This window comes from Pelobates fuscus, chromosome 12 (genome assembly GCF_036172605.1).
Source record: "Pelobates fuscus isolate aPelFus1 chromosome 12, aPelFus1.pri, whole genome shotgun sequence".
Taxonomy (NCBI): Eukaryota; Metazoa; Chordata; class Amphibia; order Anura; family Pelobatidae; genus Pelobates; species Pelobates fuscus.
The window spans coordinates 128,282,346-128,399,944 of NC_086328.1; the positions used below are offsets into that span (position 1 = coordinate 128,282,346).

At 39.2% G+C, this 117,599-nt stretch overlaps 1 protein-coding gene across 1 annotated transcript; it reads left to right on the forward strand.

The window, feature by feature from the left end:
• Positions 1 to 40,215: 40,215 nt before the first annotated feature.
• On the forward strand, positions 40,216 to 108,613 carry LOC134578561 (tripartite motif-containing protein 42-like). Its single transcript, XM_063437534.1, has 6 exons — positions 40,216 to 41,623; positions 71,366 to 71,378; positions 92,514 to 93,175; positions 97,482 to 98,281; positions 99,892 to 100,122; positions 108,511 to 108,613. Exons 1-6 carry the CDS (start codon positions 40,216 to 40,218, stop codon positions 108,580 to 108,582), a joined length of 3,186 nt encoding a protein of 1,061 aa, XP_063293604.1. The 3' UTR covers positions 108,583 to 108,613.
• Positions 108,614 to 117,599: the final 8,986 nt, after the last annotated feature.

The window sequence follows — 117,599 nt, forward strand, 5'->3', positions numbered from 1 at the left end:
AAAGCTCAGACCTAAGTATAAGACTATGCTCCCATCCACCAAACTCACGCTACAAATTTGGGATAAATTCGGGGAGGCATATATATTACAAGGGAACACATCCCTAGCGACACCACTAGCGATACTATCCATAGCAATACCGGGATTCCCGGTTCGGATGTGGCACAACCATGGCATCACCACTCTCTACCAAATAAGCCGAGGTTCAGCACTGAAACCATTTCTAGAGCTCCAAAAAAACTTCGGGATACCCTCCATAGCTCTTTTTTCTTACATGCAATTAACGTCCTGGTACAAGGCACAAACAATCTGTTCGTACCATCCACAATCAGGCCTGCAACTAACAGAGATAGAATCCATCTGTCTCAACCTAAAACCAAAGAAAAAACTAATATCCTTAATATACACAATCTATAACTCCATGAGTGACTCTCATGAACATACATTCATAAAAGCATGGGACCGGGAACTAAAAACCCCTATCACTCGAGATCAATGGGCCCGAATACTCAGGGGACATAGAAATCTCTCCTTGTGTGCCTCCCATGCAGAGGTAACACGCAAACTTATGTATAGATGGTACATGGTTCCAACCAGACTCAACAAGGGGAATCCAGGTATACCAGACACATGCTGGCGATGCATGCAGCACAAAGGATCCATGCTACATATATGGTGGTCATGTCCAAAATTAGATACGTATTGGAAAGACATACATAAAATCATACATGACAGTACAGGCATCTGCCTACCCCTAACACCTGAGGTATATCTATTACAGCTTTTCCCCACAGACATCACAAAATCCCAAGTATACCTCATATATCACATTATAGTGGCAGCCCTACAAACAATTAGCAGGCAATGGCGAAACACGAAGTCACCATCTGCGACTCAAACCCTTGCAGCATTACAAATGACAAAACAATATGAAACAATGGCGCGGAAAAATGCACCACCAAAGCAAGCAATAGAGAACGCCTGGGAAACATGGGAAGAGTACACAATAAGCGCAAAAAAGGAGATTTGTGCTACCTAATAAGACCAAAATAGGAGGTACTGGAAGGGCAGATGCCTCTACAGGGAAGTTAAGGGACATCGTAATGTAAACACCCACCTATAGGGGAAAGGATAAGCCCTGTAATCCTCTGTACAAGTTATATAACTGCTCTAGATCCGCAATAACCACGATCATCATATCCTTCCCTCATTACCCACTTTTCCTCTGACCTCCTACCCCCCTTACCCCCCCTTACCCCATCCCCTTTTAGTTATTGTTAATGTTGTAATATAAAATCGTGTCAACATACAAATGTGACGTACGAATCGCAAAAGGAATGTTGCGAAGCATTATACTGTAATGTTATTCACCCATACTTTGTGATATTATGTATGTACTGTTGACATTATAAAATGCAAATAAAAAAATAAAAAAAAATAAAAAAATGTGGACAATATCTGACATTCCCAGAAAATATGGAGTAGTGATCTGCCAGTCCCCCAAGATGTCCAACAACGGTCTGTCGTAGGGAGTGCGGAGTCAGTTACAGGAACCGAGAGATTTAGTGCTTTTAACTTGTCCATGTTAAGTTTACAATTGCCCAACTCACCGTAGATACAAAATTTCCACAGAATATTTGGAAGAGTTGTAATTGGCTGCTCAAAATAAAATACTAAGTCATCGCTGTAAGCTGAAAGATCCAGACAGATTCTGAGCACACTTCATTAACTTGCACCCTCTTTGTCGGGGCCAAGTATAACGTTCCCCATAAAAATCCCCCTATTACCATCTTGTGAAGGGTAAGATGCATGAATGTCCAGTCCATCCTGTCAAAAGCTTTCTGTGCATCCATGCAGAGAGGAATTAGAGGACGCCACGACTCACGTGCTAAATGCATGATGTTGAGTAGTCATATCATGTTATCTTTAGCATCTCTTCCAGGGATGAAGTTACTCTGATCAGGATGGACTACAGTAGGAAGAACTTCCTTTTAAAGTGATGCTAATATCTTGGTTAGTAGTTTAATATCACTGTTCAGTAGCGATATTGTCCGATAGCTGGGACATAGTTCAGGGTCTTTGCTGTCTTTCGGTAAAACAGTGATATGTGCTGCCAAGGAGTTGAGAGAGGCTAGCAGACGAGACTGCAAGATATCACAGAAGACATTGCAGTACTTAAGCGAGAACCTGTCATTGACCTGGAGCTCTCCCCGTCTTGGAGGTCTTAATCGCTGTATGTTACTCATCAGTTGTGATATCAGCTTGCAGCTTTGATGCCGTTTCAGCATCTAGACTGTTAGAGACACAAGTGGGAATGTGGTCGCTCATACTCACATGTTTGGCTGCATTCTCAGCAACTTACGATTCTGGTTGTATATCATAGAGGTCAATATAATAATTGTGGAAGGCCCCAGCAATTTCCCTTGGGAAAGATGCAGGATTATTTGCCGCACATTTCATCCAGTAGATGTGGAATCATTGCTGCCTCTTGCATAGCATGCGGGCCAAGAGCATGCCACAATTTTGTTTTTGAATGTTCATAGAAAATACATTTGGGTAATGAGTTTCTGTTATTAATGTGGCTAGAGTTTTTTGCGCAAGAAGCAGGTCTCAGTAGCAGGTATCGGAGAAATTTTTGTTTGTTTGGTTTTGAGAGTAGTTATTTTTTGTATGGTTTCAAGGATCATTTCTGATTAAGTCTTCTTACGGTGTGAGCATATCAAGATGAGGCGTCTGGGTACTACACATTTATGGACTTCCCATAACGTCACTGGAGTGGTATCCTGAGTGTCAGTGTTTTCAAAGTATTCAGTGAGAAGAGACTTAATCTCCTCGAGCATTATCCATTCAGGGACCTAATCCTCTTCACAGGTCAGAACAGGGTGAAGGTAATGCGCATAGATGACGGGGAGTGATCGGACCATGAGTGATCGGACCATCCTATATCTGTGGTTTGTGAGCAAGAATAAGAACGTCTTAGACAGAAATAAATAGTCTATGCTAGAGTATGTCCCATAAACCATGGAGTAGTATGTTTGAGGATTCTAATGTGGCAGCGTCTGCTTTACAGAACATCGCAGTCCTGCTCATAGTTCCTCTAGAGGAGAACCATCACCCTATCCTGAAAAAAAGAAAGGAAAGAGTAGAGAGAAATTGTCAGGTTGCTCCTAGCAAGTTTGGGGGTAACCCCTATAGGTAGTTAAAGCAAAAAGAAGTAAATATACTAGTAATCCAGAGAGGAGGAAGAGAAATGCCAGAAAGAATGTCTCATTCTCAGCTCCCTAACTGGAGCGTGTACAATATTGGCAACCCACAAGCACATGTAAATAATCAATAATAAAATATAGCTTTTAATAGAAACATTAAAAAATCAAAAATATAAATAAATATGAAAGGAAAATAAAATTAAGGTTGTAATCAACGACCTATCTAGTTAATATCAAAAGGCTAAATAGCCCTAGTCTAATAGCAACATGAGTGGGTATGGTGGAGGAGTGAAAATAAAATAAATAAATAATAGAAACAAATCCTACATAAAGTGGTATCTATAATCCCATGAGGAAAATCCTCAAAAAAACAAATCTTTAAACCACCCTGGAGGTAGAGAAATTAGAAAACCTCCTCACTGTTGCAAAAAACGTCCCAGCAGCTAGAGGACCTCAACGGCTATCTATTGAAGCTCATAGGAAGAAACTAGGCTGGTAATAAGCTTGGAGAGAAAGGTCAGTTTAATCCTCTATCTAAACTCCAAGAGCCCTTTCTTGCTAAATGAAACTCCTAATTGCTGAGCGTCCCAGCGGCTAGAATACCAAGCGGCTACAAGCTAAAACTCGTAAGTATAAGCTAAGCTAGAAATTAAACTGGAGAGATACAATCAGAAAACATCCTGTCGGTCCCTTGTCTTAAACTCCATTTTTAGCTATAGAATAATCATCCCGACGCGCGTTTCGTGTTTCTATTAAAAGCTATATTTTATTATTGATTATTTACATGTGCTTGTGGGTTGCCAATATTGTACAAGCTCCAGTTAGGGAGCTGAGAATGAGACATTATTTCTGGCATTTCTCTTCCTCCTCTCTGGATTACTAGTACATTTTCGTATTTTTGCTTCATCACCCTATCCTGTCTAGTATGATACACCTGGACTGCTAGCCTTCCCAGAAGAAGGAACCATGCAGATACCATGCAGAGCAGGACTGCGGGGCTTGCTATATCAGCATGGGTGGACAGAATATCGTCCATAGAACCAAATCTTACATTACCCATGGATCTGTGGGGTTTTTGGGAGGCACAGGATTTCCGATTTCAGCCCTTATAGGACTGGGTAGCTACTGTTTGCAGCTATTGTTGGGTTAGGTAATCAGGAGATCGTCTGGGATAGATTCAGGCCCCCTTCAAAATAATCTTATCAGGATACATTTGGAAAAATAAGAATACCTTCAATAGTAGCTTGTTTAAAAAAGGAAAAGTGGCAAAGAAAATAATAATGCAAGATTTTGTGCAAACGTGTAAAACGGCATCATGCATGTTGTGCAACAAGCTTCATGATCTATTTTATGATGACATTTTAGAAACTACCAATTAACGTCCTGTCTCATCATAATGTGATGTCAGACTTAGTTTTCTTTGCTATGTTATTAGATACATAGTATCACTCATACAAAATTAAACCCTGCTCTCATCTCCCACTACTCTTGACTGTAGTACTCATCAACCTCAATACATCGAAAAAAAATTAAAGAAAAGTTACCTATGCACTGTCCCAAATCCCTATGCACATTTAAATAACTGGATTTTTTAGCATTTCTCCAATGCTTCTTTGAGTCTAAAAGTCAAAATCTCTAAGGCCAGTAAAGGATATTTCCCTAAACCTCCATGATTCGTGATGGTGTCTGGGTAAAGCATGATGTTTGCTGCAAAGAGATGATTATCATTTTCCTGTACTATCTCTCTAGTAAAATGCAAAGGATAATCAACCATGAGGTGCCATTTTAACCAACATAAATATTTTCATCCTCTTGAAAATGTTTTATGTAGGTGAATTCATTATTTAATAAATGTTGTATGAACATAACTGGGGACACTTTGAGATAACGTGTTGTGGATCGTGGATCTGTTTTGTTTTCTTGTTGTTATTTTCTTAATAGGAGGAATTCTGAATCTGAATGGATTGCATTCACAAGGGAAGTGAGAATAACGTAAAATAATCTGATAATCCACAATATTGAATGGAATTGGGTAAGTGGAGTTGGATGTCACCAATAGCATTCAGCTGTCATAACTGTAGTCTCTGAATCAAACGTGAAGGGCTTACTAGTTCATAAGCAATGCATTATCCACACAATGAGAGGTTATGATCTTCATTACAATAATAATTATTCTATTCTAGGAATGTTTGACAAATGCAGAATGAAAAGATTATATAAATGCATATAAAATCACCATATTTATTTTAAGTGATATATCCGTTCCTAATATAATATATATATATATATATATCAATTTCTAATATAATATAATTATGTTGCAGCCCTTTGCTACAATTGTTTAAATAATAATTTTCCTTGTGAGTCTACACGTAATACCCCATAATAAGAAAGCAAAATACTATTCTCTCTCTTTTTTTTTTTATTTAAAAGAAAAATATTTAAATATCACATTGACATAAGTATTCAGACATTTGAAATTTAGTTCAGATGGAAGCCATTTCTCTGGATCATCTTTGAAATGCAGTTCTACAATTTGAGGTTCACCTGCGGCATATTCAGTTGATTGGACATCATTAGGAAAGGTATGTACCTTTCAGTATAAGGTCTCATGGCTAAAAATTCATATGAGAGCATAAACAAAGCCATGAGGTCAAAATAACCACTTGCAAACTTCAGAGACAGGATTGTGTTGATGCTAAAAAATAAATGGCTGCATTAAAGCTTCCCAAGAGCTCGGTGGCCTCTATAATTTCTATGAAAGAAGTTTTGGAACAACCAGAACTCTTCCTACAGCTGGTGGCCCAGTCAAACTGAGCAATCGAGAGAGAAGGGCCTTGGTAAAAGAGGTGACAAAGAACCCAATGGTCACCCTGAGCTCCAGAGAACATGTGTAGGGATTGCAAAATACTGGCGGAAGGACATCCATCACTGCAACACTCCACTGATCTGTCCTTTATGGCAGACTGGCTGGATAGAAGCCTCTCCTTACCACAAGACACATGAAAGCCTGTTTGGAATTTGCAAAAAAAAAAAAAAAGCATGTAAAGGACTCCCAGACAGTGAGAAACAAGATTTGCTGCTCTGATGAAATAATTATTGAACTGTTTGGTCAAGAAACGAAAAAAGTTGTTTGCAAAAAAACAAGAGTGTAATGCACACAGTAAAAAAGAGGGAATACTTCCTGAGGTTTCTCCAGAAAGGAAGGGCCAATCCCTGAAGACATCTAATGGAAGAAAAATATATATCCATGCACACCTGACTTGATAAAGGCTCAGAGACATTGTCTCCGCTTTTTTGTTTCGAATAAAAAAAGACTACCTTTCAGAAGAAACCTCAGGTGTGCCTGGACTTTTCTTTAACAAGAAATACAAACGTGGCTTAGGGACAACTCTGAATATCTTTGAGTGGCCCAGCCATAGACCAGACTTAAACCCAATTGTACATCTTTGGAGAGACCAAAAAACGACTGTCTACCGATGACCAATTGTCCTCATCCAACCTGATAGAACTTGAGAGGTTTCTCAAAGATGAATTCAGAGACTACCCAATCCAAGAGGGATAAAGCTTGTCACACTTAAAAATACTTGAGTCTGTAATTGAGCCAAAATAGTTTTTTTCCTGAGTTAAGTGTCTCAACCCTTAAGATAATTTTTTTTATTTTAATTTTTACAAAAATACTTAATTTTCTGTGTAAGTTTTTTTCTGTTTAATATTTTTTTTTTATTTATAAAATATTTTACCAGGATGGATTCATTGAGATTTCTCTTGTTTCCAAGTATGTCCTGGGTCCACAAAACATTGCATTGTCACAATAGGATACGATATTACAAAAAAATACAACATACAAACTATATATATATCACTCATATATACATGTATATAACTTTAACACATAACATGTGATAAATATTTTCAACCATGACAGGTGCATTCTGTGCTGAGGTATATTGCCATAGATCTCTTAAAACATTTTATATTGAAATATATTTGCAATTGTGTCAAAACTCTCCTTTGTGTTTGTTTGTTTGTTTGTTTGTTTGTTTATTGGTTGGTTGATTTTTGCCATTATGGGGTATTGAGTGTAGATTGATGTGAAAAAAAGCACAACTGCTAAAAAAAAAAGTACTTTTTAACAATTGCAACATATTTTTTTTAAATGAAGAGTTCTGAATACTTTGTGAATGTTCTGTAATTGACCCTTGCATTATTCATGCAGCTATAACTATTTAGTGCCTAGCAACACAGGCACGAAATAGAATGTTTATTTTAAATAATATAAAATAGTTATTTCCTCAGCTTTTAGGCACAAATGCACTATGACCTTCGTACTAAATAGTACATTTTGTATGCTCTTGACAAAGATACCACTAGCATAACATTCAGTTAGTAATTACTGGTAGAAACTTTTCAATTACACGAAGTCTAAATTTCTCAACACATTTTAAAGTTACAGATAAAAGAATGTGCAGTTCAACGTTTATCCTTTAAAGGAGATATTCACTCTTGTTGATTATTTGAAGGTACAGCTGCTACCACACTGAATATGTAATTCTCTAAAAACACACAACAACGTGAAAATTCTAAATCAAAACATTGGAGCGCTTATTTACTTCCCCAGTGCCATATTATACATATAAAACCAGTGGATAGTATAACAGCACTTAACTTAAATGTTCCAATTTGTACAATGACTTCCTTTGTGTCTTTTAAAAATAAATAAAAATAAATACATATAGAGTAAAATCATCTAAGGTATATAAATATAGGAGTGAAAATGGAACACTCACATATTCCAGAGCTATAGTAACCTAGCTCGGGTATGAAAAGCTTGTAGGTCCGTTATGGCTGATCCTTCCCCTCTTCATTTGAGTTTCTTTAAATTTTCCAACATTTCCTCCCAATAAAGGAGATAAATAATATGCTGAAATTCCACTTGGAATACAGAGTAAAAGGTATTAGGGTTGATATACTCATAGGTGTAGAGCCTGGGACCTGGCTCAATAAAACAGCTTAGTGTAGTTTGGGACTACACTCCCATCTGTGCGGATGCAGGATACCAGGTAGGTATAAAAATATTTACTTTATTGATAATTCTATAAAAACAATGAAAATGTAAAAACACACATACCAATTTGTAATCAAAAGTCCTTCCAATAAGAAACGCGTTTCGCCGTTCTTTCGGCTTCCTCAGTCTTGTTGATGTGGCTTCTCTGGTTTCCGCTGTGTAAATACCCTGATATATTCTTCACAGCTGCTGCTTGGTTCCACGGCACCCAAATGGCGTTGCGGTCCACGTCTCTACTCTAACGTGAATCCGTGGAGTGCATGACTTCATTTCCGTTTCCTGTTGGTGGCCTGTACCACTATGCACTAGTTTCTTAGTGTAAGCGAGTCATCTTGTGTTACACTGTGTGTCCTACTGTGTTAACTTCCTTTGTAATGTAATAGTAGTCTATTTATCCCCGCAATGGTAATGCATATGGGTGACATAAACGCGTTGATAAAGAATGGTTAACGTTTACAAAATGTACTACTTTATCAATCACCATTTTTATTTTTTTATTTTCTATACTGTAGATAAATAACCCATATATATAAATATCAACCCATGTAGTTATTTAGGTATAGAAATATGAACATCTGTAGTTATGTAGACATATATTCATTAACAAGATGCATTAGTTGAGCATATACGATTAAAATGGAATCCTAGTGGAAGTCTTTTCTTGCAAAGTATATTTATCTGGAACTTTATAGATTCATTTGTTTTGCACAGCTCATATACTGAGTGGTATAACTTTTACTATAGTATACATAGAGTCAATCCCTACTTCCTTATTTAAAAAAAAAAAGTGTATATTACATTTAAAATTGAATGCCTAAAATGTACAGTTTAAAATAGGGGTCTAGAGCTAAAAAAAGATCCTGTTATTTTACAAAATGACAGATTTCAAAGTAGCTATTTAGCCCATATTGAATCATTGTGTTTAAATAAAAAATCCATTCCATTTTTACTTTTCCCATAGTTCTGTTGAAATCTCCCCCTCTCCCCTCGCTGCATATTGGCCACAACCATAAAAACATATTGTTGTCCAATCGGAGTGGAATTTTGTCTTCTTCCAGGTGACTATTTACTAGTTGACTAACAGATAGATCATGTTTTTGTGTAACATGTTATAATTTTTTTTTAACATTATGCATCTTACCATTTAAATTAAACTCTCTAATTATTCTTCTATGATTCCCTGTTTACACTATATATATATATATATATTTTTTAAAGGCACAAAGGAAGTCAGTGTACAAATTGGAACATTCAAGTTAAGTGCTGTTATACTATCCACTGGTTTTATACGTATAATATGGCATTGGAGAAGTACATTTTAAAGTTAAGTGCATATGACATATTAATATATATATATATATTGTTTCTAGAGTCAAACTGATTTATTTTTTATTTGATTATTAATCATTGCCAGAATATTAAATTCATTAGTTTTGAGTTAATTTTTTTCTTTGTTCCTATTGATCATCTAGTAGGATCACAAAAAGAGTTTAGTTTTATTTTAGTTAAACTTTCATTAAAGCGGACTCTATATTTTTTCATTCAGTATATAATTAAAGGGACACTATAGTCACCAAAACAACTTTAGCTTAATGAAGCAGTTTTGGTGAATAGATCATGACCCTACAGTCTCACTGCTCAATTCTCTGCAGTTTAGGAGTTAAATCACTTTTGTTTCTTTCTATCTAGCCACACCTCCCCTGGCTGTGACTCAGACAGTTTGCATGAAATTAAATATTCAATCAGATGTGAACTTGCTGTAGACGTTTTTATTTTTGTATCTCCTGCTCTGTAAAGCAGGAGATAAGAAAATCATAAATTAAACGTAATGTGCTATAAATGAAGTTTAAACGTTATAATTCTCTTTATAGGAAGTATTAAGAAAGACTGTGCAAGTCACATGTAGGAAAGTGTTACTATGGGTGTGTAAACAAAGTAAATTACATCTGAAATGGCAGATAATCTAGCAGTACGACTGCAGGGGCATGATCTACACACCAAAACAACTCCATTAAGCTAAAAAATTTTGCTGCCTGTAGTGTCCCACTAATGCATTACAAATGGTGGAAAACAATTTAAAGAAAAAGTTACCTGTCTAACAAAATACCTCAAGGACCATACCCACTGCAGCCCACTGTAGATAGTCCTGGTACTATCCCACAGCAAGTAGTCAAACTATTTTTAATTTGTTAACTTACTTGGTTCCTGTGGGCACCTGCACCACAGCCAGTCTTCCGCAGAAGAAGCTGATGTCGCTATAAAATAAGGCATGGCAGGTGCTCATTGGCTGAGGGAGCTCAGCCTATGATTTAAGCCAATGAATGCAAACCTGTATGGGCTTTTGAATAGGGTACCGGTATGCTAAACGCAAAACACAGACTTGAGGGAGTCGGACTGTTAGTATGCTGCTCACACTGGATGGGGATAGGGATTCACCAAAACCTATCTGATAAAATAGTCAAGGTAACGTTTTACACAGTATTGGCTTTGGTTGCTTTACAGAGCAATCTAAATTCTCCTGGAAGGTTTCAGATAAGTTGTCAACCACTAAAATGGTTTGACTACTTTCCCATGACTACTTACCTCCTGGGTGTAGTGAGCTCAATGTATTCCTTTAAGTGTCTCTTGGTGCATGTCTTAGTAGAATTTAAGATTAATGTGAAAACAGCCGGGGAGAGCCACCGACATGGGATATGGCCAGTAATCTATAAAGAAGCCCCTCTGTGCTCTGGGGCCTGCATGCTATGTGGTCCTTTTGAGAATCAGATCACTTTGCCAGCCTATGACAGCTTGGTTCCCTTACAAGATATTACAGCCCCCCTTTCCCATGCATGGTCGCACCAGGAAGAAGTGATATCTCATTGCGTTCTCCCAGCGCTCAAAGCAAGCCGTGCAGAAAGAGAAGAATAGTCCAGCAAGCTCACTGCATTTCTTAACCTTCTGATTACTAAAAGTTAGAGCACAAAATGCTTGTTTAGTTTTCTGTGTGTCCCACCTTGTAACATTCTACATTTTATTTTTCACTTTAAGTTAACCTTGAGAAGCATTCTCAACAGGATATGTGCCTTACTACCATTACTGTTTATCATCTCCACCAGAAATTATCCTGTGTAACTTTGAGTGGAGATGAGTAGTTCTCGAATGGAGAAACACTGTGGGATTGATGTAAGTAAAAGTTCTGAGAAGACTTTCTATTAGTCAAGATTATTTCAAGCCCGGAACAATTCAGGGACATTTCTATCCAATAACTTGCATGTTGTAAATAGAAGAAAATGGAATTTGCACGACCCCATTGATGTAATCAAGAACTTTGCTGGATGCCTTAGGAAAATGCTTTCATTTGGCTACTCATTACAATCCAGCCAAACAATTCTTTTCAGCATATTTCAGATCCCAAAAGCAAATAAAATCTCCATTGTTACACGGATGCAACATAAAAGAATCTAAATTTTTTATATTGTTATGGAAGTTCCGTATTGATATGCTAATTTATACAACGCCCAAAGGAATACTGTTTAATAACTATGTTGTGCTATATTACAATGTGATACAATGCAAGACATGGAGCAGACAAACACATTTGAACACAATATATTGTTCTAATTCTTGAACTGGTGGCATTTGGCTATTGTGGGCAAAACAAAGTTATTTGTTTGGATAATTACTTTTCAAGAGTAATGATGCAGGATATAAACATAAAACTCAATTTGCACAAATTTTACTGCAAAGAAAAGCAGTCAATAAATACCAATTTTTGATCTCACTGCAGAGATTGGACACATACTCAATTCATCTGCCCAGTCTCAAATGCTGTTTACTAACAAAGTCATTTATTACAATGAAAATTCAAAGTGAATTCAAAGCAAATTTCAAATGTAAGACCAGAGTAGCTGAGTTGAAAGCATAGTTGACTTGGGGACTTTTTCCATATTGGTTATTTTGAGATTAAATTTGATATTCACTTTGAATTCTCACTTTAGTGAATAATCCTGTTAGAATTGTAGGTTAACACAGTAAATTTTGGGGCCACATAGAATAAATAAGAAAATATATAAAATAAATAATAAATAAATAAAATGGTTCTATCTATATACTTAACCTTATAGCTGCCTCCAGATTTTTAAAATGTTTTTTTTTTCATGCATTACTGACCATTTCTACATCCAGTAATCAAACCAAAAATTTCAATTTGTATCTGGAAAACATTGTGTACTCGAAGGTGGTAGACATGGATATGTAAGAACACCTAAAAAAGAAGAACAAATAATCTTTATTTTGTAGATATTAGATTTGAAGCATCTTTTCTTGTATTTTTTATTTTCCCCTCTCCAGCCAAAAGTTAAGCAGTTGGTTGTGAGTAGAGGGCATTCCCTGGTGGTCTCGTGGGAGTTTGCTCTGATCTACAACTAGGGTGCCGATCATTTTAAGAGCTCTCTCTCAGTCCCAGCTCTCAGTCAATGACTTGGAGTGCTGGCTACTGCACTCTAAGTCATTGAGAAACACCGGAACTGCAAGGGAGCTATTCAAGTGAGCTCTGCCCAGTAGAGGTGCAGACCACGATGCTCCCTCACTATAGTAATGCAAGGCAGAGCAGAGAGATCTTTTGATCCCCCTGCCCACTTGCAATAAGAGTGTGAGCTCCAACCGCAGACAGGGGCACATCAGCCCTGAGTGACCACCTCTGCTAACTTATTTTGGTTATACAGCTCTGTACTGTAGCATGGCCGAGCAGGCTTTTGGCAGAGTCTCTACATAATTCTTTGTCCAGCCTGCCATTCATATGGAGCTTCATATTGAGTAAATTGTGAGTGGTGTTGGCAGTGAATATCACTGAACATCATATCCTACCTCACCAGCCACCCACTGTGCAATCTGAACCTTTGCCGTGGTTCATATGGACCATGCTACAATCCTGGTATGGGATAGTGTGAAGAAAACTCCCTACTTTGGTTCCTATTCTTTATTTTTTTGGTTCTGTAGATAAATCTACCGAACACCGACCACCCGCCAGCTCATTAAGTTCAAGAAAACCACAGGAATAGCGCTCTCCCTGTGTGGCCGCCATTCGTGCAACCGAACAACATGTGCTGGTGAAAATGGTGGCCATCTTTTCGCACGAAAGGAGGCAGCGAGACCTGGTCGTCGAGTGTCTAGAACTCCAAGTTGGACACTCGACTCCACGAGCACCGGTCAACTTCACGAATGCCTGCTTTTTTTCACAGGCAAGCCAGGAGAGTGCTGTTTGGTAGGTTTGTTTGCACGAACTCAGTGAACACACGCTACCCATGAGCCAGGGGAACCGTTTGTGGTTTTGTTCGGTTTAAGACTCTCAAAATTGACCGACTGCTACCTTTGAAACTATGGAACTATTTTGGGCAACACTTTACCCCAGTGACGATTCGACTGTATTCGTGGGATCGGACCGCTATTTGGACAACTTGGACGCTCAGATCCAGGCCATCCGGAAATATGACATTTATGGGGTCCCTATAATATTTATGTGTATTATTAGGTACTTTGCATATTTTGTATTTTTTGTCAAGTCATTGTGACTCAGTAGTTTAGTGGGCGTGTTGGAGGAGTTCCTGTGGGCGTGTATAATGTATCCTTGACTTGCATAACAGCCAGCCACCTGGACTGAATAAAATATTCCTGTTGTACCCTTCATCTAGTCTAGGCTGATGTTTAGGTATGTGTCTGATTACCCGTTGGATTTACTTGTCTGCTGTATTTTACTCTGGAGAACGTACGAATCGGCACCTGAACTGCGAGCTATAATCATCAAGTATCTAGCAGTTCAGGTGGAAACAAACTAACGGGTATCTGAAATACCAGCGTTCGTTACAGATAGCATGGGATAAGAAAAGGGTTGCAAAGGCACAAGAGGTTGAGGGGTCTATAGAGACACAAAGCTAAGGAAGGTGATTTAAAGAGAAACAGTAGGTGTGTGGGGTTTGGAGCGACACACAGGGGTTGGAAAGACATAAAGAAAATGAATTATGGTGGGTGCTAACAGGCAATCCTACACAGAGTGCCGAATGCTGTATCTATGCCTCTGCTCGCTGAATGACTTTGATCTTGTAATAAAAGCACATCTGATGCACACTGCTTCTGGGAAGTTAGAGGAAAACAGTTTTTGTTAAGATTACGATGACATTCAGTATAAATGAATAATGTGTGACACTCCCTAAAGATGACAGCTTTATGTAAATAACACACTGCATATACTGTTTCAGCACTAGACCGCACTATATTTGCTGCACTCGCCCACTCTGTCTTCTGATGTTTTTAACGCCCCTCCATCTGACTACACAGACATTTTAGAGAATTTACTGACTGATCTGATGCTATCGATGTCTTACATCACAGATTACATGTAACACAAATGAGATCTCACCATGTACCCATTTATAATATCTAATAAAATATGTGTTCTACAAGTTGTTGAGCTGCGGTTGGAATCATATGTTTTATTTAACTTGTTATGTGCCACGAATGAATGAAACATTATATTAAGTCATACCCCACCAAATCAAAGGTCTAGCACTTTTTACTAGGTTAATTTGTGTCAAATGAAACAGGACAAAAATGCTCTAGATTTTATATCTATCTATCTATCTATCTATATATTGATCTATCCAACAATATAAAGCGTTAGCTGTAGTCATGGTCGTCAGAGTAAACTTACAACTTTTTTATTCTAAATTAACGTTTCAGTCCTCCTTTGGGACTTTCATCAGTATCAAACTATAATAAATAATAGCAGATCAAGCATATATAGGTAAATTTGATAAGAAAATTGACTTATCTCAGGTATAGTGTATAACCGCCAGCGTCCCGCCATGTAGAGTGAACATGCGCGAACGCCCTCCACTTCCGAGTGCCATGATGATACACTGACGTTAATATGTGTTACCACAGTAACACAGGAAGCCACTTTGTCACTATGGCAATGAGTGTAAACATATGAACTTGATGCGGTATCACCCAAAGGGCTCAATGAAACACTAACGTATCATCAAATTTTATCTAATGCCTTCCTCAGTCTATCAGTTGTTTTTTTGCTTATATGACTTAGGTGTGATTTTGCAAAGTTTTACATAGTGTGAAAATACTTGCACCAGCCTTGGCAGAAGCATATGCCAAAGTGTAAAAAATCTGTAGTCTATCCCAAGGGTGGGCAACCTTCAGCACTCCATATATTATGAATTACATCTCCCTTGATGACTTGCCAGCATTATGACTGTAAGAGCATTATGGATGATGTAGTCTACAACTTCTGCTTTGCTGAAGGTCACCAATTCCATGTCTATCCTCAGCGTGGTTTTGTTACTTTCTACAGGGAGTGCAGAATTATTAGGCAAGTTGTATTTTTGAGGATTAATTGTATTATTGAACAACAACCATGTTCTCAAAGAACCCAAAAAACTCATTAATATCAAAGCTGAATATTTTTGGAAGTAGTTTTTAGTTTGTTTTTAGTTATAGCTATTTTAGGGGGATATCTGTGTGTGCAGGTGACTATTACTGTGCATAATTATTAGGCAACTTAACAAAAAACAAATATATACCCATTTCAATTATTTATTTTTACCAGTGAAACCAATATAACATCTCAACATTCACAAATATACATTTCTGACATTCAAAAACATAACAAAAACAAATCAGTGACCAATATAGCCACCTTTCTTTGCAAGGACACTTAAAAGCCTGCCATCCATGGATTCTGTCAGTGTTTTGATCTGTTCACCATCAACATTGCGTGCTGCAGCAACCACAGCCTCCCAGACACTGTTCAGAGAGGTGTACTGTTTTCCCTCCTTGTAAATCTCACATTTGATGATGACCACAGGTTCTCAATGGGGTTCAGATCAGGTGAACAAGGAGGCCATGTCATTAGAGTTTCTTATTTTATACCCTTTCTTGCCAGCCACGCTGTGGAGTACTTGGACGCGTGTGATGGGGCATTGTCAAGCATGAAAATCATGTTTTTCTTGAAGGATGCAGACTTCTTCCTGTACCACTGCTTGAAGAAGGTGTCTTCCAGAAACTGGGAGTTGAGCTTGACTCCATCCTCAACCCGAAAAGGCCCCACAAGCTCATCTTTGATGATACCAGCCCAATCAATACCTTGCTGGCGTCTGAGTCGGACTGGAGCTCTCTGCCCTTTACCAATCCATCCATCTGGCCCATCAAGACTCACTCTCATTTCATCAGTCCATAAAACCTTAGAAAAATCAGTCTTGAGATATTTCTTGGCCCAGTCTTGACGTTTCAGCTTGTGTGTCTTGTTCAGTGGTGGTCGTCTTTCAGCCTTTCTTACCTTGGCCATGTCTCTGAGTATTGCACACCTTGTGCTTTTGGGCACTCCAGTGATGTTGCAGCTCTGAAATATGGCCAAACTGGTGGCAAGTGGCATCTTGGCAGCTGCACATTTGACTTTTCTCAGTTCATGGGCAGTTATTTTGCGCCTTGGTTTCTCCACACGCTTCTTGCGACCCTGTTGACTATTTTGAATGAAACGCTTGATCTTTCGATGATCACGCTTCAGAAGCTTTGCAATTTTAAGAGTGCTGCATCCCTCTGCAAGATATCTCACTATTTTTGACTTTTCTGAGCCTGTCAAGTCCTTCTTTTGACCCATTTTGCCAAAGGAAAGGAAGCTGCCTAATAATTATGCACACCTGATATAGGGTGTTGATGTCATTAGACCACACCCCTTCTCAATACAGAGATGCACATCAACTAATATGCTTAATTGGTAGTAGGCTTTCGAGCCTATACAGCTTGGAGTAAGACAACATGCATAAAGAGGATGATGTGGTCAAAATACTCATTTGCGTAATAATTCTGCACACAGTGTATATTGCTCCCACATGTCAAAGTTTTAAACATCTGTTCATACAGTAGGAACATATGATCCCTTCTCACATATTTCTTGTAATCCAACCTTGGGTCAGTATATTTAAAATGCTGATATTGTCATACCTGGCGTTCTTATGAAAAACTACTTAAGGCAAGAAGGTCTTTGAGGAAGTGCCGCCGTGGGCATGAAATGCGTCGGACTAATGCAGCCCTTCCCCCTGTAAGTCTTAACTATGATGTTGTTTCAGTAAAGGTTTCTGTTTTTACTCTTACTTCTTGTAGATTGAGACTTGAATATTCTCCTGAGGAGAAATTTGATACTTCTACAAACCTGGCATTCTACCTTGTCTAATCTGACATTTCGAGATGTGGGGCAATACTATTGGGCTTTACCTTTCATCCCACAATTGGGGCTGGTCAAACAAGTAATAGATAGATACTGGTTGGTAAAAGTGCTGCAAATATTCTTACAATAACCCTTTTTAAAAAATGGTGTCAAAATTAGATTGCATGACACAGGCTTAACATCATAAAAAGATACACTTCTTACTAAATTCTATTTTAAACAATTCCTCATATTATTCATCTACTTTTACAATAAAGAGATGCTTGCTTAAAAAGTACTGATGGCTTCATAAAATATGCACATTAATACATTTAGATAGTCACAATACATTAGGTATCTAATGCATACATTATTTAAAAATGTTCCAAATCTCTGATATAAAAGTACTATAAGGAACACCACTGTCGGGATGAGTTAAATGTGCAATAAACATACACAAGGTGAGTTTATTGGAAATTCTCTGTGCTATGCTAATGGATATTTTAATATTTTATTATCCAAGAAATATGTCTGTACAAGAACTACACATAACTTAACATAAGAATGATAACGAGCTGAAAGATGTTCTCTGTGCACATTGAGTTTTTTTATGGCATAAAACATTTTTGTATTTATATTCTAAATGTCAAATTTGTAGAAGAAAATGTATGAAAATTAGAGGCGCATTTCAAAGTCAAATTGTAACCGCTGCCGGTTCCCCTAATTACAACTATAACGTCTTAAAGCATAGACCTTAGCAGGGCTTACCCTACAGTTATCTTATGTATACCAAAAAACAAGTAATAATAGGCGCTAGTAAAAGTTGTCTTAAAATCTAAATGCAAATATCAGGAAATATATAACATAGAAATAGCTGCACCTTATAAAGTGTAAAGCTCCAACACAACACTCTTACAGTACAAAAAAAATCCAAAAATAAAGGTGCGCTGTGTCTTTAAGACCCAAATATCTAAAGTGCCAAATGTGCAATATGTGATAAAGTGCAAAAATTTGAAAGTGCACTTTAAGTGTTAAACGAGATTATACATACATATATACGTCCTCTCCAATCGCAGTAAACATGTAAAAGGGAGAGACAAAAAACAATAATAGTGTACATCTATTTAAAAACTTCTTAGTGTGGTATTTCTACAAAATTTACACTCACAAGGATAGAGCAGTAATAGCCTGCTCTAGCTGTATCAGCTTCTTCTGATATTTCCTTTCCAAGGAAAAAGACTGCACGGACAAAAAAAATATTTTTCATATATTTTAATGCCCAGCTTTCGCACAAGTACTCCACCTTCCTCTGTATGTAGCGAAAAGTCAAACGGAATAGGTCGTGTATACTTCGGGGTGTCGACAAAGTCCCTTAGTAATCCGCCGCTGTTCTTTCGCCGCTGTAGCTGATTTTGATTTACGCACCACGTTACGCACGTTTACGCAAATTACGCACCACGTTACGCACGATTGGAAGCCCCTCCTCCCGGAAATCAAAATCAGCTACAGCGGCGAAAGAACAGAAGCGGATTACTAAGGGACTATTACTGCTCTATCCTTGTGAGTGTAAATGTTGTAGAAATACCACACTAAGAAGTTTTTAAATAGATTTACACTATTATTGTTTTTTGTCTCTCCCTTTTACATGTTTACTGCGATTGGAGAGGACGTATATATGTATGTATAATCTCGTTTAACACTTAAAGTGCACTTTCAAATTTTTGCACTTTATCACATATTGCACATTTGGCACTACAGTTATCTTAGCCACAATATTATATAGTTAGTAAGAGTTTCTCTATTTAAAACATATAAAAAATTGAGAATACAATATAAAATAGGGATTGTCTTGGAAGCAATAAAGTTTTGTCTTTTTAAATATTTTATCAAATAAAAATATAAATATAGACATATAAAAACATTACAATAATGTATAGCAGAGTTTATAAGTAAAGTATATGCTTGAAATATCAGTAAAATAGAATAACATACCCTCCTGAACATGTCAACCTCTCTCAGTCATGATAAAATGAAGCAGCGTCTCTGTCTCCATAATCTCTCCTCTGTGTTCTAATATTAATACGTACACATATTTATACCTAAGATGTTCAATTAGGTCATTTTAGGACCTACCTTAACTTGGCAAAGATACAAGGCCATACCTTAGTCATTTCACATCTTATCTATGTTTAGACTAAAACGTAAGGGTTCACATGACATGGGAAATTCCCTGACTTAGGGAATTACACTAACCTAGGACAAGATGGCATCCTCAAATCTGAACAGCATATTCACTGAATATGGGTAGGAGGTCATTTATTAAAGAAACATTGTATGAAAAACAATATGTTCCATTTCTAACAACTTTTCAGTTTGCAAAATATCTTAAAGACAAAGTACACAGTTTAAGAGATACAACTTTTCATTCTAAAACTTGTAATATTTGCATTTGCCCATAACAAAATGATATTTACTCTATTGCATCAGAGTTAAATTTTAATACATAAATCACATTATAATAAGTAGTAATATTAGTAGAGTAATAATTATTTTAAAAATCCAGAATTTCTATCAAATGGCAGGTAAATGAGCATCAGTAGCTAAGGAATTTAATTTCTGAGTATTTTCTTAAATGCCACCATTGACTGCATGGTCTCCCATTGAAAGATTACTCTAAGCACCATTACCGTTTCAGTGACTTTTGAAGTGATCATGGTGTTTTAAATCTGTGTGAGCAGTGCTTGACTAAGAAATGTTGCACATACAGAGATACAGAACTTTGCTTCCAGGGGTATTATTCCACCTTCCGCAACATTATGAGCAGCCTGGAATGAGAGTATCGGGATGGCCCAGGTCAGCATGGTGGCACGATGTGACTTCACCATCTAGGATCGGGTGCAGGGAGAACTCTTGGTGGAGGAGGGTAGCAGGTACGGTATTTCTTTCTTTCCTTCTTCCTTCCTTTCTATCTTTCTTTCTTTCTTTCTCACTGTTTGGTTGGAGTAACCTTTAAACAGATGTATCAAGACAAAAAAAGACCAAAAACCATTAAATCCAATGGAATGCATCTTACATTTAGTATTTCTCACCTAGAACTGCACTAGTTTTGTCATTGATATTTATGGACCACATTTTGCATGGTAGATTATAATCTGTTTGTACTATACTTAAGGGTAGTTTAGTACACTATGAAGATTGAATATATTGATTAATTTAGTAATTAATAATTACTTTAAGCAAGACCATTAATAACAAACTGAGGGCTCAATTCAACTATCATTATTGATGGTAACACTCCAACATTTTCTGTGACACTGTACAATGGCTTAATGAAACATATCAATATGTTAAACTCGCAGGTTTGAATCACGGGAACAAGGGGTAGTGAGGCCCCTACGTAAATTGGTTTATATAGACCATGCATTATGGGAAAGCTAAATTTCAAACAGTTAATCATTTTCAAATTCTCATTCTAGCTACCACAGGAGTCTCTTTTCTCACACACATATATATATATATATTTGTATATATATATACAGGTGATACGAGCTGTAAGCCATAATCATTGCATGTATGACAAATCACGACTATCTTGCTTTGCATGTAATGCGTCTATCTCATATATTAGTTTCCCCTTTTACGTTGCATTACTGAAATAAATGAACTTCTGCACACTATTCTAATTTTTCGAGTATCACCTGTACAATTATGAGTCATGAATGGTTCAGTGCTGCTCCAGAAGTGGGAAGGATCTGTCCTTTAATCCTCAATGGAACTTTAACACTTTTGTTATGGGTTTCTCTGAGAAAACATAGTTGCATATGTATGCATGCTAAACTTGGCCACGACAAAATTATAATATGTACATCTACACTTTATATCTGGTGCTTCAGATTCTACAAATATCTGACATTATGATCTGAAAGTATTACAGTCACTGCAACCTACACCCGTATACCGCCATTGACAGCCTTAAAGCAACCTATGTCACTCCAAATTCTATGAGCTCCATCAATTGTGGTACCATAACAACTTCATAACAATTTCTACCAGATACCTTTTTTTGTCAACCTCTGACAGTTCTATACCAACCTCTGACATTTCAAATGCTGTGAGCTAAACCATTCTTGTGGTAAGCTGAGCATTATTGGACATTTATCCTGCAACTTCTGGTTTGTTTTTTCTGCCGATATTTAAATTTGCTACTGTATGATCTCTGTCTTTTTGTATGACTGTCTCTCGTTTTCGCGAATGCTGAGATTTTTCTGTATTCAGTTAACTTTCCTATGTTAGAGTCATTGGGTAATTAAATATAAATATTTAAATAGGTACATTTTGGTTTCCAGCAAAGAATTCTCATGAATTATTCTAGGTTCTAAACAATAAAACATCTGTTACTAGTTTCTTGAACATGTGATTATGAGATAGCACGATTAATGGAACTTAATCGCAGGGGGAAATGTGCTCTCTTTAATTAGCCGGCATGTTGCATAAAATCTTCAATACAGAACCTGCATTCTTCAACTGCTGAGTGTAGTAAATACCCAGGGAGGATGGTTTTAACACGTGGAAGGTGAATACGAAATATACATACTGCCACTTTAATCAGGGAAAACATATGTTGCAACATATGTAAGCATTGTATGATTATTTTTATTGCTGTAAATATCAACTTTAACTCTTCGCGTAACAGAAAAGCTTCTAGACTGAAATAGCTCATATCGTTCAATAAGTTTCATTATTACCATATTTTTTTTTTCTTCTACAATGCTTCTTGTCCTATATCCCCCTAAATGAGCATGCAAGCCCTGTGCATGTTACATTTGTTTATATTTTAGACATTAATACATACTTATAATGTTCTGACTACCTATATATACACTTCAGTATTTAGATCCTGGTTCTTAAAGTGGTCTCCTCAAATTTCATAAAGTTCACTGTCTGCGATCACTTTTGAAATATCTGTATTAACTGGATGTTTTACCGATACTTTTTTACACTCAGCAGGATCTCATCAGCTCAACTGTGGAAATTCTAGGTTTTGGATTGGCTGCTGACACCACATGCTCTCTGTACCTTGTCTTTGTGGGTTTGAAATTTTTTTTTGTAATTCTGAGATGATGTCTTTTTTCATATAAACTATGAACAACATTTACAGCCTAATCGTTTAAAATATATTAATGATAAGGAAATATTATTTTAAATGGATTCATGTAATAGAAATGTCATTTGGTTGACCGGTTTTAAATTTATGCCAATAGATAATCAGCTGTGAATAAAAGTATTAAGTCTATCACTTATTAAATGAAGCACAAATTATCATCAAAGTGACTTTGACATTTTATGCCAAAAATGTTGAATTGGAAAAATTCTCCAGGTAAACGTTGTTATAAGATTAACTGTTTACGCCTCGATTTTGAAATTTACATTGGATTCACTTTGAATTCATGACAATTCCTATTTCACTGATTGTCTTGCTGAACGCTGGCCGATGATTAACATATATCTTAAATCCCGGAGCATAATGAGATACTACATAGGCTTATTAAATATTCATTTTGGTTTAAATGGCTCTCTTTGTGGAATAAAAATCACTTGAGCTAATGTAGTATGGCACTTGCATCATGTCTGAATCTATTGCATAATCTGATTATATAAACGGTTTTATTTTTTGACATGAAAAAGAAGAGCTCATTGAGGCAGCCGCTGCATTGAAATTCCTAACCTCACTCCTACTAAAATCAATATAAAGCAACAAAGCCCAATTTCTGGGTCCTAAGCCCTTACTAACTATGTGCAACTTAACCATCTCAATGCCAAATTGCTCACATCCCTTTAACTTTTCCGTTCTATAAATACATCAAAGCCTCAAGAGGCCCTTTGTCTATCCAGCCTCTATGGTTCTGATCCAGCAAGGAAAAGTTACAGTAAGCAAAAGATGCGAAGGTACGAAAAAGTACAAGAAGGAGAGTAAATAATGATTAGAAAGATTGTAAACTTTATCATAGTATGCTGACCTCTAGTCTCAATGCCCTATGGCTCCTATACAGACTAAATATATGATAAATATGATACCCCCAACTAAACTAACACATTGGATGAAACCACTCAGAGTGAGCACTGGTAGTAAAGCTAAGGCAGAAAAATGCCAGGGCCGGATGGCGTCCTGCTACGATATTACAAATGTCTATAGTGTTTATATAGTGTTACAGTGTTTTAAATATTTAGCCGTATAAAGGATCTGTATTAATACGAATATAGAAAAAGACAAGCAATGGTCTAAGAACTTAAAAAACTCTAGAGAGCCAGAGGAACCACTCTAATCAAGCCAAGATTTATTCCACGCCAGTACAGAAAACTGATGAAAGGTGAAATAAAAATTAGTAAAACAATACACAAGAAAACAAAAAAACAAATAGAAAATGTAATGTTGTAATGGAAAATCTCTTGAAACCACCTTTCAATATGTATTCTGGAATAAACAATCATTCAATATAAATCATGATAAAATACAAAATCAAGGCATGAAAATCATTTTTCAAAGAATATCATCACATACACGATTAATTTTATTTTATCTTGAGCTTTTCTGTTTTCATTTTTTGGTAAACAAATACTGTGACTGTGTCTATCCTGTGTCTATCCTGTGTCTTTTCTTTACTTGTTTCTTTTTTTTTTTCTAAGTAAAGCTGTATTCCAAGCACTTTGACCAATTCATTAATTTAAAGTAGTCATATTTCCTGAAGTCTATATACATAGAGTTTCTCTGTGAAAAGCTGCACATATAGAGTTTAACCAATCTACTGCTGTAGGTATAACTCCACCTCATTAGCCAGCCTGGAACAAAAGATCTGGATGGTGAATGTGAATCCTATGCAGATTTGGAGTCTGTTATCCTGGCCTATGAGTCAAGACCTAGGCCGTATCCTGGATGGCCGCTACGCAAGAGGACTTCCAAGGCAGGGCACCCCTCTATTTAAGGACTGACTGCATGCACCTTGAACCGCTGAAAGATGGTGCCTCTGAAGGCTGTGCATACCTGCAAAGAGGGGCTGGGTGGAGCTGATACTAAACCCCTCAGAGGAGCTGGCTTACAGATGGTGAGGTGATGCATACCTTCCGATGTAACGGTGACTGTGGGTACTGTATTCCTGTCCCAAGTGTCCCAGAAAAGGGTGAGATGTCAGGTCAGCGTCTCCAGAAGCCTGAGAGGCGTTGGGGAGGAGAATAGAGCAAGAAGTTTGTGGGCTCGTGGGGGTGGGGGCCTGGTGGACTGGGCTGACTTCTGATTTCCCACAACACCATGAAGAGCTCCACTGATGGGCTGGGACCAGCCTGGGTGAGACTGATGGGAGTTCAACGCCAAGAGGGACTGTAGCTAATATACTTTGGACGACCCTCCACCATGTGCAACTCAACCCATGGGTGTTACATAGACATGTGCAATTTGTTTCATTTTGAATGTCCGAAGTACCGAATTTCGAAAGTGCTGAACCAAACCGAATTGCCAAAGTGCCAAATTACCGAAGTGCCGAATTTCGGAAGTGCCGAACCGAATTGCCGAAGTGCCGAAGTGCTTTGGATTTCTGAAAAGTGGCAAAACAAGAGAGGGAGGGAAAATTACGTGAATGATGACTGGAATCTAACACTACTCCTAACCCTATCCCTAACCCTACCCCTAACCCTACCTCTAACCCTACCCCTTATTAAAAAAATGTCCGTATTGGAGGAATTGAGAGATCATCATAGTGGCAATACTGGGGAGAATTAAAATAGTATCAAAGAGGATTGAAAGGAATACATAGTGGCAGTAATAGAGGTTAGAAATAGCATCATAGTTGCAGTACTTGTATTATGACCTTTGTAACCCCTGGTCCTCCAACACTGATACTCTGTCAGCCTCTTACAATAATTATGGTCATCTTTCCACTTACCCAGCACTAAAAATATGATACTCGCCCCATCAGTCTCTCTTGTCATTATTATACTCTTTATGTACCTTCGAGTAGTGTCAGTAATATACTCATTGCCAATGTCATGCTCTTTTTTGCCCACAGGGGTGGGCAAAAATTCTATTGATAGAGTATTATAAAGACGGTATCTGTGGGTTGAAACGAGTACCAAATTGATAGTGTTAGTAGGTTGAAAATGATTGTGACAGTACTGTATTACTGCAAAGAGCATCATTGTAGCAGGATCAGGTGGTTAGAAAGCAAATTCTGGGGTGTTGGAAAATGCAACGTAGTGGTGGGAGTAATAATTAAGGGAACACGCTACTGAATAGTCAACACCTTCCTTCTCGTAGTCTCTGATATTCGCAAGCTTAAGTTCAAACACACCCTTCAAAAGATTGCCATTATTTGTGGACAAGAGACGGCACAATATAAATATTGTATCGATTTTACGCGTTCGCACAGAGAGAAATATCATCCAAAATCACTTAACAGTGTAAAGCTAATTTCTTTTGCCCTTAAAGCTGGATCAGAGCCTCTTACTATCTGTATTTACTGAAGCACAGAAGAATTTGATAGCTTTTTCTCTGACTATATTCTATCCACTTGCACAACCAACAATCAAAATAAATACTTCTCCGCTCTTAAGACTTTCATGTAAACGCTGAAGATTGTCAGTCATGTGACTTTCAAATGAGAACAGTTTAATGGAATCTGAATAAATTCTTAGCCCACATAAAATTTAAATAGAAAATTAAACGCTTGACTGCGTGTCTCGCTTACCAAACTACTGGTCTAAAACGAAAACCTCTTGAAAATCGTAAAGGATTTAAAAAAATTTTAAGAAAAGAAAGAATGGAGATTTTTATCTAACTGTATAATATCTCTTCCTACAAAATCTTCGCCAATTTCTCTAATTTAAAAATTAATCAGATTCTATAATCCGTAGAAACAAAAGACAGGAAGACCAAATGGATTTATATGAGAAGATCAGAGTAGAAACTATAAATGGCAATTAAGAACCTGTTCTGAACAAAATCATCAGGATTTATGATATGTTTAATTAACGTGTAATACCTTCAGTAGACTTCTTGGTCCATTGAATACAGTATTGACATGACAATTTGAATTTAATAGGACTTCTTACATTAATATGCCTTGTGTCAGCCTTTGCAACATCTTCTTAACATTCAATAACCTGTGGATATCTTTCTGAGATAGAACATTGGAGTACTTTGACATTGCTCGACTAAGAGGATCCTCTAAACATGCGTGGTGTATGGTATGCTAAAGGATCTGGTAGAAGGATAAAGTGCAAATTTTAAGTGGAGTAAGAAATTTACAAAATGCCAGACAATATTCCACACTACACCTTTGGTCCAGGTCGTGCCGAAGGCTGATGCCCCTTGTCCAGGGATCCTAGCCCAAAAGAGGTAGGGTAGACCGGAACAAAGCAGTGTATATGGGGATGTGCCATGTTGAGCTCAGGTTTAGCAGGGTAGCACTGCATTGGGGTCTCTGCCAGGAGGACCTGGCTTGGCTTTGCCTCGTAATTGGTCAGACATGAGTGAAGCAGCAGTGATAAACTTCAATGGTCGTCATTGGAGTGAGACAGGTGATGTAAAGATGTATGGATAGAACCACAAGCAGAAATGGGATATGGCTGTACAGTCTATGGAGGGAACATACAAAGAAAAAAACAATAGTGTGATACAGTATATACAGTGAATAGTGCGCTTAAATGGATGCACTCACGAGATAGTGGAGATAAAAGAGCATTCAAGATGCCACCCCAGAAGATATGGGGGGATACTGGTATCCTTTGCAAATGTCAAGCAGCCAATAAGACACAGGACTCCAGGTGAGTAGTAGTAGAAAATATTCGTAATTTTATTCTCTTTAAAAGGTGGAACAACACCATAAAGATAAAATATAAAAGTGCAGCAATAGGTCCAATGCGTTTCGTTCAACACAGGAACTTCATCAGGGACCGCACAGTAAAAGAAATCACCAGCAATATTGCAGATTGTAAAAAAAATACACATCCTACTCACCCTAACAATAATCACTATAAATAGGGCTAATCCCAATGTCCCATTGGTCCAAAGTGTGGGGGTGTCCTCTGGGCAACTCTTCATTGGTCCAGGGATGGTGTCATCCAGCTGATTCTATTTTCGGCATTTCAATGCCTAAAAAACGAGCGCTTTTTTTCCAAACGCCGGAACCGGAAGTGGACGTTCTCTTTCACTTCCGCGTTCCACTTGCGTTCCACGTGCGTTCCACATGCGTTCCAAAGGCAGTCCGCACATGCTCAGTTATCATTACACAGCTAACTCAATCAAAGACATCCTCATACATTTAAAATAATCAATAAAAACTCAAAACATGAATGAAAATGCAATTAATCTCTTAAAAAAGAGAAAGATGAATTAATATATCATATATAGACACCATTAATTACTTTAATAAAAAATGACAAAATTTCGTGATTAGACACCATTATATGGTATCTGCATGTCTGTTAAAATAACAAATACATTGTCTGCAGATCTATTTAAAGTGACAGACTCCTCCATAAATCCATTAAGAGGACAAACCCCTTCTCTGCAGAACTATTAAAGTGATAGACTCCTCTATAAATCTATTAAAGTGACAAACCTCTTGTCTACAAATCTATTTCCAGTGATAGACTCCTCTGTGAAACTATTAAAGTGGCAGATACCTTTGAAAAACTATTAAGGTGACTAACACCTATATGGATAAAAAATAATAAAAAAAATAAAAAACATAACCAATTAACTTTAAAGATGTTCCCTCAATATTGTTAGTTATGAATTGTAGTAAATACCTGGTCAGTACACATAACTGCATAGTGTAAATTACATTTATTTTATATTTATTATTGTTACTATTTTTCAAAATGATTATTTTATATATATTTTTGATATTATTATTTAGTTTTTTATCTTATTTGTATAATTTTATATATATATACATAAATTAAATTTTGTTATTTTCTTATGTCCTCAAAGAAAAGAAAAAAGAGGTATCCCCAATGTCCGATATAATTAGACTGATGGCACTCCTTATTCAGAAAGAACTTGTAAAAAATAGAGTAAACGTAATGATTACTCCAAAAAACACACCAGATCAATCCCAATGTTTAAACCTTTTGGTTCCAAGGTCCTCAACTTGTGTATCCAAAAGGTTTCCCTTTGGGATAATTTCTTGACTCTGTCCCCCCTCCCCCCCCCCCCCCCCCCCGCCAGTAAGGCAGAACATGCTCAATCCCCATACATTGAAATTCTCTAAATGAAAAAAAAGGACAATTGGAGCAGTGGGCGGAAACAGAATGGGTAACAAGTCCCTTACGTATGTTGTTTAGATGTTCCAAGATTCTAACCTTTAAAATACGTTGTGTACGTCCCACATACTGCTTGCCACACGGACACCGCAGTAAATATACTACATGGTTCGTGTGGCAACTGATCGGTGATTTGATCCCAAAAGATTCTCCAGTAACAAAACTGCTGAATTCCTTGGTTCTTCCCATATGGGCGGTGGTGCAGGCTTTACAGCTACTGCATCCTCTAAAGCAACCTGAATCTGAGGATCCATTAGATCTATTGGTTTTAATAGCATAGCTGGGAGCTAGCATATTCTTTAGGTTCTTATTCCGCTTAAAAATCACCATCGGACGTTCAGACAGTGAGCTACCCAGAATGGGGTCCTGTTTTAAAATGGGCCAGAATTCACTTAAACTTCTTTTTATCTTAAGGTGGTCAGTGTTATATTGTGTGACAAAAGAGGACCTAAAGTTGCCATTCCCTCCCGTCCCAGGCGGTTTATCCTCCAAAAGTCTACTTCGTTCTAGAGAACCTATGGAATGGATCTCTTTCTCTAGGGTGTTTTTATAATAACCCCTTGCACATAATGTGTTCTTTATATGTGTAGACTGGGTCTGAAAATCATGCGGACGAGAGCAATTACGCTTTAGTCTGGTAAACTGGCTACGTGCTATACCTTTAAGCCATGGTTTGTGATGGCAACTCCGTTGATGAACGTAACCATTGCCATCCGTGGGCTTAAAAAAACATTTAGTGTGGATTTGGCCCTGATCGCAAAAGATTTCAAGGTCCAAAAAGTGGATTCTGCTCTTATTCCACTCAGGAGTAAACAAAAGATTGAACAAATTAGAATTTAGATAGTGAACATAATCCGAAAAAGCTGGTAGAAGACCCTTTCCAGATGATGATCACATCATCGATATAACGCCGCCAGAGCACCAGGCTCTCCCTCCAGTCATGCCCCGACCACACGAAGAGTTCCTCCCATCTCCGCGTGTAGGTGTTGGCATAACTGGGGGCGAACCTGGTGCCCATGGCGGTTCCTGTTATCTGGAGATAGTGTTGGTCGTTAAAAAATAAAAAATTGTGTTCTAATATAAACTTCACTGAAGTCAATATAAATTCCCTCTGGCCCAGGGACAAATCTGGATCCTGGGACACATAGTGATCAAGAGCCTCCAGCCCTAAACGGTGATTAATTACCGTATATAGGGACGTCACGTCCAGCGTGGCCCAACTATAATCGGATTCCCACTCTATACTCTCCAATTCTTGAAGAAAGGACTTGGTGTCACGTATGTAGGAAGGGGCCCCCTGTGCATATTTCTGGAGAAACGAGTCTACATATGCTGATAGATTAGCAGTAAGGGAATTCACTCCACTAATGATAGGACAACCTGGTGGATCAGGGAGGCGTTTGTGGGTTTTAGGAAGAAAATAAAATATTGGAATTACTGGATTCTTCTGAAATAAAAAATCAAAATTCTTTTGCGATATAATTCCGCTGTCCCTTGCTTTAATCAGAATTTCTTTAAGTTCTGAGTTGAACATTGAACGTTATTTTGTAATGTAATGTATGTCTTCCTATCCCCCAAGATGTTAAGGGACTCCTTAAGATAGTAGGAGGCTGTCATCAACACTATCCCTCCTCCCTTGTCGGCCTCCCTGATCACCAGGTCCTCTCTTTCCATAAGATGTTGTAAAGTGGTTTTCTCCCTCACTGTCAAATTAAAGGGGGATGAACCTCTCTTTCTGTCATGAGTAATGGATTGAAAAGCCTGGTCCACCATATGCTCAAAAGTCTCCAAAAATGGACCCTTGCTCTGGACCGGAAAGAAATGGGACCTCGGTTGAAACCTATAATTCTCTCTTTTATCTACACTATTTACATCACACTCAGTAGTAGGTGGGTGTAGGAGAAAGTGCCTTTTAATGGTTAAGGAGCGAATAAATTTTTTAAGGTCTATATACAAGTTGAAATCATTTGCCATTTTGTTAGGGGCAAATTTCATCCCTTTTGAAAGTAAATCTATTTCCTCTGATGTAAGGGGAATACCAGTTAAATTAAAAATACCTTTGCCTCTTTCTACCGCATCTGAGGAGGGAGAAGAATTGGAACTTGAATCTAGTCCTCTGTTCTCACCCTCTTGTGAGGGGAGTCTTGATACAGGGGAGTGAACCTGTTGGGATGCTCCCAAGTCTCGGTTCTTGGGCGAAAATAGTTTGTGATGGTTTTCTCTTTTGGACCTCTCGGTCTCCCCTGAAAATGTAACTCCTGTTCATTGACTTGTTTTAGGGCCCTTGATTTATCCGGCTGATTATATAGAGACTGGGTCTGGAATCTAGTATTCACCACTCTATCTGGTGTATGTCTCCGAGGGGGGGTGGGTCTCTGTCCACTCCTAGAATCGGGGTGGTTAGTAGACCGGCCATCCCTCAGTACATGGTTAGCCCTATAATGGGCTCTAGATCTCGAATTGCTTCGTGTTCTACTTGATGAAGTAGTATGGATATTTTTAAAAGGAATATAGCGTGATTTTTTCCTTATTAATTTATTACGAGTGGAGAAATTGTTGGTCAATTTATCCTCCTTGTCCCTACTATACTTCCTATTTTTTGTTTCAGCAATATTCTCATCAAGTTTTTTGATATTCGTTTGCAAAATTTCATCCCTCTCTTTAAAATCCCTTCCCTCTGTATCAATGGGAGGACTAGATTCAAGTTCAATTAATTCATTTTCCAATTTATTTTGTGTCTCTTTAGAGTGTCTAATTATAAGTTGTATTAACTGAAAAGAACAATTCGTGAGGATTTCATCCCATTCTTGTAAAAAGAGGTCATCCTCTAACCCAAAGGCCGGTGTTTTGTCTATTCTCAAACCCCGTGGGATTAAACCTTCTTTGAGGTAATTTTCCAGATAGGCTATCTCCCACCATTTTTTAGTTTCGGCTGTTAATAACCTCTCTTTTTTCTTAAAAAACTCATCTAGCCCTTTAAGGGGCTGTGGTTTATCCCACTCCCTAAACATAGCCTCAAACCTTCTCCTGCTATGTATAGGAAGTATAGTAGGGACAAGGAGGATAAATTGACCAACATTTCTCCACTCGTAATAAATTAATAAGGAAAAAATCACGCTATATTCCTTTTAAAAATATCCATACTACTTCATCAAGTAGAACACGAAGCAATTCGAGATCTAGAGCCCATTATAGGGCTAACCATGTACCGAGGGATGGCTGGTCTACTAACCACCCCGATTCTAGGAGTGGACAGAGACTCACCCCCCCTCGGAGACATACACCAGATAGAGTGGTGAATACTAGATTCCAGACCCAGTCTCTATATAATCAGCCGGATAAATCAAGGGCCCTAAAACAAGTCAATGAACAGGAGATACATTTTCAGGGGAGACCGAGAGGTCCAAAAGAGAAAACCATCACAAACTATTTTCGCCCAAGAACCGAGACTTGGGAGCATCCCAACAGGTTCACTCCCCTGTATCAAGACTCCCCTCACAAGAGGGTGAGAACAGAGGACTAGATTCAAGTTCCAATTCTTCTCCCTCCTCAGATGCGGTAGAAAGAGGCAAAGGTATTTTTAATTTAACTGGTATTCCCCTTACATCAGAGGAAATAGATTTACTTTCAAAAGGGATGAAATTTGCCCCTAACAAAATGGCAAATGATTTCAACTTGTATATAGACCTTAAAAAATTTATTCGCTCCTTAACCATTAAAAGGCACTTTCTCCTACACTCCTACACTGAGTGTGATGTAAATAGTGTAGATAAAAGAGAGAATTATAGGTTTCAACCGAGGTCCCATTTCTTTCCGGTCCAGAGCAAGGGTCCATTTTTGGAGACTTTTGAGCATATGGTGGACCAGGCTTTTCAATCCATTACTCATGACAGAAAGAGAGGTTCATCCCCCTTTAATTTGACAGTGAGGGAGAAAACCACTTTACAACATCTTATGGAAAGAGAGGACCTGGTGATCAGGGAGGCCGACAAGGGAGGAGGGATAGTGTTGATGACAGCCTCCTACTATCTTAAGGAGTCCCTTAACATCTTGGGGGATAGGAAGACATACATTACATTACAAAATAACCCCACGCTGATGTTCAACTCAGAACTTAAAGAAATTCTGATTAAAGCAAGGGACAGCGGAATTATATCGCAAAAGAATTTTGATTTTTTATTTCAGAAGAATCCAGTAATTCCAATATTTTATTTTCTTCCTAAAACCCACAAACGCCTCCCTGATCCACCAGGTTGTCCTATCATTAGTGGAGTGAATTCCCTTACTGCTAATCTATCAGCATATGTAGACTCGTTTCTCCAGAAATATGCACAGGGGGCCCCTTCCTACATACGTGACACCAAGTCCTTTCTTCAAGAATTGGAGAGTATAGAGTGGGAATCCGATTATAGTTGGGCCACGCTGGATGTGACGTCCCTATATACGGTAATTAATCACCGTTTAGGGCTGGAGGCTCTTGATCACTATGTGTCCCAGGATCCAGATTTGTCCCTGGGCCAGAGGGAATTTATATTGACTTCAGTGAAGTTTATATTAGAACACAATTTTTTATTTTTTAACGACCAACACTATCTCCAGATAACAGGAACCGCCATGGGCACCAGGTTCGCCCCCAGTTATGCCAACACCTACATGCGGAGATGGGAGGAACTCTTCGTGTGGTCGGGGCATGACTGGAGGGAGAGCCTGGTGCTCTGGCGGCGTTATATCGATGATGTGATCATCATCTGGAAAGGGTCTTCTACCAGCTTTTCGGATTATGTTCACTATCTAAATTCTAATTTGTTCAAGCTTTTGTTTACTCCTGAGTGGAATAAGAGCAAAATCCACTTTTTGGACCTTAAAAATCTTTTGCGATCAGGGCCAAATCCACACTAAATGTTTTTTTAAGCCCACGGATGGCAATGGTTACGTTCATCAACGGAGTTGCCATCACAAACCATGGCTTAAAGGTATAGCACGTAGCCAGTTTACCAGACTAAAGCGTAATTGCTCTCGTCCGCATGATTTTCAGACCCAGTCTACACATATAAAGAACAAATTATATGCAAGGGGTTATAATAAAAACACCCTAGAGAAAGAGATCCGTTCCATAGGTTCTCTAGAACGAAGTAGACTTTTGGAGGATAAACCGCCTGGGACGGGAGGGAATGGCAACTTTAGGTCCTCTTTTGTCACACAATATAACACTGACCACCTTAAGATAAAAAGAAGTTTAAGTGAATTCTGGCCCATTTTACAACAGGACCCCATTCTGGGTAGCTCACTGTCTGAACGTCCGATGGTGATTTTTAAGCGGAATAAGAACCTAAAGAATATGCTAGCTCCCAGCTATGCTATTAAAATCAATATATCTAATGGATCCTCAGATTCAGGTTGCTTTAGAGGATGCAGTAGCTGTAAAGCCTGCACCACCGCCCATATGGGAAGAACCAAGGAATTCAGCAGTTTTGTTACTGGAGAATCTTTTGGGATCAAATCACCGGTCAGTTGCCACACGGACCATGTAGTATATTTACTGCGGTGTCCGTGTGGCAAGCAGTATGTGGGACGTACACAACGTATTTTAAAGGTTAGAATCTTGGAACATCTAAACAACATACGTAAGGGACTTGTTACCCATTCTGTTTCTGCCCACTGCTCCAATTGTCCTTTTTTTTCATTTAGAGAATTTCAATGTATGGGGATTAAGCATGTTCTGCCTTACTGGGGGGGGGGGGGGGGGGGGGGACAGAGTCAAGAAATTATCCCAAAGGGAAACCTTTTGGATACACAAGTTGAGGACCTTGGAACCAAAAGGTTTAACCCCTTAAGGACCAAACTTCTGGAATAAAAGGGAATCATGACGTGTCACACACGTCATGTGTCCTTAAGGGGTTAAACATTGGGATTGATCTGGTGTGTTTTTTGGAGTAATCATTACGTTTACTCTCTTTTTTACAAGTTCTTTCTGAATAAGGAGTGCCATCAGTCTAATTATATCGGACATTGGGGATACCTCTTTTTTCTTTTCTTTGAGGACATAAGAAAATAACAAAATTTAATTTATGTATATATATATATATAAAATTATACAAATAAGATAAAAAAACTAAATAATAATATCAAAAATATATATAAAATAATCATTTTGAAAAATAGTAACAATAATAAATATAAAATAAATGTAATTTACACTATGCAGTTATGTGTACTGACCAGGTATTTACTACAATTCATAACTAACAATATTGAGGGAACATCTTTAAAGTTAATTGGTTATGTTTTTTATTTTTTTTTTATTATTTTTTATCCATATAGGTGTTAGTCACCTTAATAGTTTTTCAAAGGTATCTGCCACTTTAATAGTTTCACAGAGGAGTCTATCACTGGAAATAGATTTGTAGACAAGAGGTTTGTCACTTTAATAGATTTATAGAGGAGTCTATCACTTTAATAGTTCTGCAGAGAAGGGGTTTGTCCTCTTAATGGATTTATGGAGGAGTCTGTCACTTTAAATAGATCTGCAGACAATGTATTTGTTATTTTAACAGACATGCAGATACCATATAATGGTGTCTAATCACGAAATTTTGTCACATTATAATTTTTTATTAAAGTAATTAATGGTGTCTATATATGATATATTAATTCATCTTTCTCTTTTTTTAGAGATTAATTGCATTTTCATTCATGTTTTGAGTTTTTATTGATTATTTTAAATGTATGAGGATGTCTTTGATTGAGTTAGCTGTGTAATGATAACTGAGCATGTGCGGACTGCCTTTGGAACACATGTGGAACGCATGTGGAACGCAAGTGGAACGCGGAAGTGAAAGAGAACGTCCACTTCCGGTTCCGGCGTTTGGAAAAAAAGCGCTCGTTTTTTAGGCATTGAAATGCCGAAAATAGAATCAGCTGGATGACACCATCCCTGGACCAATGAAGAGTTGCCCAGAGGACACCCCCACACTTTGGACCAATGGGACATTGGGATTAGCCCTATTTATAGTGATTATTGTTAGGGTGAGTAGGATGTGTATTTTTTTACAATCTGCAATATTGCTGGTGATTTCTTTTACTGTGCGGTCCCTGATGAAGTTCCTGTGTTGAACGAAACGCGTTGGACCTATTGCTGCACTTTTATATTTTATCTTTATGGTGTTGTTCCACCTTTTAAAGAGAATAAAATTACGAATATTTTCTACTACTACTCACCTGGAGTCCTGTGTCCCATTGGCTGCTTGACATTTGCAAAGGATACCAGTATCCCCCCATATCTTCTGGGGTGGCATCTTGAATGCTCTTTTATCTCCACTATCTTGTGAGTGCATCCATTTAAGCGCACTATTCACTGTATATACTGTATCACACTATTGTTTTTTTCTTTGTATGTTCCCTCCATAGACTGTACAGCCGTATCCCATTTCTGCTTGTGGTTCTATACATATATAACGATCGTTTTTGGGTGGATAACGATCTTGGGAGGCTACAGATTGATTGGAAGTTAAGTAATTTATACGATATTTAACACTTTACAACGGTGTTGTTTTGTTTTAAAGATGTATGGTTGGCAGGCTATGCAAGACCAAAAATCTTGGCTTAGCTTGTCAAATAGAGCTTCAAAGCATTGCACCCAATCCAGGCTCTCCATGCTCGCTTGACTTTTCAGACATTTTTCAGACTTTTTCGACACGGAGGACATTTTGGTTTCACCACGCGTTCTCAGTGGTGGTAGAGATTAATATTGCCTCTGCAGGAGGACAAGTTCCAAGTGGGGACAGGGATATCGCCCACCGTTCCAAAGGGGGGGGAGTAATGGGGTATAAGTCAATCCATTTCAGGATACGTAGTCCCAAGTGGGAGATTGGCCACCTCTCCCAGCCAACGGGCTAACGGCTCCAAGTCATATAAACACTGATTTGGGGATCTGTTGAGTCCCCTACTTTAAGTATGCCTGCTTTATTTGTCACTGGGCTGTTTCCAAGTGTATATATGCAATTTTAGCAGTGATAAAGTTGATTCTAGCAGGAGCTCCCAAAAAGCACACCTGGCCAGCTTGTGAGTCTGGCCCTGTCTCCCAATGGTAATTAGTTAAATAAGGGTACAGTGACTAATTTAATATACTTTGTTGTATGCAATATCAAGACTGCATTACAGCCCAGGGTTTTTCTTCTTTGTGTGAGAGCAAACCTACGATTACATGCTCTTTGGGTAGTTTCTGATCATGTAATAAAGATTTGACCTTTTGGGGATTATGTTTCATTTCCTTTTTAAAAGAAATAATACTATACTTAATAACTCAATTATTTGCATTTGTTGTTCTTTCGAGACTGTTCATCTGGATACACCAATATATTGATTGAAGAGATGCGTTCCACAGGAGCATTCATTCTGCTTACAGTATTCAATATGTAGTTCAATGTATTTATTTTGGTACTTAATACCTTTCTGTTGTAAATATTAACCTAGTTTACATTTATATCTTTCTCATGGAGGTTGCTGGGTGGGGTAGGGGGTGACAGTGACACTTCAAAATACCATGTTAGTTAGACTGGAATAATGTCAAAGTCACCTATGGTTTGAGTTTGTAAATTTAATTTATAGAAAACATTAGCATTTAGGTTTGGATTAAGGAATTAAGTCAAAATAGGTGTGCTCACACTATAGTTTTATTAAGTCAAAATATGAAGAGGCCGGGGGGGCGTGGCCGACTGCGGAGCCTAATGGACGCTTGCTGAATTAGCTCCAAAGGACCCGGGCACTAATCCGTTGCAATCGGAGACTAAAAAGCGAAATGGGCAACCATAAGAAGCAAGGTACTACTCAGGGGCATACAGGGAGAACACCTTCCACGAAATCGGGTACGTTGACCCGTTATTTCAAAGAAAATCCTGATCGTGGAGAGGAGGCCGCAGCGTCCCCTCTAGTAATGGCGGAAACAGACCCGCCACCGAGCAGCCCCTCAGCCTCAGAAGTATCGCATATCTCGTACGACACAACACAGGAGGCCGATATTCGAACTTTACTGAAGAACTTGCCCTCGAAATCGGACCTACAAGGTATGAAAAATGACCTACAAACCTCAATGAAAAATCTGGAAACCACGTTTCACACGAAAATGGAAGCGATTGGCACGGAGGTCCGTCAGCTTAATCTCAGAGTGGTTGATCTGGAGGAAGAAAGAGATGTGATCCAAGCTCAACTAACTAATATTTCAACAACTATAGACTCCCATGCCCTGCATTTGGCCTCTACACAGAGGCACCTAGATGATTTAGACAATCGCGGGAGAAGAAACAATCTTCGAATCAGAGGCCTACCGGAATCCCAAGGTGAGAACCTAGAGGATATCCTATCCGAGCTCTTTAACCTTATATTGGGAGAACAAGGTGACAATAGAATTTTACTGGATAGGGCTCATCGCTCTCTGCGCCCTAGGGGCCTGTCGCCTGATACACCAAGGGACGCAATTTGCAGGGTACATTATTTCTCTATAAAGGAGAATATTTTAAAATCTCTAAGGGACACTTCTCAACCACTCCTATTTCACGGGCACCCAGTGCAGATATACCCGGACCTTTCCCGATATACCCTTCAAGCACGCAGAGCCTTAAAACCGATCACGGAACATCTCCGGAACAGAAACATCAAATACCGGTGGGGATTTCCCTTTGCTCTAATAGTGAACCACAAAGGCAACATACTGTCAATCGCATCTATATTGGATGTCCCTCCATTCCTTCAAGCACTCGATTTACCTGTCACCAACGTTATGGACTGGAATGGGATACAGCATCAACAGGATACCACAATCCTTCCCCAAAGACAACGCTGGGTCACACCTGCCAAAAAACGAAGAAACGACCAACAGTTTATATCACCGCAACAAAGACCAAGAATTCCAACAGACAACATCAACCTCCGTAACATGCACTCCCCTCCATAAGGGAACTCTGATTTTACCCACGTCTTATACACTACTCGGAAGCCCCGCGCTATTATCTACAATACCATGACAGACGACCATAAATGAACTCTCAACAATATACGTCCAGACTAGAATGACTACACTTTTCCACAACCTCTACTCCTACATCTGCTGGAGTATTCACGTATAATCAGCCAATTCCACCCACCATCTCCAATCAACTCTTCAATAAACTCTGCTCTCGAACCTACCACACAGCGCACCCCTTTAACATTGAAGATATCAGTCCTGAATTTAAGTGGAACTATCTTATTGACTACTAAGAACATCCCACGTAATCGAACCACTTAAACTTCACAACTGAGGACAGGTTGTATGTTAAACGATGTTTATTGAAAAATTGTTATTCTCAATCTTTTTTTTGGTATTATACGATTTGGTGAGACTACAGCAAAATGTCATATCAAAGGTCCCTGAATGCCAGCTGTTTATAACCTAGGTTCAGTTAAGGTTAAGGAAATGTTATATTTCTTATATTGTATAGGCCGACCTCCTTTCCTCCCACTCTCATCACGCTCATTACTCCATTCTCATACTACCCATTTACCTCGCGGTTGGTATTCACAGCTGTGCAACCCATTTCTCCAAATGGTCATGATATCTAGCGCTAGATCTAATCACAAGTCTCCGAAAGATTACTAATTCACTAATCGTTTAAGGATATGAGTGCCAGGGATCCTCACCCTTAGTATTGGCACACCGATCCCCCATTCACAAATAGGTATCTATCGGTAGCGTCTAGATAGATTACCTTAACTCTCATTGACTGAGAGAGACTTCCCATCACAGGGAAGAATAACTCCTTTCTATCCCCACTTTCCAAATCAACGACCCTTCTCCACCCTTCTGTGTATTAACTGTCTTCCCCCCTCTCCCCACCTCCGCCTCCCTCTCCCCCGCAGCCCCCTATATACCCTTTACGACTTCCCCCTTTTTACCTAGGGTTGAGGCATAGCCCATATTCGAGTGACAGGACTTCATTGCTAGTACTCCATAGCAACCTGACCACTTGTTTACGTTCATTTTTCAGATTCAAGCAACGCAATTATTTGAGGAATGCTTTACTGCCCAGTAATAGGAGTAATATTATTGCAAACAGTTGTCTACGACAGGTTTTGTCTATGTGCATTCTTTTTATTTTAATTATTAATATTCCTATTTTTCGATAAAATTGTATGTTATCTGCATAAGAGTGTGATCATCCAACAAACTACAGGTGCTGTATATAACAATATCTATCAAAACAATATTCCAAGTGGATAAATAACGTTATAGCACTCGAAAGAATAAGAAAACCCCATACTGATACTATATTCACATCAATCACTTTCTTGCGATTACACCTCCCTGCAGGAAAGATATACACCCCACCATTATACTTTTGTCTCTTGATAGGACTTATTACACTTTTCGTCAAACAAATTAGACCTGACATTAGATGATGGCTTCGATTGTTATACTTACTCAAAATGCCAAAGGCCTCAATACTCCAGAAAAAAGAACAATAGCACTATCTGACTTTCACAGACAGAAAGCAGATATAGTTTTCATTCAGGAAACACACCTACGTAAGGGAACAACCACAAATATACGAAATAAAGATTACCCACAGGGATACTATGGCCACTACTCAGAATCTAAATCAAGAGGAGTAGCGATACTTATAGGTAAACACACCCCTTTCACCTTTCAGGAACAACTAACAGATGATTCGGGCAGATTCCTGTTTCTTAAGGGAGTCCTGGGCACAGTCACAGTAACTTTAGCCAATCTCTACGCACCCAACAGGAAACAAAACCAATTCTTGAAAAAAATACTAAGTAAGCTATCTGATTTTCAAGAGGGTATCCTAATAGTTGGAGGGGACATAAATGTCTCTCTGGACGGGGAGCTGGACTCCACGGCCAAACTGCAACCTCACACAACTCAAATTAGGAAACAAATAAACTCTACACTACACGAAGCACAACTGTTTGACTGTTGGAGGTTGCTACACCCCACACGGAAAGATTATTCCTTTTACTCCCCTCCTGCGCACACCTACTCTAGGATTGACTCGATATTTTTACAACACAGATACTTAACACTAGTTTCAGCAGCTGCATATGGCCCAATCACTTGGTCGGACCATGCACCGTTGACCCTCTCGCTAAAGCTCCCACATCTACAAAACCCATCAGCCCAATGGAAACTAAACGACCTATTACTAAACGACACAGACAATATTACTCGTATAAAAAAGGCTGCAAGTGTTTACTTCAATGAGAACACCAGACCTGACATAGCTCCTCCTCTCACCTGGGAAGCCCATAAAGCCGTAATGAGAGGTGAACTTATCAGAATTGCTTCCGCAGCCAAACGCAATAGAGAAAAAAAAATAGCACAATTGACAAAAGAACTTAAATCTCTAGAATCTTTACATCAAGACAACAATTTATCCCTCGACACATATAAATCAATCATTCATAAAAGATCAGAACTCACGACTACACTACAACTCCACGCCAAACGCAAAATCTCTTTAACAAAACATCTCTTTTACGAAAAAGGAGGGAAAGCGGGTAAATTACTTGCACAATCATTGAAACCTATCAAACAATCCACTTTTATCCCCGAAATTAAAATGGAATCAGGGATTCTGACCAAAAAAATGCCTGACATAATGGGGGAATTTCAGAAATTTTACACCATCCTATATAACATATCCAAGGTCCAACCATCCAAAGAGGAAATCCTCACATATTTACATACTAGAATCAAGAAAACAATCCCACCTAACGAAGTTGCTTTTCTAGACGAACCTATTACACCCGAGGAATTCCACAGGATAGTCAAATCATTACCACTAGGTAAGAGCCCAGGCCCAGACGGTTATACAGGGAAATATTATAAAACATTTGCCGCAGAACTAGCGCGCCCCTTTACAGAGGCATTCAATACTCAAAGCCTCTCTCACCAAATACCCAGAGCAGCTCTGGAAGCCACTATTACACTCATCCCAAAAACGGGCAAAGACCCAACTATGTGTGGCAACTATAGACCCATCTCCCTAATAAACATTGATTTAAAAATACTAACAAAGATCATGGCGACCAGACTCAAAGCATTCCTTCCGAACTTGATACACCAGGATCAAGCAGGCTTCGTTCCAGGTAGGGAGGCAAAAAACAATACTATGAAAGTAATCAATCTAATCCACTGGGCCCATACACATAAGATACACAGTTCCATACTTGCAATAGACGCTGAGAAGGCCTTTGATAGGGTCAATTGGTCCCTACTCACACACACAATGCTTGCTTTGGGTTTTGGGCCTCGCTGGATGGAGTGGATAGCAGCTATCTACTCCAAACCAACAGCGCGCATTCGTATAAATGGCCAACTCTCACAACCGGTCTCAATCACAAATGGGACAAGACAAGGTTGTCCCCTCTCGCCCCTCTTGTTCATACTCATCCTAGAACCATTTCTTCAGGGCATAAGAGATAACTCAAAGATCAAGGGCCTCAAAGTAGACAACCAGGAATACAAGGTCATGGCATTTGCCGACGACCTACTCTTTACGATCACCAACCCACTTTCCACAATACCACATATCATATCAGAAATGGAGCTCTATGGCAAAATATCCAACTTCCAAGCAAATATTACAAAATGTGACCTTATGCCTCTATACTCTACTAAATTTCTAAACACCCAACTTAAGAATAGGTTTCAATTTACATGGCAACAAACCTCAATTAAATACTTGGGGGTTCACATCCCACACACACTAAAGCTCCTATATGAATTAAACTTCCATAAATTAATTACAGAAATCAATCTCGACCTACAAAAGTGGCACAAACCCTGCTTCGGCTGGTTCAGTAGAATCAACATTATTAAGATGAATATTCTTCCTCGCCTATTATACATTCTCCAAACCCTCCCAATCCAATTACACTCGAGTTTTTTCTCTAAAATCCGATCGACTCTCATGAATTTTATTTGGTCACACGCTCAACCGAGAATAGCTTACGAGACTCTACTAAAAAGCAGAAACCTTGGGGGTCTGAACTTTCCAGACCTAGATACATATCACAAAGCAATCCATCTTAGCAGAATATTCGAATGGACCAGAACAGGAGTGGTCCAGCATTGGGTCCAGATAGAAAACGAATTTTCAACCACCCCGCTGAAGGTCCTCCCTTGGCTACCCAAACAACTATCTCACACCACACCCTTCTCTGACACACACCCAACTATCAAAACTACACTCCAAATCTGGCATAAACTTGTAAACTCTTCAACAATCTCCCCCTACCCTTCTCCTCTATACCCGCTTACAAACAATCCGAAATTTCAAAGAGGACAGTCAGGGAAGACCTATAATATCTATCACAAGGGTACCTCATTACTACTAGGTGACATGATCACGGACAATAATAGTCTGAAAACAATACATCAAATCTTCCCAAATAAAAGTCCAACAGAAATTCAAATATTCCAATACACGCAACTTCAAAAATTCATAGAAACTCAAAACTTGCTGCCGGCAGGTAATCGTCCCCTGACGGACTTTGAAATCATATGCACAACTCTTAAACCCCAAAAGAAAATAATGTCTACCCTATATCAGGTGATTAAAAACTCACGTTCACTCGAACTCCCAAAATTCACACAAAAATGGTCCCAAGAACTACAAATGGTTATCTCACAAAAACAATGGCAAGCCATTTTCACATCTACACACAGGGCTTCGATCTCTCTAGCAGCCCAAGAAAGTAACTATAAGCGAATATCACGTTGGCACCACACTCCAGCAAAAATACATCATATACATAAGACAGAAAGTGACAAGTGTTGGAGGTGCAATAACAGCAATGCAGATCACGCACACATTTGGTGGCACTGCCCAATTGTAACTAACTACTGGAGAAGAATCCACACATTTATCCAACTGATCCTGGGCGGAAAAATATCTCTAACACACTTACACTTCATCTTTCTAGAACCACCCACTAATTTGAAGCTAAACAAATCACAATGCATCCTATTTCAACACCTAGCCATGGCTGCAGCCCAATTAATCCCCATTTATTGGAAATCGCCACAAGCTCCGTCCACAAGGGAATGGATTATGAGGGTAGAAAGTACTAAACAAATGGAAGCGATCACTTTCGCCAGGTCAAAAGACTACACTAAATTTACCAAAATATGGGAACCTTGGACACAATTTATGGAAAACACAGACATTCACTAAACTTTGCCTCCCCACTCCTCCCCTCCCCCCCCCCCACCATACTACCCACCAGTACCCTCCCTCCCTATTCCTCCCATACCTTTATTTGTTATCTTTTAATTTATTACAACTTCTACCGATGAGGGTTTGTGACTCACCTTCTTCGCACCCTAAACGGAACTTTAAACTGGTATTAATACTCTGTAAATAGTTGTTCAAATGTATATTTCTTGTACCATTTATATGAACCACTGTATAACTTGATACCCTCACTGAACTATTGTACAACGGTTTTGTTCGACTGTTCCACTTGCATTATATGTTCTCAGTTTTACATTCAGTCAACTACTGAACATTTGTAACCAATGCATTACTGATGTTGTAAACCCTTTTCACATGAAAAAATAAAAAAATTTGAAAAAAAAAAAAAAAATATGAAGAGGCCATAAAGCTCACCCTTGAGCTGAAGCTCTTGGTATTTTTGTCACCTAGCAATGCCCCGACATTTCCTTCACTAGTCAACCCATAATACAGTCTGATTTAACATGATCTTCACCTTTAATCTATTCATCGACCATCTTACACGTCTCCCATTAGTCCCGGAAGTGGCAGGACAGCTATGTGTTTGAGGTCCTGTCCCAATATCCCAGGTTTGTTCTCTTGTGTCTCTCATCTGATGACAATGCTGAAATGTCCCCAGAAAGTACAGAGCAACCTGCAAAGGCTAACTTTCATCCACTCATCTGATATTCCAGCTTTTCTATTTTGGCCAAAATATTACCAATACCCTTCTCAATATTCCACAAGTCTCTGTTCAGTTAATAATTCCCAAGAAGATCATTGTGAATGTGTATGTGATTGTGTACTTTGTTAAGGGTGGGGTGTGTCCACCTTGGGTAACAGGTGGCAGAGGGGAGCACAGAGTACCAATCTGTCAACAGAACAGGCACCTGCCTACTAACAGCGAAGCCACATTGCAAGCACCTGCATTTAACATTCAGACTTTGGGGGTGGCATGGGAGCTTCTGGGATCCATATGTATTCTCACTGCATGGCTCCCTCATCACCATGTACTAATACTGGGAGTTAGGAAGTCACATCACCATAGCCCAGCATCAGTACAGAGCTGCAGGGAGTTCTGTAATCAAAGCACAGACTGATCCCAGCAGCAAACCACTAGACACCAGAGATAAAAAAATTAAATAAAAATCAAATATGTGGGTGTGTATAGTTTTGAGTATATATGTGTGTGTGTGTGTGTGTGTATGTATGAATATGAGTGTGTGCCAATATGCGTATGCATGCATAATGTGATTGTGTGCGTGAATAAATTCAAATATGTGCATATACATGTGAATACATGTGTGTGTATGATGTATGTTTGTGAATATATGTGTTGGTGTATATGAATTTGAATATATGTGCATATGTATGTGAGTATGTGTGTGTGTCTGCGTCTGTGTGTATGAATGTGAGCATATGTCTGTGTAGCGGGCCCTGGGTAACCCAACTGGTTACCCCCGCTATTAGTGAAATAAGGGATCCATTTTCCCCGTAACTGAATGACACACAGCTCCAGGGGTACAAAAAAAACTTTTTTGGCCACACTCGGCTTTAGACTCTCCCCATGCAAGGGGTGGAAAACAGGTAATAGACAATGAACCCTCCCAGGGTCCTCCCCCTCGCAGGGGTCATAGGACAGAACCAGAACCCTTGTCTCTTTGTCCCTGGTTCCCGCCACTCAGTGTCCCCTCCAGGGCCTTGCCCCTCCCAGGGGCCGGGGCATGTGACAGGAACTCCAGTCCCTTTGTCCCCAGTTGCCGCCACCCAAATACAGGGTTTCCCACTTCCCGTGGCAGGGAGGTCTTCCTCATAGGACCCTCTGTACCTGGGAGTCCCAATGCAGGAAAGACCCCCGCTTTCTGGGCTCACAGGCCCAGAAAACCTGCCAAACCGCCATTGTCCCCAAAGAATGTCCCCACCAAGCTCAGGGACCCCCAGAACGGTAACCGCCATGAACTGCCTCCGCTCGTGGGGTCCCTGGGTGAAACCAGGCATGGGAAGCATCTCCTTTCGGGACCTGAAAGCTCCCCCCATCTGTACGAGCAGCGGCCACCCAGGGAAGCACTCATTAATTACTTCCCTTTTTGTTTTACACTTATGTTGCAAGTTGCCAACGTTCTGATTGATTGGTGTGAACACTCCCAGGGGCACTGGGGAGGTCCTCATTCAGGCACCGAACAAGGTGGGAAGCAATCCGTGAATGCTCCCCCTGAATGGCGTTCATCAAACCAATGAGCTGCCACCCAGGGTCGGCACGCGCCAAGGCTTCCCTTGAGGTTTGTGGTTTTCACACCTCGTTAACCGGGTGTGAACATTCTAAATTCCACATTCTAAATGGTGTATTGCGGTGGTCCCCGTTCAAGAGGCGAACAGAACACGTTCGTATGGGTTCTCCCAAACGGGGAGTAGGTGAAACACAGGAATACAATACAACATAGGGGAAAACACAGGGATTAAACACACATCAATTCCCGAACAGGCAGTGGTCCCACCTCAGTCTGTATAACAAAAAGAAATCTGCAGCTGGGTGGATGCCAATTTATTTTTTACCTTGGGAGCCAGATTACGTAGGTATGCATCTGTGTATATGATGTGTATATTATGTTTGTACATAATAGACTTTTATTCTCTATTTGCCACAGTACTGCATTACATGTCCAATTAGCGTCTCCCTTACTGTTAGCTTCAATCATCTCCATTTAAATTCCATAAGATATTTATTACAGGCTCCAATGTACTGTGTACTGAACTGCAAACAGATCAATATATATAGCATTTCATTATTTATTGTCTTCATCTGAATTATGTCCACTCTTTTTTTGACACAGAATCACAGCGATAATCAATCAAGTAGCTGAAACATGTATCACACAATGAACTTTATTTAAAATGTGATTTATTTTTTTAATCCCCTGTATAAATGATGATGATTCATTTAACAACTGAACGTCCAACCACATACCAGACATGTCAAAATATAATGGGGTTTTCTTAACCCCTGGTCTTTAAATGTGTTTGACCTTGCACCTTAAAATTGATCCAAGCAAATCCCATAAACACAAAAATGAGCTATTATTTTTCATGCCCTTATAGCCCTTGTCAAGAAGATATTGTTGATAACTTCATACCGACAAGGTGTCCAATTTTTAGAGGGATAGTCTTGGGTTTTGGGTCCATTTACATATGATCTATTTGTCCCTTTCACTTTTATTTCCAAATGTTAGTGTATGAGTGTGTATGAAACTCATACACTAACATAATTAAAGTCATGATAATCTGTCTTTAAAATATAATAACTATGTTTAGAATTCAATATGTATTTTGGTATTTTTAGTAATTATACTTTAGTTGGACAACCGAGTATTGGTAGTTTATAGTGTCCCCTAATTGTTCCAGATTGGTTGAGCGCTTTAACCACTCTTTCAGTCACCATTTATAATATAGGGAGATAAATAAATTGCTATGGATTCCCAGTTTATACAGAATTATACGTATGAGCTCAAAGATATTTTTTTCGTAATACAACATGTGTAACAAAAAGAATAAATATAAACAAGTATAAGTATAAACATTTCTTGAAAAAAATAAGGTTTAAAACCATTATACTTCCATAAATAATGCTAAAAGCAGGCATCTATGTTATATAGAACATTGACTCCTCCCCGGCTGCTATGATAAAGCACTTTACTTACTGAGCCTTGTAAGACATAGTGCAGGACTTTGTGACAACGAAGGACTGACTGGACCTTCAACGTTAAAACTGTTTGTCTTCTTTTGTCAGTCGGAGGACAGTAGTAGAACTAGCACTCCAGGTTAATCCAGATTACCAGTCCTATCAAAGCTCTGCTACACTGCTTTATATTTAAATTGTTCTATACATTTTGTTCTTTAGATAGTCTGTATCATGTTTAATTTATGACCACCTCAAACTCTTTCCAAATTTCCATCAGGATAGCAGGAAGTTGCCGGAGTCAGTCATCCATGATGGGATCCTTGACGGAGGAGGAGATACGGCTTGGTACTGTTAGTTTTCATGTTGTTTTTTTCAGTATGTCTTTGAAGAGGCATTTTCAGGATTTTATTTTGACTTTGGTTCTTTGATCAATGAAGAAAAAAAATGTTCCTTTAACATAAGATAAGCAAAGCAAAACAAAAAAATATAATTCACAAACCAATCTATCGAAGGGTTAATCAAAAGAGCTCATAAACATAACTGTCACATATTTATTACACTTGAATTGCGAACCTTTCTCTCTGCAATGTTTATTTCAAGAACATATTTTATTATTCCCAGGATGCACGTTAAGGTGCAGAGCTATGAACCTCTGTGAAGTGAACAATGAATTCAACTTCAATATTTTAACAATAAGATCTCTTAGCAAGGAACCACAATATATTCATCCTTTAATGTAGAACGACATCTCCTGCAATGTGATGAGGGATATCAAAACAACTGACTGACTGAGTGATGTTTGGTAGGATTTTTTTTTTATCTGATTTGTACAAAGCTGTGTTCGTGTTTTCATATTGAACAAAAGTTTATGTAAAAAGCCGAGCTGAGCTGTGATCTTCAGTCGACCATGTCAAGCTGCACACTCGTTGGAGTAGCATTGAATTGTGGTGTCACGATTCCTCCTAAGACAAACATTATCATATTAATTTAGAAGCATAGGCAGCTTTTATGAGGCAGATTTATAGTAATTTTATAGTTACACTGTTAAATAGTTACTAAATTAATATAAAGAGACTTAACTTTTCCAAGTTTTCGTACTTGCTCGTCTAGCAGAAGGTCGGAAAACTCCACTAACAATCTATCCATCATCGACCGGAGAAGCAATTAGACTTTTCTTTGGATGAACATTACCTAAGCTGTTATTAATTACTAATGGAGAAGAACTAACCTGACCAGCCAAACAACTTCATAGATGCCTCCTTTTCTTCTGTATGTATCACGCATGATTTGATAAAGTTTACAAGGACAAGGATGAGACGATCTTTAAAGGAGATGTTTTAATGCATGAATGTTTTTGTTGTTGTTCAATACAGTCAGGCATCAGCATTACCACTGGCCTTTTGTTTAAACTTGGAGTTCCTAGTGGCTAATTTTACTGCGGTGGTCTTGATAACATCTAATTAATTATGGGGGGAAAGCTGAAAACTGGTTTCACTCTTGAGTATTAAACAGGAAAAGGTCCAAGAGATGGAGAATAAATGCCACTTACGAAGCAGAGAAATGTATCTAGATGAGAGTTTATTGATGATTAATGAAGCATGTGCCATGAAGTCACAAGAAGATTTTGAAATGGTTATTATATATGGATTTAATTCTGCAAAACCCTAGCACTGTACCTGGAGAGGCTGATGACCTTACAAGTAATCTATCTAAAACGTGGTCTGCCACAAATCAGTCATCTTCCAACATTACCATATATTATTGTTAGCATTTAAAATCATAGAAAAGGGATACTTGAATGCACCACTCTAACAAGCTCACAATCTACAAGAATATTTTGTTAGATGTCATGACTAAGACTGCTTACTGGTAAGGTGGTCTGACAGGGATCTGAACTTTGGTTTCCCAGTTTTAAGGCAGTGACATTAAATATGTGTTACCTTGCATTTCAATAAAATAATAAAGAGCAATCCAACCCAAATCTATCTAAAACTTTACTTTTATTATAAATGAACCTCTATGATAGAAGGTAAAGGTAAAGGAGTACCTCTATGATAAAAGGTAAAGGTAAAGGTGCACCTCTATGGTAGAAGGTAAAGCAGAATAAGAACTGACTGATGATAATCAAAAAAATAAGAAAGAAACTAAAATCTAAACAATAATAAAGTAAGAAATAATACAGTCTAAACTGTGCCCTTGAAGGCACAAGAAAATTAACACATCTATACACATTCATCAGCAGTGTTAAGGATGCTAAAAGCACTCTTGGAAACTAAAATAAAATATTAAACTACTAACAATTTTTATTAATCAGAAGAATAATTATATTTTTTGCAGTTCCTGTTGAATCCGTTTAACGCAGAGTGCACAGAATTGAATATGAATTCATGCGCTTCTTAGTTCCCTGACCTCTGAGATCTTCCACTTGCCCGCCCTTAATAAACTATATATTTGTATTCAGACTGCATCAGTCAAGCAAATCAAGTTACCTGGCAAACACAGATCAGCGGCTGTCATTCAACAGCAATTCTCATTCGGCAAATAGAGCTTTTTCTGCATTCACAGCAAACAGTATCAAATTGGACCACAAATTAGATGACTGGTAAGGAGAGAACATTCGGATGTTACTGGGATTTTATGTGTAATTGATTTTATGGAGTATTGCATTTAAAAAGGATTACTTTAAATCAAAGGCAAAATACAAACAACTACACCGACCCCCACGCATCTTAATTCTCTTTTATCTCTTTAGATCATTTACTACCATCATGGGCTGATGACAAAGGAAGCAAAGGCAGGAGTTTTGAAGACAAGATGTAATGTCTAAAGTTGTTTTTTTTTTAAAAAAATAATACTAACAAAAATATTTTTTTTTTTTAGGAAATTCAATGCAACAACAATCATTAGATTCACTCAAAAGCAAAATATATAGTCATATTAGCAAACACTTTTATGAACAGATATTCACCATACCTATCATTGTTCCAAATAGAAACACGACCGAAATAAATAGCAAAAATACAAAGCAAATAAGATTGCATACCGGATAATGGACATGCAAAGTAAGAGTAAAGGATCCCTAAATAACAATAATACCCCCAACATTAAGATTTTTGTTTCTTCCCGGCCCATTGCATTGTGTGTCTGTGTGAATAGATAGCAAATCTTTAAAACAAATGAAATATGAAGTTAATCGTGTTTCCTTTAGGGTTCTCTGAACGCCAATATTCCATTGAAACACATCATTAGCAGATACGGTCTTGTCCCGCAAGCTTTAGCTTTAAAACCTAGCATTGAACATCAACGACCACAGGTGCACACACACATACATACACAAACACGCTCACAAACATGAATATTATATAATCTGTCTGTTATTTCAAGAGGCAGATCATATTTTCGAAATTCCATATTGCATCGATGGTGACATCATTCACACAATCATTACACTGTCCTCTCTTAGTATGCTTTCCACCATTGCTTTAATTAATGTAGCCACAGTCAATATAACTTTCTAATGGCAGTACTTGCATTTGACTTGGACAGCTCTAACTGACGAGACATTACACAAACTGACTTGATGAAACGTACCATCCTATGATATAATTAAGTGCAAAAATGTATTTCATCCGGTTGTCCCAATCAAAATTCTTTTAATCCACTTGAAAGAATCAATTTGCCTGGTATTTACCTGTGGAGTCATTCATTGAATAAGTCTTCACTTGTAAATCTCAGGCAAATCGATTCTTTTGAGTGGATTAAAAGGATTTTGATTTGAACTAACCGGATGAAATACATTTTTGCTCTAGTAATTATTTTAAAGGTTGCTGGGGTCATTTGTAGGACCATTTTACCGCAAGTGTTTAATTGCAGAGATTGCATAGCCGTTGTGTACTTCTTTCTTTAACAGCAATGATGGCACCTGTAATAGTCAAAATTATCGATCCACTCGGTAAATTGTCAAGCATTGCATTGGCAAACGTGTTCTTTTAATAAAATACTAATGAGAGATTAATATTATATTAAGATTAGTTTCCATATCAAATTAAATTAAAACTTTAGGGGAAAAAAATCTGACCCTTATGTTTGTTATAAATCTGAGTTCTGTAAATTGATATTTTTTTTTATTAATTATTTTCTTTCAGATTCTATTTACATTAATTTAAGGAGTTGTACTAGAATACTTTTTTGCCATGTTAAATTGTTATTTTTGTAATTTTAGAAGCCATTTGGTATTTTAAAATAATATTGTTATTATCTGTTATCATTACTAACTGATATTTGACAAATTTCCTTTCCACAATATCGGACCCATCATTCACCATTTCCTGTTTACGTTAGGTTGACACTTTAGAGTGTTGACTGAAGTAACAGATGTTAGTTGCCAAAGGGAAACTAAGAAGCAGGAAGTCCCTGCGTGTGATGTCAGCTCTATTAAACAGATGCTGTGGACCTCATAGTATTCTGCTGTCAGTCCTAGAGTAAAGCAGATGTGTTTAACCAAACCTTAGAAGACCTCTGTCTTTTTCTGTCATGCTGAAGACATGCTTAGTGGAAGATGATCATGTTGTTACATAGTGTCAGTTTTGAGAATGTCAATTGATGTGTTTTTTTTTGTTTTGTTTTTTTACCAAAGGTTTGACATGTGTAATGTAGCCAGGTAATGTAGCCAGGTGATGAACCAATATAAAGAGAAGACAAAATGTCCAATTTGGCCATTTGTCTATCTCATCTATTTTGGACTACATTTTACGATTCCTTTGACAGTTCCCAATGATAAGTGATTTAGTGTTTGTGTATATGTATCAGTATTTAGTTGTATGTTTCAGAAGTTCTACTCACACGTGGCAGAGCAGCACCTATGTTCTTAGCAGATGTACCCTCTGTATATGTGAGGCATTGTCTGATAAATTCCCTGCATGTGAGAAAAGTTGAAAGGAATATAGACCTATATAAGATATAACCATATGTTTAAATTAAACATTTCTTCTTTTTTTTGTTTTTTCAATGTGGTTTTCATAGGGTATAAATAAGATAGAAACAGTGACAGGGGTTGTTTACCAAAGTTAGAATTGTCAGGGATTCAAAGTGAATTTAAAGTAAACTTCTAATTTGAAGTGAAAATAGCCAAACAGAAAATATAGCAAATTTGGATTTTCTTTCCAATTCAGCAATTTTGACCCAAAAAACAAATATTTACTGTGAATTCCCAACAATTTACACTTTAATGAATAATCCACTTTAATACATCACTCTTATTTTAAGCACTATTTATTTTCTCTATTTTTGTTACAGATATACCCTGGATGTTTATCTCTCCCCATCAGTAGTGACCCACACAGTCAATACAGCAGCTGAGAAGGCATTGTTTTTATGTGTAGTTAAGAAATACTCACGTAGTGGTTATGGTGCCAGGCGTGCCCTGGTACACCCCTATGTAAGGGGTCAAAAAGAATCTAGAAAACAGTCAGAGCCATAGAGAGAGAAGGAAAACAGGTACAAACTATACCTCCTTGCTATGACATAGTATATCGCGCAGTAGGTAAACTCGCTACAGCTCCACCTGCTGTTGAAACTGCTAATCACGCGCATTATATAAGCATTGCCTATTTCTGATAGTATATTTCAATAAAAAGAGTTATGGCCAGAATATTATCAATTTATAAAGTGAAAAATATAAAAGACATTTAAGACGTCAAGGCCTCTGCCGGACTCAACCTTAGACTTCCTAAGTGTGATATCGCTTTATAAATTACTATAGCTTATTCCACAGACAGACTATCATCGCAGCCTCTCCAAATGAAAGATGCTTTCATAGGCTTTGGATTCTATTTTGAGCCATTGTGATTATAATTTAAGGAGCGCATGTTCATTCATATCTTATTGAACACCGCATTCTATCTCAACTGACCAGACAGGAAATGAATGAACCCTGTCACAGCTATGTTTTAAAATGGGATTATGTCTGGCAATTGAAAAGTGAATACAAATAGAATGCCTGCAGTTGATACTGATCATAATTTTTCCCTCTCCGGTTTGACATATGCCAAAACAAACAGTAAAGTCAAATGTCAGTCATTATTGATGGAAACAAAACGGCAATTATATGAAGAGACATATTTCAGCATCTACCACAGAAGTTGTTAGAATAATTACTTGGAAGATTGATTTTTGGCCAGAAGTGCTAGAGAGGTTTATGCAGCAAAAAGTGGTAACTTGTATTATTTTTGTTTATGTATACGCACATACAGTATGCTATAACAGAGCTGTCTCTTTCTGTTACCCATCAGTCATCTTTAATATGATCTTGAGCTTTTGAATTATTTAACCTTCATATTCTTTCAATTGAATGTTAGAGCATTCTTCGAGTAATGGAAACATTGATATTGACAGAAAAGTAATATATTTATATAAATAAATAACTTCCAATGCAAAAATTAGATTAGCACATTTGGGTAGTGGGGTGTTTTCACACAATAGTGAGGATATTATGAACATATATTGTGATCAAATGAGCATTATTTTTTTAATGATATACGCACGCATTATAAGTAACAGTGAAAGATTTGAAGCATCTTTTTTTGTTCTGTATGGATTTTGTATAAAAAGAGGCACAGTAATAGTGATCAAGACTTTGTAATTTTCCCATAAAAAATAATTACAGGTGTCATGGACCCAGGGTTGCTGGGTATGGGGTTCTTCTTGCCTTGGGGGGGGGGGGGGGAGGTTTAGAAGGGGCATTTGTTGTGTTCATAAAATACGTACATATCATGTTGCTTGAACTATATTTAATGGGCATGTTGGTCTAATAGAGAACAAAAAATGTTGTATTCTGTTCACATATTTTGTTATCAAGAGTGATATGGACAAAATGTCACCAAGTATTTGTTTGTTTTGGTGGGGCTGATTTCAACAAGAAATGCAAGGATTTATGGAAAGAGGACTTGATGGGGAATTGTATCTGCTATTAATTACACTATTGTATGTTAATGAACCTTCCCTAGTATAAATACCTCTGCACAGCAGCTGTAATAAAGCGAGTTCTGATTTGACCCCTACATGTAGTGTGGACTCATGGTGTAGCGTAATGGCTATAATCACTGCTATTGTTATGGGCAAATGCAAATATTACAAGTTTTAGAATGAAAAGTTGTATTTCTTAAACTGTGTACTTTGTCTTTAAAAGATTTTGCAAACTGACAAGTTGCTAGAAATGGAACATATTGTTTTTCATACAATGTTTCTTTAATAAATGACCTCCTACCCATATTCAGTGAATATGCTGTTCAGATTTGAGGACGCCATCTTATCCTAGGTTTGTGTAATTCCCCAAGTCAGGGAATTTCCCACACCATGTGCACCCTTACATTTTAGTCTAGACATAGATAAGATGTTCCTATGTGAAATGACTAAGTTATGGCCTTGTATCTTTGCCAAGTTAAGGTAGGTCCTAAAATTACCTAATTGAACATGTAAGGTATAAATATGTGTACTTATTAATATTAGGCGCAGAGGAGAGATTTTGGAGACAGAGACGCTGCTTCATTTTTATCATGACTGAGAGAGGTTGACCTGTTCAGGAGGGTATGTTATTCTAGTTTACTGATATTGCAAGTATATACTTTACTTATAAACTATGCTATACATTATTGTAATGGATTTTGTCTATATTTATATTTTTATTTGATAAAATATTTAAAAAGACAAAACTTTATTGCTTCCAAGACAATCCCTATTTTATATTGTATTCTCAATTATTTATATATTTTAAATAGAGGAACTCTTACTAACTATATAATATTATGGCTAAGATATCTGTATGGTTAGCCCTGCTAAATTCTATGCTTTAAGACATTATAGTGGTAAATAGGGGAACCGGCTGTGGTTAAACTGTAATCACTCGCTATATTTGACCTCTGAATGCTGCTCAGGTTACCTTAAGATGGGCATCTGAGCACTCCCTAAGCACCTTCGACTGAGCAAGGCGATACCGGATGGTGAGGAAATAATGAAGTAAGTTGAGAAGAAACAGAGGTACTCATCCGGAGTACTAAGAGACAGTTACAACAGGTAATGGTGAAGGATTGGAAACTGTATCTTATATTGCAAAAAAAAAAAAAAAAAAGGTCAATTTAAACACCCTTCATAAGCAATGAATTACCCGGGTATTGATTCCTATTCAGATTTTGTTTCTAGAGACAGCTGGATTCCTAGTCAGGCTTTTGGTTCAAACATTACACAAACAAGTGCCTATAGCAAGCATTCTGAATATCATATGTATCATAGGACCTATGTTTAATTCCCAAAACGTTAGATTAGGTGTCATCATGATCATGATCTTGTTGTTCAAATCATTTTTGAACAATTTTTGCAGTGTGACAGGTGCATTATCCTGCTGAAAGAGGCTTCTGCTATCAGCAGACACATTTGCCATGAAGGTGTGTACGTGGTCTGCAACAATGTAAATTATATAAGTCAAAGTAACGACCACCCAAGGTTTCTCAGCAGAACATTGCCCAGAGCATAACACTGACTCTGCCGGCCTGCCTTGTTCCCATAGTGCATCCTGCTGCCATCTCATAACTAGGTAATCGATGCGCACACACACAGTGCCATCCGTCTGCCCTAAAAGAAAATGTGATTGATTAGACTATGCAACCTTCTTCCACTGCTCCATGGTCCAGTTCTGACGCTCATGTCCTCATTGAAGGCACTTTTGACAGTGGACATCGGTCATCTTGGGCACTTTGACAAGTCTGCTGCTACACAGCCCCATACAGAGCAAACTGCGAGTTCTGACAATTTTCTATCATGGCCAGCAATATGTTTTTCAGCAATTTGAGCTACAGTACCTCTTCTGTGTGATCAGACAGGCTAGCCTTCGCTCCTCACTTACATAAATGAGCTTTGGGAGCCATGACCCTGACACCGGTTCATTAGTTGTCCTTTCTTGCAACACTTTTGGTAGGTACTAACCAAATCATACTGGAAACACCCCACAAGACTTGCTGTTTTGGAAATGCTGTGACCTCATGTAACCATGGCTATTTGACCCATTGTCAAAGTAACTCAGATATTTTCGTTTAACCATTTTCCTGCTTCCAACACATTCAATTCAAGAACTAACTGTTGACTTGCTGCTGAATATATCTCGTCCCCTGACAGGTGCCTTTGTAATGATATAATCAATGCTACTCACTTCACCTGTCAGTGGTTTTAATATTGTCGCTGATCAATGTATATGCTTTGTATTCAACCTACCACCTCCTTGATCATTGATTTAAAAATTATTGTCTAACTAGCTTCAAGCAGAAAAAAACAACTCATATTTCCATATATGATACATAGCACATGATAACACATAACTTCCATGACTTGTGTTACATGGCGTCTAGCTAGAAATTATCAAGGTCACCAAAAACACAAATTAACACAAACCAAACAAATATGGAATAGACTCAACCATTTTATATAATAAAAAATCTATATCAAGATATAATACAATTGGCGTTAAAAAGAATGAATAATGGTTGTTATAGCAGTAAAATTACCACAATATGATGAGATAAGGGTGTTTTATTTAGCAGAGGTGTGCCAAGCAGCATTTGAAATGTAAATCAGCATTAGAGAAGAGTCATCACCTCATTTAATGCAGCCAAAAAAAGAAAGAAACAGAGACACTGTTAATAAAAAAAAAATAACACCAGAAATTCGATCTGCAAAACGTAGGCAAAAAAATCTTATCTTGAAAGATTCTCTAACTTAGCTATAGTCATAGCTCGACTATCTTTATCTAAAATGTTCAATTCCATTTTCAGTTCACTCCAACTTGGTGTTGGATAAGTAAACTTCAACATTTGTGTCTTTCCGGTTCAGAAAATGTAAGCTTGACAGTATATTAGCTGTGACTTTTTGAGATAAACAAACTAATAAACAAACTGATGAGCAATATTTTATAAAGTGTTGTGTCAAGGATAAAGCAGCCCTTGTGTCTTATTCTCTGTTTTTGTTTGCATAGAAAATTATGTTATTTATCTGATAAATTTAACAACCAGAAGAAAGAAGACTGTAGTAAAATGGATATAAAATTTGAAGGAATTGGCTACATAAAGTCACATCACTAGAGATTAACTAAACCGTTTTGATTAGTACTATACTTGGAACTCATGGACAGATTAATGTTTCAAATGATAGAGAGATGTTGTGTTCATTTTAATGGCTGTCTAATATTCTTTTAGATAGACCAGGTTTTCCCGAGTTTCAACATTAGAGCAATAAGTTATCTCATAGAGAGCTAGTCCGAGAGATTAGCAAAGTTCCAAACAGTCAGACAAATTAACCTTACTTTGAAATATAACTGTTTACAAACCAAAACAATTTACAAACAATATTACAAATTTCAGACGTATTCACTAAAATGTGAAGTCAAAGGTAATTCTTAGTGAATTACATATTGTATGCCAAAATAGATAGACTAAAAATATCACTGACTTATCAAATTTAACAAAAAAGTGAAATCTCCACAAATTAGTATTTTCTATTCCTGAAAATCCACATTTCCTGAATAAAGTGAATCTACCAATTGTTGTATGAAACAATTCTGAATATGCCTTCATCTCTAATCCTAAACATCATCATAAACGTCCAGATATCAAGTTAATATGTGACTTCCAAAAGTTGGTCTCAAAGATGGAACATCAACAATGTTTTAGCAAATAGGTGAGTTAACTCAATGATATGCCAGGTTAGGCTTAGTTTTACAAAATGTGAGTTAGCATATATTTTGGTAACACTTAAGGTAATTTAATAGGGAATTCCAAATAATTTATGTTGGAATCTATGTGGAATAGATCAGTGGTCCCCAACCTAATCCTCATGGACCAACAACAGTCCAGGATTTATATATTTCTATTTTTTCTTCAAATGGAGATACTGCCAAAACCTGGAATGTTCGTGGTCCATGAGGACTGGGTTGGGGACCACTGGATTAGATTTTACTTAGATATGCTGGGACGAATTATCCACATATCTATTTTTTGCTTACATCAGAAATGAAAATGTCATAACTACCTGCGAAAACATGGGCCACAAAAATGCAGAGAGCCCCTCACTTAATTGTGCCTTGTCTAAACAGAATTAGGATGTAACTTGTTAAATGTTTATTATAAATGTCGAAGAACACTGAGCATCACATGAGCAACAAAAAGTGTAGGTGACTTTCAAACTTTTATTGTATGGTAAAATTCAGAGAAGCAACAGTTCCTCTGTTAGTTCCCCCCATGCTGTGGATGCTCCAAAGATACTTTTTTTCTGGAATGGAATTATACAAGAGATTGACTTCCTTGATTCTTAAAACTACACAGAATAGCTTGGATTTTTCTTTACAATACTTAACTATTTTGTGTTTCAATTCGCTGTTTGTGTGTCTTTTTTTAAGTATCACACAATACAGAAAACAATTACTAAATTCTTCAAGGTTCTTCAAGGTGTAAAAAAAATAATAATAATAATTCGCTATAACTTTTTAAAGAAAAGTTCATAGACTTAAAACATTGTTTTAGAAAACATCATTTTAATAAATGATAGGTGACATGTTTCACACTAAGTATCTTATCAGCCACAAAACAAATGAATGGAAATAAGTTGAAAACCGCGAAGTCTTGGGTTCATCTAGAGTTTGCCTATTGAGATACCATGCACTTGAGCTGAAGGTTATGTAAATTTTATAAAATACATTTTATTTTTATGAAAATGTCATACTTTCAAACTTCTTCGTGCCAGTACTCTACACTTTATAAACAGAAACAATCACATTCTGACAAGGGTCACGATTATCCACAATTATCCATACCAACACCTATATACCTTGTTGCCAGTTTACCTACTCTCAAATCTATCTGCACATCTACACTGACATCTACCAACACACTTTGGCACCTATCCACAGTATCAACAAGGGTGTCCATAGAACATTTTCCAAGGATGGAGCACAGAAAATGTTTTCTATGTTACTTAAATCAATGGAAGAGCAATATTTGGGTAAGTGGGTTCCTCTTGCCCCCTATTGCTTTATGCTGCATATGTCCATAAGTATCACCTAACTTGGACTCTGACACCTTTCCACACTCACACTAAAACATACACCCAAAAGCTATCTCGGATACATGTCCACCTTTACGCACTGACACACTATTCACACACTGTTGTGCCAACAAAATGTTTTATTTCCATCTTGATTCAGCTCTCTTGTCTTTACTCGTCCATAACTGCCTCTCATACAATCGATCCATTGGTCAGCTCTTCCTATTCATCTAAGATCTCATCTTTTACAAACTTATCATGCCTTAATTTTCGACTCTTGCTTTACTTCCAATCACAAAAAAAGCCAGTAGAACCATCTGTAAGTTTCACGCTAAAGTATAAATATGCACCAATGCAGCATAGGCTCAGGTGAATATTTCCAGAAGTCCACTTTGAGTTATAACTATTTTTCCATGCAAGGAGATCACTCTGTCCACCTTACTGTCTACTTAGTAAAAGATTAATGAAAATTTGTATATAAGAACAATTTTTGCTTTCTTATAATTTGCCCTCTCCTGCAGTACAGTGACAAGGTCGGGCTTGTGATGGAGAATCCTTTGCAGTCTAGCACCCGAGCACCAAGCTCTTCTATATAGTTGGACCGTTTAAGGAAAAAATGCAAGTATTTTGTATCTATTGTGTGCTGTAAAATTTCTTAGCTAGCGTTTTGGATATAGATATAGAATACCTCTGTCTGGGTGTAATCATACTATTATATTCAAGGAAACTTCTCTCCTGTAATGAGGCATGAAAAATGAGATGAAACCTATTTTAAGTTTCTGCAATGTTTTATTTATTTTCCATCAAGCAATTAAATTTTATTAGCTCTAGGCTGAGAATGTCTCAAAACCCCATTTAGGATATCTGTATAACAGATATAATATTCAATAGAGAACATTATTTCACTATGAAGGTTAGCTTATACCAAGTGCCCTCCAGGAGGAAATGGGTTTTCGAGATGGAATTTTAGCACAAAATAAAATAAAATCAAACAAAAAAATAATTAAGGGACTGGGTGTCACAGCAGCTTATGCAATTTAAAAAAACCTGATTAAACATTTAAAGCGGGCTGCAAAGGTTGCTTGGGATAATTTTTATTTAATATAATGTTAAAAACACACCTAAACCATGCTAATAAATTTCTCGTAATTAACTGAATTAGACAATAAATTCAAGTGCATCAATTTGCCGACCATGACACTGAGAGAGCCACACGTATCAATGTCAACATTTTATAGTGCAATGGATGGTATATTAATTCTAGTTACACATTTCATGTAGACGTCTGAAGGACACAAACCGTACATTCTATTATTTTATACACATTGCTGAGCTGAGCTTTACAAGCTGTTACAAACTCCATAAAATCTATGAAGAATGCTGTGTGAGTGTATTGTTAAAAAAACATAAACAAAAAAAACAATTTCAACAAAAACGTGGGATCAGAAATGTACGTTTTTTTTATGGATGGACAAACAGACAAATGGATGGAATGATAGAATTTTAGAACAATAACATACACCCAAAAGCTCACTCTCCACCTTTACGCACTGACACACTATTCACACACTGTTGTGCCAGCATAATTTTAGATAGATAGATAGAAAGAAAGATAGATCGACAGATAGATAGATAGATAGATAGATAGATAAATAGAAAGATAGATTGACAGATAGATAGATATATAGATAGATGATAGAGATAGATAGATAGATAGATAGATAGATAGATAGATAGATAGGTAGATGGATAGACAGATAGATAGACAGATAGATAGATAGATAGATAGATAGATAGATGATAGAGATAGATAGATAGATAGATAGATAGATAGATCGACAGATAGATATATAGATAGATAGATAGATAGATAGATAGATAGATAGATAGATAGATAGATAGATAGAAAGATAGATTGACAGATAGATAGATAGATAGATAGATAGATAGATAGATAGATAGATAGATGATAGAGATATATAGATAGATAGATAGATAGATAGATAGATAGATGGATAGACAGATAGATAGATAGATAGATAGATAGATAGATAGATAGATAGATAGATAGATAGATAGATAGATAGATAGATAGATAGATAGATAGATGATAGAGATAGATAGATAGATATATAGATAGATAGATAGATAGATAGATAGAGATGGATAGATAGATAGATAGATAGATAGATAGATAGATAGATAGATAGATAGAAAGAAAGATAGATCGGTAGATAGATAGATAGATAGATAGATAGACAGAGAGACAGATAGATAGATAGATAGATAGATAGATAGATAGATAGATAGATAGATAGAAAGCTAGATACATAGATGATAGAGATAGATGGTAGAGATAAATAGATAGATAGAAAGAAAGATAGATAGGAATATAGATCGACAGATAGATAGATAGATAGAGAGAGAGAGATCGATAGATAGATAGATAGATCGATAGATAGATCGATCGATAGATAGATAGATAGATAGATAGATAGATAGATCGACCGATAGATAGATGATAGAGATAGATAGATAGATAGATAGAAATATAGAAAGATAGATTGACAGATAGATAGATAGATAGATAGATAGATAGATAGATAGATAGATACTGGATAGATAGATAGATAGATAGATAGATAGATAGATAGATAGATAGATAGATAGATACTGGATAGATAGATAGATAGATAGATAGATACTGGATATATCGATACATAGATAGATAGATAGATGGATGGATGGATAGATATAGATAGGTTGATCGATCGATTGATAGATAGATTTTTTTATGCTTTTAATGCTTTTTATCTAATTTTTTTTATTAGTGTACTTTATATACTGGATAATTGAACATACTGGAATTTTTTGTTTATGTTTTATTTATTTTGTTCCAGAACACATGCTGCCAAAGCATTATGGATGTTGTACTACCACAGTAGCCAGTGGACTACTTAATGATTATGTTATAACATTGCCCACATTCCTTTTTAGAATTTTGCAATAAATTGAAAAAGAGACAAACAGAGGATACAAAACTAGCAGAACACACTGTTAGGTTCAGGATCCAATTACCAATCTGAGTGGGAGGATGGTGAGAGCTGTGTAATTACTTGTGATCTCACAGGTTGATTGTTTCTTGTAATTATAATAATTAGCGGAATGAGAATAAAACTCTATCTCTTAAAGACCTTACGTCCACATGGGTCATTTGGTTGAGAAGATACTCTTTGTGTTTTATCTACCCTGTAACTAATTACTCAGCTTGTATTTGAAATGCTCATTTTGTGTTTTGCTAATCAGATTTTCTTATAGTGATTTATGATGCAGTTGTATAAATTAGAATTAATATACTTCTTGTATTTCAGAATATATTTCCTTCAAAGGGAGGATAGAATGTTCCAGTTACATTGAGAACGTGCCTGAACAAAATTGGCAAAAGTTGAATATTAAAATCTCACCAGTCGTGATACTTTACCAGCAATTTGGTATTATATTTGTATAAAGCTTGTCTGTTACCTATCCTTGTAGATCAGTTATAAGGGGAATTGAACTGCACAATGGTAAGCTAGGTGAGATATCCAAAGGTTCCCTTGAAAAATAATGGAGTTACAACACGTCTTATAACACAAATTTCAATAGACCAATCCTGATGAGAAGGAACTACAACAGAAATCTGTGTAAGTCATAACATGCTTCACTCCAGGAAATTATGGGGAAGCGGAGGCTGATTGAAAACTCATAGGGGAGGCTGATATGGAAACTGGAATTGTATGAAAATACACAGGGTAAACTTGAACGTACCTGGACAATGGTAAATATAGCTGAAACGAACAGGGAGATAGTGAATGTAGGACAATTATTACAAGTGTACACAGAGGACAATTGTACAAAAAAATGCAATTAGAGTGCGACGCGCTGTATGTATATAGCCTTCATAGTCACACGGAACATATCATAGCTCTTTGATCTGTCAAGAACATAAAAAGTAAACTTCATCCAAATGTGACATTATCCCTATCGCCTCGTAGACTCACACAGGGAGCTGTCCGCCAAGCACAGCTGTCAGGGTACCTGAAGCCTCTACCTCTGAGAGAGGTAGAGACTTAGAAGTTTATCCGTCCGGACGGCATGTCTCCTCGGTTCCTCGCGGTTCACCCGGTCTTGCAAACGCCGGCCGCGAGGGAGTCACTTCCTTTTATAGCAGGAGGCCCGGAGGCCGACGTCATGACGCCAACCCGGAACGCCCTGTCACTCAAATCTGTGGAGACGAATCAGGACTCGCTGGAGGCGTGTCTTCTCTCCCTAACCAGGATACTTAACAGTGGCTCTCTCATTTACTCATTGCCCTGTCGTGGTTCTAGTCTGCCTAGTCACACAGTGCTCTGTTATTCTCTTGTCTTTTGGTTCTGACCCGGCTTTGGTATTTACTCTCCTGTCTTTCTGTTATCCTTGACCCGGCTTGTCTCTCGCTTACCTGTCTTCTCGTTCCCTCGACCTCGGCTTGTCTCTGACCATTCTATACGTAGTTTTACGTTAAGTCCGGCCATTCTAAGGTCCGGTATACGTATCTGCTACTCTTTGTTCTCTGCGTGTTGGATCCCTGACCCGATCCTGACATTACGACAGGGCCATGGATCCTGCAGGTACAAATTGTCAGCTTGGTTCTCCTGATCCTAGGTTTGACGCCATGGATCATAGGATGGATCAGATGGCTCTAGCACTACAGGCGCTGCTATCACGTCCTATTAATCCACCTGAGGAGATGCGTAATACGTCTGCTTCTTCTGTGGGTTCAGGGTTAGAGGTAGCTACTGTAGGTGCTTCTTCCCGAGTTACCCCACCTGTACGTTATGCTGGTTCTCCTGAGAGGTGTCGTGGGTTTTTGAACCAGATCAGTATCCATTTCGAGCTACAGCCCCGTTCCTACCCTACTGATAGGGCAAAAGTGGGATTTATTATTACCTTACTCATTGAGAGAGCTCTGAGATGGGCTAATCCGTTGTGGGAGAATGATAATCCATTAGTCTATAACTATAATGCCTTTGTAGCTGCTTTTAAAAGAACTTTTGATCCCCCTGGCAGGAAGGTCAATGCAGCCAGATTACTGTTGCGCCTTAGACAAGACAACCGAACACTTGTGGATTACGCACTAGAGTTCAGGTCTTTGGCGGCAGAGGTAAAATGGAATGAACAGGCCTATATAGACGTATTTTTAAATGGATTATCCGATGTAATACTTGACGAGGTAGCGACAAGAGAGCTTCCCGAGAACTTGGAAGACTTAATTTCCTTTATCTCTCGTATTGACGAACGTCTAAGGGAGAGGCAGAATACTCGAGATAGAACCGGTAGATCTTCCTTTAGACTAGCACCATCATTTCAAATTTCTGAAACCAAAACTCCACAGTTTTCAGAACCTATGCAGTTAGGCCTTACTCGTCTGTCAGAGGAGGAGAGACAGTACAGGAGAAGGGAGGGACTGTGTATGTATTGTGGAGCCAGAGGTCATGTACGTTTGAGCTGTCCCAGTCGTCCGGGAAACGCTCGCACCTAAGTTTCTCTAGAGGACAGACCTTGGGTGTTTCAATTTTGTCCTCTACTCATAACTACAAAGAACATAGACTCCTATTACCGGTCTCTTTAACTTGGGAGAAGGGAACCTTAGAGACTATGGCATTGATAGACTCCGGCGCTGCGGAGAGTTTTATCGACCAAAAGTTTCTCACCAAACACACTATCCCATCCCAGTTAAGGAAGACACCCTTGGCTGTTGAAGCCATTGATGGTAGACCTTTAGTTGAGCCTGTGATTTTCCGGGAGACCACACCTCTTAACTTAACTACTGGTATTCTACACAAGGAGGAAATATCCCTACTACTCATTTCATCTCCTTCTGTTCCCATAGTCCTGGGATACTCCTGGCTTAAGAGACATAACCCCGTTATAGATTGGAGATCAGGGGAAATAGTTTCGTGGGGTCAGGATTGTCAAGAGAATTGTTTAAAGAAAGTGTCACCTCTCTGTAGTGTCAACGCACTTAATAACGCTACCGACTCTACCAAAGTACAGATACCGTCCTTGTATCAAGATTTAAAGGCAGTATTTGACAAAGGAAAGGCTGATACCTTACCACCACATAGGTCTTTTGATTGCAAAATTAATTTACTTTCTGGTACTATGCCTCCCAGGGGTCATGTATACCCTTTGTCTACGAATGAGAACTTAGTTCTAGAGGAGTATATTCGTGAAAACCTAGACAAGGGGTTCATTAGGAGATCCTCCTCTCCTGCTGGGGCTGGATTTTTTTTTTTGTTAAAAAGAAGGATGGTTCTTTAAGACCCTGCATTGACTACCGAGGTCTTAACAAGATAACCATTAGAAATGCATATCCGATTCCCTTGATCACCGAGCTTTTTGATCGATTAAAAAGTTCTAAGATTTTCACTAAGTTAGACCTTAGAGGTGCTTATAATTTGGTGAGAATTCATGACGGAGACGAGTGGAAAACTGCGTTCAATACTCGATGTGGGCACTATGAGTATACTGTAATGCCTTTTGGTCTCTGCAATGCCCCGGCGGTATTTCAGGATCTTATTAATGAGGTTCTTAGGGAGTTTCAAGATGACTGTGTGATTGTATACCTTGATGATATACTTATACATTCCAGGGATATTGAAACTCACCACGGACAAGTCAGAAGGGTTTTACACAAACTTCTTCAGCATGGCTTATACTGCAAATTAGAGAAATGCAGCTTTGACCAATCCCAAACTACCTTTCTTGGTTACGTGATTTCTGGAGAGGGGTTTGAAATGGATCCGGAGAAGCTCCAATCCATATTAGATTGGCCTTTACCTAAGGGTCTCAAGGCTATCCAGAGATTTATTGGTTTCTCCAATTACTACAGACGTTTCATTAAGGGATACTCCTCTATCATTGCTCCCATCACCAATATGACCAAACAAGGGGCTGATACTAAGAATTGGTCTACTGAAGCACTTCTGGCTTTTAAGACACTCAAGGAGCTGTTTGCTTCCGCACCAATTTTAGTTCACCCAGATACTACACTACCTTTCCTACTCGAAGTTGACGCTTCTGAGACAGGTATAGGTGCCGTTCTGTCCCAAAGGTTGGGTGTAGATAAACCATTACATCCTTGTGGATACTTTTCCAAAAAATTGTCAGGTACTGAAAGCAGATATGACATTGGTGACAGGGAACTCCTAGCGGTTATAATGGCCTTAAAGGAGTGGAGACATTTATTGGAGGGTACGTTGCATCCTGTTACTATTTTGACAGATCATAAAAACTTATCCTATATTGGAGAGGCTAAACGACTATCATCTAGACAGGCTCGTTGGTCCATATTCCTCACTCACTTCAACTACATACTCACATATAGGCCAGGTTCTAAGAATTCTAAAGCCGATGCCTTGTCTCGCCAATATGAACCTGCTGCCATATCTGAGCCGGTTTTGTCCTCTATAGTACCCAAGTGTAACATTATCGCTAACACTACTCTCAAAATCCACTCTCCGCTGCTTGATCAGATAAGGAGCTTGCAGCATCTGGCACCTAGACTGACTCCTGCTTCCAGACATTTCGTTCCTCCTGAACTCCAACTGGAGCTCTTACAGTGTCTTCACGAGAGTAAGGTGGCTGGTCATCCGGGTGTTCGCAAGACGTATTCTTTGATCTCCAAAGATTTCTGGTGGCCTTCGTTACGGAGGGATATTAAGGATTTTATCGGAGTCTGTGAGGTCTGTACTAAAACTAAACTACCGCATTCACTTCCTTGTGGCCTTCTACAACCTCTGGAAATTCCTGACAAACCTTGGTCCTGTGTGGCAATGGACTTTATTGTGGATTTGCCTGTTTCTAAAAGGCACACTGTTATCCTCACCGTAGTCGATAGGTTTACCAAGATGGCACATTTCGTACCTTTACCTAAACTTCCGACTTCTCCTGAATTGGCGGAGATATTTGCTAAAGAGATTTTTTGCTTGCATGGGATTCCTTCGGAGATCACTTCTGATAGAGGCTCCCAATTTGTTTCACGTTTCTGGAGATCATTCTGTTCTCAATTAGGCATCAAATTGAATTTTTCTTCCGCCTATCATCCTCAGTCTAACGGAGCTGCCGAACGAACCAACCAGAAGATTGAGCAATACTTACGTTGTTTTGTTTCCGAACACCAGGACGATTGGGTCGGTTTGATTCCTTGGGCGGAGTTTGCGCACAACAATCTCGTTTGTGACTCTACGCATTCAAGCCCCTTCTTCATGAACTATGGCTTTCATCCATCTATTCTTCCCTCGGTTTCTCCTTCCCAAGGAGTGCCGTCGGTTGATGTCCATGTTGCCAATTTGAGGAAGTTGTGGGATCAGACTCGACAAATTCTTCTACACAATTTATGCTGGTTAAGAAACATGCTGACAAACGTAGAAGGGCGGCTCCGAATTTTGTTCCAGGCGATAGAGTTTGGTTGAGTACTAGGAATATTCGCCTTAAAGTTCCTTCCATGAAATTCGCTCCTCGTTATATTGGTCCCTACAGGATCTTGACTCGAATTAACCCAGTGGCGTATCGTCTAGCTCTCCCAGCTACTTTACGCATCCCGAACTCCTTTCACGTGTCATTGCTGAAACCTTTAATCTGTAACAGATTCTCCTCCACGATCGCCCCTCCTCGCCCTGTTCAGGTGGAGGGTCAGGAGGAGTATGAGGTTAACTCCATTATTGATTCTCGTGTCTCCCGGGGGAGAGTACAATATTTGGTTGACTGGAAGGGTTATGGTCCTGAGGAGAGGAGTTGGGTACCACAAGAGGATGTTCATGCTCCTCGCCTTCGCAGGGCATTTCACTCCCGCTTTCCATCTCGCCCCGGCTCCTTCCGCCCGGTGGGCGTATCTGAGAGGGGGGGTACTGTCAGGGTACCTGAAGCCTCTACCTCTGAGAGAGGTAGAGACTTAGAAGTTTATCCGTCCGGACGGCATGTCTCCTCGGTTCCTCGCGGTTCACCCGGTCTTGCAAACGCCGGCCGCGAGGGAGTCACTTCCTTTTATAGCAGGAGGCCCGGAGGCCGACGTCATGACGCCAACCCGGAACGCCCTGTCACTCAAATCTGTGGAGACGAATCAGGACTCGCCGGAGGCGTGTCTTCTCTCCCTAACCAGGATACTTAACAGTGGCTCTCTCATTTACTCATTGCCCTGTCGTGGTTCTAGTCTGCCTAGTCACACAGTGCTCTGTTATTCTCTTGTCTTTTGGTTCTGACCCGGCTTTGGTATTTACTCTCCTGTCTTTCTGTTATCCTTGACCCGGCTTGTCTCTCGCTTACCTGTCTTCTCGTTCCCTCGACCTCGGCTTGTCTCTGACCATTCTATACGTAGTTTTACGTTAAGTCCGGCCATTCTAAGGTCCGGTATACGTATCTGCTACTCTTTGTACTCTGCGTGTTGGATCCCTGACCCGATCCTGACAACAGCTTAGTGTACTGGCTCCAACATCTACAGTATTCTACTGGTCAGCCATGAAGGATATGAATGTTGGAGGAAGTATTCTGGGGTGGCTAGCATTTAAAGTTAACAGTGGCATTTAGATGTGGAAGGTAATTTTTAGCATAGAAAGAGGGTAACGATGACAAATAGCTATGTGAAGGGACTGTAGCTCTTTACTATACCAGATTTTGCATGGACTCTTTTAATGGATATTTGATCAACATTTTTTATTGTTACTGTTTAAAAACATGAAAAGTTACTAATCGGCATTATTATATTGCCAGTTTTAAAAATATGACTATATTTATTTGAAAGCTGTTTTCATTGAGCTCTGGGTTCCCTGCAGAATTTTTTTCAGTGATCTCTGGTTCATTTCCGTAGATTTTACCTGCACAGTTACTTAAAAATAATAAGCTTGATACAGTGCCACCAACTGTTCAGTCTCCCAAAGACGCTCGTTATATAAGATGAATGATACTGTGTACTCCATCGGGGTAATGCTCTGTTATCTTCCGCTAATTAACGCATGATGATTTATTTGCAGCTGGGTATTATACTTCATCCCTTTTCCATTTGAATCAAAAACAGGCAAATCTTCCTTTCCTCCATGTTTCTTTTTGTCCTGCCTCACTTTTTTCTAAATCATTCCTGCCCCGGAACCTTGACTCAGATGTTTGAAGTTTTATTAATTGGAAACGGGAAACATTCTGAGGCAAAAACAGGAGCTATTCTGAGACAAAGTGATACTTAGGGAGCTGTCAGCGTGGTAACAAAAAGAACGTCTCTCAACATTTAGTATTTTGTACTTAAAATAGCAGCTACTTTGCCTTGCCGTCCCCCACCCCCAAGTTTTTACAACATTTTTATACATGGCAAAAAAATTGAAGTTACCTGTGCAGTTAGGACTGCATGTGATAGCTATTGCAGCTGTGATATATATTTGCTTGTTTTTTTACCTAGTGCTAATTTTAAAAAACAAGTACAGTGGTACCTTGGTTTACGAATTTAATGCGTTCTCCGGGACGTTTCTTATTGCGAAAAATTTGTAAACCAAAACGTGGTTTCCCATAGGAATGCATTGAAAACCAATTAATCTGTTCTGGAGGTTAGAAAAAAAGTCAAAATGAGCTGGCATGAAAACCAACCCACAATGCAGAACACACAATAAAAGGCATGCAAACGACAAAGCTCAGCTCCCTACCTTTCCATCTCTTGAGAAATGCATCCATAAAATTCCAAAAGGTCCCAAAACCACTGCAAAAAAATTGCACAATGGCTCCAAAACCGCTGCAAAAAATTTCAAGAATGGCTCCAAAACTCGTTGCAAAAGCCGCTCCAACACCTCCCACACCTCCACACTCGATGCCACGTGCTACTCACAGACTTCAGCATGCACGGGGGCGGCGCTATAAACCTCCCAGGCACAATGCATCCTGGGGAAACTTGCTTTGATTTGTGAAAAAAAAATATTTTCAATGGATTTTCATTTGTAAATCGAAAATTATGTTAACCGAGGCGTTTGTAAACCGAAGTACCACTGTACTCCGATATGGAGTCTGTCACCTCCTAATGTCATCACTACATTTGTGTCCATCTTTCCTTAGACATTGAACCAGGGTCTTGCTTGAATATCTACAAAGTCCTAAAACACCTTTTACAATGAAGCTAGTCAACAACCAATTACTATATGACCGTAAAGGTTATTGTCTAATCACGTTTCCTGTTTCTACCCTTCACCTGGAAAAATCAACCAGCCTCTCGAACGAGCTTGAATTGTAATGAACCTCTTTTGCTTTAAGCATTTCTCGTAGGCAGTAAATGAAAGTTATATTTTGTATGAGCTTGTTACCCAATTAATCATTGTCGTCCCCTAAATTAGTGACCTATCTAAAGCCTCCTAGCAGGAAAAAATAGTTTATTAAAGTTGCAATACACGAACATTAATTTATATTCTGATACTGCCACATTGAAGCTCCTTCAAAAGCCCTTTGGAATTGTTTTTTTTTCCAGGTATTTTTATACCTTTTTCCACTTTAAAATTGTTTCAGATGATCCAGAAAGGTATGTTTTTTATCTTTATATCTGTAAATAGGTTTCTTTTTTTTGTGTTTGAAGAAAAGTCTTTATTGAAGCTCTACAAAAGTTAAACATTGTGTGGGTGATAGGACAAACTTCACATCGGCATTAAATCCATACACTGTGCGAGTTAAATATAGCATTCCACATTCCACGCTGTATGGAAAGGGTATTAAAGGATGCCTTGCTTCATATTTATAACTGGATGAATGTACTAGCGATTCTGATGCATAGGACATGATTCGGAATTGCTTAAGTCCAGAAGAGTATTCTTAGGTATATCTGACAGTAAATAGCTTTGTCTTTAAGCTAGCATACTGTATCAATGAAATTAGGTCATTTAAATGACATTCTCTTGCAAGGTTGCCTAGGATGCCGTTATAGACAGTGAAAAAAAATGGGCTTTTATAGATAGAAAAAAAAAAAATAGAAAAATCTTCTTCTACAGCAACACCCGGTCCAGTTTTGTTTTGCTTTTTCTTGTTACATTTGTATTGCTGATAGTTATGTTTTTTGGGGTTTTTTTTTTCTGTTTGATGTTATACCTTGAACGCAATCTTTCGTACATTGTTCATTACATACCACTCTACTGGATCATGATTTCATTGGAAACATATTAAAAAGTACAAGGTTTACCTTATCAGCTCATGGATTAAAAAGAAAGAAAAAACAAACAATGTGTCTACTCTCCGGGAGCTATAGCTAGGAGTTTTGAATATTTATTGTACCTAAAACCTGATTTTACTGATGTTACTGGTATGGCTGAACAAAAATAAAGCATTTAACACAAATGACACATTTGAACCCATGAATGGCTTTAGATATGGATACTAAATATTTGCAGAAAATAATATGTGTTTGAGATCAGTAAGTAATGGGTTAAAATGTATGTAACTTTTTTTTTGCAATATGACCTCTATTTAGAAGTGGAAGTTCATCAAGGAACTTGGTAACACTTTGAAAAAGCCTGCGTAAAGGTGAAACACATCAGTGTTTTATACTAAAAATTTGTTTTTTATTATTTTGATTTTAAATAAAACTAGTTTTTTTTATCAAATTTGGACCTTCCTGTTTTAAGCTCTAAAGATTTTTACCTGGAAGATTAATACTTCGGTTTCCTAGGTGGGGAAGATACCACCTAAGCTATATAGGATTAAGCATAACTTTACTGTGCTCTCCGTTTGTGAGTATACCTACTTTTATTATTTCATTATTTATTTTAGCTGTACAAAGAGCACTATCCTCTGTTTGTATTTTCATTTTATACACTGGTAAACTCTCACTATGATAAAACAGCATAGTGAAAGAGGTCACTTCTACGAACGCTGACTACCACACGCTGCTGACCAGCCTAAGGATACCTTTCCACATAAGATTTAGACCAAGACCAAGATCGGGATATCCACAGACGGGGATTGTCCCGTCCAAGCACATATATCTGGAGCTGTTTTCAATATTCAGAAGATTGTAAGTGCATTTGCTTTCTTTTATTTATAATCACATACATGATATTCCATTTTATTTTTAGGTTAGTCTGGTATGCCTAGTGCAACACACAGGGATGAGGGAGTCTGACTTGTAATGAAATGCTCAACACTGGATATAGGCAGAAATTTCACCAAAAGTCTGTCTAAAAATGTGAAGTAATAGAATTAATACCGTGAGTCCAGTGTGGTGGATCCAGGAGCTGGTTCACTAAAAAAGGCTTTGGTTAAAATTTCACTAATATGGGCATATAATTCAAGAAATCCAGGATAAATAACAACAGTGTTAAATAAGTGTTGTTATTTATCCTGGATTTCTTGAATTATATGCCCATATTAGTGAAATTTTAACCAAATCCTTTTTTAGTGAACCAGCTCCTGGATCCACCACACTGGACTCACGGTGTTAATTCTATTATTCCATTTTATTTGTTCTCTTGTTTTGCATATAGCTCTATCTTTATTTGAGTCAAGGACACCAATGGAGGCGCTGTTTCCCTGCATTATCTTTCAATGAACCATTATAGTATGACTTCTTAATGGAGATCTGCTGGTCTTAGCTAAGGCAGACAGCTTTTGGCTGGTCTGGAGGCCTTAGCTTTCACCAACAACAAAAAGGCTTTTTCAAAGTGTTCAACTGTTGAAAAGCTTTTTTGTGGGTGCGTTGTTATATATATTTTTTCTAATAAAACTATTTTTTATTTGATTTTGGACCTTCCTGTTTGTATCCTTTTATTTGGAGGAGCCTGGACTTTATATTCCTTGGTGGGGAACATACCACCTATGCTGTTTAGGATTGAGCAATACCTAATTTGCTCTTCCTTTGCGCGTATACCTCTTTTTATCTTTTTATTATTTTAGCATCACAGAGAGCACTTCTGATTTTATTGCATTTTATGCACTGGAGCCATATTACTGGCTCAATACAACATACTGAATGTGAACAACCGCATTACTGCTGACCACCAAACGTTGACTGCTGGCCTACGGACATTTTTCAACGTCAGGACCAGGACCATCACGATATCAATAGACGGGGATTGCATCATCCAGGCGCATATATCTTGAACTGATTTTAAACACCAGAAAATTGTAAGTGTAATTTCTTTTATTTGATCATCACTACATCCTAAATACTACACTATATTTGGGGTTTTTGTCCTCTTTTGTGTCCTCTTATTTTGTCCTCTTATTCTCCACTAGAACATTCCTTTCTCTAAGTTAATTGAAGACCTTTCTCATTTCACTTTTCTTTTTTAGTGAATAACCTTGAACTATTTATTTACTAAACTATTTTGCCAAGAACTGCCCAGGGAATTTTAACCCCTTAAGGACGCAGGACGGTTCAGGACCGTCATCGGCATTTTTCCATTGCCGACCGACGACGGTCCTGAACCGTCCTAAATTTAAAATGTACTTACCCGATCGCCGTCGTTCCCCCGGCGGCGATCGGCGTTGCTCCCGTTGTGGGGAGACTGCCTGCAGCCCAGACAGTCTCCCCATGGTGAATTAGGACCCCTGTGGCCATGTGATCGCCCAACAGGGCGACCACATGGTCACAATAGGTGTCCATGTGTCTGCCTGCAGGGGGACTGTCTGTGCTGACAGGCAGTCTCCCTGCCAGTGTAAAATCATAAAAAAAATAAAGTTAAAGTTAATAAAAAAGAAATATTATTATATATGTGTATATATATATATATGATATATAGACATATATTATACCTATATAATATATGTCTATATATCATATATATAATGTCATGCTAAGTGTATTTTTATATTAATATGTACATATATTAATATAAAAATACACTTATAATTAAATTACATATATATATATATATATATATATATAATATATATAATAACTATATATATTGTATATATATATTATTATAAAATACAAATAATAAGTAATTTAAATTAAATTAAAAATAAATAAAAATAATAATAAAAAATGTAAACAAAATTATATATCTATACGAAATTTTATTCTAACTGTATTTTGATATTAATATATATATATTTATATCAAAATACACTTAGAATGAAATTGTATATATTTCTATGTATATATAAATAAATAAAAAGAATACGAATTATTCATATGTCCATATACAAAATTACATAAATAATTATATAAATATACACGTAGACTTCAAATATATAAATATGCATATATATTTAAATTCTACGTGCGTATTTATGTAATATTTTTACATAATTAAGTTATTTTATTGATTGCAATTTAAGGGACCTGCCTGCCAACCCAGGCCGAAAGTCCAGAGAATTTAATTTGCTAGCACTGTATTTTACCCTGTAACGTTCTACGACACCCTAAAACCTGTTCATGGGGGGTACTGTTTTACTCGGGAGACTTTGCTGAACACAAATATTAGTGATTCAAAACAGTAAAACATATCACAGCAATGATATTGTCAGTGAAAGTGACTTTTTTTTGCATTTTTCACACACAAACAGCACTTTTACTGATGATATAATTGTTGTGATACATATTCCAGTTTTGAAACACTAATATTTGTGTTCAGCAAAGTCTCCTGAGTATAACAGTACCCTCCATGTACAGGTTTTATAGCGTTTTTGAAAGTTACAGGGTCAAATATATGGGTCAAATATTTTTACATTGAAAATGGCCAGGTTGGTTACGTTGCTTTTGAGAGCGTATGGTAGTCCAGGAATGAGAAGTACCCCCATGATGGCATACCATTTGCAAAAGACAACCCAAGGTATTGCAAATGGGGTATGTCCGGTCTTTTTTAGTAACCACTTAGTCACAAACACTGGCCAAAATTAGCGTTCAATTTAGTTTTTTACTTTTTTCACACACAAACAAATATGAACGCTAACTTTGGCCAGTGTTTGCGATTAAGTGGCTACTAAAAAAGTCTGGACATACCCCATATTGAATATCCTGGGTTGTCTACTTTAAAAAAAAATATGTACATGTGGGGTGTTATTCAGCGATTTATGACAGATAATAGTGTTACAATGTCACTATTGATACATTTTAAAAATGTATGTTTTGAAACCGCAATATCCTACTTGTACTTATAGCCCTATAACATGCAAAAAAATAGCAAAAAGCATGTAAACACTGGGTATTTTTAAACTCAGGACAAAATTTTGAATCTATTTAGCAGTTTTTTTCATTCGCTTTTGTAGATGAGTAAAAGATTTTTCACATAAAAGTCAAAAAACATGTATTTTTTTCAATTTTTCATCATATTTTTTCATTTTTTTAAAAATTAAATTACATGAGATTATATAAATAATGGTATGTAAAGAAAGCCCCTTTTGTCCTGAAAAAAAACAATATATAATTTGTATGGGAACAGTAAATGAGAGAGCGGAAAATTACAGCTAAACACAAACACCACAAAAGTGTAAAAAGATGCCTGGTCGCAAATGTACAACATCGCAAAAACAGTCCGGTCCTTAAGGGGTTAAATTTTATGGCAAAATAGAGAAAGTGGAAAATAGGTGAATTGAAGAATTTTCTTTTTTTTTAGCCGAATACTTATATTTCCCCGTCAATTCTTGACAGATACCATCACTAACTGAATATTTTATATCTATATTGGCTTTTACACCTGCGACATTCATTCATTATGAATTAATTCTAAACATTATTAGCCTAAAATAATACTTCTGTATTAACTCGACTTATATCGCCCCTTCCATTTACTATATCATGAACAATTAGCTTATCATTACTGGCAAAATAATTAACTCAAGATACATTATATCTGTATATACCCTTTAATGATAGGAACTATTTTTTTATTCCTCTTAAGATGTCATTTGAAATGCAACTGTTCCCTTAATGCCTATATTATTCTGCTGTCAAAAACTGAATGCATATGGAAAGACTCCAATTTTAAATTTTCAGTAAATCCCCTTTGCTGACAGCCTGCTGTTTAGAGAATGTATTTAGTACTGGAGTTTATTGACACGTAGCATCTAATTTGCTAATTCCATAACAATGTTATCAGCATATTTCAAATTAGTATAATCCTCTTTCCTGCTATTTTTTTTCTTTTGTCAGTTTGTAGGTGGCTCATGTTCCTTTGAAATATTAAGAAATTTATACAGACTAAAAGTTTCCGATTATTGGAATTATATTACCTACTGATACGGCGTAACGTGATGTCTAAAAGGATCGGCTAATGAATTTTAATCTTTGCTGCTTAATGCTTTTGAATGCAGAACGCATTTTTTTTTTACTTACTGTAAGAGCTTTTTAAACAGTTATGAATTTAGTGTATATACGTAACTATATGCAGTTCCTAAAAATACTAAACTAAAAAAAGGGGCTACCCATCTCCAGATTATTACCTATTTTAGTTCAAAACATTTTTACACTACAGCTTTAGAATAACCATGGTATTCTGGATGTATATATTGCCCAGAATACATTGTGAGCAACACATGAAATGTGTAAAATAGATACAGCTGATTTGAAGAATGTTGCCAATCCAATTAAGCATAGAAAAGGGGTGTGCAGCCTTCGGCACTCCAGATGATGTGGGCTACATCTGCCATAATGAGGACAAATCATCAAGGGAAACGTAGTCCATAGTCAAAAACCATCTGGAAGGTTGCCTATACCTGGCATAAGATCAAAGAACTTGACATGTTGAGCCAATTAACACTACTGACTTTTCATTTTCCTTATTTTCCCATTATACTACCAAGGGAGACTTGCTACACCCTATTCACTGGAGAAACTGCCTCAGCCATACATTAGTTAGCTGACATAGGATGTGCTAGAATTAATTCATTCTGGTAGACTTTTACTGGTCTATAGTTCCCATTTAAAATCTCAAGTCCTCCTACTATACTAGCCAGGCCTTAAGAGTTACTTGCCCCGGCAAGTCTAAGGGTTCCATTGCACACTCACAAGGGATGAATTGCTACTTGCCAGGGTTACATTTTCACTTACCAATTGCTAGGGGCAAGTGTAAATGTTGAGCTCTGATAAACAGGACACCTTGATTGGAGCTGGTCATGAATCCAATATAGCTGCTAAAAGCAATCTTTTGTCAGTCAACATTTCTTTGATTACTCGTGTCCCCCCATTCTAGTGCCCATCTTCCAAATGTCCCCTGATTGGCAGGGCATTCCTGATTTTCAGCCCCTGTAACAGCACACTGAGTGTGTACCCTGGTGTCAAGCTTCTGAGGACACTACATAGAATTCTCCAGGAAGACAGTATAATGCTCTCTGAGCAAGTGCCAGGAGGGGGCACAAAACGTGTCAGATTGATCTGTTCTTTATCCCTGTAAGAATTAATTGTATGTTACTTCAATAAATGTTCCCTTTTTTTCCTTATATATTTGAGAGGCTTTTTTTTCTCCTGAGCAGGAATCTAGTATCCCTATTAAACTTAAGCGTCACCTGCCACAGAGCCTGCATGTGCCTGTTCTGGTCTTCATATATTTGAAATTTAAATGTTGTGCCCTTTATGCATAGTGCTAACTTTTTTCTTTCTGCCTCCAATATTTTTTCTTTTTATGAAACACGGCACAATGGCTTCATTAAAAACAGCAAAACTGAGCTAAGCTAATTTAAAGGCAAGCAGTGACACATTGCAGGACGGCAGGGGAGAGGTCCTGGGAGGAGAGATATATCTAGGTGTCATCAGCATACAGGTGGTAGTGGAATCCAAATGAGGCAATAAGTTTGCCAAGAGAGGCAATATAAAGAGAAAATAGAAGGGGACCAAGGACAGAGCTTTGGGGGACTCCAACCGAGACAGGACGATGTAAGGAGGAGGTGTCATTAGAAAAGGAGACACCGAATGAGTGTTGGGAGAGATAAGAGGGAAAACTATGAGAGGACAGAGTCACAGAGACCGAGTGATTTGAAGAGTCTGAAGAAGGAGAGCATGATCAATGATGTCAAAGGTAGCAGAGAGGTCAAGAAGAATTAGTATGGAGTAGTGGCCTTTGGATTTAGCTGCAATTAGGTTGTTAGTTACTTCGATAAGAGTAGTCTCAGGAACGCAGAGCTGGGATAAGCCATATTGAAGAGGAACAAGGAGAGAGTTGGAAATGAGGAAGTGAGACACACAAGTCTTTCCTGAAGCTTTGACTAAAAAGGGAGTAGAAATATGGGACGATAGTTAAAGGAGGGGATGGGTCAAGAGATGGTTTTTTTTTTAGGATAGGTACTACAGTGGCATGTTTAAGGTCAGTGGGGACAATGTCAGAAGAGAGAGAGCAGTTGAAGATGTGTGTTAAGGAAGGCACAAGACAAGGAGAGAGAGCTGATAAGGTGAGATGGGTAAGGATCGAGCAGGCAAGTGGTGGGGCGAGAGGAAAGGAGAAGCGAAGCCACCTCTTGTTCAGTAGTCAGGGAGAAAGTCTGATGGGTAGGAAAGGCATGATCTACGTGTGCATGAGAAAGAGAATGGCAAGGTGGGGAGAATTCTTTCCTTTGCTGTTCAATCTTGTTGGTAAAGTAGCATGCAAAGCTATCAGCTGTAAGGTTAGTTTGGGGGGTGGTAACAGCAGGGTGAAGAAAAGAGTTAAAGGCATAAAAGAGATGCCTGGGATTGTGGGAGCATGAACTAATGAGAGAGGAAACGTATGACTGTTTGGCGAGAGCAAGGGCTGCGCTGTATGAACACAATATGAATCTATAATGGAGAAAGTCTGACTTAGTGTGAGACTTCCTCCAGGAGCGTTCAGCACAACGGGAGCATCTTTGCAGGTAGCGTGTTGATTTAGTATGCCATGGTTGGGACGTGTCCTCCTTGAGGTGCATGTTTGGAGCGGGGCTGCAGCGTTCAAGACAGAGGTCAGTGTAGTGTTATATGTGGAGATGGTCAGTAAGGGACAGGAGAGGAAAGGAATGGATAGCAGAAGTGAATCAATATCAGCTGACAGCTTCTGTAGGTCAATAGAATTAGGGTTCCTCCTGAGTTGAGGGGGGTTAGGCTGAGGTTGTTGGGTGAGGGGGTACTCGAGAGCAAACAATAAGAGGTGGTGATCAGAGAGAGGAAAAGGAGCATTGCAGATATTAGATACTGTACATGCATAAGAGAAAATTAGGTTGAGGGTATTGCCAGCTACATGGGTGGGAGAATTAGCCCACTGTGATAGCCAGAGGGAGGAAGTAATTGAAAGTAGTTTAGAGGCTGCTGAGGTCAAAGGATGGGTTAATGGGAATATTGAAGTCCCAGAGAATTAGGGATGAAATATTAGAAGAGAGGAAGTAGGGTAGCCAGGCAGCAAAATGGTCAAGAAAGAGGAGAGGGAAACCAGGGGGACGATAAAGATTGACAATGTTAGAAGAGAAGGGTTTGAAAAGGTGAATCGAATGTATTTAAAATGATGGGAAAGAGAGGGATGGGGGGTAGGCAGAGTTTTAAGGAGCAGTGGGGTGAAAGCAGAAATCCTACACAACCACCTTTACTCACAATCTGTCTTGGATTGTGGGTAAAGTGAAGACAACCAAAGGATAGTGAGGCAGGGGTAGCAGTAACAGAGGGAGAGAGCCATGTTTCCGTTGCAAGTAGGTTTAGGGAGTGTGAGAAAAATAGGTCATGGATGGAAGTTTACTTAACGGTGCTGCACACAGAGCGTGCATTGCTGAGGGCAGCTTTAAAGGAGGAATTATAGTGAGAGTTACATGGAATATATATGAGATTGTTGTGGTTTCTAGTGTTAGCACCAGGCTTCTTAGTAGAGTAGGGACCAGGGTTTGGAGTGACATCACCAGCTGCCAGGAGCAGTAGGATGGAAAGGAAGAGAAGGGGTGAGAGCTTGTATTTATGGGATTTAGGAGGGGTTTGTGGAGAAAGGCTGGATAAATGTGAGTAAAGTACATGTGATGATAACAGAGATGAGGGAAGTAGAGAGGGAGCAATGAAGATGGTGTCAGCAGGAACAGGTAAGTAATCAATGAGATATCTGCATTAAGGACAGCCCCGCACTGTGGTGCAGTTACTCTTGTCCAATGAAGTACCTTCCTCTGTTGCGAACTATGTACATTTGGTCAAACAACAACCAAACCTTTAGAGAATGTTTGCAGGGTTTTCATTTTGTTCTTTATTTGTTCTAAGATACAACCAGCTTCTTTAATGTAAATGCAGTAAAGCTAAGAATGAAAGCAATAAGCCTTGACATATTTGGACATAAAATATAATAAGGAGTTAGGTTTAACGAGTACAATGTATAGATTTTTTTTTTTCAAACGCACATTAAATGAAGCGAGTGCGACTGTGTGTTACTTCTTCAAATCAATGGCAGTTTAATTTTTTTGCCAGACAATTAGTCGATAATATTAATTTGGATTTTATGCTTGCATGGTTTATCTGGAACGAGAGATATGGAGTTGGCATCAACACAGAAACAGCACTTGTGTTGGAGAAAATGCATGAAAATCACAAGCCACTGTAACTTATTGAATTATTGAGTTAAATTAATGCACTTTTATGAAATTATCTTGTAGTTCCTTTATGTATAAAATGATTAATTTGAAAAAAAAAATAGCTCAATTATACTAAAATAACAGATTGTAAACTCGTTTTAACAGTAGCTACAAATTTTCCCTTTCTATAATTCTAAAGGGCTACTGAATATGTTGGCACTATATGAACGTTGATAATAATTTTCTTTTAATGATTAAGAACTTGAAAATGGACTGCAAGAGATTTAGAATCCATCTGCCTCTTAGCAAAGACAAATTAGAGTCACTTATTCCTGAGCATTTATATACAATTCACAGAAACAGGAGTACCGCATGGAGCAAAATAGCATATACTGGCATATGATATAACATGATACGTCGCCAGTGTGCTCTGGGAGTATTTAAACAAAATATTCCATAATGAATGGTAAATGTCATACTCAAGGAGTTCACTGAAGCTTCATGGTCCACCAGTGTAAACCAACTGGACCCAAACATCAACAGACAAAAAAAGAGATAGTGTCCATTCCTAAACAGGAAGTTGGACAAAACTATTCTTCAAGTTAAAGGTTGCAAGCTTTATTAATTCAACAGTGGAACAGTGATGTATGGAAGGCTAAATGTTATGGACCTGAGTCATATTTCAGCCTATATTATTATGTAACTGGTACATAAAAGAATAGAATTAAAGGGGGCCGGAACTGAGACTCATGGTTGCAGGAAGCATCTTGCTGGAGCTTCTGAGCTACTAATTTGAGAGTTTTCTGACTCCTACCGCTCTCGGTCGGCACCGCAACATTCCTACCCAGTATCTGTACTGAATGGGGTACTTTGGAGCAGTACTTACAGTGCCTATCATCTGACTTCATCGGAGTACCAGTGAGGCCTGCAGTCGCGGATCCGGAGGGGGGGGGCAATGGGGCAATTGCTCCCCCGAGAGCCGATGCTCACTTTTGCAGGGCCGGTGCTATCCAAGCGCCGGCCCTGTTAAGTGCTTTCACTTCATAGATCTCCCTCCCCGGTCCGCTGGCACATTGCTGGGTGGCCGGCACGGAGAGAGGAGAGAGAGGAGACCAGGAGCTCAGCCTGCAGCTCTGCCGGATCTCCTCTCGCAGTTACCATGGCAGCGCTCCGTTCTCACGAGAATGAACTCTAGCCTCAGGAGCTGGCTAGAGTCCACTCCCCACTAGAACCGCCTCCCTGGGCAAAGGTAAGATATAAAGAATATTTTCTAAATAATAAAAAAAAACATTTGTTTTAATCTGCCCCCTCTAACTACACACACACTGCCCACACAGCCCCCCATATACACACAGCCCCCACAGCCCCCCCATATACACACTGCCCCACCACACACTGCCCCCCATATACACACTGCCCCACCACAGCCGCCATCAGTGAGTCTATGGAGGATCTTGAAGTCTCGCAGTGACATTGGTGCAGACTAGGACCATGCCAGACCAAGATTGCGGCACCCGTGAGGGACAGATTCAGTTAAGTAAACTCACCTTTTCCTGCACCCCAGTGGTAATGTCACCATCAGGGGACTTTGTGAATTGGCAAAGTCCCCAAATGTTGACAGTGCTGCTTGAATACTTACATATTTTTGGTTTCATGAGTTGGGTATTGGCCATGTGAGGGCATCTGAAATAAATGGGCTAATTTGTATGGCTATGCATCTGGACTCCTCTAGGTTATTAGGGGTCCTTGGTCCTGTCTGTCTGTCTCTATCTCTTTATCATTCTATCTGTTCATGCTTGTCGTCTGGCTACTTATAAGACTTGTGCATTAATTTTCGGCTTAATTGCAATTTGTCTAAATTTAAGCCAATTAGCATGTCACCCAAATTCCACAGCTCTGAAGCATCATATAAATGTATAACTGAACAAAATACTCCTACAATGGGCAACCCTGATTGTTTGATTTGTTATCACTATTACCCCCCTCACCACCCTCAGCATTACCCCCTCACTATTAGCCCCCCTCACCATTACCCCCTCACTATTACCCCCCCTCACACCCCCAGCATTACCCCCTCACTATTACCCCCCTCACACCCTCAGCATCACCTCCTTCACTATCACCCCCTCACCACCCTCAGCATCACCCCCCTCACTATCACCCCCCCAGCATCACCCCCTCACTATCACCCCCCCTCACCACCCTCAGCATCACCCCCCTGTGGGTGTTAGCATTACCCCCTCAGCAGTATTACCCCCTCAGTCACCATCACCCCCTCCCTCAGAATTACGTCCCCTCACCATCACTCCTCCCCTCAGCATCACCTCCCCCACCATCACCGCCTCTCCCTCTCACCATCATCCGCCTCTCCCTCTCACCATCACGCCCCTCTCCCTCTTACCATCACCCCCTCTCCCTCTTACCATCACCCCCCCTCCCTCTCACCATCACCCCCCTCTCCCTCTCACCATCACTTCCCTCTCCCATCACCCCCCTCTCACCATAACACAACACACTTCAAGCAGCTACCCCATACACATAGGGTACCAGACAAAAACACAAACATGCTCACAGAGACATACATTCTCACACACACGCACACACAGTGTGCATGGCAAAAGAGATGATTGCTGGTTAGGTGATAGCCAGTAAATATTGATTTAATACCCAGATCAAGTGAGAAGTGACCAATAGTGGGGGGAAAAGGAGGTGCAGCAAAAAAACTAAATCTATACTTGTTTATTTATACAGTATATATTTAATAAACGTATACTATATAAATATAGATTATTTTTACTACTCCCTCTCTTTTTTTCCCAAAATTGGTTACTATATCCTCGCTTTATGTGTGAACATCATTTTAATTAATCTAAATTAGTTTTCTGAATATTCTGTCTGGACGATTTTCAGACAATCACAACTGCCACATGGAGGACTATCGAACTAAATTAGATGGTTAGCGAACGGAATTTTTCCACCCTACACAAAGCTACTACTTTTTTTTTTCAATACTCATACTCCACAATTCCCAGTTTAATGAATGAATCTACACTGTTTAAATTAAACACAACTTGCTTTTTTTATTTTTTTTATTTCTGACTTATCACTTGTATAACACCATAATGTTGCACAATAGGTATAGATAAAGCCACAAAAATGGTGACCATGAAGGATGTGATCAGGAAGGCCATGCTGAATTGAGCTTACAATTTAAAAGTTACTAATAATGAAGCATTAATTCAGGGAGTGATGGAAAATTGGTTTGCATGTCCGTGTAATTTCAGTGTCATTCAATATGTTCTCCTGCTCAACATGGTTGAACACTATGAGCCTAGACTGTTGAAAGGCTAATTAAGATTCTAGAACCCATCTCAAACATTCAATGGTGACATTTTTCTTAGTCTTTATACGTTACCCACCCAGGGCCACCATTAGCTTCCCACGGCAAATTGTCACTTAGCCCTGAGTCACAGGTCACCAGCACTCTACAGCTAGTCTGCACACAGGTGCATTATTCAAGACACTTTTGTTTCTGTTGCACAAAGCTCTGGAAGTGTGTCCGTTGGAGAAAGTGTCAGAAATAACACGTCCAGCTTGTGTTTTGGGGCAAACAATTAATCAAACCAAAACCTGTCCGTGCAACTGAAAGGAAAAGAACAGCATGGGGCACTGCATATTCACATACAAAATATAGAATGCTACATTTGTCAGCTTCCTGGTATTGTCAGTTTACTAGTTTACCAATCAACGTGCTTAATATCACCTGAAACACTTTTCATTGTAAAACTCTACATTTATGGTCTAGTTATCAGTATTTTTGTTTATTGTCCTGCCAGACATATCTTCATTTGATAGATTTAGTAATGTTGCTTGCTTTGAAATATCATGCATTGTATGTAATAAAGTAAAGTGTTTATCCATTGTTTCTACTTAATTGGTGATTCTTGCTTGTTTCGACTTCTAACAACAGACAGTATGTATTAGCAACTACAATTTACTGACAAGTTTCTAACCTTTACCCCTGTGTTTTACATGTGCTCACTAGCAGTGTTTGTTGCAACTAATACCGATCACCTCCTAGCAGTGTTTACAATTGTGAAAATTATTACTGGAACTCCGGTATTACTGCGTAGAGTCCTGACAATAGCCATCCTTCACCACATGTGCATTGGGTTGAAGGGTAGAGTTGGCACCAGAAAATGCCCAGTCTCCTGTGGCCGTAGATATACCCCTAATTAGGATCAAGGAGATATCCATATTTCCTGTGTATATAAATATGCCTCAAGGTCACGACCCAGTGGATAGGCCCATTTTATTGATATCTAAAAATATATTTCTGGCAAGTGTTCTGAGAAAAGTAACTTGTTCATCAATGTACTGTGATTGGTTGGCTTCCAAGCCAACGACCACATTGCAAATCATGGTAAGGTAAAATGCTTCACAAAGCTCTCAATGGGTTTAAATTGATGTTTTAGTGGGTTTTAATGTTAGCCATTTTTATTCGAAGAAAGAAGATTGAAGAAATATATTCTATTTAGTCTTCAAATAATTAGTACACATTTTTAAAGAATTTTTATTTGAGATTATTTGGGTCCATCTCACTATTGCAGGTAGGAGGGGGTTGATGGGGACATATTTTAGGGCTTAGTTTGATAACTGGAAGCTACTAGGGACTGCTTACTTTTATTTTACTAATAATGTAATCTTAGGAACTAGTTCTGTGGTAGCTAATTGAAGGAAGTGCTCCACATGACGATCAGTATATTTTGTCCTCAATTTTGACTTAGAATGCTTCATTCTGAAAAACAACTGCTCATTTAAGCACATGTTTCCAAAGAGAAAACAGATTCTTGCCACATAGATTCTTAAATTGAAAAATGTTTCTACATACTTTTTGTAATATTCTAGAAGCGACACTTCGTTAAATTTAATTTTCAGGTCTGAATCACATTAAAGTTCAATGATTTCCATTTAGAAGTCCCCTGGAGTCTCCTTTATATTCACAGTCAAGAGGATAGTTACCCCACTCAGGATCCTTTCTTGAGAGCAGAAATCTTGTATTCCCTCTTGGAACTCAGTCTGGAGCTGAGATATTGCGGAGCAGACTGCAATTTCAGTACACTTTGCAAATTAGTTCAGTTCTGGCCTTGAAGTTGGCACTTCAGAATAAGACATCTTTATAGATTTGGTGCACACTATTTAATCTAATCTACAAATTTCAACACTGCATATTTATCTTTAACTTTCATAAAGCCTTTCTGCCTGGTTTAGCATTGAACGAGGTCATGAGCTAAGACTATATTTGTTTTACATGTAATATCTTAGAATTCTGTATGTTTCACATTTTCCCTTTTTAATGTCTCTAGAATGTGTCAGATCTGATGACATGCTATACATAAAATATACTTATTCTAGCAATATATGATATAATGCAATTATTTATTTTGAAACATTTTCAGTTATGACCTCATCGGCCGCAAATTTGTTAATGTTTAACTGTTACATTAATTTACACCTGCTTCACTTTATGGTAGAAGACAACTTTTCTTGAGAATACTAGGTACCAAAAGTAAACATAGCTCACAGCTAGGTTACAATGCTGCCGCCCATCCCATGTGTTCCCTATAAGGGTTAACAAGTATATAGGGGTGTATATAAAAAATACCCCACTCTGTCTCATTAGAGATATTTTGGCCAGAAGCTCAAGGAAGCAAGGTAAAGGGTCAGAGTAGGACCCGTCTAGGGGGGTCTGCCTTGACGTTGGCAGGCGGGCATTCCCTCCAGTGGCCATTGGAGTAACTAAATGACCTCCATATGTTTAAATATACATAGGGATTCAGGAGAGAGTGCAGGTAACTTTTTTCTTAGTTTTTTACTATATGTACTAGCTGATGTGTACTGTAGTCGTTGCTGCCGCCCAGGAGTGATGGGAGTGAGCGCAGGACTTTTCTTTTTGTATTTGTATTCACCAAAAGTACAACCCTTTGAGACCTTGAACAACTATAACCAATTCCTATTGATGAAATATCTAGCTAATTAGCTATGTGGCAGTGTGGCTGTGTGGCTATGTGTTCTTTACATCTCATTTTAAATTCCTTTTATGTCACAGATTGTGCCACTGTTGGAGCAATCTGATTTTGGATATCTAATATAAATTGAGTCAAAGGTCAGGAACTAACCAAATGCCTCTGTGTGGTGCTTAATGTTGATGTTTTTAAGACAGCAAATTAAGAATAGGGAACACACTTTGTAGGTATACCCAGTGACATAATGGTAATGATGAAACCAATTTAATATTAAAATTAACTTAAAGAAGTGGTTAATTACTTGCTAGCGCAAATTAGCCTCCTGTGTAGGATTAGATAAAGTTAAAAAAGAGGAAATCAAAACTACACAGGAATAATTCTTCTTGACTTGCCTGCATTTTGGAACCTATTACAACACAGTAAAATAATTACATTTTATTCGTATAACTGTAATATATCCACATTTATTTAATAATAATATGCAATATTTTTTTTTCTACTACATATTTTAATGTATTTTTTTTTAGCTTACGAATGTGCTCACTATGTTCACAATGCTTCGCTATGAGAAGTATTTGATTGGACATTGCCCAGCATAAACAAGGACAATTGTGCTGCGAAAAAAGGTGGTGGATCCGTTTAGCTGTACATTTGTAGAAGAGGTAGGATTTAGGGATTATTTTGTGGAAATAATTCTGAAAATCTAAGAACTTGATGTTTTTATTTTTTTTTTTTTTTTTTTTAGCTGCATTGTTCAAAAATATAAAAAAAAACATGTATCTTTTAACTTGGACTTTCCTTTAATCATCTTACAGGTATTTCTGTGGGTTCAAACATTCGATCCATACTGCTAACATGACATCATCTGGTTTGCTACTGCTAACATGACATCATCTGGTTTGCTACTGCTAACATGACATCATCTGGTTTGCTACTGCTAACATGACATCATCTGGTTTGCTACTGCTAACATGACATCATCTGGTTTGCTACTGCTAACATGACATCATCTGGTTTGCTACTGCTAACATGACATCATCTGGTTTGCTACTGCTAACATGACATCATCTGGTTTCCTACTGCTAACATGACATCATCTGGTTTGCTACTGCTAACATGACATCATCTGGTTTGCTACTGCTAACATGACATCATCTGGTTTGCTACTGCTAACATGACATCATCTGGTTTGCTACTGCTAACATGACATCATCTGGTTTGCTACTGCTAACATGACATCATCTGGTTTGCACAATCAGCAAGATGAGCTGTGGCATTAAACTGACGTCACAGTAGTTAATCCTGATGACTTGCCAGTGCTGCTCTCAGTCAGAACATTTGAGCAGAAAAGAAAACCTGGTCTGGTGCACCCTGTAAAGCAGAGTAAAATATGCCATGTATTTGGACTTGCTGTGGAGCACCGTGTTGCAGAAATTGTCATGATTGCGATTGTGTCTGTTGTCCTGGAAAATGTAAATGCTCAAGAAGCAGAGGAGGAAAAAAACCTGCTAAATGTGTGACCGCTTGCTGTGTTTGTCACTGTCACCCAAGACATCACTGTGAAAACTGTATTTGTGAGTATCGAGAACAGGAAAAATGCCCAGGCTACTTCTGTTTAGCCCTCACTTATCCACTATGTGTCTGCAAAAAAAGAAAAAGCCGATGCCAGTGTTGCAAACCAATGCCAAGAGGAATGTAAGTACAGAACCAGGTTATTTACGTGTTCACACTATGTATGTATACAATTTGATGAACAAAATATGGATTCTAGTCTGGAAACAATCTGCTTAATCCATCACTTGGTATCGTTTTCTAGAATAGAATAATACACATAATCTCTGGATGTCAGGCTCAATTTAAGTATTATTATTAATATTATCACCATTTATATAGCACCAACAGATTTCGTAGCGCTTTACAATATTATGAGGGGGGGGGAGGTTAACTATAAATAGGACATTTACAAGAAAACTTACAGGAACGATAGGTTGAAGAGGACCCTGCTCAAACGAGCTTATAGTCTATAGGAGGTGCGGTATAAAACACAATAGGACAAGAAATAGCAATCAAATAAGGTGGGAGTGAAGCAGAGCTGGAGGAGAGAGTAGAGTGCTGCCCTTTAGGAGAAAGCAAGAGACAGGTATGTGAGGTAGGTTACTCTGGGAGGCCATAAGCTTTCCTAAAGAGATGGGTTTTAAGGCACTTCTTATACGATTGAAGACTAGGGTAGAGTCTGATGGCGGTAGGCAGGCTATTCCATAGTAAGGGAGCCGCCCAGGAGAAGTCCTGCAAGTGCGAGCTGGCTGTATGGTGCGAGCAGCAGACAAGAGAAGGTCACGGGCAGAGCGGAGAGACCGAGAAGGGGCATACCTATGGATCTGTGAAGAGATATAAGAGGGGCTAGAATTGTTCAGTGCTTTATATGTATGGGTTATCACTTTGAATTGACTCCGATAGGATACAGGAAGCCAATGTAAGGACTGACAGACGGGTGAGGTGTGAGAGAAGCGACTAGAGATCAGTCTGGTGGCAGCATTCATTACAGACTGTAGCGGGGCAATACGGCTTTTGGGGAGACCAGTTAAGAGAGGGTTACAATAATCCAATAAAGCATGAATAAGCTCCTTAGTAGCATATTTTGTAAGAAAGGGGCGAATGGGGCTATGTTTTTAAGTTGGAATCTACAGGATTTGGCAACATCCTGGATGTGAGGCTCAAAGGTGAGGCCAGAGTCAAGTATGACGCCAAGACAGCGTGCTTGCAAGGATGACTTTTTTTTGTTGTAAAAGGTTTTTATTCAATTTATCACAAAACACATAAAATACACAAGACAAACATTTGAATACATATATTCATCTTCTTATGTTAACATTAAATACACATCTCCAGAAAAACAGCATCAAATAGCGTCCATCAGTTAAAAAAGTTTGGAGCAGTTCATTATTTCATATATTTTACCAATTCCACCAGAGACCCCTGAATATCTCAGTGTCCTCTGCTCTAACTTGTTTACGAAAAGTCAGTTTTCTCTCTGTAACCTGTGTAGCGAGAGCACATCTATCTATAAGATAATGCAAACACAGAAGAAAAAAAACAAAAAACAAGACACAGCATTCTGCACACAGTCCCAAGAATTGAGACGAGGTGAGCTGGCTATGGGGGTGCAATCTTCGCTACTACTATAAATTTGTAGGGCCAGGGTTTAATGTATATTTATCCCATATCAACTATTGGTATTTCGGGACATTATATATCCCCTCATTCTTATAATTTAGTTCTAAAGCTCTATTTGTCTGCATGACAGTTTCAATATCCGACCATAGGGGCATTCTTTCTCCCTTCCACTTTAACGCCATAAGCCATTTGGCTGCCATTAAAGCCAGTAGTAGAAAACCTTTAACATTAATTGAAATATTATCAGGAAAAACATGAAACAGAACTAATTCTGGGCCCATTTTCATTTCTTCCCAATATTCAGGATATCCGAGCAAAAACATCATTCCAGTATATTTGAATTAGAGGACAAGACCACCACATATGTAAAGCTGACCCAATTTGTTTGCAGCCTCTCCAGCAATACTTCTGCCTATTGTCTTTTTAAATTTTCCATAGTTTGATTGGTACCAAATACCATCTGTTCAATATTTTAAAGTAGCTCTCCCTATATGTAGCTTATTAAATGAGTTGATCTGTTATTGAAATTGCCCCCTGCCAAGTTTCTATAGGCCATGATTGGTCTAGTTCTTCTTCCAATACCACTGACTTGAAGGGAGAGCGAGAGAGGAGGATCAGTATTAGGAGGAGCTAAGACAAGGAGCTCAGTTTTAGAGAGATTGAGTTTCAGAAAGTGGGAGGGCATCCAGTCAGAAGATGGCAAGCAGTGACACGTTGCAGGACGGCAGGGGAGAGGTCCGGGGAGGAGAGATATATCTGGGTGTCATCAGCGTACAGGTGGTAGTGGAATCCAAATGAGGCAATAAGTTTGCCAAGAGAGGCAGTATAAAGAGATGAACCATAAAGTACATTAAAAAGGGCACCCTAATTGCCAGCACACTTTAGACCCTCTTTTCAGATATTGCTAAAACAGAAGCCCCCCTTCTTCTCTAGCAGTATCAATTTTGGACAGAATAGGTTGGCTGAGAAATGTTGTCTGACTTTATCAGCCAATGAGTTCCATCCAAAGATAGATGGAATTAACATTGCTAATGCGGAAGTAAAAAACTTTCGCTATAGTGACATATGTGAAAGGAGGCCAGACTGAATTCTCTTGAGCAACCCAGGTACATGTCAAACAATTCTAAAAGGGTTTGACTCTTAAAAGTGGGGCAGTGCCAAAAGATGCAAGCTTGCTGTAGAGGTTATGGTGCTTGGAGTACCCTTTAAGAAAAAAACTGTTACAAAAATAGGCTAACCTGTAGCAAATTTTCCTGATCATTAACCGAGAATCAAATTCCTTGCATGGATGCACACTCCACGATAACATTTACAAAGAGGTATTAAAGGAAAACACTGCTTTTAGCCAGAGTAACCCTTCCTATACTGTCTTCATTCCCCAAAAACCTAACAAAACAGAATACCGCTAAAACCTACCTCTATTCCAACCCTGAGGCTAAGTTCTCTCTACAACCAAACCTCCTCAGCCGATATCACTCCCCTTCACCAGTCAGCTGGGGGAGGGGGGGGGGGGGGAGATAGTAGAGTGGACATTCTGCAATTGGCTGTGCATTGTGGCATCAGACACCAAACTTGCACAGAGTTCACATTGGCCAGCCCCGAACTCTTGTTCCGGCCTGGCTTATGAAGTCCCAGTGACGCAGCCGGCGGTGGAGTTACACCCCCAGCGGCAGAAATGCTGCATGTATAGACTCCAGAGACCATGAGCACTTCAAATCAGTAAAGTGGTCATGACGCTTTCACTAACCCTTTAACCCCTTAAGGACACATGACGTGTGTGACATGTCATGATTCCCTTTTATTCCAGAAGTCTGGTCCTTAAGGGGTTAAGGGGAAATAATATGAATTTGCTTCAGGACATGTTGTATTAATATTGTTTGTGTTTTATTGTTGATTTATTGTAAATTAGATTTTGAAACTAAACTGGTGATAATTTCCATAGAAAATTAACATTGTACTGGGTGTTCTGGAATGCATTGCTAGTGACAAATGTTATAGGTCTCCATATCACTGTCTGATCATTATTATAATTTCTTTAGAGTAGAGAAGAAGAAGAATGAAAGTCCTTTTTCAGAAGAACTGAAGAATGCAATCATTCAGCAACTCCGCTGTCCTTCGTGCAAATCCATGTACTACAATCCATTCATCCTACCTTGCGGTCACTGCCTCTGCCAACGTTGCGTGCACAAGATCAAAATCAAAGATCAAAAAAGTAGAGGGTACTATTTTGTGGTGTCATGCCCTGTGTGTGAAATTGCACACTATTTCTCTGATAAAGAACATCTCCGACTGCCTGAGAATTACCTCCGAGCTAAGGTAGCTTTAAAATACAAGCATTTATTTAAAGGCCCGGCAGGCATAGTGTTGTGTGAACGTTGTCCATCTGATCATCAGGCAGAAGCGGTTATGAGATGCACCGTCTGCAAAATGAATTACTGCCGCAAGTGTCTAAGTTTCTTCCACAACAAAAAAGAATTTGAAGAACATATATTGACTGAACAGTTTTGGGAGGAAGAGAAAATACAGACTTGTTTCTATCACCCTTTAATGCCCATTGTGGAGTACTGCATGACGGACAGAACCTTGCTGTGCAGGCTTTGTAAATTTAACTACCATGAGAAACACACATGTCTGCCTTTGACAGAAGCCTCTATTAAAGAAGCACACGCACTATTTACATCTCTCACCAAGTTTAAAACAGGTCAGTGGTGCACTGGTGTGCGTTAATAGTGTAAAATGCATTATGTTTTTGTAGTGGTTATCAGTAAATAACCCTGTGCGAATCTTTCAAAATGATATGTCTTCTGTTTATTAATGGAATATTCAAGTTAAAAATGTGCATGTCTGAGTGACACAGACTTCCCTTGTTCCCTATGACTCTATCACCACCAATATCAATAGGTGTGTTTTATAAATGTCTTATCTCATCGTGCTTAAACCTCCAGGGAGATCAAATACTAATTCTAAATTGGCAGCCTTATTAACCCAGACACCGAAGTCCTCTTGTAGGTATCCCACTGGGTCAGTCCAGGCCTCCTACGACAACTACAAACCTATGGCTTTGGTCACTAAAATGTTATATGACCAAGTTAATGTCTGTAAAAACAGGCTTCATATGCATAACCTTGGCATTTGAAATGTGGTCATGGTGGAAATATTTATTCTGTGTAAGTCACAATGACCCAAATACATGTGCTGCCTTTCAGATATCCTTTTTTTTTTTTTTTTTTTCTTGAGACAGTATCGGAAGTCTAAAAGATATTTTATGGTTCTACTCCTAAACACAAGTTTTATGTATTTTCCTTTTACCACAAGCTCAGCAGTTATATTCCTGACCCTATAGTGTTAAATCCAGCCCCCCTGCCCCCCACACTTTATCCCCCCTAAATATAGTAAAATCTTACCTGTATTCCAGTATGCTTGTGCTACTTCTGCCCCTGATCTGCCTCCTTGGCTGACATCATCAGAAGTGGTGATCGTAGCCAATCACAATGCTTTCCAATAGGAAAGCATTGGATTGGCTCACCTTTTCAAGGAGGCAGATCTGGGGCACAACCAGCACAAGCCAAACACAGCCCTGGCCAATCATCATCTCATCATAGAGATCCATTGAATCAATGCATCTCTATGAGGAAAGTTCAGTGTCTCCATGCAGAGGGTGGAGGCACTGAAAGGCAGAGCACCTTTTGTAGCCAACTGAGGAGTGGCCAGTGGAGGTATCCCAAGGCTGTAGTGTAAACACTGCATTTTATCTGAAAAGACAGTGTTTACTGCAAAATGCCTGAAGGGAATAATTATACTCAGCAGAACATATACAATAAGCTGTGGTTGTTCAGGTGACTATAGTGTCCCTTTAAGTCTTAGATGAGATAGTGTAAGGTTTTTATCTTGTGTAGGGCTTAGGGAATGTGGGTATGGGCCCTGGGTGGGATGCATCATATATTGAATGAACAGCAGAATTAGTTATAAAAAGTGTTACAGCACAAAGAAATTTGGGCTATATTAAATAAATGTATTGAAAAATTATTTCGGATTTAGACATAGATTTAAAGTCACATATGCCACTCCATGATTAGAGCAAAACAATCCATTCCAATAGTCTGATATGACCCTCATATCTGATAACTAACATGTTAATAGCTGCTGATGAGCCTTTAATGATGTTAAAGTGATCACAGTCCCACTATTTAAATGCTTTTCAGCAGCACTTTTACCATTATTGGATTGGTGAAAAAGTTTTCTATGTCTAATTTGAAGCTCTCAAGCTTCGAAGATCACAATCCAGTTTTTTCAGCACCAGTAGAAACGTATCCAATTTATCACCTAAAAGAACTTAAAAAAAACTTTTCTTAAAGCTAACAGGTACCCCAAAGTATTGTTGTACTAGCACATGAGTAGAACAGACATCACAAACACATGACTTGATGACGTGTACATTTATACCAATTAAAGGCTTAATAGGCTCTGTAATTACAATATAATGTACTGAAAGTGATAACATAACAAATGCATGTGCACATGAAAAATCCCTGAACTGTCTGTTTTTAACACCATTAAAAAACACTGAAATGTTCTTATGAAAATTCAATATTAGTGGCACATCTGTCACCTATTGACATACCGTATATACTCGAGTATAAGACGAGTTTTTCGGCACATTTTTTGTGCTGAAAATGCCCCACTCGTCTTATACTCGAGTCAGTGTCTGTATTATGGCAACTTACATTGCCATAATACAGACCAGGACCGCCGGGCTCATTACAAGCCCGGCGGTCCTGTTGGGGGCTGGGAGCGAGCTGTTACTTACCTTTACAGCAGCTCCGTTCAGCTCCCTTCTCCTCCGTGCCGTTCAGCTCCACTGTAAGTCTTGCGAGAGCTGCGGCCGTCAGAGCGGTTACCGTGGCAACGCTCCACGCAGCACGCAGACCACGAGACTTACAGTGGAGCTGAACGGCACGGAGGAGAAGGGAGCTGAACTGAGCTGCTGTAAAGGTAACAGCTTGCTCCCAGCCCCCCTCCTGTGCAGCCCATCCACTGGACCACCAGGGAATAATATAGCCCCCCTCCCTGGCCATGTATCAAGCAGGGAGGGGGGGGGGTCGAAAAAAAATAAATACAAATTTAAATAATATAATTTTTTTTTTATTTAATATAAAAATAATAATAATTTTAAAAAATAATAAAAATGCCCACCCCCACCAAGGTTACACACTCTGCATCACATACACAAACACTCTGCATCACATACACAAACACACTCTGCATCACATACACACACTGCATTCATACACACACACTGCATTCATACACACACACTGCATTCATACACACACACTGCATTCATACACACACACTTGCATTATAAAGACACACACACTGCATTCATACACACACACTGCATTCATTATTTACACACACTGTAAATAAATATTCAATTAATATCATTTTTGGGGGGATCTAATTTTATTTAGAAATTTCCAGTAGCTGCTGCATTTTCCACCCTAGTCTTATACTCGAGTCAATACGTTTTCCCAGTTTTTTGGGGTAAAATTAGGGGTCTCGACTTATATTCGGGTCGACATATACTCGAGTATATACGGTAATTAATGCACTTAGTTGTCTAAAACCTTCAGCCCGAGGGAATGAAACTGAAAAGTCTTTGAAAGCAAAAAAATGTTTCTTCTCATTTGTAAACTCACTATATTGGACTATTGAGCTCAAGAGTATTGTATTACTTTTTCCAGTTTTAACATTCACTGTCTCTCGATTCCAATCAGGATACATTATTAATTGTTTACTAATGTTTGATTTAAGTTCTTAGGTTAATGATATTAGAGAGGAGTGTTAATAGTAGATGCATTTGTTTAGTAAAAGTTTAATATTATGAATATATGACTGGAAAACCTATTTATTAGAAACTGTAAATTGTCAATTAGTGTTTATGGTGTTTATAAAGGATTGTTCAGGATGCCTTATATATCTGGTCCTGTATGTGAAACCACGGTGAAATTAATGTAGAGTGGGCCCTGGTGCAAGAATATTTTTGCCAAAAATACACACTAACACCGAGATACAGACACTGACATGCAGATACACATACAAACTGACACACACATATACCCACATTGATATACACACACATACACACATTGAGACACACAGACATGCACATATGCCCACACTGACAACACACACACATCTACCCACTGATACACACAGATACTCACATATACCCACTGACACACACAGACACTCACATATACCCACACTTACACATACACACTCAATACCTACTGGCACACACAGATACTCACATATACCCACACTTACACATACACACTCAATACCTACTGACACACACAGATACTCATACATACCCACAGTGACACACACAAGTGGTAATTTACATATTTTAGACATCCCCCTGCTTTTGTACACTTTGGGTGCAGGAGGGTGGCTTCCAGGGCTGCCTGGAGATGGTGGAGTATTAAACTGTCTGCAGTGCTCTCCCTCCTTCTCTCTCTGTTCCTCATGGTCAAAGGGCCACAGCACCCGAGCGGGCCCCTGTTCGGATGTGCCTGCCTATCGGGTGGTCCTAAGTATATAGGCTACCCAATGTGCCCCAAATGTCTGTGAGCTCTGGTGCAGCCGCACCAACGGTAGTTCCACCACTGATGTGAAACCTATTCTTGTAGAAACAGGTTTGTAATAAATAAATAGTATTTTTTGTATTCACTTAGCAGTGCAGGATTAACCTGAGAAAAAGGGGTTTGACATGGGCCCTAGAGCCATGAATGTAATTTGCCCCATTCACCATCCCTATGTGAACAATGAAGGTGTGGGGGGGGGGATCAACAGACTGCCTAGGGCCCCTTGGAATCTTAATCCATCTCTGCCACAGAAAATATCCAACAAAACTAGCAAGTTACCTAGAGTTTCATTAAATTGAATTTAAAAATACTATTTTTTTTTAAATTAATGACGATGGCAAATATGTTGTTTTACAGCTAAATGCAAATTTGAAAATGACCTTATAGAAATTAATTTGGTGAATGACAACTTCCGGGGCTTCAAGGGAGACAAGATACATGAAATCAGAGATGGATTCCTAAAACTGCATGAAATTCTTACTTTACAAGAGAAAGATATTTTAAATTCCATTCAAATCATTGAATCTAAGAAGGATTTTCAACTGACACAGTTCTTGAGCTCCTCTAACCAAATGCTCCTGACCCTTGAAGGTATAGTACAGTACTCCAAGGAGGCTCTGCAAGAGGAAAATCCAATAACATTCCTGCAATCGGTCAATGATTTAGTCAAGGAAATAGACAATGAGGTGGCCAAACTCTACCAACCTGTCAGCAGTTTAAAGTATGACCCAATTAAAAACCTTCAAATCAACTTTGATCAAATTGCCTCAGGTCTCCGTGCTCTTTTCCCACAGCCAAATGTTCTCATGAACCTGAAGGATGATCTGAAAAGGCAACCATATATTGCTGAGGACGAGGAGAAAGTGGAGGGGACATCTTTCATTCCTTCAGGGGCCTCTAAATCCTCCATCAATCTGACTTCAAATGACAATAATATCAATAAAAAAAATGAGTTTGTGAAAACAGCAGATGAAATTGATCAAATGAGACCAAAAAGCACACCTCCAATGTTGAGACGCCCCACGAACAAAGAGGATAAGATCACATGTACAGAAAATGATATGATGGATTCACCATCCTTTAAGGACATATTGCCACGGTCCCCTCCCAGTCCTGTTTCTATCTACCAGAGTTTAGCTTATCCAAATGTAGTTAAGGTACGTCATTTTTGATTATTTGGAGGTTTATAACATAGTGTTTACTTTTATGAGATAATAAATAAGGGTTTAGGAATGAGTCAGCTATGTTACATGACAGTAATCTATTTTCAACTTTGAATTTGGTGGGACTATGTAGATTTGGGATAAGAACTCCTCTGGCACTCGATATACTAAATTATTGTTTGGCACAATTAATGGTCCAGAGAACGATAAACCAACTGATTCATTCTTCATATGCCCCACCTCACCATCCAGTAATTCATGACACAATCAGTTTAAATGATATGGTCTCTACACTTTATTTAACCAACATTATGCCACACAGTGGATTTGGCCAGATGGATGAACATTAGGCAGTGTTCCCCCTGACAAATGGTCTCGGACTGTGCCACATGTTTTGCTAATATTTCCACCCTTATCTCCTACTTTTCAAACTGTGCCTGGCTGTAAAATCTAATGAGACCTGGCAAGGTCACTCAAGTCGGTTGCATGAAAAGACCAAACTTTTCTTTACATTGGTTACATTGAGAACTTTCCTTGTTCCTGGATGGTGAGGTCTGAAAAGACAGCCATATATTGCTGAGGATGAGGAGAAAGTTGAGGAGACATCTTGTTTGTTTTATTATTATTAAGTGTTCTTGCATAGCAAGACCACTTAATGTTATCTCACATATATATTATTATTATTATTATTATTATTATTATTATTATTATTATTATAGCCAAATTTGCCACCCTAACTCCTCCCACAGTTTTTACACTACATAGACAAAAATATACCAAAACGTGCAGATTGTTCCCGATCGGATTGCTATTACTTTGTGGAACGTTTCGCCGAATGGTTCACGGAATATCGTCGTTCTTGTGGCAAAATTTGTCCCATAGGAATGAATGGCAAAGCTAGAGTGGGAGCTGGCAAAAGCTGAAAAATCAGGACATGATTTCTAAACTGCCACCACTCCCTCATTTTCAGGCCCACCTACACAAATCTTATATCAAAACGTTCAGCTATCCCTGCTGCCACGGCTAAGCCATAGTCCTGATAGTTTTCACAATATGACCATTTGTTTGCAACTCACGCCTTCCATTGACATTCATTGAAACTCCACTCTGCAAAGCTCACATTTGAAGGGCAATTTCTAAACTGCGACTGTGCCTTCATTTTTAATATTTCAGAGACATACTATACATCAAAATGTAGGTCTGTGTCTTGTGATTCTCACAATATAAAGCTCTTCACTGTAGGATTTATAGTTTTTAAAATACGACCGTTTGAAGATGGCAACCGCGAAAATACTCTGACCTGTGCAAGGCTGCAGCAGCAAGTGATGTCATAGACAAAGCCTTTTACACCTGCTAATTTTTTATAACTGTATGTTTTAATGTAACTGTGAAGCACTTTGGGCAACAACATTGCAATTAAATGTGCTATATAAATAAATACTAACAGTTACTCCGCCCACTCTAGTTGTAGACTACTGATGGAGGCAAGAACACTTCACACAATTTCCCCAGAAATTGTAGCTTTTCTAGTTATTATTATTATTATTATTATTATTATTATTATTATTATTAAAAGCCACTTCTCTAATTTCATGTTTTTACAGCTATTCTGGACAGCACCTCCAGAGATTGTCGACTGTTACGATGTTGAGTTTCAAGAGATCACTAACTCTGACTGGTCAGGAAGCCAACACTTTGGAGATCTTACTGGGAAGATAAATGGAATTAAGCGGCAGAGCATTGAACTACACAATTTGGCTCCCAACACTGAGCTCCTGTTCAGAGTACGTGGAGTCAACTTAGCTGGCGAAGGTGAATGGTGCGAAATTGTGAAGGTACATTGTCAATTTCTTCTATTGTATGTAAGTCTGTCTCATGCATTTACAGATCTACTATTGTACCACATTTTGACAACTGAATTCAGAGATAAATATAACCTTACATTAAAGAATGCTGAAATTTCTGGAGTTGTTGCATCTGTGGTGCAGAGGGTATCTGTTGGCATAGAAACATAGAATGTGAGGGCATATAAGAACCATTCGGCCCATCTAATCTGCCCAATTTTCTCAATACTTTCATTAGTCCCTGGCCTTATTTATAGTTAGGATAGCCTTATGCCTATCCCACGCATGCTTAAACTCCTTCACTGTGTTAGCCTCTACCACTTCAGCTGGAAGGCTATTCCATGCATCCACTACCCTCTCAGTAAAGTAATACTTCCTGATATTAGTTTTAAACCTTTGCCCCTCTAATTTAAGACTATGTCCGCTTGTTGTGGTAGTTTTTCTTCTTTTAAATATAGTCTCCTCCTTTACTGTGTTGGTTCCCTTTATGTATTTAAATGTTTCTATCATATCCCCCCTGTCTCGTCTTTCCTCCAAGCTATACATGTTAAGATCCTTTAACCTTTCCTGGTAAGTTTTATCCTGTAATCCATGAACCAGTTTAGTAGCCCTTCTCTGAACTCTCTCCAAGGTATCAATATACTTCTGGAGATACTCCAGTACTCTGCCTACCTTTAAGTCATCTGAAATAATTACCCCTAAATCCCTTTTCTCAGATGTTGAGGTTAGGACTCTATCAAATATTCTGTACTCTTCCCTTGGGATTTTATGTCCAAAATGCATTATCTTGCACTTATCCACATTAAATGTCAGCTTCCACAGCTCTGACCATTTTTCTAGTTTACCTAAATCATTTGCCATTTGGCTTATCCCTCCTGCAACATCAACCCTGTTACATATCTTAGTATCATCAGCAAAAAGACATATCTTACCATCAAGACCTTCTGCAATACCACTAATAAAAATACTAAAGAAAATGGATCCAAGAACAGATCCCTGAGGTACCCCACTGGTAACAATTTTGTAATGCCTTAACTATGGTATCCTCTTACTTCCTGGTTCCACGGAGCCTAGCCACACCCCTGTATGACACGGTCTGCCTATTTAATCTGACTGCACCAGCTGATCAAGGCTGGATTATTGAACTACGTTCCTTACTCACAACCCAGCTACAACTTCATGGTGAAAGCCTCTGCTACCAGACCGGACTGAAAGACTCTGCAAAGTTCCCTTCACCTCTCCTCATCCACGACTAAAGATTAAACACTCTTCATACGCCTCTGAGGAGATCTCGGAAACCAGTGTTCTATGTGCCGGAAGCTAAGTAAAACCAATGTGATAAGAGTTGCATCTAAAAGCTGTTATTACCTGTCTCCAAAAGTCCTTCGGTAAAAACAATCCCGTTACAGCTAACTTCAATTCATACTTCATATCAGTTATCTGCATCTGTTTTGCTTCAGTTAAAGTATGGAACAGCTATTGTAATTACTTATCACCTAAACCGTTAACTCTACTAAGAGACTCTTTATTGATTCAGTGTCTGCAATTTACTACCGTTTACTCCTTAAAGCTACAGTGCCTGTAACTGTGGACTTCAGTTATCAATTACTACTTAAAGCTACAGTGCCTGTAATTGTGGACTTCAGTTATCATTTACTACTTAAAGCTACCTGTAAATTGGAATTAAAGTCTTTTCCTTTTACTTTCGTTAATAAAAATTCAACTATACGAAATCTGCAGTTGTGTTCCTTCATAACAAATGTTTAAACGTGACAGAATAATCCAGCCATTGTAATGGATCCAGCAGATTTCGATTCTACTATAGCTACGCTGAATCAAAGAGTTAATGCACTAGCCCAAAGTGTGCAAGACCTGCAAGTTACTAATGAAAGACTTCTCACTTATATCAGAGATTTACAAACTCATACTACTCTGCACTCGGCTAGTGATCCTGCTGTGTGTAACCCTGAAAAGTTCTATGGAGATCGTTCCAGATACAGGGAGTTCCTCAACTCTTGCAAACTTTTAATTGCTTTGAAACCTAGATCCTATCCTACAGAAAGAACTAAAGTTTGTTCGGTTATTTCTTTTCTAAGAGGTGAACCTATGTCATGGGCTCATTCCTTTCTGGAAAACGATGACCCCATTTTAAATTCACTAGATGAATTTTTTGAAGCCATGTCTCTTCTCTATGAAGATCCTAACAAACAAGCTACAGCTGATTTAACAATCAGAACACTATAGCAAAGAAATAGACCCGTTGAAGATTACATTGCTGAATTCAAAAGATGGGCTATAGAAACGCAATGGAATGACATCACATTGCGCAACCAGTTTCAAATTGGTTTATCGGAAGCTGTAAAAGATGAATTATCTAGAACAGAACTCCCTACTAATTTGAACGCTCTAATTCGCCTATCAATCAGCATTGACAGAAGATTAAGAGAAAGAAAGGCCGAAAAAGCCCTTTCACATTCAAAAGACCGCAAACCTTTCACTCCCTCAAAAGCTCCAGATAAGACTTCCATACCAATCGAACCTATGGAAATAGGGATAATAAGAAGTCCCCTCACTCCTGAAGAGAAAAATCGAAGACGTCAATTAAACCTATGCATGTATTGTGCCTCTCAAGTTCATTTAGTCTCTGATTGTCCTTCATTGAAACGGATAAAAGGCAGAAGGCAGTCTCATGCCTCTTCCATCCTAAGTGTACTTCCCTCTACAGCAAACACTCAAATGTCCCCTATCGTTCTTGTATTACAGTGGGACAATAAAAGAATTATAACCAAGGCTGTTATCGATTCCGGTGCAAATGGAGTATTCATCGACTCAGCCTTTGTAACAAAGAATAAAATTCCTTGTGTTCGTAAAAGAACTTCTGTACCTGTTAAAGTGATTGACGGGTCCCTCATCTCATCGGGACCAATACTTCATGAATCCATCCCTCTAAAAGTAACCATCAATCATACTCATACGGAAAGTCTTATATTTGATGTTATCTCATCACCATTTTTTCCTATTATATTAGGGATCAACTGGTTAAGGAACCACAACCCTCAAATCTCATGGTTTCCTTTCTCTCTCACCTTTAACTCACATTATTGTAAAGAAACATGTTTACAGCAAATTCCAATTCTTCAGTCTACGAAAGAACCAGCTAAAACCTCATGTTGTTCTGACACCGAACTGGAGTCTCCTCCTCCTACAGTCATTGGTGAATTAAAGAGAAAGTTTACAACAGCTCCTATCCTTCAACTTCCAAATCCTTCATATCCTTATGTCCTTGAAACGGATGCTTCGGAATTTGCAATTGGAGCTGTCCTTTCTCAACACAAAACTCCTCAAGAACCTCCTTTGCCTAAAGTCATTGGAATCTTATCTTCTCTTATTGACGACATTAAAGGTCTCCGTGAAGATGCTCTTGAACTTCCTAAATCAATGAAATTATCCAAGAAAAACGGTCTCTACTATTTTAAAGACCGGATTTATGTACCTCCCTCTTTCAGAATTAAAGTACTTGAATTTATTCATGATTCTCCTCTGGCAGGTCATCCAGGTATGAAAAGGACCCTTGAATTGTCTAAAAGATACTGTTGGTGGCCTTGTCAAGACCAAACTATCGAATCTTATGTCAAATCTTGTTCTGTATGCCAAAGATCCAATCAATTGTCCTTGTTGAAGCCTCATCATCCTGATCCTTTCCAAAGAAATGTCACTACTTCTCCTGATCCCATATTGGTCCAGGGTGAAGAAGAATACGAAATTCAAAGTATACTGGATTCAAGGATCCATCGTGGCTCCTTACAATACCTCATCAGATGGAAAGGATATGGTGTTGATGAAGATACATGGGAAAACTCCTCTGTTGTTCATGCTAATAAATTGATTTCCAAATTTCACAAGCATAACCCTTCTAAGCCAAATCAATAGCACCCAGAGGTTGCTCATTAGAGAGGGGGTACTGTAATGCCTTAACTATGGTATCCTCTTACTTCCTGGTTCCACGGAGCCTAGCCACACCCCTGTATGACACGGTCTGCCTATTTAATCTGACTGCACCAGCTGATCAAGGCTGGATTATTGAACTACGTTCCTTACTCACAACCCAGCTACAACTTCATGGTGAAAGCCTCTGCTACCAGACCGGACTGAAAGACTCTGCAAAGTTCCCTTCACCTCTCCTCATCCACGACTAAAGATTAAACACTCTTCATACGCCTCTGAGGAGATCTCGGAAACCAGTGTTCTATGTGCCGGAAGCTAAGTAAAACCAATGTGATAAGAGTTGCATCTAAAAGCTGTTATTACCTGTCTCCAAAAGTCCTTCGGTAAAAACAATCCCGTTACAGCTAACTTCAATTCATACTTCATATCAGTTATCTGCATCTGTTTTGCTTCAGTTAAAGTATGGAACAGCTATTGTAATTACTTATCACCTAAACCGTTAACTCTACTAAGAGACTCTTTATTGATTCAGTGTCTGCAATTTACTACCGTTTACTCCTTAAAGCTACAGTGCCTGTAACTGTGGACTTCAGTTATCATTTAATACTTAAAGCTTCAGTACCTGTAAATTGGAATTAAAGTCTTTTCCTTTTACTTTCGTTAATAAAAATTCAACTATACGAAATCTGCAGTTGTGTTCCTTCATAACAAATGTTTAAACGTGACAATTTTACTCTATTGACTACAACTCTCTGTTGCCTGTCACTCAGCCACTGCCATGCCCATTCAACAATATTGAAATCCAAACTTAAAGATTGCATATTATTGATAAGTCTTCTATGTGCAACAGTGTCAAAAGCCTTACTGAAATCTAGGTAAGCAATGTCAACTGCACCACCCATATCTATTATTTTAGTTATCCAATAAAAAAAATCAATAAAATTAGTTTGGCATGATCTCCCTGAAGTAAACCCATGTTGTCTCTGATCTTGAAATCCATGTGATTTTAGATGTTCAACAATCCTATCCTAATCCTTCCATTACCTTCCCCACTACTGCAGTAAGGCTTACTGGCCTATAGTTGCCTGACTCCTCCCTTTTTGTGAATGGGCACAACATTTGTTAACTTCCAATCTTCTGGGACTACTCCTGTTAACAATGATTGGTTAAATACATCTGTTAATGGTTTTGCTGGTACACCACTAAGCTCTTTTAATAACTTTGGGTGTATTCCTTCAGGCCCCATGGACTTATTTGTCTTTTCTTTTGACAGTTGAAATAGAACCTCTTCCTCTGTAAACTCACGTGTAACAAATGACTAATTTATCCTTTTTCCTAACTGACGTTGCTTTCCTTCATTTTCATCTGTAAATACCAAACAAAAATATTCATTGAGGCAGTCGGCTAGACCTGTATCCTCTTCTATATACCTTCCTTCTTTCGTTTAATCTGACTAATCCTTGTTTTACTTTCCTTTTCTCATTTATGTATCTAAATAATGTCTTGTCATGCTTTTTTTACTGACTGGGCAATTTTCTCTTCTGTGTGTGATTTGGAAGTTCTTATAACTTGCTTAGCCTCTTTCTGCCTAATCTTGCAGATCTGTCTATCTTCCTCACTCGTTTTTTTTTTTTATAATTACTAAATGCTAACTTTTTGTTTTTTTACTATTCTGGTCACTATTTTTGGTACTGGATTGCTTTTATGGGTGGCATCAGCCTGATATACAATTGGTGTGTTATTCAAAGGTTCCCATAGCACAATGGAGATAAAATGTGTATGGAATTTCAGTATAACCAACCAAGCTGATGAAATTTCAGTACATTTTCCGTTAAGTTGCTATTTCACCAACTGTATCTAAGCTGCTTCCATATAGCTCCCTATGTCTAAATTTCTTCTTATTTGCCTCCTGATTGTTGTAGTTTTCAGAAAATACATAGAGAAGAGCAAGGACTACTCTTCCGTATGTATAGCATGCAGGATGACAAAACATGAAAATACTTCATAGGAAAGCATTGAGCCTGAGCGTCCGTGTCAGATGACCAAGTTTTACTCAGTCAGTGCAGCGTTAGTGCCTATCGCAGCAGTCGTCTTGATTGCAGTGGATTTAACTTTGCAATGTAAACATTGCAGTTTCCATAAAAAAAAAAAAGCTGCAATGTTATGTTGCAGGGTTAAAATAGCATTGGCACTGCACCCAGGTCGCTCTGTTGAGATGGCATATTCTAGGTGACTATAGTTGTTCTTTAAAGTTGTGTGGGAAAATCCGACAGAGTAGGTTAAATATTTACAGAGGGCAAATGCAACATGGGAAAATGCTGATGAAACAAATAGGTGAAAGTGATGGAAGGAAGGACTAAATCATATGCAAAATGAACACAGTTTTTTAGGAAAATTTGGAGATTAGCGAGCCAGAATGGACAGCATATTGCTATAGAGAGAAAAACAAGTAGCAAGAGAGGTGCAAACGGTGAAAAACAATTAGCCTGCCCTAAGGTGGGTTCCCGCTCAGATCTCAAGCTGGCTTTAGCTCATCTTGTGCTATTGTAGAGAGAACATATCTGAAGCATATCAGACTGGTCCCATTCATACGAGCAGTTCAGATACGAAATGCCAGCAAGTTCTCTCTGCACAAGAGATACAGCAACCCCAAACAATAATTTAAAACTTGTAAGGTATCATCAGTGAGGCATAGCCAACATACCTCTAGGCACCGTGAGCAAGGTTTCACGTCTGGATTGCCCTTTAAACTTAAGGAGAGAAAAACAAGTAACAAGAGTGGTAAGAACGGACAACAGCTCAATTAGCCTGCCCTTCAGTGGGTCCCCGCTCAGATCTCAAGTTGGTTTTAGCTCATCTTGTTCCGTTACAGAGAGAACATTTTTTTTACAGTAGGAGCAATAAGGATATGGAATTCTCTGCCTGAAGAGGTGGTTTTGTCAGAGTCATTACAGATGTTTAAACTGCAATTGGATAAATGCTTGCAAAAACATAACATACAGGGTTATAATTTCTAATTAGTGGGGTAATAGCTGCTTTTTGGGGTCAAGAAGGAATATTTTCCTAGTTTGTGGCAAAATTGGAAGCGCTTCAGACTGGGTTTTTTGCCTTCTTTTAGATCAACAGCAAAAACATATGTGAGGAAGGCTGAACTTGATGGACGCAAGTCTCTTTTCAGCTATGTAACATATCTGAAGCATATCAGAGTTGTCTCACCCATACGGGCAGTCCAGATCCGAAATGCCAGCAAGTTCCCTCTGCTCAAGAGATACAGAAACCCCAGACAATAATTTCAAACTTGTAAGGTATCATCAGTGAGGCATAGCAAACATACCTCTAGGCACCGTGAGCAAGGTTTCACTTCTGGATTGCCCTTTAAATTAAGGAGAGAAAAACAAGTAACAAGAGAGGTGAGAACGGACAACAGCTCAATTAGCCTGCCCTTCGGTGGGTCCCCGCTCAGATCTCAAGCTGGTTTTAGCTCATCTTGTTCCATTACAGAGAGAACATATCTGAAGCATATCAGACTGGTCCCACCCGTACGGACAGTCCATATTGCTATAGATGTCTCTTTATTGAGATTCTTTATATATCTGCCTTTTTACCTCTGTATCTCTCTACCTGTCTATTGCACATGCTCAGAGGAACAATATGCTGGATGCGCTCATTTAAAAAAAAAAAAACATGAATCTCTAAAATTCTTGAAGCTCTTGCAAATTGACCGATAAGCAACTGCATCACCATGAAGAGGTTCTATCCGTGAGGCCTCCATGAAGTCTAATTAGTTCAACCCCTTAGCAGCAATTCCAGTTATAATATCAGAGGAATAAAACTGCTGAATAAACTGATAACATACAGACCCGTTTGAACATTTTGAGTGTAATACTTAGCCATATTGAAATTAAAATCTTTACATTCAGGGTTACTTAATGCATAAGATATTAATTTTAACCCATATGGGTAGGACAAGCAATATATTCCTTAGAATGATAACAGACGGAGAATTGGCTTTGTAGGCTTGGGTAACATTTAACTTTCACTGTAGATCTAAAAAAAAATTAGGCCATGGCATTCCATGGGTACGTGCAGGGATATACTGTGTGCCCAAACACTCCCTAGTATAGGCTAAAATGTCCCCCATGTCCACTGTTCAGATCTTTAAGGGTGTTTTTGTTTGAGTTTGGCATAGTGTGTTATATTTTTGTGAAAGAAAAAAAAATCACTAACACCTGGTTACCACTAGGGCAAAAAATCTAGTTTGGGCCTCATATTTTTACACAAGTATATTTATGTACAGATGAAATGCTGGTGGCACACTAAGGATCACAAAACATAGCCAAGAGGCAGATGTTTTATATTTATATTTAGAAACAATTGTTGGCATTCATAGAACTATGAAGAATATTTAATTTGTTTCTATTTCTTTCTGCACAGATCTTAACACCAGTCTCAGAATACTCCAAGACTGTAAAGCAAAAAGTCAGAAGTGCATTCGGGAAATCGTAAACTTTCATGCTGTTCTTACAATAATAACTGTGCGGCCTTTGTGTTTTTTAAATAAATACTAAATGCCAAACGTACATTAGGTTCTGCTCTCTCTTTGTTTCCTTGTTTCATATATTAGCCCCAAAAATAACTGAAGAAAAACTGTTTTATTTTAATCTTGTCTTTAAACACATTCTGTAATTTGAAGCTTGGCTTAGTTATATAAGACCATGTATGGGGTTTTTTTTTGTGTGTATTTTAATTGATGTTTAATTTTTTTTAAATCTAATTATGAGTATCTCTTAATGCAATTAACTAAAATATGAACGTCTTAAATTTTTAAAATCCTTAGGAATTTACCTTTAACCCCTTAAGGACCAAACTTCTGGAATAAAAGGGAATCATGACGTGTCAGACATGTCATGTGTCCTTAAGGGGTTAAATTCTCAACAATACACACTTTAGTCATTACCCTATCAGACAACTCCTCACCACAGGTTATTGTCTAGTGAGTAAAATTTGAGAATTGAGTTTTGTTGTAAGGGACAATTAAAGTAATTTCTTTCTATTATGAAAAATAAAAGAATTCCAATAAGCACAGATCTTAGAGTTGGTATTGAACCACCATACATATATTCAAATAGGATATTTTTGATGATTGTTTTCCTATATATATATATATTGTTTTCATTTATAAATGTAAATTTTAAATTGATTTTCTCACCCCTCCTTTGTGGTATGTTTATTCCTCATTCTCGGGTCCTCTACCACAGGCCTGGGAGGGTTCTGCACAGTATCTTAGCTGTTCCTAGAGCCGCACTCTTCTGGACGGCGATCTCAGATGTCACACCTAGAGTCTGTTGAAGCCACTCCCCCAACTTGGGAGTCACAGCCCCGAGTGCTCCTATCACAACTGGGACTACTACTGCCTTCACTTTCCACATCCTTTCTAGGTCTTCTTTCAGTCCTTGGTATTTGCCCACCTTCTCATGTTCCTTCTTGATGATGTTATGGTCACTGGGTATTGCCACATCCACCACGACTGCAGTCTTTCGTTCCTTGTCTACCACCATGATGTCTGGTTGGTCGGCCAGCACTTGCTCGTCTGTCTTGATCTTGAAGTCCCAGAGGATCGTAGCCCTGTCATCCTCAACTAGCCTTTGAGGTATCTCCCATCTGGAATTAGGCAGGTCCAATCCAAATTCTGTGCAGATGTTTCGGTACACAATCCCAGCACCTTGGTTGTGTCTCTCTGTGTATGCTGTTCCTGCTAACATCTTGCATCCGGCTACTAGGTGCTGGACTGTCTCAGAGGCCTCTTTGTACAGTCTGCACCTTGGGTCTTGACTGGTGTGGTAGACTCCAGCTTCTATTTATCTGGTGCTGAAAAAAAAAAAGATGCCTTATTTAACTTTAAACATAGAAACATAGAATGTGACGGCAGATAAGAACCATTCGGCCCATCTAGTCTGCCCAATGTTCTAAATACTTTCATTAGTCCCTGGCCTTATCTTATAGTTAGGATAGCCTTATGCCTATCCCACGCATGCTTAAACTCCTTTACTGTGTTAACTTCTACCACTTCAGCTGGAAGGCTATTCCATGCATCCACTACCCTCTCAGTAAAGTAATACCTTGCCTGCTGAGAGTTCCATGTGGATGCAATTCCCAAGTAAGTGGGTTAATATTGTAAGAGCAGGCATTAGCTTGCTAGGATAAAGCTGCCAAAAATGGGGTACATGTATGATGCAATGTATGATACAGTGGCAGAACTATCGCTGGTGCAGCTGCACTGGGGCCTGCACACTCAAGTGGCCCATGCACTTAAGGCAACCCGATAGGTATTGCTGATCAGGGGCCCGGTCAGGCATTGCGGCTCTTTAAGAGTATGACTGGGCCCCTGTAGTATTATCAGCCTGTGAGCACTCCTCCCAACTTCATACAAATAGCACCGCATGGGAGGGTGGAAATGGTGACGGCTGCTGCAGACCCCACCCTCGCTCGCTCCCATCAGCCTCAGCCAGCAGTAGCAAGACCCCAAGCAAGCCACCCTACTGCACACAAAAGTTATGCTAACAGAAGAATGGCTACAAATATAAAAATGATTACTTTTATGTATATGCCTGTAACGGCACCCCCAGGCATAAAAGGGTTAAACCGCTGTTTAGTAGATCTTCCCCTTCCAGAGACACAGGCACAGCTACTGCAGAACAACAAACTCCCAAACTGGATACAAAATAGCACTCCACCTCCCGAACTGGAACCTCACAAATAGCTGCTAGCAGACGAACAAGAAAAGCAGATAATCAGCTTACACTCCTGGCAATCAGTCTCTAACAGCATACAGTGAATCCCACCAAGAACGAGACAGAGCTCCGTGTTGAGGGTCAAGCAGTGGTCTGTTTTAATTAACACTCACAGACTTTTATGCAAGTCCCCATGCAAGGGGACATCCCACAGGGAGGGACAACATGTAACCAATCCCGTACAGTAAAACATAAAACACACCCAGCACAAACACATAAAATCCTCCCCTCTGCCTGTGATGTAATTACTGAACACAATTGGTTAATGTAATTTATCACAGGCAGGAAAAATACAGTTTTTACAGCATATTCATAACTTCTAAAATATACATCACATTCACATAAAAATTATATATTCACAATCAATCCATTCAGGGGAACAACATATCAAAAATGGCATGAATCAGACCAGGGGTTCAGAAGCTAGTAAAGTATATTTTGGGGCCTGGCTGGCAGCATGGCTATCTGGCCCAAACCGGTTTTACAGAGCCCTCTATCCTGGAGACAATGGGGAAAATAATCCAATTATATCCAAGGATAGAGGCAGGCTCCATTGAGCACATGTTACCAGTAAAACACAAAAGGATACAAAAATACATAACTCCTATCATACTGAATTGAACGGGCCAAATCTCCCAGGGTCCATAGTCACAGGGCAAGAGGCAGACAACCAGGCTCCTCCAATGCAATGTGGCGAGATTGGTCTCGTCACATCTCTCCCCTTTTCCAAACAGACTAACAGGGTAACTGACCTCCTGCGGGTCAGTGCCCTTGTTAGTCCAGCAGCCCACCCACAAAACACAATCAGCCGTACAGCCCACCCACAATAAATGGTTACTACACCTGGGTAGAGGAGAACTTTGTCCAGGTCCAGGTGTCTCACCACATCTGTGCGGGGGACTGGTAGGTGGCCTTGGTGGGTTGCTGAGTGGGCAGAGACCAGCGGTACTCTGCCCTGGTGCCAGCGCTACCGTGGAAGTAGCCCGGTTGGAGCCTGGTTGTGGGAGGGGTAGACTGACTGTCTCCCCTTTAAATACACAGCTCTGCTACTGGAGACCGACTGTCTCCCCTTTAGATACACAGCTCTGCTGCTGGAGACCAACTGTCTCCCCTTTGGCTAAACAGCTCTGTCGTGGGGGGGCAGGACCGACCGTCCCTACCCCCTGTGCTGTAAGTGCAGAGACCACAGTCCCATCTGCACGGTTGTGGGGCTTACTGTCTCCCCCTGGTATGTTAAGCTGCCGCTGGGGAGAGGGGGGAACAAGCTACTCTTGCATATATACTTCCAGCCGTGGGGGAGGGAGACCGACTGTCTCTGCTCCCAATACAGAGTCCTGCTGCTGGGGAAAGGAGACTGGGCTCTCTATTCCCTGTAGGATACTCTGCCGCTGGGGAATGGAGTCTGGGCTCCCAATTCCCTGCTGTATCTCCCGCTGGGGAAGGGAGACTGGGCTCCCAATTCCCTGCTGTATCTCCCGCTGGGGAATGGAGACTGGGCTCCCAATTCCCTGGAATTCACTCTGCTGCTGGGGGACAGAAGCAACTATCTCTGCCCCCTGTATCTCAGCCTGCCGCTGGGGAATGGAGACCGAGCTCCCAATTCCCAATACATCACTCTGCCGCTGGGGAATGGAGACTGGGCTCCTAATTCCCAATAAATCACAAGGCCGCTGGGGAATGGAGAGTGGGCTACTAATTCCCAAAAAATCACGCTGCTGCTGGAGGGCAGGAACAACTACCTCTGCCCCCTGTAACTCAGCCTGCTGCTTGGGAGGGAGGACACTGCTCTCCTCTCCCTGTACTTCACACTGCCTTCCCGGCATACCACTCTGCTGCTGGAGGGCAGGAACAACTACCTCTGCCCCCTGTAACTCAGCCTGCCGCTGGGGAGGGAGAACGCTGCTCTCCCCTCCCTGCACTTCACACTGCCACTGGGGAATGGAGACTGGGCTCCCAATTCCCTGCAGGACCGGCGGAGAGACCTCGGTCCCATCTCCACCGGCCACCTGGGGTTCTTCACAGTAAAACTTTACTCTCTCGTCCCAGCTGAATGGGTCTGGCTCTTGGTCTGTCACTCTGCTCTCCTGCTGAGCCTTCTCACTGCATTGAAACAGCTGCTGGTAGCCCTGTTCTAGCTCCATCTCCCGGGTCACCAGGTGGACCAGGTCTTGCTCAATCTCGTGAGTGCCGTCCCAGTCATACCTGCTCTCCCTCCATTCCAAGAGATCACTGAACCGGGCTTGTTTATGGCTCCCAAATTCGAGCTCTGAAAAAGACTCCCATAACAAGCCAGGACCATCAAACTCCTCTCCCTCTGGCTTGTCATGCTCGGCTGTCCAGGGCAGGTACTGTGCCCCATACCACCAGAGCGCCCGGTAGGCATCTTCCAGCCATATCTCCTGTCATACCCGGAGCTCCAATTCCTTCACCCATTCCTCCAGGGGCTGCTCTCCCAGGAAGGGCATCCGCAGGGCTAGTCGCTTCTGCAATCACTGGTCTTCCTTGGGGAGTCTCTCGCCCCGCTGGTACTCCGCAATACCCAGTGCCTGGTACCAGATGCCTTTGCGAACTGCATATCGGTCATCCATAACCCCCTCATCGTACTCCACTGCTGGTTCCATCCTGGTGCTGTCAGGGTCGCTGTACTGGGACATGCGTTGCCCTCAAATTGTAAAATCCAAAGAAATGGTGTCTCCTGTAGCTGTCCTTCTGGCTGTAGGAACGATCTCGCCGCTTGCCACCAATTGTAACGGCACCCCCAGGCATAAAAGGGTTAAACCGCCGTTTAGTAGATCTTCCTCTTCCAGAGACACAGGCACAGCTACTGCAGAACACCAAACTCCCAAACTGGATACAAAATAGCACTCCACCTCCCGAACTGGAACCTCACAAATAGCTGCTAGCAGACGAACAAGAAAAGCAGATAATCAGCTTACACTCATGGCAATCAGTCTCTAACAGCATACAGTGAATCCCCCCCAAGAACAAGACAGAGCTCCGTGTTGAGGGTCAAGCAGTGGTCTGTTTTAATTAACACTCACAGACTTTTATGCAAGTCCCCATGCAAGGGGACATCCCACAGGGAGGGACAACATGTAACCAATCCCGTACAGTAAAACATAAAACACACCCAGCACAAACACATAAAAGCCTCCAAGAAGGAGAGAAGACAGCGTCAGAAGAAAAAGAAGACTTTGTTAAATGAAGGAGAAGAAAATTAGAGGCTTTGTTACCTGGGCCTGGCTGGGAAACTTTGGACCTTTTCATCTCCACAGGTAAAAAATAAAATCAGTGTTAATGTGTTCACATTTATTTACTGTCAGGAAGCACAGAGTGCCACTGGGTAGGGGTGTCGCTGATTGGCTAGAGTGGTCAGCTGGCACTCTAAGCCAATCAGTAGCTCGACATTCATAAAAAAGTAACATCTTGCACAGCAAATAAATAAAAAAGGCAAATAATTTAACCCTCTGACAATATTAGCTGATCTCCCTTTGATTTTAAATTGATCATCTCCCTGAAGTCCATGCAATGTATAAAGATGCACATTCACATATATTTAATAGCTTATTCACTGTTCATAATAGTTGCACAAATACACAAACTGTATGTGTCTGTGTATCAGGATTTTTTTTAGTAAAGTGAGAATTAATTTGAAACCTAAGGTCACAATAGCCAAACTGCAAGCATTCTCTAAGTCACCTATACTTCCAGTTTGGCTACTCTCGCCTTAAACTATGAATTTTATCACATGACAGGAGGCTTCGTATTTTGCATAATCTTTCTTTACTAACTCCATAGCAGCAAAGAAAAGAGTGACATAACTTTTAACCAATCATAATATAGAATAGGGTATAAGAGGTGTGACCTATGACATCATTTCCTCTTTCTTTGCTGCTCCATCACAAGCTAAGTACTATATTTTGTGTCTCTATACTTGACATATTTTATTCATGCATTTGTACTATTACTGTACCTTTTAATATTTACACTGTTACTTCTCATACCCTATCTGTATACCATGGGACCCTGACTGGCTCCCTAGGTGTCTTTCATGGCTTCAACGCCGTCTATATTTCCCTCCATGTCTCTATTTCTGCCAACGGCTTTTCTGTGCACATCATTTTCGGTAGTTTTCTACCGAACGCGTTGTTCGGTAGTTTTTGCGCATTCGCCTGTTTTATGCGAATGCCGCGGTTCTTCTATGCGATCGCTCATTGACTTTCGTTTCTTTCTACCGAACGCTTCGTTCGGTAGTTTGAAGCGTTCGCCTATTTAAGGCATTCACATCATTTTTACAGTTCGCACGTTCGGCAGTTTAACTATACGAACAGTAAACTTTCAGTTTTGCCGCCCAAACTAGGGGAGGTACTATCCTCCCCACACTAAGGCTGTAAGTCCGGCGGCCATCTTAAAGGGATAAACTGTGCCTGATTTTCTGCTCCAGCAATCCTGCAAGCAATTGAATTTATTTTTCATTCAGTGGGACCAGGTTAGTGCCTTACTTTAGGGGTTGGTTTAGCCAGTTGGTCTACACCTTATTCTGGCCGGGGTGAGCCCCCATTTTATGCTGCTAAACGGACCTGTTTAGGCAGGATTCCTATTACCTGGGTGAGCCCCAGTAAACAGCCCTCTCTTCTTTAAGACCTACCGGTCTCTAAACTCAGGTTATTTAGTCCTGATACTATACCACCCCGGTCCCCAGGCCTCTCCACCTATTGTGCCTAAGTGCCCTCACGCAATTTAATTGGGTGAGCCCCGAATTCTCATTCCTTATAATGGAGGAATAACAAACCTCAGACCTCCAGGCCATGATAACAGCAGCCGTGGCTGCAGCTATGGAACAAGCCGCTTCCAAGTAGCTCCAGACAGACTCTGAAGTCCCCAAGCCCATCTCTAAACGGGTTCATTATAAAGCGGACTCCGAGGACTCCGACTCCTCCAGGGAGCGTTCACAACGGCGAAAGCGTCATTGGAAGGGCAATGTAACCGCACGCAAGGCTAAAGGGAAAGCCCTTGCTGATCGCAGGAAAGCCACAGTTCGTGCAACCCACGAGCTCACACAACTTTCCTCAGGTGAGGAAGATGTAGAACCCACTCAGGCACTAGCTGTGCTGGATGAATGGCAGGCGGCAGCCTCTGACCAAGGGGACTCAGGCAGGGATTCCACGGCCAACTCTGACCCTTACTGTATAAGGGAACAAGGTCTGGGCAGGGCCGGTGCAAGGATTTTTGCCGCCCTAGGCAAAAACAATTTTGCCGCCCCCCCCATATGTCCTGCCCACCATGTGACATCACAATGCCCCGCCCATATGCTCTGCCATATGGGCCAACGCCAGTCTTCACAAAGTGTCTTTTATCTGAAAAGACAGTGTGTTTACATTAAAAAGCCTACAGGCAGAGGCTATAGACACCAGAACCACTACATTATGCTGTAGTGCTTCTGGTGACTATAGTATCCATTTAATGTGCGGTAAATTAGAGATTAGTGCCACTAATAATATATTGGATTGCCTACTTACCACCAGATGAGGACGCTCAGTCTGGCTCCACAGGTCTGGTGTAGAAGAGGCTCTCTGGAGACTGTTTTTAACAGTGCTCACAACAATTAACGAACAGGAAGCAGCTCAATTTTTTAGGGCCCCTTACACAGCTCAAGGTCTGGGCCCCCAGGGGGCATACGCCTACAATGCCCACCCATAAATCCACCTACATGGCCCATCCATGAGTTGGGGATTTTTTATGTGTGCAATTTGTGTAAGGGATGTAGTGTGTTTATATGGAATGTAGTGTGTGTTTGCGTGTAAGGAATGCATTGTATGTTTCTGTGTGTGTGTGTGTGTGTGTGTAAGGGGTGCAAGGTTTGTTTCTGTGTATGTAATTGAATGCAGTGTGTGTCTGTAAGGGGTGCATTAATTATGTAAGAGAACGTAAGGGATGTATTGTGTGTGAGTAGGAATGCATTGTATGTTTCTGTGTGTGTGTGTGTGTCTCACTTAGTGCTCTCCCTTGGCCCCCTGTCCCTCTGCAGTCCCCCCTTGGTGGTCTTCTCACTCCCCTCTCCCCCCCCTTAGTGGTCCTCCCTCTCCCAAACCCCTTAGTGGTCCTCCCTCTCTCAAACCCCTTAGTAGACCTTCCCCTACTCCCACCACCCCCTTAGTGGTAATCCCCCCCCCCCTTAGTGGTCCTACCCTCCTTCCCTCTCCTTAGTAGTCCTCCCTCCTTACCCCTCTTTGGTGGTCCTTCCCCTCCTTAGTGGTCCTCCCTCTCCCAAACACCTAGTGGACCTCCCCTCCTCCTCCCTCAGTGGTCCTTACCTTCCCACCCCTGTTCCCCCTGTGTTCCTTCACCCCCCTCCCCCAGTGGTCCTGACTCACCCCTCCCCTAGTGGTCCTTACCCTCCCCTAGTGGTCCTTCCTCCCTCCTCCCCTCCCGTAGTAGTCCTTACCCTCCCTCCCCTCCCCTAGTGGTCCTTCCTCCCCCTCCTCTAGTGGTCCTTACTCTCCCCTCCCCTAGTGGTCCTTACCCCCCCCAGTGGTTCTTACCCCCCTGGTCCTTACCCACCCCCAGGGGTCCTTATCCACCCCCTCCCTCCCCTAGTGGTCCTTATCCCCCCCTCTCCCTCCCTCCCCTAGTGGTCCTTATCCTCCCTCCCCTCCGCTAGTGGTCCTTACCCCCCCCCAGTGGTCCTTACCTACCCCAGTGGTCCTTATCCACCCCCTCCCTCCCCTAGTG

Bases quoted from the DNA above. Each gene is read 5' to 3' on its own strand.
- LOC134578561 (XM_063437534.1), top strand. From the start codon at position 40,216: ATGGCTTCGATTGTTATACTTACTCAAAATGCCAAAGGCCTCAATACT. The intron at 93,176-97,481 runs GTCAGTGGTGCA...GTTGTTTTACAG, and splicing joins TCTCACCAAGTTTAAAACAG to CTAAATGCAAATTTGAAAAT. The intron at 100,123-108,510 runs GTACATTGTCAA...CTTTCTGCACAG, and splicing joins AATGGTGCGAAATTGTGAAG to ATCTTAACACCAGTCTCAGA.